We start from the raw sequence: 128,381 nt of genomic DNA on the forward strand, positions 1-128,381 counted from the left end.
ACCTCAGAAATGGGTAATATTTTGCGACTCTAAGGCAGCACTTCAGAGTCTGCATTTTGCCTTATATCATAGGACTCGTGAGCAGCTGACATATGAAATAAGAGAAGATCACCGTCAAGCTATCGCTAAAGGGCATGCAATTATATTCCAGCGGCTACCTGGACAGGTGAACTCGATGACCACGGGAACTCGCTTTCTAAACGCTGGAGTGAGTAATCACGGCAGCAGCAGCGAGCGAACTGACCTTCGTGCATCTCTCACTTCAACGCGAACGAAGAGTCGAAAGCACAGCGAATACGAAGCTACTGGCACTACGCGCACTCTGCATTCATCCGAGATCCCTTTCAAGATACGGCGCCCACACGGCCCCGCTGTAAGCAGCAGCCGCCGGAGAAGAACGGCAGAAATGTGCCTGAAGTGTCGATGTAATTGCTAAGGCTCGAAATGGGTATCCACGTACACCTATAAACAGGGACGCAACGCGGCGTAGGGTGGACCAATAAATTTTAGTTTTGCCGTATTTAACAGCCGAATTGATCGCTGTGGACAAAAGCTGATAACATTCCAAAGTTCAGTAAAGCGAAAACCCGCATAATTCTCAGCAACTAATGAATGGCAGACGTGAAATGTCAACTAGAAAGTTAAAGGCTAGCACTTCTTGAAGAAGAATCATAATCTGGAAACTGTCTTTCTTAAAAACTGCTATGGAGCGAATACAGAATGATGACTAATACATTTTGTGAATTATATATACTGCTAAAGAAGAACAAAGGAGAAAGTTGCACTACGGTGGTTTTGATTTTCAGGGCAATGAATTTGAAGGTATTTCCAATACAAAAAGTGTCGGTGGATCCTCAATGTACCGGGCTTTGTAGCCCAATGGCAGGGAAGTTGTTTAGGCGCATTTTCACGAACCCCAAGCGGTGGAAATCGATCCCCATTCTCCGGAAATGTGTCTTTCAAAGCTTTCGCACGCAGTACCATCACCGTTTGTGCGTATATAGCGTATGAAGTACTGCGAGATGGTGGCGGCGTTTCGTGTTATATGTCTGAAAGGCATTGTAGTATATACCCGCCTCAATAGCTATCGTCAGCTGTCGCCTATAGGATCGCAAGTCAGCCTCTAGAGTCTGTGAAGAAGCACGTTTACTTAGGTCAGTTGCTCACAGGGGGCCCTGATCACGAGAAGGAAATTCACAGAAGAATAAAAATGGGTTGGAGTGCATACGGCAAACATTGTCAACTCCTGACCAGAAGCTTACCATTATCATTGCAAAGGAAGGTGTACAATCAGTGCATTTTACCGTGCTGACATCATCATCATCATCATCATCAGCCTAGTTACGCCCACTGCAGGGCAAAGGCCTCTCCCATACTTCTCCAACTACCCCGGTCATGTACTAATTGTGGCCATGTTGTCCCTGCAAACGTCTTAATGTCATCCGCCCACCTAACTTTCTGCCGCCCCCTGCTACGCATCCCTTCCCTTGGAATCCAGTCCGTAACCCTTAGTGACCATCGGTTCTCTTCCCTCCTCATTACATGTCCGGCCCATGCCCATTTCTTTTTCTTGATTTCAACTAAGATGTCGTTTACCCGCGTTTGTTGCCTCACCCAATCTGCTCTTTTCTTATCCCTTAACGTCACACCCATCATTCTTCTTTCCATAGCTCGTTGCGTCGTCCTCAATTTCAGCAGAACCCTTTTCGTAAGCCTCCAGGTTTCTGCCCCATATGTGAGTACTGGTAACACACAGCTGTTATACACTTTCCTTTTGAGGGATAGTGGCAACCTGCTGTTCATGATTTGAGAATGCCTGCCAAACGCACCCCAGCCCATTCTTATTCTTCTGGTTATTTCAGTCTCATGATCCGGATCCGCGGTCACTACCTGCCCTAAGTAGATGTATTCCCTTACCCCTTCCAGTGCTTCGCTATCTATCGTAAACTGCTGTTCTCTTCCGAGCCTGTTAAACATTACTTTAGTTTTCTGCAGAATAATTTTCAGACCCACCCTTCTGCTTTGCCTCTCCAGGTCAGTGAGCATGCATTGCAATTGGTCTCCTGAGTTACTAAGCAAGGCAATATCATCAGCGAATCGCAAGTTGCTAAGGTATTCTCCATCAACTTTTATCCCCAATTCTTCCCACTCCAGACCTCTGAATACCTCCTGTAAACATGCTGTGAATAGCATTGGAGATATCGTATCTCACTGTCTGACGCCTTTCTTTATAGGGATTTTGTTGCTTTCTTTGTGGAGGACTACGGTGGCTGTGGAGCCGCTATAGATATCTTCCAGTATCTTTACATATGGCTCATCTACACCCTGATTCCGTAATACCGTAATCAATGAAAGCTATATATAAGGGTTGGTTATATTCTGCACATTTCTCTATCACTTGATTGATAGTGTGAATATGGTCTATTGTTGAGTAGCCTTTACGGAATCCTGCCTGGTCCTTTGGTTGACAGAAGTCTAAGGTGTTCCTGATTCTATTTGCGATTACCTTAGTAAATACTTTGTAGGCAACGGACAGTAAGCTGATCGGTCTGTAATTTTTCAAGTCTTTGGCGTCCCCTTTCTTATGGATTAGGATTATGTTAGCGTTCTTCCAAGATTCCGGTACGCTCGAGGTTATGAGGCATTGCGTATACAGGGTGGCCAGTTTCTCTAGAACAATCTGACCACCATCCTTCAACAAATCTGCTGTTACCTGATCCTCCCCAGCTGCCTTCCCCCTTTGCATAGCTCCTAAGGCTTTCTTTACTTCTTCTGGCGTTACCTGTGGGATTTCGAATTCCTCTAGGCTATTCTCTCTTCCACTATCGTCGTGGGTGCCACTGGTACTGTATAAATCTCTATAGAACTCCTCAGCCACTTGAACTATCTCATCCATATTAGTAACGATATTGCCGGCTTTGTCTCTTAACGCACACATCTGATTCTTGCCTATTCCTAGTTTCTTCTTCACTGTTTTTAGGCTTCCTCCGTTCCTGAGAGCCTGTTCAATTCTATCCATATTATAGTTCCTGATGTCCGCTGTCTTACGCTTGTTGATTAACTTAGAAAGTTCTGCCAGTTCTATTCTAGCTGTAGGGTTAGAGGCTTTCATACATTGGCGTTTCTTGATCAGATCTTTCGTCTCCTGCGATAGCTTACTGGTTTCCTGTCTAACGGAGTTACCACCGACTTCTATTGCGCACTCCTTAATGGTTCCCATGAGATAGTCGTTCATTGCTTCAACACTAAGGTCCTCTTCCTGAGTTAAAGCCGAATACCTGTTCTGTAGCTTGATCCGGAATTCCTCTAGTTTCCCTCTTACCGCTAACTCATTGATTGGCTTCTTGTGTACCAGTTTCTTCCGTTCCCTCCTCAAGTCTAGGCTAATTCGAGTTCTTACCATCCTATGGTCACTGCAGCGTACCTTGCCGAGCACGTCTACATCTTGTATGATGCCAGGGTTCGCGCAGAGTATGAAGTCGATTTCATTTCTAGTCTCACCATTCGGGCTCCTCCATGTCCACTTTCGACTAACCCGCTTGCGGAAAAAGGTGTTCATTATCCGCATATTAATCTGTTCTGCAAACTCTACTAATAATTCTCCTCTGCTATTCCTAGAGCCTATGCCATATTCCCCCACTGACTTGTCTCCAGCCTGCTTCTTGCCTACCCTGGCATTGAAGTCGCCCATCAGTATAGTGTATTTTGTTTTGACTTTACCCATCGCCGATTCCACGTCTTCATAAAAGCTTTCGACTTCCTGGTCATCATGACTGCATGTAGGGGCATAGACTTGTACCACCTGCAATTTGTACCTCTTATTAAGTTTCACAACAAGACCTGCCACCCTCTCGTTAATGCTATAGAATTCCTGTATGTTACCAGCTATTTCCTTATTAATCAGGAATCCGACTCCTAGTTCTCGTCTCTCCGCTAAGCCCCGGTAACACAGTACATGCCCGCTTTTTAGCACTGTATATGCTTCTTTTGTCCTCCTAACCTCACTGAGCCCTATTATATCCCATTTACTACCCTCTAATTCCTCCAATAACACTGCTAGACTCGCCTCACTAGATAGCGTTCTAACGTTAAACGTTGCCAGGTTCAGATTCCAATGGCGGCCTGTCCGGAGCCAGGTATTCTTAGCACCCTCTGCAGCGTTACAGATCTGACCGCCGCCGTGGTCAGTTGCTTCGCGGCTGCTGGGGACTGAGGGCCGGGGTTTGATTGTTGTATTCATATAGGAGGTTGTGGCCAAGTACTGCACCAGGGTGGCCAATCCTGCTCTGGTGAGAGAGTGCGTTACCGGTTCTGGTCACCGGGATCAGGCCGCACTCCAGGCCTGTTTGTGCAATTTTCTCAACACACGGTTTTTTTTTTCGGTGGAGAATTGCGCGGCACCGGGATGTGAATCACGGTCCTCTTGCACTGGAGACGGATACTCTACCGTCCCCGTAGGAGTTAAATTAAAAATTGAATTATGGTGTTTTGCGTGACAAAAACCACTTTCTGATTATGCACGCCGTAGTGGAGGACTCCGAAAATTTCGACCACCTGGGGTTCTTTAACGTGCACCTAATTCTAAGTACACGGGTGTTTTCGCATTTCGCCCCCATCGAAATGCGGCCGCCGTGGCCGGGGTCCGATCCCGCGACCTCGTGCTCAGCAGTCTAACACCATGACCACTGAGCAACCACGGCGGGTCCCGCAGGTGTTGTACGCCTCATTTAACCTACAGTGGTGCCCTATTTGATCAGTCAAGGTGGACCAATCTGAGCTCGGTTATACCGCATGGATGGCACTCGGCTAGTGAACCTGGTATTTATGACCTGCACATGTGTGGCCACACATAATTGAGGATATATAATTTTTTTTAGCAGGGTTTCCGTACAGTGATAAAAGGAAGGAAAATACATTAAAAGAAAGAAAAAAAAGGGAAAAAAGGAACATAACATGTGATTTGAACTCGTGATCCTTCAATGTTGCCCGGAAAGGTACATATGGGGCAGAAACTTGCAGGTTGACAGGGAAGCTCGAGAACAAGTTAAAAACCGCGCAAAGAGCGATGGAACAAAGAATGGCAGGCATAACGTTAAGATACCGAAAGAGAGCGGTTTGGATCAGAGAGCAAACGGGTATAGCCGATATTCTAACCGACATTAAGAGAAAAAAAATGGAGCTGGGCAGGTCATGTAATGCGCAGGTTAGATAACCGTTGGACCATTAGGGTTACAGAATGGGTGCCAAGAGAAGAGGAGCGCAGTCGAGGACGGCAGAAGACTGGGTGGAGCGATGAAACTAGGACATTCGCGGGCGTTAGTTGCAATCAGTTGGCGCAGGACAAGGGTAATTGGAGATCGCAGGGAGAGGCCTTCTTCCTGAAGTGGACATAAAAAAAAATAGGCTTCTGCTGATGATGATAGCTATAAGACGCTGCGGTGTGATTTATTATTAGTATAGCACGATGGCACGATACGCGCCTGCAACATTCCGTCTGCCCGCGCGCATCTGCCCAGCGTATTTGACTCGCGAGCCGGGCATCGCGCTGCTGCTTAAATGGCCTATATTTATTGCTTACACGGATGACTATGCGCTAGCAAGGCGAGGCGACACATAACTATTGCATTTACGCGAACGAACTTTCAGTCTTGCGGCGCTGTCTGTTAGCCCCCGGCAGGGGAAATCCGCGAGGCTAGTCAAAGCCAGGTCAAGTTAGCGCCGCTTTGTATTCAACCTGCAGCGGCCGCCATGTACGGCATGCTTCTGGAGAGCGTGCAGCATTACGTGCGGCTCCAGTTTGGTGAGCCGCTGTGGGAGGCGGCGCTTGCGGAGCTGGGCCAGCACAATTTTTCCACACACCTGGTGTACCCAGACGACTCCATGACAAGGCTGGCCGACGCCTGTGCAAAGCGAGTTCCCGGTAAGTTTCTGAACACTGGTGGTCGAGAAGCGTTCACAGTCAAGTGAGGAAATTCAGCTCACTGTACTTGCGCCTGCATGCATGCACTGCTCCTCGCTCGATCCTCCTCACTCATTAACACTGATTCAGGCTCATGAATACAAGCCTAGAATCACTGCAGTGTGTACGTTGCGCTGAATGCGTACCAGTATGTCGTCTGAGATAGATGTAAGGAATTTGCGAGCTGTCGGATGTGAAAGGTAACTCTGTGAGGGTGACTGCTACCACGCTGGGGATAAAAAGATGCAACTTGACATATTCAGAGGCTACCGGCCACATATGTCGGAGCTGTGACAGGAGGTGTGCTGAAATGCTTTTAAACTATACGGAATAGTTGTTTTCTCGACGACAGCTATTCGTACTTCGTGAGGATATTTCTCATCATGCTTTTTTTCTTGTTCAACATTAATCCCTACTTTCGGCGGTAAGAAAAGTGATCTACGTCGACTTCTGAGACGTCAAGAATTATTCTCTCGCCACGTCTCGTCGTTCCAGAATCGGACAACCACCACGCGCCTGTATGAGTAGCTGAAGTGATTATCGGCTGTTGCCACCTATTGCTAGCAAGATACTGATGATGTTTACCTGTGAGAGATGACGTAATTGTGTACTGTAATACTATGAGGGTTAAAAGGACAAAAATTCTTGCCAGGACAATAAGAGCTATATTAACAGTCCGGCACATAACAGCGCCTGCACGTCGTTACGGCGACAGTACCTGGGGCCGAATTCCCAAAGTTTTTTCTCGTAAGTGCTGTTCGCCGTTGGCTGGTCACCTTCGCTATTAATATGTGCGTCATCCCAATTGAATCACATCTCATCTTACAAATAATTCTAGCGTAAGAAAACAGTTTTGGGAAGCAGGGGCTTCATTTTCCGCTGTTGAGCACGAGATCACGAGAGCGACTGCTTGAACTCGAAAACACAGTTGAAGTGTCGCGATATGCCCAGGAAGCCACTGGGGAACATATTGTTTTAATATTTGTACCGGTATTGCACATTTGGTTAACGAACATGTTTCTGCGTAGGTACCCAAGCTGACAGTTTTATGACCGAGAAAACTTAGGCATTAAGAGAGAGCTACACGTTGGTTTTAGCGAGTGCAATTGGGCGCGTGTCAACTACACACTGGACAAAAAAAGCGCAAAGAAAATGTTAGGAACAAAATGTTAGGTTCATACGCGGGAGTAGAGACTCAGGGTTGTTTCTAATCTTCAACTAATCGAAAGCTATCAGCAGCACATTAATGATTGCTAAAAAGAATGCGAAATATCACGCGAAATAAAGCCAAATAACACGATAAGACTAAGCACCAGACTGCGCGCACCTGCGCATCGTCAAGCTAGCCATTCTTCGCGCTCGATCTGCGCATTACGAGGCTGCGCGTATTCCTGCTGCAGGATGGAGCCGCGACACATTCCTCTTCTTCTTCGGGCGATGCTTTGTGCGCTTCTTCAGCCACTACGGCTACGACAAGTTGATCCGGGCGTCTGGTCGTCACCTGCGAGACTTTCTTGCTGGCATAGACAACCTGCACCACCAGATCCGCTTCAGCTACCCGCGCATGCGCAGCCCCTCGCTGCAGCTGCTGCAGGAGCACCGCGGCGGCGCACTCCTCCTGTACCGCTCGTGCCGTCGAGACCTCCACTTCTACCTGGTCGGCCAGCTGGTGCAGGTGGCCAGCACCTTCTACGGCATGCGCCTTCAGGTCGGTGAGATTTCCACCAGGGCGCCTGTTCCTTGCAACCGAGTAGGCGTCGGCCATTGCTAGCCGCAAAATGAAAGAAAAAAAAATGTAACTGAGGAAATCATGACATTAGGATAGTTTAAACGTCTTATAAAACCATTTGCACTGCAATGGTTTATGGGCGTCATTAATGAATAATACAACAGGTGGAGAACCAGGATGGGGCTAGCTACGGGCGGATCTATCCTTGCAAAGGAATGCCTGCCATTCTTCCGCCCGACCTTCTCAAGCTACAAATTGGTCTCGTACTTACCTGTGCTCCCCTCGTGTTGTGCTATTCGTGACATTCAAGCGCAACCAGCTTCATATTTTTTAAACTATTGTTTAGCCGATACAGTCAACCGTCTTTCGGCTGCCAAAGCAGGTATGGTACACTTGGTAAATTAGGCACTAACAATCATAGTCAAGACATTCGCGTCACATTAAGCGTAACTGAAAGATGACAAAATAGCTGAAAATGAAAAAAAAGATGTTTAGATTATATCTATAAACGAGAAGAAAGGAGGTTAACTGAGGGTCCCGATTTTTATTAATCATATCATAAGAAGCCAACAGACACTGACAACAAGGACAACGTAGGGGAAATTAATTGTGCTTAATAAATGAAATAAAGCAACGATAAATTAATGGAAAGGAAAGTGGATGAAAAAACAACTTGCCGCAGGTGGGGAACGATCCCACAACATTCGCATTTTGCGTGCGATGCTCTACCAGTTGAGCGACCGTGGCGCCGTTTCGCCGTCCACTTTCTTGGGTATTAATGTTTCCTAATAGAACCTTGGGAGTGTTAGCCAGCGCCCCCACTCACAGACCTTGGCGGCGGATGTGGGACATCCTTTCTGCCGCAGGCATCACCAGAACGTGATCTTTTTAAATGAAGGCAACCGGTCAATAAACGAGGGTCTTGAATCCGGCAACATTGATGCCTTCAGGTAGCATGTGTGGGTCTATTGAAATAGTGGACAAGTTAGTAACCTCACATTTGAGCAGGTTCCATTCCGCGATCGTATTATAGGAGAGAACGAGTAGCCGTACACATTTGTTTTTGCTTGTGGAATTTGCGAAGTATAATAGGATGTGTTGCTGGGCTACCATAGTTGGTTCATAATTGTACGTTTAACATGCGCAGACCTTAGATGAGACAAGGAAGTAGAAACATGACAAGCATTTATATTGCGTATACATATCATTGTCCCGTCTACGGTCTGTGCTTGTCAAACCTGCAAGTATGAGCCACCTAAGGTAGCCTAGCAGCACGTTCTACTATTTCTTCTGCAGTGGGTCCTGCTATTTGTGTGTTTCCTTCTTGTGTTCAAACTTTTGCATTCATTGGTCACATCGTGGCCACCACTTGTCCTGGACTTCGGTCATTTTGCTTGCGCAAAGATTTTATTTCTGTGGAAATTATTCGCCTTTTTGGACAAGTCAAGCCTTCGATTACACATGCCAAAAGTATCTGTCACATTAGCAAAGTTTTGTCATGCTCACGGCGTGTTGTTCGTCTCATGTTGTGTTGAACATATATATGAGGGTTCACTCTGGTTAGATTGTTGACTATACTAAAAATCATTTTGAAGCAGTGCATGCTGCGGCGATGTTCAAGAATGGTGAGCTTAGAACGATTTCTCAATTCTGTCTGTGCAATGAGAAGCTGACAGCTACAAAATAAGGCGCACATCACGCCGGACGATAAAGCTCGACGCTTGCTGACGTAATAATAAGAGCGCGCTTCAACCCTCACAAAGCTGATCATACGTAAATAGGCTTCATAACAACGGGCTTCGGTCAGTGCTAAGCGTTTCTTACGAAAAAGAAAAAAAATGTAGTAGTTTCGCCCGAAATGCTAAGCATCGATTGCGTTAGCTAATTAGTACACAGCTATATGAAGTAAGGATAGTAGTTTTATCGGTTTTATCAACTTGTAAACATTCGCTTACTAACTAAATAAAAAGCTCGGTGTCACGCGCACTGGTAAACATGAACGCATCTGACTCGATCACCGCGAAAACTCGCTGTCAAAACGCTGGAGTGAGGAAACGCGGCAGCAGCAGCGAGCGAAGAGTATTCGTGCTGCGTCTCCATTCAACGTTAACTAAGGGTCGAAAGCACAGCGCATACAGAGATACCAGCACCCCGCGTACTTTGTACACATCGCAGATCGCTTTGAAGATGAGGCCCGCGCGACCGTGCATATTGTCCACATCGCAGATCACTTTGAAGACATGGGCGCCCACGCGGCGTATGCAGCAGCCGCCAGTAGTGGCAGGCTAAGTCGCATTTTGACCTTGGCTGTGCTTCACGGTCAGCCTGACGGAACTAGGCATTTTCTGCATTCGTACCTGGAGTAGTAGAGCTATCGCCCTAAAAGCACTGTACATCCGGTCTGAGTTTCGAGCTTGGAGAACAAGGAAACCTTTCTACACATAATAGTACATATGTAATCGGTGTTTCTACACAGAATTTCTTGCGGCAAACGCGAAGCTTGCGTGTACTTTCACAAAGTTTTTCACAAAGTTTTTCGTTCGGAAGTGATTTTTATCATTGGCCGCCCGCCTTCGTATATATCGAGCATCAGGATTGGCTTAAATTTGCTCTTACGAACAATTGTGTGTTGTAAGAGATTTTTATGAATACGAGCCCAGGTTAAGAAAAGTCCGCGTGTACTAAATTAATCTTATCCGGCAAATAAGCAATCCATTAATGATGCTTGCCAGATAAAAGAACGGGTTTGCTGTGCAGCACCGCTTTTCTTTGGGCGCACCTTGACTCTCCTGTACCATCATTACTTCACGTGATCACCTCGAGGTTACTATTCCTCGCAACTCTATAAGTGAATGTGTGAATAATCCAGCCAGTCATTAAGTGAGAAAATGAATGAGCTCGGATGGGGTAGACGTCATGCCTGCCTTTGCAATTTTTGGGCGATCGTTAGTACAGCACATCACTGACCAATGTAAAGCAATCAAGCGAATAACCAAAGAAAATTTGACTTCTCGGACCCTGCATAGAACTCTTGTTCACCTGCACAAATCTATTTCTACATATGCCTTGGAATCTGCACTTTCCTTTTCTTTATTGTTTTGCATTGGCCAGTGACCTATTCATGTTTTTACCTGGCCGGATAGTGTTCCGTTGAGCTCTTGATTAAACTTTTGGACTACGTAGGCAAGTTATCGTCGTAATATAATTATAGACTTACAAGAAATCGGCAAATTCTAGAAGAGACGCATGTCATCATTGCCGCCGGCCGAAGGAAAGAAAATAAAGCGTGCATAAAAACTGGCAGGAACGTGCGGCCAGGTCCAAGTTAGAAATACTAGAGAGATTTAGCAGTTTAACCCCTCCGTGATGTGTGATACGTTACTGTAATACGTGATACATTAGGACTACTGCGCATGCGCGTCTGATACCGCTGACTACCGCGCAGCTTATCAGGATGATGATGGTGATGATGAGGATGACTGAAAATTAAAATTAAATTACGGGGTTTTACGTGCCAAAACCACGATCTGTTTATGCGGCACGCCGTAGTGAGGGACTCCGGAAATTTTGACCAATAGGGTTCTTTAACGCGCACCTAAATCTGAGTAGACGGGTGTTTTCGCATTTCGCTCCCATCGAAATGCGGCCGCCGTGGCCGGGGAGGATGATTGAAACGCAACACGATGGCAACTCCCTCACTGGTCCAGACCAGCCGCTTCGGTCCGAATTGACCCGGGCTGCTTGCTCTCCATCGGGACAGCAGCTAATAAATGATAAAATCAGTTATCGATTAGCGCCATCTTGCACTGAAGGCAAGAAACTGGCGATCGTTTATTGATATTATTGAGATCAGTTCTTTGTTTTGACACAGCTAGGCTATGAAGTGGCGGCATCGAGCCAGGAAATACTTTAATCCCTGTCTAGCCCATAGGCGCCACAGCAGTACCTTTCATGATGCGCTGACGATTGTCAATGCTCTAAAAGCCTAATTTTTCACTGCATCATTATTTGTTTCTACGCTCCAGCCGGATGCGCGATAAAACTTTGCACGGGCTAAAACGTTGACCTCTTTGGTCTGTCTAACAGTGTTCCGTGGTTAAACGGAGAATGCACAGAGAGCCTAACGTATCACAGGAACGTATCGCGTACCCCGCAGAGCTAAATTTCTCAATAACTGGGGCCAAATTCCCAAACAAGTTCTTACGCTAAAACTGTTCGTAGAAATAGATGAAAGCAATCGTAATGTCGAACATATTGTTAGCGAAGGCGACCGGTGGACAGCACTTTACAATAAAAGATTTTGTGCATTATACCCTACGTCGCATAGCCATTTACGGCTGGAGCCCGCAGTGTGGAACCGCGTACGTGCTTATGGAAAATGATCAAGGGCAGTAGTGCAGCAAACGCAAATACGCAGGTGCGCGTGCTGAGCCAGCGCAGTACACCGGAGGGTGCCCAGGCGCTGCTGCGGCTGAGCTTCGACAACGCCGCCTTCACGCTGAACGAGCAGCGGCGGCAGCGCGCACAGGAGGGCATCTCGCTTCCCGACGTATCCTGGGGATCGCTGCTGCGGCTCTTCCCGTTCGGCATGCTTGTGGACCGCTGCATGCGGCTCCTGTGGCTAGGACACCGACTGCGCATGGTGTTCGATCAGGGCGGGGAGACCGGAGCCTGCCCCGGTAGACCCGTGCACGACCTTATGCGCCTGCACAGGCCCATGGTGGCCTTCACGTGGGAAAACGTGAGCATTCGTCGGCGTATACAAAATAGGGGTCGTCGATTCTGGGCAGCAGTAACGGGTCACTCAGAATACGTCAGTCAGCGAGGCAGTTAGAAAGCTGAGAGACGGGACAGGGGGCCAGGTTTAACCATGGCGTCCGAGATCAGCTGGCGCGTGGTGCCAGCTGATCTCGCGAGCTGCCAGATCTCGAAGTTGATGGTTTAATAAGGACATTTGGCTTAGACATACTGTTTCGTGAAGAAGAGACGAGTATCGACGTCCAAGCAATGTTTCTGGGCTGCGGAAAGCGCCGTTAGCCATGCATACTATGAACGTTATGCTCTGGTGTTTATATTTATGTAAATGATGACAGTGTAGTTAGTAGTAGTAGTATTAGCAGCAACAGCAAACTTATGTTGTCTCTTGACCCTAAACATGCACCTACTGCCAAGACAAGATCCCGGAAGATTAGGTGTACAACACGTGCGGAAGTCTCGCAAGCATTTAGTACAACTTATTGGCGCACTCAGAACATTCAAGCATGCGCTGAACAGCGAGCCTGGATACTGCTGCCGCCATATGCGACGTTTACACTTATTGGTAATTTATTGTTTAGTACACAAATACATCGTATTTGTGGTTGCTTACGTACCTGAAGTAACGCTGGCGTCCACTTTTCTCTCCCTCGGCCATCAGTTGCTTGCCAATCAGCAAGTCGTGGTGGAGCTGGAGTGCATTTTCCCCGAACAGTCGGCCCTGCCTTCACGTCGTTTGCTGCTCAAAGGAGAGATGCGCTACCTGCACGAGTCGGACGTCATACTATTCCTTGGGGTGCCACTGTGAGTCCGAGCACACGGTTGCTTTTCCCAGGTTAGCGGACGCACGTGTGCTGAGTATTCGGCCCGAATGTCGGTGTATACACTCGACACTCTTGTCGAACGACAGACATCAGCAGTTGAACGGCGACATTTTCGACACTATACAGCACATCGCGTTATACTTGCGACTCAATGTTTATCAAGCACCTGCGCTCATGTGCTAGAGCCCTGTAACCAAGCGCCGGCAGCAGTACAGTACGTGTCTTGTCTCGCAGTGCGATACCTTGGTCGCGAGTACGGACATCATAATTTTCTGTTATGGTGTTTTCCTTTTACAGCTCCATAAACCGCTATTATCGTCTGTAGAACTGGCTGCAGTGTACTTTCTCGCTTTCTTTTTTGTTCCTTGTATTACTACATGCTGCCGCGACGATACCGTTGATCCGACGGGTCGTTCCACAGTAAAGCTTACGGCAGCGCGTTCCGAAAATTCGCGCAATTTACTGCATAGTAAAGACATCTTCTTCGTTTAAGCGGTCCTGCCTGTGCTATCGCTGCTGTGGCCCGAGAAATGTTCGGCGGCATTACGTGTTTACTGTCTTGCGCCCGTGACCTTCGCCTTGCTTGCCAGCTTTAGGGCTGCTATTTCTGAGATGCCCGTGTAAGGCAGCTTATCCTCTGACGACCAATTACTGCCAGAGGATAGGTCTTGCGCGGTAATTGCCCTTGGCACAACGGCTTACGGTAGTTGTGCTGACGGCAGTTCCGTCTCCACTAACGTGGGCGGAGAAACAACGTACAGCAATGAAATCTTTTTCCTCCTAAGCTCCTATCCATCGACGACTTTGTAACTGAGAAATGTCTCTATATTTTGTCGTCATGCTTCATCGTTTTCGTTGCCTCCACGTGGCTATCAACAACTTACGATGGTGGGGCACTTGGGGTATTTGAGCGAAACAAACAAAAATAACTACTTGCAATATATATATCACGAAAATGCGAACAGCGCTGGCGAACTTTATCCTGCATTTCCTCTATTGTTCATGTCCGCGGTTGCTCTTTTCTTGAATGTTTCTTGAATATATATATATATATATATATATATATATATATAGGATATAAAGCCGAATCATTGTAATTTTCAAGCGTATGCAACCTAACACGATTTTCTGGGAGCGAATCCGCGGTAAAACTTTAACGATTCGCGTCTTACGCTAGCTGCCTTGTCACCACGAGCACCGAATTGACACTCATGCGTGTGTCGAGGATGCGACAACAAACACGCGGCTTGTGTCTGTCAGGTATATGAGTGAAAATGTTAATTTCACGAATGCGATTGGCGTTGTTAAATGCACTCTACCACAGTTGCATCACTCAACTATACGACACGATTATATTTATTACTTCGAAGCAACAAAAGCGACTAGAGTAGCCTCATGCATCACGACCCTAGAAGAACCAACGCGTTCTTCTTTCTTTCTTTCTTTCTTTCTTTCTTTCTTTCTTTCTTTCTTTCTTTAACTCCTCTTTCTGTTTACTCTTAAGCCGTAAGTTACGGCCAAATACAAAAAAGAAACTACAGCAGACGTTGGGTCTGGGTTAGTTGATCAGACAAACTAACTCCGATCAATGCCGCTGCTTCTCTTTATTTTTAATATTTATTTTGAACTGTTCGTTATACCCCGCTGTTGCTGACACTTCCACACGCACGAATCAGGAAGAATACGAAGAAGGCAGCATAGCTGGCGTGGGCTAAAGATGCCGAAATATGCTGCTCACGTAAAAAAAAAAGGTAAAGGTTACGGCAAAAGCATTTTTATTTAGAATGGGAGCTGTATGTGAGGCCAGCAATTAGACAAGAGCTGGATGGTATGGTGTCGGTGCGTTTATCTTTCTTGCTCTCCCTCTCTCTTTCCAGAAGACGCCAGCTCTCTGCGCACGCCGCCGTCCCCTCTCTTAGCACCATCTTTTTCTCGGCTTGCCACTCCGGCCTATATATAACGTGTATGAGACACTCCGCGCTTTATTTGTTTCCTCTCTGTGGACGAAATGGAGAACCGAACTCTGTGGGCTTGTGGTAATATAACGTGGCTAGGACACAGTACTGTGCATCGGGGGATATTGTGGTTGGTATAGGCAAACAAATGCCGAAGTACTGTGTTGTGGACTAGTGGGCTCATACCGTATAAATAGTGTGCTGCACCAACTGCAACAACAAAGGCGACAAAGAGATAGGACAGACCAGTCGCATCTGCGTGTTGTCTCTCTGGTTGCATTTCGCGCCGCACACTACTTATTTAAACAAATGCTGCGCAGCATCTACTTTATAGGGTACCTAAGTTTATGTTAGCCAAGCTGTTCAACGAAAACGAAAAAAGATACTTAGAAGACATGGTGCAAGATACGACCTTAAGACCTACAGCATTTTATCGACAAAAGTATGACGACCGAAAACCGTAGGTCTTAACATCGCATCTAGCACCGTGTATCTTCTTTTAATCTGTTTTTGAACAGGTTTAGCCAACGTTAGATGGGTATGCTACATAACCAAATGCGCGCCCCAGCCGAAATCGTCTTGCGTAGACCCTGGCGCTCCGGCTGACGCGCCACGGAGTGTCACATGCCTCGCACGTCACCACGGGACGTAACTATCGTCACGCGCTCTTCTGACGGGCTCGTTCTCGGTTTCGGGCTGGAAAGGAAAAGGAACTCGGTGTGTCAACGTGCATTAAAGGCTTTTTATCCGCTTTGAAAGGTGATCTGTAATGAATTCGCTGTTTGGCACAGACGTACAACTGGCATTAGTGGTCTAAAGTTAAAAATCAGTAAGTTAGTTAACGAATATTAGTTAATTAATCTATTCAATGATTTATCTCAGCGTTTTCTTTTGACCGCTCCTGTGGTAAGCCATGGATGCCCTATGTTTAATAATTAGACAGTCATCGCTGAAACACACCGCATGTCCACTTCAATATGCAAAGCCACTTCAATGAAAGCTGGAGAGCTTGGCCTCGTAGGGCGCCTAAAAAAAGTAAGCCTAACAAAGCACGAGCAGAATAACACATGCAGAGGTAGTACAAAACGTCTGTATTTAAAAATCGGAGCATTAGATGCGCCAAGAAGGACCCATTGTGACAGTTACCCTATTGAGACGCTGTGACAAATATCCCTGCTTTTCATCGCTGGTGCGCAGACTGAGTGGCCTGGACGAGCTGCAGATGGCGGGCCTCTACCTCGAGGATCTGTGCATCCACGACATGACGCGCGACATTGTGCTCGCCGAGTGGCAACACGGCGCCAACCTCGAAGTCTCCTACAGAGAGGTGGGCAGAACAGGGCCTTCGGCGCTCATTGATGTACAAGCATGACTCCATTTCACGGACAAAATAAGAGCGCCACAATTGCTTCCCGACAGCAGCGATAGAATGGGACACGCACCCGCACATGCGTTTCCTTTTCTTTGTGTGTCTCCGTGTGTGTTTTTTTTTTCTAATGTTTTCCTCTCTGTCCTCTTTATAACCCCTATCCCCCATTCACAGTGTAGGGCAGCAAACCGGAGACCGATATCTGGTTGACCTCCCTGCCTTTCCTCTTTATCTCTCTTTCTTTTGGTTCGAACAGACTTCTTTAAAATCGTATGAAGCACATATTAGCGCGATTCCTGTTCAGGGGGATTAGCATGAAGATGTATACATTACTTGCACGGCAAATCACAATGTTTGGGCGGATAATTAAAAAATGTAACTTAATTACACTTATTCACCTTAAGACATATGTCCCCATTTCCAAGCTGAAGCCTAAAGCAGTAGCTCGTATGTCTTCTGAGCAGAAAATTTAAGACTAACATCACTGCGGAGATATCCGTTCTGAAACACATTAACGTTCCAGATAACGGTTTTCCTAAAGCCTTGATCGAGATGATCCTAACTGTAACGTTAATGCATTTTTTAGCAGAGTTCGGGTACGGATTATGGGCTGTGGTTCTATAGTCAGGTTTCTGTTAAGTAGACATGACTTCACTGCTGTTCGGCTCCACAAATGAAACACGACCAGATAAAGCCAACAGGCAAGGAAGGAAGGAAAAAGTGGAGAAGGAAAGGCAGGGAAGTTAACCAGTTTAGCTCAGACGGTTTGCTACCCTACACATCGAAGCCGGAGGGGGGATTAAAGATGGGGAGTTAAGCGAAGGAAAGCATAGGGGTAATTAGCTGTGGTTGAAATGGAACTGTAGAAAATAACGAGGAAAAGGGAAAATGAAAATGGCCAGAAAGATAACACGTCGCCGATGGGAGAAGAACCAAAAACCTTCGCCTTACGCGTGCGTTGCACTACCGTCAATTCGTTCACTATTTTGGGAATTAACGCGTCCTAGATCCTGGGAGCGTTAGCCAGCGCCACTCACGGCCATAGGGGGCGGATGGGGAACATCCATTTTTGCCCGATGGCGTCACGGAACACAGTAACTTGGGAGAGCAGGCCCGCGGCTAATAAACTCTCGGATGCTGGTTAATGGCATCAACGCTGCCAGATTCGAGACCCTTACTGTGAATGTACGAGAAGGAGGGAAACAGAGGGGCTCGAGGGGTTTGTCTACCGCCAGCAACATGTTATCTTTTCGACACGTTTCATTTTATTTTTTCCTGGTTATTTTCAATATTTCAATTTCAACCACAGCCAATTACTCCTATGCTTTCCTTGGCTTCATTGCCTGTTCTCTATATGTACTTGTGATTAACAAAAATCGAGCCCCTTCTCGCAATTGAAGCAACGCCCTAAAGTGAATACCTCATGAAATAATTAGTGAATCTTTTTATCAGGGACCTGAGCATACCGATTTCTAACGCACGTAATTTCCGCTCAGTCATCAAGAAATCCGCTTGGAAAGGCGGAACAGCACAATGAATTTTAACTTTATTAATAGACAAAGAAGGGTGGGGGGCTAAAAAACGCATTTCAAGCGGTATCTGTCCCCCACTTGGCTGTTGCGACGACTTCTTTTCATCGCTCATTGCTACGACTTGTCGCAATGCTCACATTGTCGCTAATCATCACATTATAAGTAGCTCGGAGCTTCAAAAGAGCTGCATTCTGCTAATTCAATGCGGTATACAGACATTGTTAGGATGGATACGGGCATCCGCCGCGGTGGCTTAGTGGCTATGGTGCTGCGCTGCTAAACACGAGGTCACGGGATCAAAGCCCCACTGCGGCTGCCGCATTTCGATGGGGGCGAAATTCAAGAACGCCCGTGTCCCGTTCATTGGGGGTAAGTTAAGAATCCTCAGGTGGTCAAAATTAATCTGGACTCCCCCATTACGGCTTACCTCATAATCAAATCGTGGTTTCGGCAGGTAAAACTCCAGAATTCAATTCCGGAATGGACATGGGCATTCTTTTCCACTAAAACCGCTTTACGTTTAATTCGCTTGGAATTGCTCTTGATGCCCCTAAAGGTCACATTTACGAGGATGATACTGCTGAAAATCTTGAACGTAGAACCCAGCTATGCAGCAAGGGCGATACGAGGTTAGAAGAAATCATCTGCACTGGCACTGAAAGTCTTCATCGCTACTGTCATCGCTCTACAGTGATCGAAGAAACATTTAGACGACTTGAACCCAGGCGCCCGAAGCAACTACGGAAGATATTTAAGATAGCCATTTTCGAAGCGTGGCCTAAAGATGTATGCACGAGAGAGCTGAAACTAGTAATGGCTAGCTCTGGATAATAATAATAATAATAATTAGAAGAGCGCTGGCATTCTGGATTTAGGTTAAGCCCCTTTAATTATCTATACAGCACAAGCTGATCAGTAGCTTTTAACTGTGGATTGCCTCGCCACTCCTGCAGTTAATATTTCGGCACTCAAAAATATTTGCCGCAAGAGTAGGCTCTTACTATATACAAGAACATGAGACGAAGACCAAGCACTTAGCCGTAAAAGTATCGATCCGCTTTAGTGATGCTGCTGCTTTGTTTCATCGAGTGATCCACGTATGTCGGCTCCGCGATTGTTTTGTTACTAAAATGAGCGTAATGCGGCGAGTGCAGCAAGAGAGCAAGAGCCGGACACTGGAGGAGAACCTGGTGAGGCTGGACGCATGGCGCCAGAGGGGCGACGAGTTGCTGTACTCGATGATACCAAAGTCTGTGGCCGACAGGCTCCGCCGCGGGGCCCATCCCGTCGACACATGCGAGGTGCGTGCGTGCACAGTTAGCCGTGGCTCCATATCGAGACTGTGCAGCGATTCTTGTACCCCAACTAGACCCAGAATTTAGAGATGCCGTTCTCTCCCTCTCTGCTCCAATTCTCGCCAACGTTTTTTTCTGGTTATTTCCTGGTTTTAACACGCCTGTCAAGTTGCGAAGGTTAGTTTTTAAGGCTCTAGGCCAGTCTGTGCTCAGATATGGTATTTCAGTTTTTGGTTCCTGCTCACAAACGAAAGTAGATCGAGTGGATAAGTTATTGCATAGGATAGCTGCGGGCATACTGTATGGTACCGCTTATGATTGTTCAGACAATGACGTAAGAAGTAATATTGCAGGTGTTGAGTCCTTATCGGGTCTGTTTGTACAAGTGATACTTCGTAATATTTTCTTGAATCGCCACAAAATAATAAAGAGTAAACCTAAAACTCTAAGAAAAACATACCTTTATCAGTTACCGCGTATATATACGAACTATGGTAAAAAGTGTCCAGAATATTACGTTCCTTTTTATTTTAACCAGTTGCCGAAAGAAATAATTCAACAGCATTCCAAAAAAGAAGCCAAACAACAAATTAAAGCATGGTTACTTCATCCTCAAAATACTTCACAGGTAAACTTGATGTGTACGTATGTTTTTTTTTAAACAGTTCGTATCATTATTTGCACTATTGTCTTGTATGCAAAAAGATTGTGATCTTTTCTATATATGTATTTCTTCACCTTTTCCCAAAGAAATAGCGGGAGATTTGATTTTTTCAAATAGGTTTTTTTTTCTCACGCTACTAACATAGTAAAATATTCATGTTCAGTGTTCGCTTGAAGCTGTTGTGATATGTAGCATATACGTCGTACTTCTTTTGCTAGCAGCGAGCTAGCACCTCATGCCTGACGTGACCCGCCCACAAGCGACTTGCGCTTATGCGGGCAAGATATGTGTAATACGTTGTCAGCTGCTGAAATAAAGGTGTATGTATGTATGTATGTATGTATGTATGTATGTATGTATCGTAGGCAGCCTACGAAGAACGCTTCGAGCCCAAGTTAAGGAACGTTTTAGGCATAGAGCTTCATACAACAATTACCAAGGGGAACTCTGCTAATTGTTGCCGCCAAGCTCTTCTTTTTTAGCTTAATGTCCTACCTATCTTGTTGAGAAAAATATTCGCTGACGATTACGATACTCCCTAACGCGAAATTTGAGCGCAACTCTGCACTTGTTTTTATTTCGCGATATATTGAGGCACCGCACCGATGACCGTACCCACTGGAAGAGCCGCGACGCGCGGCGCCATATATAGACCGGCCATACAGTTGCCGCTTCCCGGCAACTGCAGCTTATGCAGCCGTAACCTTTACTTGGAAACAGTTGCGGCGAAGGCTATATATGCGCGAAGGCGAGCTTTCTGGTTCTTGTTTTTTCCTCCGCGCGGCCGGTGCCCCCGCTTCCGAGCATGCGTGGTTGTGAGGGTTATCTGGTGGGGCTTCAAGATGGCTTCCTACGCTTTTCTCCTCCTGCTTCCGCTGCAACCACCTCCTCCGCCTTGCTCCTCGCGCTCACTTTGCTCTCGCCGTCTTTCATCCGCCGCTGCGCTCCGCGTTCACTCTTTCCTCGTTCGCTGTGCTCGTTCGCTCGGCTGAGCCTGTTTCACATGCAAGCGACGGAGCGGCGGTGGTCGCGGCGCGCAAACGCAGCTTCGTTTCACATGCTTCGTTTTGGCGCGACGCGTGCCGCTGTGATGCACAGTGTCGCTTGCGGAAAGCGCCCGTGAGCCGCGGGTTTCAGCCGTCTTGAAAAGCCGCGCCTTGCTCCATATTTCCATGTTTTGGCGTGCTTGAGCTGCGGGTTTGATCGATGTATTAAGTTGGTGCTCCACTTTCGGGCTTGTAAACCTTGCAAAAAATAAGAACACTGTGTATGGAACGGTGGATACAACTTCTTTTATTCCCATTTATGTCTCTTTTAGCTCTTTATAGGCGACAGCTTAACAGTCTTGTTTAGTAGACGCACACAGAATTAGCCACATGGAAGCAAATGAGTGAGTTGGTTCGTATTTCCGCGATCTAGGCTTGAGGCAGGTGCCCGTCTGCCAACGGCTCTTGTTTTCGAATACCGCAAAGCCTTCGGGTGCCATCTCGACCACCCGCATGCAAGAGGCCCATGGACGGCTTTCAAAGAAGCTCGCGTTCCTTTTCGCCTGTACGCATTCGAGTACAAAGGCGGCAGCACTTGTACACCTCGGGGTAAGTCACCTTTTAACTGAAGAAACATGACCAAACAAAACTACGCACACGCTAGCTCGGAGTTGTAAGGAAGGGAAAAAAGCACCTACACGCGCTGCGAAAAAAACGTATGGATTGCCGTTTCATCGTGTCTGTCGGGGCTATATGTGGTCATCATCAGGAGAAAAGAAGAGGCAAGAAGAAAACAGCACATGGGGACAATTTGGCTCCATAGAATGGAACTCGAAAAAGACAGATGGAAACAAGCAGCAATTCTGAAGCACCAACGAACATGGCCGATTCGAGCGACGCCGACATTTACATTATAGAAGTATGCGTCACTTCTGACGACAAGTACCTTCGGCTTCAGTCCATAATTTCTTCCCAAAGAACCCTCCTCTTTATTGCGAAAATCTTTCGTTTTAGCATCCCAAACAAGTCGCTGCACAACTTGGGAGATGAACAGTTCGTTGAAAACTGCGCGAGACATTGCAAATTGGCAGCCGACGTCGTCTGCTAGAACCGTCTGCTCGAGCGGGCGAGTTCCCCGGTTCCTCGCAACGTCACTGCTCAAGGCACTCCGCCATTGGTTGTCGCTCTCGCCGCTTGCGAATTTTTCCAAATATTGCGATCGCGATCGCCGCCGCGCGCCGATCGGGAAACTGGTATTAGTAAAGGAGGCTTTCTCACGCGACGGGTGCCGCGCCGTTTCTGGCCCAAAATCGCTTGCGTGTGAAACGGGCTTTACGCCGAGGGAAGAGGAGGCACGCCGACGCTCAACGCAGGAACGGGCGCCTAAGAACTGCGCTCTAAAACACACACACACACAAGGAATTCCCAGTACCAAACTTTCTGAACCACTATTGGGGACTGTGGTTTTGTACGCCTACATCTCTGAGACTTGAGGCCACCTTTCGTCGACAATAATAATTAAAAAAAGAACTGGAAAGAAAGCAGAAATATTATTGCAATATTTTAACGCCTTATGTATGCTAAGCTAAAAAATAAAACAGCGTAGCTTGCTAAAAATCTGAACGATAACATGACTACGCTTTCTTGTGCGCAGGCCATGTTTCAGCTGGACTTTCAGACAGGTTGCTCAGTCGCCATCCCATTTGGACAGCAAATAAACTGCGTCTTTGTTCCCTTCGATGCTGTCTTCACGTACCTGTCTTCCTTGCCGGCTTCGCCAGCATTGAGCGATACTTAAGCGACTGTCCGCTTGGCTATCTTTTTGCTGTCTACGCTGACAATTGAAACACACCATGTACGGGTGCAGCTTCTATAGAATGGCCGGTGGCGGTGAGGCATGGGTTGCGCTGCACGGCAGAGGCTCCTTTAAACGTGGAACCGATCTCTTGGCGAAAATTATATTTGCCGCAAAGAGGAACTGCACATAAAGGAAGACACATTGGCCATGGCACGAGCGGCACTTCCAGCATATCTATTTCGGGCGTGGATCAATAAATAAATGGACAGAAACGTGTACTCGCAGGCTGATCCCAATAGTTGATGCAACCAGCGGTCGAACAATGTCGACACTGACTGATATAAACGAAGTGATGTATCATTTACACATCTAGTGTTCTTTGTTCTTATATAGTATGCTTCCATTAATCACGTGCGGTCTGATTCTTGCTTCCGCCGAAAATATTTATTTCACCGAAACGTGGTTCACACATATAGGTCTTGCAGTGCGTGGGCAAACGTTTGTCAACTCTGCCATTGAACCACTCCGTTTTCCTTTAGGTCATGATCCCTGGCTTGTTTTTTTATACAGAGCCCTCTATCTATGCGTAGGTATGCACCCTAGATAAAGCAGTTGGAAGTGCCGCCAATGTCTTCGACATTGCGTCTTCCTCTCTTTACGTGAGTCCTCTTTGCGGCAAATCTATCGTTCAGCAAACATAACCAGGCCATAAAGCAGTTCTCTTGAAGCAATCTCTGCACGCTGCGATGGTTCTGTCCGCTTGAGTAACAGACTCGGATGCTTTTTAATGCGCTTCTCTTTTCGTTTTATGTTCGTGAAGGTTAATGACTGAAGAAGGCCGTGTTCACGGGACGTCCTTCGTCCTACACGGCTCACAACTTTTCGTCAATTACTGATGACGTCTGGAAGCAGCAATGCGTTTTAGATAGTGTCCCTAAATCGCTCCATCTCTCGCACTCTATCTTTAGCGTGCTTATTACTGCAAGCGAACTATAAGGAATTGCAGGTCACTTTTGGCTTTTAAAATAACTTTGGACGATTCCTTCCTTCTTACATGACTTCTTGCAGCGAAACCTTCGAGGCAATGTCTGCTATTGTCGGCATGAGTGCTTCATTTCATTTGTGTAGTGCCGCAGTGCCCATAGCAAGGCGAACATTGGTACCTCTGAGTAAGGAACTACGCGTAGCTAATACGCGAGTGAAAGTCATTGATTAAACTTCTAAATCCGGAACATTGTCGCGGGAGAAGATCTCGCATGTTCATTCTGTCTTCGACCAGGCACAGCTTCTTGACTAACTAGTATTCGCCTGAATACGGCATCATTTATTCGCGCCCTTTGCAGGTGCATGGCACATACGCTTTAAGGCATACTACATTTTACCCTTGTGCCTACCACTGCACAGACGTTCGACAGCGTGACGGTGCTGTTCAGCGAGCTGGTCAACTTTCCTATGGCATGCCGGCATCTGAGTCCCATGCAAGTCGTCAGCTGGGTGAACGCAACATTTTCTCTCTTCGACTTGATCACGGATCGCTACCACGTCTTCAAGGTGCGTCTACCTTGAATGCCAAAGAAGGTGCAAAATAAAGAATGGTAGTAATGGTGAAAATCATTGCGAAAAAGAGATTACAACGTTTCGTACGCGTTCAACAAGAGGGCCTGCATTCGTCAAGGACTCGACAAAGACAATTTCGCTGCACGGAGAAAGACAATTTCGCTGCCTTCGTTAACCTTTTGTTCTCATCAGTAAAACGATGCAGTATAGCATTTCTCTAAGTTCTCAGCATCGTAAATGACCAAACTGAATGCCCAGAGTCGTTCTCTATCGCTACTTACCTGACGATGTGCTTCTAATTGCCTAAAATATCGGTGGGATACTAGATAATTAATTCGGACTCATACCCAGCCGGTAAAAGATAATAAGTGCATCAACATTCGGCGTTGCCACGTGGTCTACCACCAAAATTCTGACTAGCACGATAAATTCTGCTTAGCTTCTGTACGTAGTCGATAAGCGGCGAAGTCACTATGACGTGGCAGTTAGACCATGAGGACGTGCTGTGCTGCCTGCTTAGAGCTATCGCCGATCTTTCACAGGTGGAGACTGTTGGCCAAGTTTACATGCTCGTGAGCGGTGCGCCTGAACGGCGAGAAGACCATGCCGAACAGGTCTGCGCAGCGGCGCTGGAGATGCTGTTCTCGTTCCAGGGAAAGCGACAACCCTTTGACGAGCAAGGCACCTTCCTGAGGCTCGGTAAGACGTGCGCGCCTCTTTTTTGTGCGCCTTACCACGGAGCCAATGAGAGAAGGCTAGAATGCGCAACAAGAACGACAACAGTAAAACAAATCAGTTAGAAATCACACAGGTGCAGTAATATGTCTGTTCTTCATTAAAGGAAACAAGCAAAAAATATTTAGGACTATTTGATTGCTCAACCAAAACAGGTTACCGCAGAAGCTGCGGCTACTGAGCGCTATAGGAACAATGAATGTAGTCAAAAAGGAAAAGAAAAAGAATTACAGAAATTCGGAGAATTGTCTCCTAATGCCCAGCATTCTTTGGCTCGGCTCGTACTTTTCTTTCCCTTTGTTTAGCCTAGTTTGTGCTCTTCTTTCCCTGTTGGCCCAACCCTAATTTCAAGACGGCAAGCTGGGCGAGTTGGTGATTGAACATGTTCCTATGGGTCTTCCTCTTGTCCTTCGTCCGGGTTGCGCTGCCCACCCATAGGAACATGTCCTAATTTCAAGTCGGCCCACCCCCTAATTTAGCTGACTCACCCCAAATTTCAAGTTGGCCCACCCCCGAATTTAGGTTCACCCACCCCCATATCATCTCCAAATTCAGAATGGCCCAGGCCCAAATTTAGGTTGACTCACCCCAAATTTCAAGTTGGCCCAGCTCCGAATTTAGGTTGACTCACCCCCATGTCACCCCCAAATTTAGAATGGCCCGCCCTGAAATTTAGGTTGACTCACTCGAAAATTCACGTTGCTCCACCCCAACCCCATGTATTTTCTATAGAGCCCTATGTATTCCTTTGGGAAAAAATATCACGCATCTTGCGTTACAGACAGGATTTTGCCCAATTTTGCTTCCAAAATTGCCCGGGTACTCGCCAAAGAATGCAGCGGATTAAAACTTGTACACAAACCATCGACGATGACTGTCGATGTACGCGAATAGCCGAACGCCTCTAGAAAAACCTATCCGCTTTATTGAGCATAGGATGCGCTTGAACGCGTACATTTCTCGCAGTGAGGATATTTCTTAGTGCTTGTTGTTTCATTGCGAAATGTTGCAAACAAGGGGACCATATTCACGTAAATTCCCTTACAGTAGTCCTGTTCGGAAGAGCAGATCCCAGCCAGTCGTGATGTTGAACATATTATTGCGAAACTTCACACTTATGAATGAAACTTATGAACACTTATGAGTTAAAAGCTTTGTCAAGCCAGCCCCACAATCGTTAACCAGCACACCTATAGCAGTAGAATAGGTGTCTATACTTGTAAACCAGTACGTCATATGCGGGCGGTCTTGGGCAGCGCGGCGAGCGCCGGCGTGGAAGGCGACTGGCATCGTGCCGTCGGAGCCCTCGCCGCAGGAGTAGTGGGCTGCAGGGTAAGAGGAGAGGACCGCTGTCCTTCCCGAGCTCTTCAGCGCAGCATCGCCCCAAGGCTCTCGCGCGACAGCGTCTCAACGAGCGTTCGGCGATGCATGCGCCCAGCGAGTCGGCGGCGCGAGAGGGCGTGCCCTTAGCAGAAAAAATTTGAGTGCGAAAACTGGAGAAAGAGCCCACGGAAAGTTATTCGCTTTAAAACGGAACAATGAGCCAAGTAAATCAATTCATTTATATTAAAGAAATTGTGCGTTTGAAGGCGCGTATTTGTGGCGGCGAGGATATTTATCAAGGCTTGGGAGTGTTTGTTTCGTTGCATAATAGAGCCGGCGGCCGGCGCAGCTGTAGTGGCAGTACAGATACAGTACAGTACAGTACAGTACAGTACAGTACTTATACGATTGCGGCGGGGGGGGGGGGGCGACACAATACACAGGGTGTTCGGGGTAACTTTGACACTTGTAGGTGAGAGACGAAAAGAGGCCGCAACTTCAGCAAAATAAAATTTATTGGGCACTTCGAAAAATGACATAAAGCTGTAAGATGGCAAAGGGAAACCATTCAAAGAAGCCACCCTCAGCACCCACAACTGCCTTAAGGCGGCTCCGCAATCTGTCACACGCGACCTTCACGTTGTCCCGAGGGAGAGCCGCATCATGTCGATCAGCTGGGTCTTTCTGCTACTGCCATTTCTAGTGGCTACCTGCTCACTTACGCCCCACGCGTAATAATTAATAGCATTGCAGTCAGGGCAGTTAGAGGGCCAGATATTGGGAATGGTGGAATCGTGAAAATTCTCGGACAACCACTTCTGAGTTTTACATGTGGTATGGCAGGAAGCCTCTTGCTGCCACAGGTAGGATCGTCCGGCAGCCACTTTTTCCCCTAAGGCTTCACAGCAATGTACAGCAGCTCCACATACCGATTCTAATTGAGCCTGAGTCCCTGTGGAAAGACGTGTGGGGGCATCTCATTACCCTCACTGAAGACACATCCAAACAGTATCATTCTTTGGCAAAATATGGTTTTCGTGACACACACACACACACACATATAACATTATTTCGACCATGGCTTCATAGTCTGTATTGCACCTCTGAACTTCATGCTGTATTGCTGCAACGATGTTTAATGTGCATTGAGCAGCTATCTTGATTGCACAATTTGGCCGCCCGGCACAAATAATAATTATTCAGGTAACTCTTTCATAATATTTCGCTGGATTTCTCGTGTTCATTGCAGTTCTGTTTGATTTGATGGGTTTATTATCAGAAGCAAGAAATAATAATTATATGTAAATTGAAGCAATATATTGACCATGCACATTTATATCTAATATACCAACTGTCAAATTTACTCCTAACAGCCGGAATGTGTGCTGTCCCGCGTTGAGCCATGTCGAGCTTCGACGCCGTTTCCGTAACACGGAAGTCTGCGGGAGACCTCGAAAAAAAAAATGCCCTCCTGTGGTTAAAAAATTAAGCAAAAGAAAAACCGAGAACATGATAAAAGGGGGTGAATACGAAGATGTGCCTACATTTTGTGAATACATGTCACAGACAGCAAACAGCTAAAGCTTTACAAGGAGCTGTGATGCCGTGACCTCTATGAACTTGGTATGCAGAGAGACAGCGATAATAACCATGGCAATGGTCCAATGACGTCTATAGCATGACGTGACGTTTGACGTCCCAAAGGACCCTCTCTCTCGGGGATAAACTGATTCAGAAATGTGACCTGTTACCCCGTTGCAGTCTCCTGCACCCCCCCCCCCACCAGGTGCTTCAATATCGTAAAATATTGCCTCGCTGCTTGCCTCCGTGGCCTAGCGGAAGCACGAACCATGGTCCAACTCCCCCCTTAATGTAGTTATTAGACAGTTTAGACCCACGTACGCAGCGCGCGAGGTCATGCGCACGTTGCGAAGCGCGCGCTCGCGAATCGGCAATAGTTGGTCGGACGCAAAATGTTGAGAGTGGGATTGCTGACTAGCACACGCAGGAGCCGGTAGTGTGCTACTCAGCGCCACCATATGCCAACTTCTGAAACTGTGTAGCCAACATCAGCCGCCACGAAGTAAAACCACAAGCCAGAGTCATTTCTTCGGTAAGAGCCATAGAGTTTCCTATAGTATTCTAAAGGGAACTCTGGCGCTGCAGTCGTTGACCCACCTTTGGGAATGGTGGGAAGTACGTGGATTTGTCTGATTTTTGTGCTTGTGGATTCAGACGTTCTTGTGGCTTTGCATATTAGGCTCCATATGCCTCCATTGTCGTAAATGTTAGAGAAATATATATTCTTCGAAGTGCAGAAGACGCTGCGAATGCGCACAATCGCTACTAATTGTGCCGATTGAGCTTGTCGAGGTGGCCAAATCAAAACGCACCAAGCCTCTCAAGGCATTGGCATGCCCGCGATAAATTCTTAAGGGCGTTTCACGTCGTTTGCCGATGCATGCGTCCGTGGCTTAACGGTTTCAATATCAGGCCTTTGTGCTACAGGTCCTGTGCTCGAGTCCTGCCGTCGGACAATTTTGACAATGTCTATTTAATTATTTATTACGCAGTAAATTGTCGAAAGTGACGAGTTTACAAAGTCGCAAAGGCGATTGAAGTCAGACAGACGAAGTTTAGGCAAATCCATGTACTTCCCATAATTCCCATGCTGGCACAACCGCTCCCATTGCATCTCACGTAGACAGTAGTGCCAGAGTTCCTATATAGTAATTATTGTGTGAAACGCAATGGCAAGAGCCGTATCGAAAAATGTGGACACGCGAGCACGTCCCGCAGTGCCCGCAGCGGACGCTACGCAGCTTTTGAGAAGCTGTGGGCGCACGCAAGAAGCCGTGCGTGCTCCTGGATACTGCGCATGCGCACTCTCGCCTCCGCGGAATTCCTGCGTACGCGGAGCTGTTGCGGACGCCAAACGAAAACTGTCTATTGTTTTTCTTTAACTGCATTTATTTTTTATTCATTTGCCTAAGTATACTGTTACATACTTGAAACGAGTCTTCTACGCAGTCTGTAGTGCCGTTTACATCGCGTTAGATGATGATCTGGCCTGAGGTAATTATTTTCATCATAAGTATCCTTTTCTCTCGTAATAGCATGTATTTTTTTTCCCAAAGCCTTCTGGAAACTGTGTGCAGTAACGTCTAGGTTAAGTCCTGTAACGGTCTGGCCTAACGCAATTGCTGCATTTTTTCGTCTAATCAAGCAGTGTTTGTACGAGCTACGGTTTGTAAATATGTGTTCCAGCATATTGTGGTGCGCGGGAGCACTTCGCAAAATCACTGAAGTACGAGGCTTAAGTGGGAAAAACTGCAGCTCGTTATACGCTAGGAGACACCTCTTTCCTCGGGGCGATTTTTTGTCTGAGATACTGTAAGGACTGGCCTGCTAGATTATTTAAATTGCCTAGCAGCATTTTGTGCTGAATAATGTAATTAGCGAGTGACTGGCCGAATATTAAAAGTGAAGGAAGCAGTGAGAGAATAAATTTTATAAAATGACTTATATTTAAGAAAGAAGAAAGTTGTCTTCTATAAGCAAACGAAGCTACATCATGTGGAGGAACGTTTGAAATCCAGGCTCTCAAGCATTAAGCTTTCTTGGCCGGGATGAATTTTGTCAAGAATAAAACAGTGACCCCAATAATTAAAACAGTGGACAGCTCGGCTCCCGCGGCACCGTGTTCGAATAGATAAAATGTGCTCCCTGTTCGTTTAGACGAGCACGTGACGCAGTGACGTGCTAAGACTGCGGCTGTGCTTGCCACTGTAATTTTTACTGCTAAATCTCTTGGTGACGTCTATTAAACCCTGAGAGAATTAATGACGAGTAAGAAAGCAGAATACAGAGACACTACCGCTGGCAGCTACTGCTTGTGTTGTATGCAGTTTCTTGTGAGAGGCGAGGCTTTCGTTGTTGTGTTGGCAGTGTAGGTAACTGACGATAGAACAATTCAAGTATTTCCATTTTTCGAAAAGTGATAATCCTGTCAAAGTTATCGAGCACTACGACAGGCGGTGGTTGTCGCTTGCAGTGATCAACTATAGGAACCTTCTTTTTACTACATTCTTATATCGTCTTAGATAAATAGGAGTTGATCTCAAGTCAGGACGTCCTTGGATGATGTTGAAGTACGATGTGATCAGAGAAGTTAATCGAATATAACTCTGTCTCACCGTGACAAGCCTCCATCGCGGCAAGAAAATAAAGGAGCAGCATGAGCTTACCTATCTACGGTGATGCTAGAAGAGAGCGCCGTGGTGTCGGTGGCATAGCTGCTGACGCGTTGAGCCTCTCTGATGGTCTGTGCTGCCTGAGAATCGCTGGCTCAGGCATGAAGACGGTTAAATTCGAGTGACGATCAAACCGAGTTCTCTTTGTAATAGGAGAAGAAATGTGGCTGTTACAATCGCTTTAGGCAAAGAATGCACGTGAAAAGCCAATTCAGCGCAAATCGTCAAACTGCGTCTTTCCATACAAACAACTAACTGATGTAGTTTATGACGCTCTATTTCATTACGTCACTAATGTAGCGCTGAAACACAAATCAGCTGAGCCCCGGACGCAGTTAAAAACAGCGAGGCAATGCGCAGCAACTCCTCGAGATAATCGTGCAATGAAGTTAAAGAACGCTTCCGGGGTATAGAGAAATAGGGATCAATACTTTGTTTAAGATCAGTCGCTGGAGGTCTTCAATCCAGGGCTTTGCTGGTGCAGTTGCTCGGCGTAGCTATGATGAATTTTACCAAGCACTCTTGTGCTTGAAAGGAGGTTGCCTGTCAGCTAGGCATCCGGTGATGTAGAGATAAGGAAAAAGGAGGAACCGGGGCACCCTTAGTAAGTTATATTTACCGAGGGGATGCCCTTCCCCCCACACGCCCACTTTTGAAAGTGTGCAGTGCCAGCTGGATACTTGCAAATAAAAAAATACAGCTGTGACGAAATTTTCATTCAGAACAGCGGCCACGTAAGTAACTTCACTGGAGTTGTCTAAGTATGCGTAAGCATTGTGCCACTTGCTCATCTTCACGCAGACTAGTGTCATTATCAATCTTATCAAACTTCATCCGACCAGTATAAACCCTTATCAACCCTTATCGGACTAGATCCCTCCCTTATCAGGTCTACGCTCGACAAGGACAGCCATATACTCTACCCCTCCCCTCCCACCACCCCCGGTGTGACAGCTCCGGTAGCGAAACGTTCGCTCCTTCTCTCGCTCGTTCGTTCAGCACAAATGCCACCTTAAGCATCCTCATTGCGACAAATATACGCCTCCAAGCGGTCATCGTTGTTTTATTAAAGCGAATAGCTTTTTAGAAGCGTTCGCCTATTCGCTTACATTGCAATCATCGTCGATGGTTTCTACACAATTACAGAATTGACGGCGCAAATTTTGATAAAGATAATTGTGTTTTAAAACTCCCGATTCAGTTGTTTTTAGTGTGCTATGTCTCGCGTAATTATTTTTCCGCGTTATAAAGAAAACGCGTGAAATAGGAAAATAGCCGCATGATTACGCTTTCGCGCGCCTCGATACCGGCGGTCCTAGTGCTAGTAGTCTTTCTGTACTATGTTGCGTACTCCAGGGTAGCGTATCGTACTGCTCCCGAGTTGTAGCGACGCCTGCCTATTGAAGCTCGACCGACGTTACAACTGGGTAGCGTGGCGTTGTCGGCGGACTGCAGGCATCCGGTAGACCACGGCGACCAAGCAAGGGCGAGACGATTTCTAGTGCGAAACTTGCACGGTTTATTCAAAGGGTGGTGAAAATGAAGAGAAGAGAATGAAGTGATCAGAAGTACATTTCGGAGCCCCTTAAATAGGATCTCTACAATCGTGGGACGGCTCTTGCTTCCGTCGACGTCACGTGACCGGCACAGAAAGTCTGCTGCAAGGAGGAGGCCGTCCCGCCTCCTGGAATTGTAGACGTTAGTCCGTCTCTTTTGCCCGTTGCTGGTTCGTGGAAGTTCTCCTGTAGACTTTGGCCGTTCGAGGAAAGGGTCCCTCTAAAGTCGCGCACACACACACACACACACACACACACACACACACACACACACACACACACACACACACACACACACACACACACACACACACAAACACACACACGCATCCTTTTCTGCACGTGGTGGAAGACGCCAACCGTAACAACTAGTGCTTTTTGGAAGTCCTAACGCCTACTTGTATACTTTCTTTATTAGGCATTCTACTTTGTTCTTTTCAGCGGCATACCATCTGAGGTATGGTACCACGTATACTGTTCTGCTTAGGACAAATCCCTGTACCAGAGTTATTGTGTCTTTTTCCCTCATTCCGTCGTGTTTGTTAGTTATCCGTTTGATTAATCTTATTATTTGAGAGACCGTTACCTTCAATTTTTCTGGTTATTTCCCCTTGTTGCCTTTGGCCTCTTAATCCTAGGATTCTGATTTTATCCACATCAGATATGAGTGTTCCATCCACGTTAATTAGTTGTATTTCTACTTCTTCTGGCTCATTCTCCTCTGTGGTATTATTAGTTTTGCGTCCTCTTCGTGTGGGCCTGTATAACAATAATTTACACTTTTCTGCCGAGTAGGCCAGCCCGGTCCCTTTGAAGTATTGTTCTACTGTCTCTATTGCGTTCTGAAGTGTGTGTTCTATTTGTCCATCACTGCCGCTAATCGCGCGCATGGTGATGTCATCGGCGTATATAGTGTGATTTAGGCTTTCTATTTTGTTTAGTTTGGTTGGCAATCCAATTAGTGCTAGATTAAAGAGCACTGGCGATATCACCAATCCTTGTGGCGTACCTGCGCTGCCTAGATTTATTTCTTCCGATTCCAAATCTCCTATATTCATTTTTGCTATTCTGCAAGTTGGGAAGTCTCGAACAAAGTTGTCTGCATAGGCGCCGATTACGAGGGGGGGTCTCCGGGGCCCGAGCCCCCTCCGGAGTTTTCCGGGGGGGGGGATGGGGGGGATCGACACACGCACACATGTAGTTCCATTTGCCAAAGCTTTGTCACCCACATCATTTGAGGTTTCTTTTGACTTTCTTCGACCTTTTCACTTGACATTTTATTGTGGCTAATAGATAACTGCATCATTGTTGGCGTGGACGAGCATGGCTTTTCATTAATACTTTCACTTCAGTTCTACAAATCCTGTCAATAGGAGGAAAAGCGAATTAGAAGCACTAGCGGCGGCTGCCTCATCCGTATATCTCACTTCAACATTCTTTTAAATTTCCATTGTAAACACCATGCACATATACAATATATTTAAATATTATGAGAACAAAGAAAAACTGCGCAAAAAAGAACAAGACAGAGCAAGAACCACACGACACACTGCGCCTGTGTCGTGTGGTTCTTTCTCTGTCTTGTTCTTTTTTTGCGCATTTTTTCTTTGTTCTCATAATGTCATACCAACTAGCCCCTCACCGTACGCTTCTATATTTAAATATACACGCAGGACAAAGTTTCTTATATTTTTGACAGTGATGGAGGTAGCCAAATAAAAATTATTTCTAAAGGTGAAGGTAGCGTATGCCTAGAGAATGAATATGTTGCTGTACGTCCACCACGCTTCCAATTGCTTTGTGTGCTTTTTTGACCATGAAAAAACAGACTTCAGTGACCCCTTCGGCGGAGTCTTTCATTAATGGCGTGTGAAATGCACATGAAAGTTGTGTGTCCAGTATCGCTTCTTTTTCCAGTAAGCAATGCTGACCCCTCCTGAAAAAAAAAAGAAAAACATTTCTAATAAATTACAGCATTAATTAGGGATGCAAATATCGCCACTTGCATGCAAAGGTCGTAAACATCTACAGAGTGTCCTACAATGCACCAAGATTTTAAAAAAAGAGCAATGCGTTACTCCAAGAAAACCTAGTGCACATTGCTAACAGTACAGTGGAGTAGCTGCCAGTAATTTGTTCGTTACTGAGATTTAATTAGATAATTGTAATTCATTATCTAACTCATGACGTACTATCCTAATTATCAAAGTGTCAATGAGGCATGTGAAGGCACAGCCAAGGGACATCTAACTGCGGTATTTTCAGCGAAGTACTAATTGCGTACTAATTTTTTTCCGACTGATAAATAAACCCCGCGATATATGCAGAATACCATGTGACTGTGCTCCCACCCGAGTCATAAAGCGGCGCCTTCGAACAGGCTCCCTCTAAGTTATCCAGAACGAATAAAAGGAAATAAAGAAAAACATCGGGATCTAGCTAGTGCCTTACCTGCCGCGCCCCGCCCGAAGTAACACGTCGAAGTAACACGTCGCGTTTGGTGTTAGTTCAAAACAAGCTGTGATAACTGTTGTCTTAGCGTAGATATAGTGCCCGGAAGTTTTTTTTTATTTGCCACGAAAGATATCATTACAAAAGCGAATTGACAACGTCAGTGTAAATGTTTAAAGCTGCGTTTTGTATCGGCCCAGTCGCAATGTCTTTCTCTAATGAGCAGAAGGTAACAATTATCCTTGCCTTTGGAGCTGCAAATGACAAGAGGAAGGCCACAAATATATGTATCAGTCATGGAAGTATGGCGGTAGACCAAACGCATCGACTATCATCAGAAATTATGAAAACCTGAGACAAACCGGCAGCTTCAAGAAACAGCGGCGGATGACTCCATATTTCAGTCCTAGCCTAAGCACGGATGTTCTAGCATTTATAGCCTCAAACCCTCACGCTAGCGTATGGGACATGGTCTTCCAGGTACCAATTTCCAAGCCATCAGTTTGGGGATTCTAAATGACTGCCTTTCAAACGTACCACCATGGCCAGAACCAATGCTGGAAAGATAGGGACCTGTAGAATCCTCTAGATTTCTCGAATTGGGCCCTCACAAAAGCCGATGAGTCAGCGCACTTTTGAGCAGCATCATTTGCAAAGATGAAGCCAAATTTCGCAGAAACGCCCAGGTAAATTTGCATAATGCACACTATCGGAGGGACTCCAATCCACAGTGCGTCAAGCACAAACGGCACCAGTACCAGTGATCTCTGAATTTGTGGTTAGGAATTTATGCCGGTGCTACAATCGGTCCCATCGTCTTCGATCACAACCTGACTGGACAGCGTTACGCGGACGAAATCCTTGAAGGCGTGGTGGATGAGTTTCTCAGCTAAGTCCCGCTGTCAGGTCTTGCACTTCTGTGGTATCAGCAAGATGGCGCACCCGTACACAGCAGCAGCCGAGCACGGAACTGGCTGGATGCGACTTTTCATGCGCAATAGATTGGAAGACAAGGGCCTGTAAATTGGCCGGCTAGGTCACCTGACCTCTCTCCACTCGATTTCTTTCTTTGAGGTTATGGGAAAGATTGTGCTTACATGATCGAGATGGGCGTCAGATTAGTTCAGGGCAAGGATAATGGATATCTGCCGTAGAATTTCGGCGTCGGTAAGTGGACTCAGTACTGCGCAGCTGCAAAAGGTGATCTATTCGAACGCGTCGTCTCGGCGTCAGCTGTTGTTCAACGGAGCTTACGAATGCAAATAAAGGCACCGTAACATCTTTTTTCGTTTCTTTCTTCTTTTTTTTTGGGGGGGGGGCGAGGCTGGCAGACGCCCCGATTGCCAATTTGGCACATTTAAAAGTGCTACATTTACTTTCTTGAACGCGTCGGTTTTGTCTTTACGCGTGGGTCGCTTCCCGGTCTGTTTATCTTGCTTTTATTTTTTGCCACGAACCTGTTTTTGCAGTACGTATAGTACATGACCGGGGTAGTTGGAGAAGTATGGGAGAGGCCTTTACCCTGCAGTGGGCGTAACCAGGCTGATAATGATGATGATGATACGCTCTCATGACCTTCACTTCTATTTTGCTTCGGTCCGAAGCAAGTTTCTGGCGCGAAATATAGCTGCGCGCGCACGTACTCTTTCGATGCCGTAAGACCAGCGCCGGGATTTTGAACAGTCTATGCCCATCATCATCATCATCATCAGCCTGGTTACGCCCACTGCAGGGCAAAGGCCTCTCCCATACTTCTCCAACAACCCCGGTCATGTACTAATTGTGGCCATGCCATCCCTGCAAACTTCTTAATCTCATCTGCCCACCTAACTTTCTGCCGCCCCCTGCTGCGCTTCCCTTCCCTTGGGATCCAGTCAGCAACCCTTAATGACCATCGGTTATCTTCCCTCCTCATTACATGTCCTGCCCATACCCATTTCTTTTTCTTGATTTCAACTAAGATGTCATTAACTCGCGTTTGTTCCCTCACCCAATCTGCTCTTTTCTTATCCCTTAACGTTACACCTATCATTCTTCTTTCCATAGCTCGTTGCGTCGTCCTCAATTTGAGTAGAACCCTTTTCGTAAGCCTCCAGGCTTCTGCCCCGTAGGTGAGTACTGGTAAGACACAGCTATTATATACTTTTCTCTTGAGGGATAATGGCAACCTGCTGTTCATGATCTGAGAATGCCTGCCAAACGCACCCCAGCCCATTCTTATTCTTCTGATTATTTCCGTCTCATGATCCGGATCCGCCGTCACTACCTGCCCTAAGTAGATGTATTCCCGTACGACTTCCAGTGCCTCGCTGCCTATTGTAAATTGCTGTTCTCTTCCGAGACTGTTAAGCATTACTTTAGTTTTCTGCAGATTAATTTTTAGACCCACTCTTCTGCTTTGCCTCTCCAGGTCAGTGAGCATGCATTGCAATTGGTCCCCTGAGTTACTAAGCAAGGCAATATCATCAGCGAATCGCAAGTTACTAAGGTATTCTCCATTAACTTTTATCCCCAATTCTTCCCAATCCAGGTCTCTGAATACCTCCTGTAAACACTCTGTGAATAGCATTGGAGATATCGTATCTCCCTGCCTGACGCCTTTCTTTATTGGGATTTTGTTGCTTGCTTTATGGAAGACTACGGTGGCTGTGTAGCCGCTATAGATATCTTTCAGTATTTTTACATACAGCTCGTCTACACCCTGATTCCGTAATGCCTCTATGACTGCTGAGGTTTCGACAGAATCAAACGCTTTCTCGTAATCAATGAAAGCTATATATAAGGGTTGGTTATATTCCGCACATTTCTCTATCACCTGATTGATAGTGTGAATATGATCTATTGTTGAGTAGCCTTTACGGAATCCTGCCTGGTCCTTTGCTTGACAGAAGTCTAAGGTGTTCCTGATTCTATTTGCGATTACCTTAGTAAATAGTTTGTAGGCAACGGACACTAAGCTGATCGGTCTATAATTTTTCAAGTCTTTGGCGTCCCATTTCTTATGGATTAGGATTATGTTAGCGTTCTTCCAAGATTCCGGTACACTCGAGGTCATGAGGCATTGCGTATACAGGGTGGCGAGTTTCTCTAGAACAATCTGTCCACCATCCTTCAACAAATCTGTTGTTACCTGATCCTCCCCAGCTGCCTTCCCCCTTTGCATATCTCCCAAGGCTTTCTTTACTTCTTCCGGCGTTACCTTTGCGATTTCGAATTCCTCTGGACTAATTTCTCTTCCATTATCGTCGAGGGTGCCACTGGTACTGTATAAATCTCTATAGAAATCCTCAGCCACTTGAACTATCTCATCCATATTAGTAATGATATTGCCGGCTTTGTCTCTTAACGCATACATCTGATTCTTGCCAATTCCTAGTTTCTTCTTGACTGTTTTTAGGCTTCCTCCGTTCCTGAGAGCATGTTCAATTCTATCCATATTATACTTCTTTATGTCAGCTGTCTTACGCTTGTTGATTAACTTCGAAAGTTCTGCCAGTTCTATTCTAGCTGTAGGGTTAGATGCTTTCATACATTGGCGTTTCTTGATCAGATCTTTCGTCTCCTGCGATAGTTTGCTGGTATCCTGCCTAACGGAGTTATCACCGACTTCCATTGCACACTCCTTAATGATGCCCACAAGATTGTCGTTCATTGCTTCAACACTAAGGTCCTCTTCCGCAGTTCAAGCCGAATACCTGTTCTGTAGCTTGATCTGGAATTCCTCTATTTTCCCTCTTACCGCTAACTCATTAATCGGCTTCTTATGTACCAGTTTCTTCCGTTCCCTCCTCAGGTCTAGGCTAATTCGAGTTCTTGCCATCCTGTGGTCACTGCAGCGCACCTTGCCGAGCATGTCCACATCTTGTATGATGCCAGGGTTAGCGCAGAGTATGAAGTCTATTTCATTTCTAGTCTCGCCGTTCGGGCTCCTCCAGGTCCACTTTCGGCTGTCCCGCTTGCGGAAGAAGGTATTCATTATCCTCATTTTATTCTGTTCCGCAAACTCTACTAATAACTCTCCCCTGCTATTCCTAGTGCCTATGCCATATTCCCCCACTGCCTTGTCTCCTACTGGCATGCCTACCTCCTACTTGCCTACCTTGGCATTAAAGTCGCCCATTAGTATAGTGTATTTAGTTTTCACTCTACCCATCGCCGATTCCACGTCTTCATAGAAGCTTTCGACTTCCTGGTCATCATGACTGGATGTAGGGGCGTAGACCTGTACAATCTTCATTTTGTACCTCTTATTAAGCTTCACAACAAGACCTGCCACCCTCTCGTTAATGCTATAGAATTCCTGTATGTTACCAGCTATATTCTTATTAATCAGGAATCCGACTCCTAGTTCTCTTCTCTCCGCTAAGCCCCGGTAGCACAGGACGTGCCCGCTTTTTAGCACTGTATAGGCTTCTTTCGGCCTCCTAACTTCACTGAGCCCTATTATATCTCATTTACTGCCCTCTAATTCCTCCAATAGCACTGCTAATAGCGCACTGCTAATAATTCCTATAGCCCATTGCTTTTCGCGTTTCGTGCGTGGTCAAAGCGGCGCTTCGGCCGCGTTATCAAGCGCCTTTTGTTATCAATTTTATCAGTCGGTTTTGAGAGACGGATAATAAGTGTGACGTAGAAATGAGATGAAGGAATAGCTGCGAAGCCGGATACCCGCTGTTGGTGCTCCTTGAGTACCATTATCAAGGTGGTGCGCTGTCTCTTCGGGTTTGCGACAGAGAACGCAGTTGCTTTCAATCAGCCTATTTGAGGGCGCTGTTTTATGATGCGGGTGGGAGCGCAGTCACGTGGTATTTTTCATACTTCGTGGGCTTGCTTAACCAGTCGGAAAAAAATAGTACGCAATTAGTATGTCGCTGAAAATACCGTAGTTAAATGTCATTTGGGGGTGCCTACAAATGACTCATTGACATGTTGATAATTCCGACAGTACGTCTCGAGATAGATAATTACTTGCATTTGCCGAATTAAATCTCAATAACGAAAGAATTACTGGCAGCTACTCCACTGTATACTGGAAACAATATGCACTAGGTTTTCTTCGAGTAACGCAACTGCTATTTCTTTAAATCTTGGTGTGTGATAGTTGGGGAAAACTATAATTCACTCAGTAACCGAAATGAGGCCAAGCCGGATTCACTCGATAATCAGAATCAACAGCAGTCATGCGCAGGAGCGCATAAACTCGGGTTCATAAAAAAAGAAACAAAGAGAGAGAGAGAGAGAGAGAGAGGCTGCTGCAGTTTCGCCGGAAAGGCGAAGCGGTATTAATGATAGCCAAGTACGTGACATTTTCATGAAGGTAGATTACACCCCCGAAAGGACTCAGGCTGTGAAATTGAACTGTCTCCTACTGGGTCTTGTATATACTGATATAACGCCGTCACTTCAGCGCTCAATTCTTCGAAGTCACACCAGTTTCTTCAAGTGTGATATATATATATATATATATATATATACAGTGCTCGGAAAGCTGGTCAGGCCGCAGCCTCTCCCGGAAAAATGAACACTCTCCGGCTATGGTGTCCCAGCTATTGCGCACCGAGATATAGATATATGCAAATCCCAAGTAGCTGGACAGAATGGAGGTAATGTTGTTTGCCGTCGATTCGAGATACTCAGATTATTTTTACATTCTGCCTAATTACATAATGAGTCTTAATGAATAAACTTCTCAAATATTATAAGTAGATTAAAAGTGGCATTGAGAACGTTTTAGAGCATCATGAAAACCTTCTGATACAGCTTTCTGTTGCTGAATGCTACATAAAATGTGTTTTTCCGATTATGAAAGAAACCCGATAATACGCACAAAACTGCGGCGCGACTGGCCACTCGAGGCACTTTGCGTGTATAATTGTGTGATGGTCTGTCTGATGATCCATCTCTGACCATTTTTCTCAAGATTTTCTGCTCTCTTTTTAGGCGTGGACAGTCTTTTGAGGATGCAGCGTGCGAACCTTGACAATTTGGGCACTTGAGCTCTGTTGCACGGCAAGTGCCAGTGTCGTGTTGTTCGGAACATCGTGGGCATATCGTTGTATTTCGGCAGACAGCACTCACTTGCCCAATTCTTCAAAACCCTTTGCACTGTAGGGGTTTGAGTACTAAAGGCCTTACCACATGCCGAAAGCGGTCCATCTTTACGTGTGATGGTAGGCAGTCACCTCTAAACACGAGCCTTACACAGGTCGACTTGCCAATGCGCCGAGCTTGCAGTAAGGCAACACTATATGTCGCAGGTTTGATTAAAATTGGCAGGTCGCTGTCGCTTATAGATGTGTCAATATTATAAACAACACCAGCCGTGGTTTCGTTGTCCTGCGAAATGAGATAGTGGACATCGATGTTGCCCAGGAGCTTTACTGCCATTAAAGTATTGATTGCGCTTCGGTTGTGGACATCAATAGCCAGGACGTTCTTCCGAGTATTAAGTCTGATATCCTTGATTTCTCCTGTGGCAAGAGCCTCCAGAGAAACGGAGATTGCTTGTCGATTAAGGCGCTTGAGGTTGTCGGCAGGTGTGTCCGGCACAAAAAGAATTGTGTGCGCCGATGACCTTCGCTGTGGCATGACTGTAGACTTAGTTGACGAAGACCGTCCGCTGATGTTTCTTCTCTTGGCCTTCCGGTGTACCACTCTTTCGAAGCCTTCGTCATCTAAGGCGTCATCGCTTGAGCAGGAGTACAACACAGTGTCCTCGCTGTCAGCTTGACTCAGTGGGCAATTTCTCTTCCTCGGGCCGGTACCTGCCGATGCAGTCACGTCGCGTCGGCATTCTGCCGACTCCACTTCTATTGCCGTTGCAATGGGAGCGGTGTCTCCCAGTAAATACTGCCGAAAATACTGCAGCGTGAAGGAACAGTGGTCTGTACGAGAATCACTTCGTATTTTTACCTAATTGGCTGACAAGAGGCGAGGAGACCGCCGCAGTGGCAAAAGTTTCGGTAGGGCCGAGCTAGAGCAATGAGAGTAGATAACTGGAAGAGGGGGTGTTGTCGGCGTCTGCGATTGGCCCGCTTCCCCTTGTTTAGCTTGTGGTACGCGGGTTGAAAATCGCCGCTGTTTGCAGCGGAAGGTAAAAAAATATGCCACTAAGACAGATCCTCAGCGAAGAAGAGTTGGCAAAATAATGTTGTAAGTGTGCTGAAAGGACTTGACAACGTTATACTGCCATGCGAAAGTGTTTGTTATACGCGAATAAATTCATGGTCCCTGGCAGCCCCGTGTAGCCAGTGTCCGAATGATTCGTAGACAGACATCCATTTCTTTCGGAATTGGACAGTCTCAGACTATTCCGAAACAAACTCAGTTTGTTCGGCATATTAATGCACCTTTAATGAGTGAACGTGACTATCGCATGGCGACCTTTCGCAATTTTGCGACGTCGCGTGACAGACAGGGGAAGTGAGTGCCGCCCGAAAACTTTTGACGTACAGCGGAGGGCTAATGGCAAGAAGGGCGTAGAATCGGAAATAATCATTTTTATTTTGTTTGGTCAAATCGTGCATAATTAGTGTGTACACGTCATAGCAGATGGGGAGTTTTCGTGGTTTCCGGGAAGTCGCGTGAAAGAAGGCCGAGGTGCGGGTGGCACGAAAAATGTTTGATCAGTCATGAAGGGCTGATTGCATAAACGGAAAAGAAACAGTTGGGAATAGTTTCACGTTTTGGCGCCGCATGATTGCAAGCATTCTCAAGCGGTGATCCTCTGGGGAGGTAGCGGAGCACTAATGAAGCAAACAAGCTGCAGTGAGATTATTTGATTGGAATGACGCTCGTGCAGGCGGGTGACAGCAAGCCACCTGGAGAACAGCGGTGATAGTGGGTTCCGTTATTTGAAAACAATGTATACTGGCCACTGATTGCGTGTTATGCCTGAGTAACGTGTGCATGAACTGCCCTGAACAAACGTAATCTTATAAGTACTTCTGCTATAACATTCATCATCATCGTCATCATCGTCATCATTTGCTTAGCCCTAAAGGTCCCTATCGGGCAGATAGGGCCACACATAAAGGGGGAGAGGAGGCGACGGCGGCCAAACTCAACGCAGGTCAGTAAGAAAGAGAACAAATCATGTTTGAAATAAACAATAGAAAATAATCATGTTTGAAATCAACAATAATAGCGACATCACAATGTCTTATTGTAGAGATAACGATAATATTAATTCTGTTTCAGCCCACTGTAGGACAAACGCTTCTCCCAAGATCTCCGACAGCATCCTTCCTACGCCAACAGCATCAAACAATGCCCCAAAATATGGCTTGTCCAATATTTATCGCCCTTGACACTGTTTTCGTTTCTTTTACACGCATTCCGTTACTCTAATATGCCACGGGTTATTTCTCATGTGTACATTAACATGGGCGTGCCCTTGCGTCGGTACTGCGTCGTAATTTCAACAATGATGTCTGTTTGGCTGCTAGGCTAAGTCCATACTGCTGTCTTTCTGCATATAAATTTAAACCTGTAGTCTTGCTCTCGGTCGCAATTTTGCGTGGTACATGGATTTTTAAAAGTTCCTTTGTTAACCTTTCTGTTCTTACCAGGTGCAGGACTACTAGTACAATGCACTTGTACATTTCTTTTGTTTCAGCGATATTGGTAAGCTTCTGTTGGCGGCTTTGGAACGTCTGCGAAATGTTTTGTAATGACAGGAGTGCCTTGTCCTGTCATTTCTGCTTCGTCATTGGCGTGCTGTCTCTGTTGGCGCTTCATCTTTTGAAAGGAATGTTTTCTAACATTTTTTTTTGTTCACCGATTAATTTCTGTACTCTGCCGTGGGTGCGTGTCACAAGTTCGTGTTTGTAAATGCACTCTTTGATTATGGGGCGCCGGCTTGCAGTGATAAAGTCTATCTCTTTCTGCATTTTTCAATATAATTTCCGTTACCTGCATAATAATATTCGAACTTGCGATCACACTGTGTCGCCTCATGTCTTCAAGAAGTTTGTGAATCATCTGCTGAATCACTCAACTGCACAATGTCTTTCGCAATTGGCTGTTAGCTGAACTATTTGTACCTAATTCTTACACCCCGTGCTTCCAAACGCAGACTTCTGAACACTTCTGGCTCACATGTGGTGAAAATTAACACAACAATTGTTGCTTGTTTATTAAATTATAAAACCGAAAGAAATATAGGCCAGCGAAGGGCCGACTATCTCAATCATCAAAAATAGGCTCCAGCGATTGACAAACGAAAAAAAAGAGGAAAAAAAAAACAATATCATCCATAGGCGAGCGTACAGTCCACAGCGAGCGTTACAAAAACAGTCCGTATCTGGAGACTTATAAAAAGCAAAACACGAGGGAAAATAAAGTCAATAAAATATCGCTTTGTAAAGGTACGGCCTCACTTGCGGAAATAAGCGCGCTCAAAGCCGCGCGCTTAAGAACGCGCGCCGCGAAGTGCGCTTTCGCGGCAAAAGTTCTCTAGAATAGCAGCTTATAGGCTTGTCGGTCTTCCATCCTGGTGTTGACTGCGCAAAACGTAGACGGGACACGAGAAGGCGACACCACAAGCGCGCCGCCTTGTGCGCGCTTATTTGCGCAAGTAAGGACGTACCTTAAGACGTCCGTCTGCGAAATACATCTCGCAAAGCGATCGTGTTCCCCTTCCCGAGAAGCTCTTCTGGCTACTATTTCTACACCGTCCTTGTGAAGGAGCACTTATTTGTGGAGCCCCTATGGACATATTTTTCTATATGGTCTCGGACATCCCCTTCAACCCGTGGTGGAGGTATGTAGTTTCTGTCGAATAAAGTGCCGAAAAGTTATTTCAAAGTCCCGATACACAACGTTTCGTGACTTCGCACAATAATGTCACGTTGTCGTGACGGTGCCCAATCAAACCGCGGCACAACGGCGAGTGGCAAAACCAATTCCTTATTGGGCGAACCTGTGCCCACAGCAACAATTTACATTCGCGCGGAACAATGTGTGAACTGCATCGGCTACTCGCACACGACGATGATTCCAGCCTAATCGCGGCTGCATTCCAGAATATACAACACTGTTCGCGTCGCGCATGCAATCTGATTACAAAAGGTCCGGCGACAACATCGAATCGGGCGCATCCTGCGCCGAACGACAGTTGTTTGCAGGTGAAAAGTGGTCCCCGGAAAAAGGATGAACGAAATGATGAACAGAGCACGCTTGTCTTTCTTTATTTCGGCTCCACCAAATTATTAAAAATTGTTTCAGGCAAATGGGCGCAATTCCAACCTTTCATCTACATTGCCCGATGAGGCGGCAATTATTTCCACGAGAAATCAAAATGATTAATTTAATAATTCGAATACTTACGCTAATTAACTTGTTAAATAATTACTTTGGTGCACATATTTCAATCGAGGAATTGCAGCTTGTGATATTGTAAGCCATATCGACTTGGAAGGATTTCTGAAGATGGCACTGGTTGCGTCAAAGTTGCGGTAAAAATGCACTGTTCAACGTACTTTTTTAAGAAAACGCTCTATTATGCATTGAGGCCCAAATGTAAATGAAAAGCCGATGCATTTCGTCGGACACTTTGAAAATTAATATCTCTAAACTGGTGGAGTCCTGAAAATTTGTTCCAAGTGAATATGCCTTGCGAATTCACCGCCTACAATACCTATAGATTTAAATATGTACCATAAAGTGAATCCTTAAAAACTTTTTAACGTATTTATGTTAATTATTCAATTGTGCATTTATTTTACATGTAGAAGTAATGGCAGCCTCATCGAGTAACATAGATCAAGGGTTAGAATTTGCTAACTGCCACAGGAATATTTGTTTTATTACATTGCAGCTAAAAAAGAAAACGCACCCTGTTTAACAGTTCCATTCCGTAAGCTGTATCTGTTAGATTGTCTAAATGGGACAAATAAGTGGTCTTAGTTTACAGCTGAGGTTAAATTATGTTACGTTGTCTGCGCGTGTTCTCCAAAGGCTCTACAGAAGTTTTAGTGCTCCTGTATTTTGGGCTGGGGCATAATATGTAATTGTTTTTTCCCTTTTCCTGCCCAAGCAGAATCAGTCCAAAGAATCCTGCATGATATTGTTTTTTATTGATGAGTTAGAGAATTGTTAACATTGGCAGTTTCATATATTTTTTTTCGTAAGTTTCCTATTGTCGGCAGTTTTTGTAACCAAATAGAGGGCCTAAATATGAAATATTGATAGATGCATATTGTGTGTTTCTTGTGGCCGATGCACGCGGGCAATCCGATGAAGACGACGAATGCTATCTGGCTCTCGAGCTATCGGCTGAACTGGCTAGCGCTGCGTGATCCTTTGTAAATACACTTTGTAAATAGTCTCCAGTTCTTATTCCTTCGTTCGCGTAACAGTTTGGTGGATGGTGCCATTCCTCGTCCTCGCCACTGAGCTCCACAGCGGCCGCACCGTCCTGCTTTCCGCAATGGCTCCCAGTGACGACACCTCGTCTGTTTCTACTCCTGCAACCCCACCAACCACGTACGTTACGGTTACCAACCCACGCGATCCTGGCATATTCTCCGGCCAAGATAATGTCGTCGATGAGCACTGGCTCACCCTGTATGGGCGTGTTAGCCAAAACAACCGCTGGGACCCTACCATTATGCTAGCGAATGTCCTATTCTACTAGGACGGAACTCCTCGTGTCTGGTTCCGGACACACGAGGACGAAATCTCTAGCTGGGATGCTTTCAAGAAGCTCACCGACCTCTTTGGAAATCCCACCGGTTGGCAGCTGGCTGCTAGAAAAGAGCTTGCTACCTGAGTTCGGTCTTCTACTGAATTGTATGTCTCGTACATAGAAGACGTGCTCGCTCTTTGCTGGAAAGTCTACGACAAAACGGCCGAGGTTGACAAAGTCGGCCACGTACTCAAAGGCATCGCGGACGACGCGTTCAACTTGTTGGTCTTCAACAATGTGTCCACCATCGACGTCATTGTCAAGGAATACCGCCGCTTTGAGCTCGCCAAAAGCCGCCACGTCATTCCACAGTTCTCCCGGCTCCCTAACACGGCTGCGACGTCGTCTTGCGTCGACCTTACCGCTTCACCACCCTTAAATGAGCACGTCACTCGTATTGTTCTCCGCGAGCTCAAGGCTACAAGTGCTGCATCGTTCCATCCACACCCACTTGACCCCACCATTGACCAACCAGCCCCAGTGATCTCTCATTCAGGCAGTTGTGCGGCAAGAATTTGCCAACCTCGGTTTTCCTGCTGCCTGCTCCGTCTCCCGACCTGACGCCCGACCGGTGCCGACTGCTACGCCTCACAGCAATCTGTATTCCCCTCCCCTATACCGCAACCCTACCGAGTGGAGAGCTCCGGATGACAAGCCCATTTGCTTCCGTTGCCTCCAGATTGGCCACGTCGCTCGCCACTGCCGCACCTCCTGGACGTCGCCGTATTCGAGCTTCTTTTCCCCGTCTCCTCGTCCATATGCCGACCCGTGCAGTTACTCGCTTCGCCGTATGCCTCTTATCTCAGGCGTATCCGTCGATGACCGTCGTCGTGCTCTCTTGCCGTCACCTCTGCGCCGTCGGTCCCCGTCGCCCAAGCCACGCCGCTATTCGTCGCCGACCAATTATGGAGCCTCCCGGACGGAAAACAAGACCATGCAGCTCCTTGGGGTAGTGCTGCATTATCTTCGTCGTGTACAAATCCTACATTGACGCTCCCAACTAACCAGAACTTACTTGATGTTCACGTTGACGGTGTCCCTTTGACGGCGTTAATATATACTGTAGCCTAGGTGTCCATAATGAGTTGTAACCTCCGTCGTCAACTGAGAAAGGTTCTCACGCCTCCTACTACTCGAGCCGTACGCGTGGCCGATGGTAGCATTGTTGACGTCACTGGAATGTGTACTTCCCGTATAAGTATCGCCGACCGCCACGTTCCTGTTCTTTTTACAGTGCTGACTAATTGTCCCCATGACCTAATCCTCGGACTCGACTTTCTTACGGCGCATTCAGCTTTGATCGACTGTTCTTCTGGTACCCTTTGGCTCGAACTTCCTCTACTCGCGCATATTCGTGCTCAACTGCCGAACAACTTTAGTACGACCGCCTTCGTCTGCCTGCCGCCTAAAGCCTTGACTTTCGTTGATTTGCTATCATCTTTTCCTGTGCTGCCCGATGGTTATTACATCGCCACACCTGTTCCTGATGTCATTTTGATGCGCAATATCACTGTGCCCCACTCCGTCGTCACCGCCGCTGATAACCGGACATGCCTCCCCAACGTCAATTTTGGCCTGACAAAGGAAGTTCTACCCCAAGGCATATCGATTGCGACGCTGCGTGCTATAGGAGATGACCACGTCACAACGTTTTCAGTTGACGTCTGCTCAGGTTCTTCACCATGTCCACAGGATGCTATTTGCCCTGACGCAACATTTCGTCCCATGATTGTTGCGGACCTATTGCCTGAAGAAGCAGCAGCTCTGTGCCGCCTTTTGGATTCCTACCACGACATCTTCGACCTCAACAATCGCCAATTGGGCCAGACTTCAATTGTTAGGCATCACATGAATACTGGTGATGCTAGTCCTACTCGTCGCGGGCCATATCGTGTTTCTGCTTCAGAGCGTAAAGTTATTCAAGTTATTCAAGATGAAGTGAACAAGATGCTTGCCAAAGGTATTGTGGAACCTTCGTCGAGCCCTTCGGCGTCGCCCCTGGTACTTGTTAAAAAGAAAGATAGCACGTGGCGTTTCGGCGTAGATTAATGTCATCTAAACCGCATTACCAAGAAAGACGTTTACCCCTTGCCTCGCATTGACGACACCCTCGATTGTCTCCACGGTGGCAAATACGTTTCATCAATAGACCTTCGGTCAGGTTATTGGCAAATTTCTGTGGATGAAAAGGACCAAGAGAAGACCGCGTTCGTCACCCCTGATGGCCTATATCAATTCAAAGTTGTGCCATTCGGTCTATGCAACGCCCTAGCAATGTTCGAACATATCATGGACTCTTTACTTCAAGAGTTCAAATGGTCAACATGCCTCTGCTACCTAGACGACGTTCCCGTATTTTCACCTCCATTTGAGACACACCTTGAGCGCTTATCAGCTGTTCTTCAAGCCTTCTGCAAGACTGGGCTGCAAATAAATTCATCGAAGTGTCACTTCGGTCGTCGGCAGATTACAGTGCTGGGCCACCTCGTCGACGCTACCGGTATATAACCAGACCCGGAGAAAATTCGTGCTGTCCCGTCTTTTCCTGTACCTCAGTCTGTCAAAGACATTAAAAGTTTTGTTGGACTCTGCTCCTACTTCCGACGCTTCGTTAAAGACTTCGAAGCGGTTGCCCGACCGCTTACTGATCTTCTGAAGAAGGACGGGCCTTTTACGTGGGGCCCCGCTCAAACTGCCGCATTTGCCCAGCTCACCAACATTCTCACCACGCCACCTATACTGGCCCACTTTGACTCGCCCTCTCTTACAGAGGTACATACCGATGCCAGTGGTCACGGTATCGGAACCGTCTTAGCCCACCGCCAACAGGGTCAATATCGTGTATCGCAGACGCTAGCCGCCTCCTCACAGCAGCGGAGCGCAACTATTCGATTACATGAAAAAGGATCGAAAGTTGGGCGAGTTGGTAGGGTAACATGATAGGGTAGCGCGAAGTGACACGGACACAGACTAGAAGCAGACAGGACGAGCGCTAACTCTGAACTAAATCTTTATTAAAACGAAGAACACACACACACACACACACACACACACACACACACACACACACACACACACACACACACGCATATATATATATATATATATATATATATATATATATATATATATATATATATATATATATATATATATATATATATATATATATATACGTGATTGCAAAAACCGCAGCATAAGAACATGACAAGGTGTAAAAACATCAGTTAAACATATCAGGAGGTAGGGAAGTGAAAAAGGAAACAACGAAAACACACTACTACAGATTAACACATGTGTTGTGGAGATACTGAAATTCGCATTCTAACGGAGACAAATATGCATGGCTAACGCAAGTGTCTCCTAATCTTTTGAGGTGCAATGCCTCGATTATTTTGCATGTGGTTTGGCATTTGTGTCTGGAAAGAATTTTTGTGTCTTCAAAGAAAGGTTTACAGCCACAATTGAAACAATGTGACGCTAGATGTGAAGCATTAGGGTTGTTTAGTGAATGTTTCTGTTCATTTAGTTTAATATTGATGCACCTGCCGCTCTGTTCAATGTAAGTTTTCCCGCACTTGAGTGGAATCTGAAAAACTATACCAGGGTTACAAGGCACAAGAGTGGACAGATGTCTAACGCCGCAATCATCTTTTCTTGTTTTGCCACCCTGTTCAAGTTTCCTATTTATCATAGACGATGAGCAAAACGTGAACAAGGTGAATGCAGGAGCCAACGTTTCGACAAGTGGACTTGTCTGCTTCAAGGCGACGTATGCTTTTCTCGGTTCTTCGAAAGGGGAGAGGGGGTGAGGCGGGAGGATGTGGAAAAGAGGGAAAATGTGTTAGCGTGTCGAATTGAGAGTAAAGGAACACTGTGTACAAGGTCAAAGCCAGGGTCCACCCCCCCTCCCTCCCTGGTATGTGAATGCACGCGCATTAGCCGGCGTGTCAAGGGCGTCTACACGCCGGCTGACAAAAAAAGCAAAGGGAAGGGAAGGAAAGGAAAAAAAATGGGGGGGGATACGCCAAGAAATCAAACTAAGTGTTGTTGTCTATAGCTTGAAGTTTAGCATAGCGAATAGATTCTAAAGCTCCCTTTGAAACGTTTATGCCTATTGCTTGCAATGTCTTGAACTACTGGATAAGGTATGATTCTCTGTATTTTCTTTCTCGTTCAGAACGGAAATTTGACTGTAAGATGTAAAGTTTAAGCTCATCAAAGTTATGACCTGGTTGGTTGAAATGCTCGGCGACGGCTTTGGGAAGTTCTTTAGCTGTGTCCGCGCGATGTCCGTTTAATCTGACGTTCATTGAATGTCCTGTTTCACCGATATATTGTTTCTTACAGAAGGAACATTCAAGCATATAAATCACATCCGAACTTGTACAAGTGAAGCTAGATTTGACTTCATGTGTATAACTATTTGCGGTGCTTTTAATTTTAATGTCAGTTTGAAGGTGCCTGCAGCTTTTGCACCTAGGGCGACAACATGCTTTTATTACGGGAGAATGAAGTTGGCTGACTTTTGCCGCACTAACATGTCTTTAAGGTTTCTGTTGCGGCGATACGTAACCCTTGGTACATCCGGGAACGCTTTTCTCAGATGCTCGTTACTTGATAATATTGGTTGGTATTTTCGTAGGATGTTCTTTATGTTTGGGAGTGCATTGGAATATTTTGTCATAAAGGCTGCTGGTCTGTCAGATTCTGGTATAGGCGGTTTCTTAGCTAATTCTTATTGTCTCTCCAATCTTGACGCGTCATCATAAGCTCCATCAAGAACAACTTGTGCCAGCGTTGTTTTCAGGTCATTTGGGTGGAGGATATAATTGTTATCTTCGCTGCAGATTCTTCTTATTCGTTTCGCTTGTCCGACAAAAATTCCTTGCTTGCAGTGTCGCGGGTGATGACTGTTGTATTCTAAATATTGCTGGCTATCCGTTGGCTTCCGGTAAAGAGTCGTTCTCAGTTTTCTGTTTTCCATGGAGACCATTGTGTCGAGGAAGTTTATTTGACTAGGAGAGTAGTGAGCAGTAAATTATAGACTCGGGTGAAAGCGATTGAAATGGCTAATTAAGTCGGTTAAGGCGCTTGTGCCGTGTTCCCATATTATAAATATGTCGTCAATGTAACGAAGATAGGTGTGGGGTTTTAAAAGGTAGGATTTCAGCAGGTCTGCTTCAAGCTGTCCCATGAAAATGTTCGCATACGTGAGAGCGAATGGCGTACCCATGCTAGTGCCGAAAATTTGCAGGTAGTGTATAGAATCGAATTCGAAATAGTTGAGCGTGAGAACTAACCTAAGGCGCGATAAGTAAACTTCAGGAGCGTGCGCTTGGGGATTGATTGCGAGGGATCTAGAAACGGCTTCAATTTCTTCACTCATGGGAATGTTGGTGTAAAGGGCAGAAACATCCAAAGTGACTAGAATAGCGCGGTTGGAAAGGATTTCGTTGGCGTTGATGCCGTCGATAATTCGAAGGAAGTGCGGCGTGTCTTGAACGAAATATGGGAGGGTGGTGGGTATGTTTGACAGGTGGTGATTTAAGAATTTAGATAGTGACTCATTAGGTGTGTTGTTATTAGACACAATAGGCCTACCTGGGATTTCTGCTGTAAATATTTCTTCGACCGAAACTTTATGTATTGTAGGAGGAAGATAAAAGCGGCCTGCTGTTTTGTTCTTGGACATCATGAAGCGATATTCAGATTGCGTGATTAGTTCCCTGGACAGGAGCTCCGCTATTGTGCTTATCACAATATTGCTGTAATCTGAAGTTGGGTTAGAGTCGAGTTTTCCGTAATGAGTGTGGTTGCTCAGTTGTTTAGAGGCCTCATTCTTGTACTTTTCTATAGGCTAGATTACGATACTGCCGCCTTTGACTGCTGGTTTTATTACAATATCATACTTTTTCGCAAGTTCTTTAAGGATTTGGTGTTGAGCGGGGGTCAAATTTTTGCGTTTCCGGCAATGCCGCGTTGACTCTAGAATTTCCTTTGATATCAGTTTTAAGTATAAATCGAGGTCTGGGCACTGTTCGGTTTCCGGTGTCCACGTGCTAGGTGGTCTAAGAGAGTCTCTATCTTCTTTTCCTACATCTGGTCTACCGAAAAAGAACTCCTTGATACCCATGCGTCGTGAAAACTATGTTATACCTTTGTGGAGTTCGTATTCGTTTACTGCGTTGTTCGTCGGACAAAACGTTAGACCACGTTTCAGGAGGTCAACTTCTGCGGGGCTTAGACTCTGAGATATGTCTACTACATTGCTGCAGTGCTCTGGATGCTCGCCCGTAGGACTGTCGGTGGAGCTACGTGCTGCAGGGGTTACATTAGTTTCTTTGGGTGTATCTGCAGCTCTAATATCTTTGCGCTGGTATTTATCTAGTAATTTTTCCTCCTTAGTTTGGACGAATTGTTTAAGTTCTCTTCTTTCCGGTTCAGTTAACTTTATGCTGTCGAGTTGATCAGGGATTATCATAAGTTGTTCTTTGCAGTGTTGTTCGAGAATGTCAATAAGGGAGAGCGATGCATTTTCTAGGACACCATTCCACTTTAATAATAGCCTGGAGGGTAAAGAGCCGAGGGCGCATCTAACCTTAATTCTGAGACCTTTTGGGATTTTACTCTGTTTAATGCAGCTAGTGAAAGTTTTTAGGTGAAATCTGTAATTTGTTTGTTTGGCGACGAGTTTGCGGGATTGGAGGAAAGGGCGAGATTTGTTGTTGCGTGTGCTATCCCTAGTGCGTGGTAGTCATTTCTGTTTGGTTCGGGCAGACCTCCGGGGCGAAAAATCTTCAGGTGGTGTCTTTTTACGCTTAAATTTCTTGGCGAGGCCTACACCGATGTCTGTCTGCGTATCGGTTTGCTTGTTAGTGTATGTAGCTGTTTGCGTGAAGGCTTCGCGGGTGGTTGTAAGCTTCCGTGTGCGCGGATGTTGTAAAGGTGGTGTTGGTTCCGCGTCCACCGTCTGTGTAGATGCTTCTTGGGTTCTAGCTTCGGTGGAACATGCGTGCGAGCTGGTGTTGAAAATTTTAGGAGTGTGTTCCTGTGTTGAAGCTAACTGGGACGCAGGATTTATTGGTGTTGTAGGTTGCGTCGATTTAAAAGAGTTCCTGAGCCTGTACTTGATGTTAGCCATTACCTTGACGCCAAAAAAATTGGGGTGAAGTCCGTCCCGGGCGAGCAGAACGTCGGGGTCCTGGTGTATTTCAGCGTGGTGGATGACATCGACGTTTTCGTGTTGGTTTCCAATGTCAAGAAGAAAATCATTGAGCTTACGTGTCCCTAGTGCGTGAGCTAGGAGTGTCACTGATGGTTTAATAAGTGGCCTGTGTTTGTTTGCGATCCTGGGAAGTACTGTTGTCAAGGTGATTTCTGCATTTGGTCTGTTGGTGTGCAAATCGTTTATGAGCGTTTTCATGGCCTCAACTGTGTTGTCACCGATGTCCTGGTTAAGGTCATTAGTCCCGCAGTGAATCAAGAAATGTGTGATGTGCTGTGGTGCTGCAGCAATGAGGTCTCGGATGATGTGTGTTGTGGCGCACCTCTTAAAGCTAATGTGTGGTGAGTGTTGGCCTGATGGGAAGTGTTCGTGCATGTACTTGTAGTGACTGTCTCCAATTAGTGCTAAGTGTGAAAAGGAAAGCAGAGGGCGCTCACCTTGTTCTTTCATCTTCCGTCGGTAGAAATCCAGAAAAAAGACGGGGAATGCGGGAGATGGAGATTCAAGACGATGAGCAAAACGTGAACAAGGTGAATGCAGGAGCCAACATTTCGACAAGTGGACTAGTCTTCTTCAAGGCGACGTATGCTTTCCTCGCCACAGTATATATAGGTGGGGTTCTTCGAAAGGGGAGAGGGTGTGAGGTGGGAGGATGCGGAAACGAGGGAAAATGTGTTAGCGTGTCGAATTGAGAGTAAAGGAACGCTGTGTACAAGGTCAAGGCCAGGGCACCCCCCCCCCCCGACTCCCCGGTCTGTCAATGCACGTGCATTAGCCGGCGTGTAAAGGGCGTCTGACACGCCTGCTGACACAAAAAAAGGAAAGGGAAGGGAAGGAAAGGGAAAAAAAGGGGGGGGATACGCCAAGAAATCAAACTAAGTGTTGTTGCCTATAGCTTGAAGTTTAGCATAGCGAATAGATTCTCAAGCTCCCTTTGAAACGTTTATGCCTATTGTTTGCAATGTTTTGCACTTATGGATAAGCTATGATTCTCTGTATTTTCTTTCTCGTTCAGAACGGAAATTTGACTGTAAGATGTAAAGTTTAAGCTCATCAAAGTTATGACCTGGGGTGCTATGCAGGATGCGCCGAGTTTCTCGTTCACCCGAGTTTTACCCGAGTTTGCTCGACGGCAGTCAGTGAACGGAGATAGCGCGGAACGCGCCGAAGGTGCAGGCAGAAAAATATGTGGACAAAAAGCCGCGTATGACAACATGAGCGCACCCTGCGCGGCACGCTGCTTCCACGTTTCAAGCGCAGAAGGCTGCACGACGAAACGCGCCAGCGCCACGTATTGTTATCAACGGATTATCGCAACTTAGCGAAACCGTGACTGTCCCGCTGTCTGTCTGCACACTTGCCGTGAGCCGCTTGCCACGCCTTTCCCGGGCGCGTCAAGGGCGTGCCTTTTCTTTCGGGCGCTATCTTTCTTTCCTCTATCGAATGCGAACAGGGTACATGCGGCGCATTCTTGCACCTACACTTTCACTCAAACGAATACGTTAAAGTACAACAAATAAAATAATGAATATTTTTATTTCTCTAAGTATCTGTTTTTTGTTTTCAACGCTAGAAATTTGTGATGACAAACGGAGATCGAGCAAATTATTAAATTTTGCACTTCTTGCCGCGAGTGGCGACAGTGAGGCGAAAGCTTAGAAGCGGTACATTGAAGCGGGTCGCGCGCACGAGGGCGTTCATACGGTGATAAGTCGCCTAGGGGCGCTGCAGAGCTATTCTCAATAATGTCGGTCATGATTCATGGAGGGTCATGGCCACTCTTTCTCTATTAGGGGAATAAAAACGCAGCGCCGCGGTACGGCTGTTCATCGCAGGCGCTTCACTAGGCCATTAAGGCTCCCGGTTTACCAGCTAAAAACGACACAACGGCTGTCGTTGCGAAATGGCGGTATGTTATTGTAGAGTGCGTAGTGACGCAGTTCAGTGAAAATGTACCAGTTTATCTTTGTGCGCGAAGCCTCTGCGATACATTGCGAAAAGTGCGTGCTTCCCCAGCGACACAATTCATCGCTTGCCCAGTGAAGGTGCCTCTGAGCGCATGTACGCAGTATATGAGTGTGTTGTGCAGTCGAAGGTGCTTGCAGATTACCTCTGCTGGAGCCAGCAGCGATCGCAGGTGGATATCGTAACGACACCGTAGCACTCGCATTTTGGCAGGTGAGGGCTCTTGTGTGCAGTTATGAAATCAGATTTCGAACGGAGAGAGGTGTTGGAACTGTTGAGTGCGCAGTGCTTGTGATGAAGAAATGCCATTGCACTGGGTCTAGAAGAGCGAGCGATTCTCAGACGCTGATCGTGTTTACAACGCTGTGGTTCCGTTTCATCACCGATGACAGAGCAGCCATCTCAGACGACTGCTGCAATACGCACTCCTCAGCATCGTCGTCCCCCTCGCCGCATCGACGCCTTGTAAGCACAGTGACGTGCCGATAATTATTTACTGTGCGCTACGCGCCACAATGCAGGCCATGAAACCGTGTTGTGCGGCCATCTCAGCCCGAGAAGATGTATAAGCCAGCGACAGTCAACGCTTTGTTTTCGATAGTGGTGCTCAGTACATCACCGATGACAGTGCGTTGTGCGCGTTTTATGTCGGCGGTCAAGATTGTTGATGCCTCTCAGCTCGACACCGCGTCGCTGTTGCCGGAAGATAAGTTGGGCGTGGCCCAACTGTAGTGGGTGCGCGCACAAGAGTTACATGCCTCGCGCGGGGCGTGACCTTTGGTTTTGATTGACAGGCGAACTCGTGCTAAACTCGTACATCGCGAAACCCCCTCCGAGTTCAACTAGGGAACATGGCGGCGGCAGCAGCAGCCTGTTTCATTGCATCCAGCGGCAGCAAGCGTCCGTATGAGCGTCTGGACCCGTTCACCTACATGACCGACGGGGAGTTTCAGCGTCATTTTCGCCTGTCGAAGACATCAGTGCGCTGGCTGTGCGACGAGCTAGGCGAAGACTCTCGTCTGCGGAGACAGCGTGGCGGGCTTCCTTCGCTCACCGTCGTAGAGCAAGTCATCTGTGCGCTCCGTTTCTACGAGACTGGGAGTTTTCAGGGAAGCGTCGGCGCTGACCGTTACATTGGACGCCATCAAACTACTGTTAGCCACTGTGTCAGAGATGTGTCTGACGCGCTTATCGATGCGGCAGTGCGTAAGCGGTGGCTAGCTTTCCAGAATACTGCGGCTGAGCGGGCATATATAAAAGAATGCTTCCTACTTCGTGGGAACATTACGAACGTAGTCGGGTGTGTCGATGGAACGTACGTAGGAATTAAGGCGCCTTCAATGTCAGCGTTACTGTGATTAACATTGAAGCAATGTTTAGACACGCCATATTGCCAAATTCGTCACTTCTGTGTAGCCGACTTAAATTTTGTGTTAGCGACATCTCACATGCGGCTGCTAATGATACTGACTTTTTCGCTGGTTGATGACTTTTTGCCGATTGTTCTACTTGTCTGTCAGGGTGCCTTCCAAATGGCTCACATTCTTGGGAAAGAGGTTAATTAAGTATAAATAGATAAATGGATATCACAAATTGTGTGAAGTAACCTATGAATCATAATCTCATAAAGAACTTGGAGTTCTTCATTGGTGAAGTTACTTAGTATGCACAATGCTGAATTTTGGTCATGCGTAATCTGTCGACCGCACTATGAAACAGCGAGGCATTGCACAATTTGTTCCAGCGCAAGATGTGGATGTTGCTCCAAGCCGGTTGTGCCTATGCATTTGTGGCGAAATGAAAATGCATTGAGAATCTTAGTGTGTTGGCTTGCATGAAGAAAATACTTCAGATTGTTTGCTCTGTTCACCGTCGATGCATGTGCCAGAGGTTCAGTGTATGTTCTTATTTTGGAGGGGCGGCGTTATTCTGGATGGATAAATTGTATATTTTCGTCTCATAATGGGGCTCTAACTCTTAAGCAGTAGAATAATGCACATCCAATGCTCTGCAGAACTCTCTGTACATGATGTCATGAACCACCAAGGCACAATTACACATCGGGAGAAATGTGGTGCAGATGCCAATGAAAAGTGCGTCTTTAACCCACCATGATAAAAATAAAATTGCAGAGCAAATAGACCATTTTTGCAGCTTTAGAGCAATGATTGCACAAAACGTGATATGCTCAAACGAGTAAACACTTGCTGCAATGCCAAAGTAGGCTGAGTGACATGCAGCGTATATTGGCATTGAACATGTCTCGTAACCATTATTTTTATTGTAAGCCCTCGCTGTCACACCTTTCCCTCCGGCACTCCCTTTACTTAAACGTACACTGTATTTCCTTCGGTGTCAGGAATCAAAGGGGCAAGCATTAACCAGCCTTGCAGCAGCAAGACTGGTTAATGCTTGCCCCTTTGATTCCTGTGAGTTTAGTGGTAAAGAATATGGCACGTGCATACATAAACCTGTGCTGCAAAATTTAACATTTGTGATTTTTTGGAGAGCTAATTTGTGTTGGGAAATTTCAAATATGTGCACCATTGTGGCCTAATAACTAGAGCATTGGTGATGTTGAAGACTGGGTGTATTGGTATAGTAGCTTGAAGTTTAATTGCACAACAATTCGACGGGACACAAAGAAGAGAAATACACACAGCAGAATGCTTTGCTGTGTGTGTTACTCTTCTTTTTGTGCCGTTGAATTGTTGTGCGATCCAACTTCAAATAGAGCATTGGGCTTCCTTGGTGCAGGACCGAGGAAGTGTGAGCTATTCGACAACATGCCAGTGCGTTGCCACACAATTATGGAAGTCGGAAGGTTTGCAAACAAAGCTTTGCTTTCAAATCCACCTGCTCATGTTATACAAGCACTGATTGAAAGAACCATCATACAAAATAATGGTGAAATCAATGGCCTGTGAAAAGTGTAATTTGTATATAGACACTGTTGACATAATAGGTGCCATACTGGCCTCAGAATTGTACTGGACAGAGCAGTTTGTTTCCTATGTGAAGCACAACCTCCCATTACATGCTGTGCAGACAACCAAGCTCAGTTTGTTTTGACGTGCTACACAACATTCACTGTAATCTGTTTTTGATTCTAAAGAAGTGCCAAACACCACCTCTTTTTCAAGGACGTCATGGGAATATTTGGCAAGACCTTTTGCAGCCCCTCATAATGGAAGTGTGGCCAGCCAGCTTTGCTTGGATGCCTTTATAGATTTCTGCTCCTGATCATTGTGTGCTATCAAGTTGCAGAAGTCTATGCAACTGGTGCAAGGCATTACGTGTTTCTATAGTCGGATACAACTTTAGGAGGCTGCGGAATCTGCACTTTAAGGCAGGTGAACACAAGCCTGCACCGATGGGCACGCACGCTAGACTGACATCGTGCCGCCAGACAGACTAATACCTGCTCGTTGGAGAGGGACTATTTCTTTAGACGTAGAGGCAATCGGCTGCTGCGTTTTGGTCATCTGGGCGGGGCCCCTCCTGTCTTCTGAAGTTTTTTCCGACTGTAAAGGATGCTGCTTTTTATACATCACAAAAGGACAAAGTGTACAATTATTTGGCCTATGAAATGGATACATCAAAAGTGTGCTATGCAAGGGCTTAAGATGTGTGAAATATAGTACATGCAATTATAAGACAATGTTAAAGAATATGTGGTATCGAACATGCATGTAATGGCACATTTGAATCGGGGTGTGTTGCAGTCATATGCACAGTCTATAGGTGATAGCATTATTAAGCTCCTGCTGTTTCCTGTCTTCATTGTGAATTACACACACTGTTCATCTTGTGGCTAATCAACATGCACTGTATTCTTGCACATAGAAAGAACAAACAGCACAATGACGTGTATGCTGCATTAGTGTATTTCTTATTTACATGGTCGAAGAGTGGCACAGGTTGTCTTATGTTTTTGCCTATTTTGAAGGGACACCAATGCATGTTACAAGTCTCCTAATATGCACATCACTATGTTTACTGCAATAATTTTATTCATGTTCTTGAATAATAAACAAAATATTAAACTGAAAGCTCCTTTATAAGGTGCCTTCTGTGGGCTCGACAGGAGAGCAGTGAGGGCACCGATACTACTCTTGCAGAGCAGCCCTCTGGACCTCTGGCACACTCTCAACAGCACGTGCCTTGTGCTCGCCTACTGCCACCAGGCGGTTGAGTGCCTCCAGCAGCAGAATGTTTTGCTGCAAAAAAGTGTATTGGAATGAATCAGCCGCATACAAACCATTATTTACAAAGAAAAATGCTCGTTGCACTATTAGTACTAAGTTCCCTTAACTGTGGACACCTCTAGTGTAGTATGCATAATAAAACAATGTGTTGGGACAACGTTGCTTTATTTTTCATAACTGGGGTTTTCTTTTTCAGAGCCAATTGTCATGTTGATTAGTGTGCCAGCAGCTAAGGTGGCCCTGCACCTTCACGAGTCTCTACTGTCAGCACCACAAACCTATTTTCGCTCGCTGCAAAACAAATGCCTCACGCTACAATCCCGTCTTATGCGAGCTGATTGCATCCTATGCCTACAAACATCATATTTTTGTCCCATTACGCAATTTTCTACCACCCTCGGCTGTAGTTCTCTCTCCTTGACATCCATTCTGTCACGCTTATGTAATCACCTGTTATGAATTGGCAACAAGTGATCGATTACGTGCATGGCCTACCTGCTGATTCCTTTTTTTTCTTAATCTCAACTAGCATATCAGTTGCCACGGTTTACTACACCACTGTCTTCCTGCCTTAATGCTATCTCCAACAATTTTTGTTACTTCGCTTTCTGCACAGTCATTGACATCTCAAGTTTCTTTGTTGACCTCCAGGTTTATGTCCCATATTGCATAACCGGTAGAATACAATGATTCTAAACTTTTTTCAAGGATATCGGTAACGTGGCGATCACGATTCGGCAATGCCTTCCATGTGCTGTTCAACCCGTGAAATTTTTGTATAAGTTTCCTGCTTTATATCAGTACCTGCTATTGATATTTCACCTGGATAAAGGTACTCTTCCATAAATTTTGCGGGCTTAATGTCACTCATGAATTTCTGTTATCTCACCAAGTTAGTGAAGGTTACCTTCATCTTTTCCATATTTTCGCGGGCCCACTTGCATGCAGAAGCACGAACACTCATTGGTTTTCACTGCCTTCTTTAAACTGCTGGACATTCAGTTCGTTACTACGAAAGCGACTTAATCCGTGCACTCTTATTATGCTAAACATCAAACAGTAGAAATATACTTATCTGCAGTTTGTCGATGTCTCCTTCACTGTGTTGGTAGCGAGATCCATCGTCGGTACCACCTCCTTGTCGCATCGTAGCTATATAAGATGTAATGTAACACTATGTAATGTTCGTGACGCTCGCAGAAGCAGCACCGGACAAGTTGTTTCTTCAGCACTGCGCCATGAACAGTAGGTGCGCGTTGCGATCTGTAAAATCGCCGAAGCTATTGGCACTCTTTCGGGGTGCACGGAAAGATTGCTCACGGAGGAACAGAACTATCCAAGAAATAGTGGTCATCGTCGAGCCTGATCACTACGTCGCGCACTGCAAGCTCGTTGTACGAGTTTGTTTACACTGGGCGCCTCCGATGCTTAGCCGCCATGCTCGCCCGGTGAATGGATGTGATGACGCCACCACAGCGTTCCCTCGTGGTATAATGCGAAGCCTACTAAATTACAAATTAGTCTAATGCACATTCAGTGTACGTGTTGTAAGCTTTAAAATGCTTCTAAACCACGTTAAACTAACTAATAATATTGTACTAAATGCGTTTGTTTTATAACTCGCTTGTGCATGTAATGCACTCGGTGGAACGACAAACAAGTGAAAGAAGGCACGACCATGCACCGACGGTATGATCACGTGAGCTCCAGTTAGTCGACCGCCCAGAAGGCAACGCCCAAGGAATGATAGCCAGCCAGAGTGAATCTAGATAAACCAATGAAACTGGAGGCTTGTCGAAAGGTAAACTGTGTCTCGGTACCATTCGTGCTTTCATCTTGGGGTGTCGCCAGAGCTCGTGAAGATCCCGAGTTTCGCCAAACTCGGCGCATCCTGCATAGCACCCCAGGTTGGTTGAAATGCTCGGCGACGGCTTTGGGAAGTTTTTTAGCTGTGTCCGCGCAATGTCCGTTTAATCTGACGTTCATTGATTGTCCTGTTTCACCGATATATTGTTTCTTACAGGAGGAACATTCAAGCATATAAATCACATCCGAACTTGTACAAGTGAAGCTAGATTTGACTTCATGTGTATAACTATTTATTTGCGGTGCTTCTAATTTTAATGTCACTTTGAAGGCTCCTGCAGCTTTTGCACCTAGGGCGACAACATGCTTTTATTACGGGGGAATGCTGTTGGCTGACTTTTGCGTGCACTAACATGTCTTTAAAGTTCTTGTTTCGGCGATAGGTAACCCTGGGTACATCCGGGAACGCTTTTCGCAGACGCTCGTTACTTGATAATATTGCGCGGTATTTTCTTAGGATGTTGTTTATGTTTGGGGGTGCATTAGAATATTTTGTTATGAAGGCCGGCGGTCTGTCAGATTGTAATGTGGGCAGTCTCTTCGCCAATTCCGACTGTCTCTCCAATCTTGACGCGGCATCATAGGCTCTATCGAGAGCAACTTGGGGATAGTTCCTTCCCGCTAGCGTTGATTTAAGGTCATTTAGGTGGTGGATATAATCGTGGTCTTCGCTGCAGATTCTTCTTATACGTTTCGCTTGTCCGACAAAAATTCCTTGCTTGCAATGTCGCGGGTGATAACTGTTGTAGTCTAAATATTACTGGCTATCAGTAGGCTTCCGGTAAAGTGTCGTTCTCAGTTTTGCGTTTTCTATGTACACCGTCGTGTCCAGGAAGTTGATCTGACTAGGAGAGTGGTGAGCAGTAAATTTAATACTCGGATGAAAGCGATTGAAATGGTTAATTAAGTCGGTTAAAGCGCTTGTGCCGTGTTTCCATATTATAAATATGTCGTCAATGTAACGAAGATAGGTGTGGGGTTTTAAAAGGTAGGATTTCAGCAGGTCTGCTTCAAGCTGTCCCATGAAAATGTTCGCATACGTGGGAGTGAATGGCGTACCCATGCTAGTGCCGAAAATTTGCAGGTAGTGTATAGAATCGAATTCGAAATAGTTGAGCGTGAGAACTAACCTAAGGAGCGATAAGTAAACTTCAGGAGCGTGCGCTTGGGGATTGATTGCGAGGGATCTAGAAACGGCTTCAATTCCTTCACTCATGGAAATGTTGGTGTAAAGGGCAGAAACATCCAACGTGACTAGAATAGCGCGGTCGGAAAGAATTTGGTTGGCGTTGATGCTGTCGATAATTCGAAGGAAGTGCGGCGTGTCTTGAACGAAAGATGGGAGGGTGGTGGGTATGTTTGACAGGTGGTGATCATACCTTATCATAATACCTTATCATACCTTATCCATAAGTTCAAGACATTGCAACCAATAGGCATAAACGTTTCAAAGGGAGCTTTAGAATCTATTCGCTATGCTAAACTTCAAGCTATAGGCAGCAACACTTAGTTTGATTTCTTGGCGTATCCCCCCCCTTTTTTTTCCTTCCCTTCCCTTTTCTTTTTTTTTTTGTCAGCCGGCGTGTCAGACGCCCCTGACAGGCCGGCTAATGCGCGTGCATTGACAGACCGGGGAGGGGGGGGGGAGGGATGTGCCCTGGCTTTGACCTTCTACACAGCGTTCCTTTACTCTCAATTCGACACGCTAACACATTTTCCCTCGTTTCCGCATCCTCCCGCCTCACACCCTCTCCCCTTTCGAAGAACCCCACCTATATATTTCTGTGGCGAGGACAGCATATGTCGCCTTGAAGAAGACAAGTCCTCTGTCGAAACCTTGGCTCCTGCATTCACCTTGTTCACGTTTGCTCATCGTCTTGAATCCCGATCTCCCGCATTCCCCGTCTTTTCTCTATTTATCATAGGACACATGGTAGACAACTTGCGGGGGGCCGAGAAAACTGTATTGACGTCATATCTATGAATAATGAACTCGGAACTCTGGCGGCAAGTCCGTTCCTTCAGGGACAAGCTACTGGTTTTGTGTGGGAGAGCCCCATCTGCGGAAGGCCAACGACGACGTTTTGGGGAATGGATTAGGATCGCGGAGCAAAACACGGAATTCCTATGGGCCCATGCTCGTCTTTCGTTAGCGAAGATGGATAAGACTACATGGGACCAAGGAAAAGTGCTTGTGCTTGGCAATCAACAACTCCCAGGAAACATAGAAATCACTCTGCGCAAGGGACCAAAGTTTGTCTGTGAACCTGATTTGTCACTTCCGGAAAAGGTCAGCTTGCCTAGATCACATTTCTCGTTGGGTCACTGAAGACTCTCGACCAAGGTGTGTGACTGAGTGTGTTGATGGGATCGCGAGGACTGCACCTCAGCGCTGTTAGTGAGACAACCTAACTGGTGTGTCGCGTTTTTTCGTCAAGCATGAGCTTAGGTTGGTTACTGCGCACAAAGAAGGTTTCTTTGTAGTTGTTCCTGAGGAATTGTACACATAAAGTGCTAAAACTGCTATTGACAAAAATTTTGTTTCAGGAAATACCAACTTAAAGAAAGTGAAGAAAACTGCAATTGATTTGCTTGAGAAATTTGGTCTAGAGCGCCTCGCGTCGGTAGTAAAACAATCCAAGGGACTGCACCTCGTCATATTTTTTATTGCTATGACACATAAGGCGAAAGTTCCTTTTCGAGACATTATTTCTGAAAAAGGAACGTGGCAGTACACTATCTCAATATTTTTGCATAATTTGCTATCTTCAGTTCGTCTTAATGACCCCTTCCTGGTAAGACATTCGGAAGAAATTGTAGCCTTCCTAACCGATAATAATCCAGGTAAATACTCGGCGATCTGTGTTGATGTAAAAGCTCTTTTCGTTTTTACATCTGTTGATGTAAAAGTTATTCCGCAAAAAAAGCGGTCCTGCAACAACACCTTAAAATCAAATGAAATCCGATGTAATAATGCTACAAGAAACACACGGATTACCAAAACAACCTGGTTACCAAGCCATCGGTCCCCAATCCGGGGAGAACCAAGCGGTAACTACTTTGGTCAGGAAAGGCTTAGTGGTCGTTCGTCACGACATTAAGGTAGCGCAGATTGAACAAGTATTCGTAGAAATTATACCCAATAGCAAGAGCCAATGCAGCACGTTTATCCTCAATATATAAAGCAACTATGCGCACATACGACAGCGCTTCCTAACTCTTTTTAGGAGGGCCACCGACATTGCGGGCTCCCATCCCCTACTAATCGGGGGAGATTTTAACGCCCCGCACGGAGCGTGGGGCTACGCCTATACGAGAGCCAAAGGTAAGGCTTTATGGCAGGATATACAGGTGACAGGCCTGACCCTCATCACCGACCCCAGCTCCCCCATCTGAATGGGAACCGGGCTGACAAGAGACACCACGCCCGATCTAACATTAGTGAAGAACGCGAGAGAAGCGAATTGGAATAACACGTTCGAAGACCTTGGTAGTGACCACAGAATTCTCGAAACGAAATTATAGGAGAATTTAAAGATCGACCCTAACAAAACCTTCAGATGGACGGTCTGGGACCAGTTCCGCAAGAATCGAGCCGGAATGACGCACGCGCCCATCACAGACATTCAGCAATGGGCCGAAAAAGTGATGGCTGACGTCAATAAACTAACAAAGACCGTGACGCCAGAACTTCCCGTCGAGAAGATCGACAGCCGCCTGGTACACATGTGGGAGGCCAAGCGATCGCTTCAAGCCAGGTGGCAGAAACAAAGACACAACAGGAAGTTGAGGAAACGCATAGCGTTACTCAACAAACAAATAGAAGAACACTGCAGAACTCTTAGTAAACAACAATGGGATGAGATCTGCAATGAGATGGATGGACGGATTGACACCGGTCACACATGGCGCCTGCTCCGACACCTGCTAGACCCGACCAAGACCAAGGCAACACACAGGGAAACCATGCGCAAGCTAATGTATACACACACACGTCAAGGACGAGGAAGAAATGCTTTCCGAACTCTGCGACAGATACGCCCCGCATAGCCCAACTATTCAACACAGGGAGTACACGGGAAACCCCAATTTCTCTCTGGACAGAGACTTTGGCGAGGCGGAAATCCGGGCCGCTTTGCAAAAGCTCAACAGCAAGTCGGCCCCGGGACCGGACGGCGTAACTAATAAGACCCTTCGTAACTTGGACAACGAGACCATCTCCGAACTGACCAAGTACATTAATGATTGCTGGACCCGAGGATGCATCCCCGACCAGTGGAAAAGAGCAAAAATAGTGCTCATCCCCAAACCAGGGAAACCCCCAGATCTGGCCAACCTTCGGCCAATATCCCTTACGTCGTGCGTCGGCAAGTTGATGGAGCACGCCTTCCTCAACCGGATCAACGCACACTTGGACGACGTGGAAGCGTATCCGGACACCATGCTCGGGTTTCAAGCTCATCTCTCCACGCAGGATGCAATGCTGCAAATCAAGCACCAGATACTCGACAACACGGCAAGAGGTACCAGGGCCATTCTAGGATTTGACCTCAAGAAAGCCTTCGACAACGCAGCTCACGTAGCCATACTACGCAGCATTACCGCGCTCAATCTAGGAAACCGAGCGTACAGCTATGTTCAGGATTTCCTCACAAACAGGAAAGTCTCCTTAACGCTGGACAAACTCGCATCAGAAGACAGGAACATGGCAGCGTCGGCACCCCGCAAGGCTAGGTCATCTCGCCGATGCTCTTTAATCTCATTATGATCGGCCTCCCCGAGCGCCTCAACGCCATCGAGGGAGCGCATCACACAATATACGTGGACGACATTACGATCTGGGTGTCCGAGGGAAGCGACGGAGAAATTGAACAGCGGTTACAGACCGCGGTCGAGGTGGTGGAAGAGTACCTTGTCGGAACCGGTCTCGTCTGCTCGCCGGAAAAATCGGAACTCCTCCTCTACCGCCCGACTCTTAGGGGAAGACCCCCCAAGGCTTACATCCAGCATGCTGCATACGAATAAATTTGCATGCGCACGAAAGACGGACAAGAAATACCCAGAGTGAAGCAGATTAAGGTTCTCGGACTCATCATAGAATCGAACGGCAACAACGGAGAAACGGTCAGGCATTTGGAGACTAAGATCACGAACACGATGCGGCTCATCAGAAGAATCACCAACAGACATCAGGGTATGATGGTGGCCAACGTCGTCAGACTCATACACTCTTTCGTTATTAGCAACATTACCTATGTGGCCGCCTACCACAACTGGTACGCGGCCGAATATCCCAAACTGAACACCCTCATTAGAAGAACACACAAGATGGCTCTGGTCCTTCCAGACAGCACAAGCACGGAACTTCTGCTACAGCTGGGCGTCCACAACACGCTCGAAGAGTTAATTGAGGCACACCAAATCTCGCAACTCGAGAGACTAGCGAAGAAACGAACGGGCAGGAGCATCCTGGACAAACTCGGGATAAGTTATCACGAGCAGCACGGCGACAAGACATCCCTTCCAAGCGCGATCAGGGAAAAGCTGCAGGTGGCTAATATACCCAAGAACGTGAGCCCCGAATTCAATCAGGGTCGAAGAGAGAGTAGAGCCAAGGCTTTACTCCAAGCCTTTGGTAGGGACAAGGAAGCGCTGTTCGTAGACGCTGCAGAATACGAGGATCGGCGTGCTTTCGCAGTGGCCGCCCTCAATACGGACAAACAATTTGTCAGTTCTTGTAGTATACGTCGCAAAAACCCCGAGGTAGCGGAAGAGGTGGCGATAGCCCTAGCCATCGTTAACCCCAGTTGCAGATATATACTCAGTGACTCGCAGACGGCGGGCAGAAACTATGCGCAAGGCAGAATTTCGCCGAAGGCTGAGGCTATACTCAAAGCCAACGCGAACTATGCCACCACCGAGGAGACGGAGGAACGACACATTATATGGTTCCCGGCTCACACGTCCCCCGACACCCCCGTACCCAACCTCAAACGAGGAGGTCCATCGCGTCGCGCGAGGTCTCACATTGCGCGCCCGCGTAGAAGAATCCTCTTTTGGTGTTGGAAATCCAACGGAGGCATGGACAGAGATGGACAGAATGACCAGGTACTGTGACATTACTAAATTTTATCAAAACTCCAGGCGTGTTTATCCGCCCCTAACCCCAAACTCGACAGAGCCCAAGCGAGACTGGAGGCAGTTACAAACAAAGACCTTCCCCAACCCCGTCCATCTCAGGAGGATATATCCAGACATCTACTCAGACGATAACTGCAAACTATGTGGCAGGGCTCACGCATCTCTTAGGCACATTCTCCGGGAATGTGAGGTTATATGCAGAGAAAATGCAGTTTCCCCAGATGAAGCTGCGGCGCGATGGACGGCCGCGTTGCGCAGCTCAAGCCTCGAAAATCAACTATGGGTCATCCAGCAAGCCCGTGAGGCGGCGAGGAGACAGTATCTCCGGACCTCCTCGGGGGCGGCCTAGGCCCAGGCCACGAATTTGTCGGATTATCAATAAAGTTGTTACCACCACCACCATTCGCTTTCGCAAATAGAACTAATGTGTAGTGTTAAAGAAGCAGTGACGCTCTACAATGATGAGTTCCGGTTTACTCAGGACTGTGGGATGCCTGTGGAATCTTTTTTAGAACTTTTGTTGTTTTGCCTAGAGAATACCTTTGTAAAATGGTGTAGTTCTATGTATGTATAAAAATCGGGAGTTCGCATTGGTTCAAAAGTTGCGCCAGTTTTGAGTGATACTTATCTAAGTCGCGTCAATACAAAACTACAAAACAATCTGAAGGAATTGGCGGTGCATGCGTTTAGATACGTAAATGTCTACCTGGTGTTTTATTCTCGCGATAACTACACCAAGAAAGCTACGGATATTTTAAATGTTTTAGGGAATGTGGTGTGGGTCTAGGTTTCACGCTTGAGCTTATACAGGACAACAAATTAGTTTTTAGATCTGTGCTTAACGTTCTAGGAGGACCACGTCTGTTGGCATTATTCGCCTAGGGCTAAGAAACCACTGCTTGAATTTTCTTCTTGTCATTCCAAACTTGTTAAACAGGGGATAGCTCACTCAGCTCTTAGTTCTGCCATTACTTAGTCATGTCCACACAATATGCGACAAAGTTTTTCACTACAGATAGAAAGGCTTGGGAAGGCTAGTTATCCTGTGCATTTATTATCACTATCCTGCGAAAAACGTTTAAAATGGGTAAAAATCCCCGCTAAGAAACAAGAAAAACAAAAAGGAATAAAAGGTTTGCTGTGGTACCCCATGTACATAGATTATCCCATGTTTTACAGAACGTGGCCAATAGATACGACGTCAATACAGTTTTCTCGGCCCCCCGCAAGTTGTCTATCATGTGCCCTATGATAAATAAGAAAGTTGAACAGGGTGGCAAAAAAGAAAAGATGGTTGCGGCGTTAGACATGTGTCCCCTTTTGTGCCTTGTAACACGGGTATAGTTTATCAGATTCCACTCAAGTGCGGAAAAACTTACATTGGACAGAGTGGCAGGTGCATTAATATTAGACTAAAAGAACACAAACATTCACTAAACAACCCTAATGCTTCACATCTAGCGTCACATTGTTTCAGTTGTGGCTGTAAACCTTTCTTTGAAGACACAAAAATTCTTTCCAGACACAAATGCCAAACCATACGGGAAATAATCGAGGCATTCCACATCAAAAGATTAGGAGACACTTGCGTTAACCATGCATCTTTGTCTCTTCAGAAGGCGAATTTCAGTATCTTCACAACACGTGTGTTAATCTGAAGTACTGTCTTTTTGCTGTTTCCTTTTGGACTTCCCTACCTCCTGATATGTTCAACTGACGTTTTTATACCTTGTCATGTTCTTATGCTGCGGCTTTTGCAATCACCTATATATACATATGTTCTTCGTTCAAATAAAAATTTAGTTGAGAGTTAGCGCTCGTCCGTATTCTTCTAATCCAAGATCATATTCGATTAAATGCAGATCGTGAATGCCTGGCTCTCGTTTGGGCGGTTTCCAAATTCCGCCCGTACTTGAATGGCACGCATTTCTCTGTAATCACGGACCACCACGCGCTCTGCTGGCTTTCCTCACACAAGGATCCTACCGGCCGGCTTGATCCCTGGGCTCTGCGATGTAGTAATGTACAAGTCGGGCCGATTTCATCAAGACGCAGACTGTTTATCACGCTATCCAGTGGACGAACCACCCGCCGACCCTGACCCCGATGCCGACGCTTACGTTTTCTCCGTTTCTCGGCTGCTACACGTTGCTGACGATCAACGCCGTGATGCCGCCTTGCGCGCCATCATTGATGACTTGGAATCTTCATCTTGTGATTCGCCACTTCACCTGTTTGTTCTCCGGGATGGTGTATTATATCGCCACAATGTACGCCCCGACGGTCCTGCCCTACTCCTCGTCATCCGTAACGACCTCCGATCAGCTGTTCTCCAAGAACTTCATGATTTACCAACGGCAGGTCACCTTGGCGTCTCCCTCACCTACGACCGGATTCGCCGACGCTTCTTTTCGCCAGGCTTTGCCCGCTCCGCCCGGTAATACGTTGCGGCGTGTGAGAAATGCCAACGCCGAAAAACACCATCGACGCTCCCTGCCGGGTGCCTTCAACCTCTCGACATTTCTTCGGAGCCGTTCTTTCGCGTTGGCTTGAACTTACTTGGCCCTTTCCCTCTATCCATGTCTGGCAACAAGTGGATTGCTGTGGCGACAGATTACGCCACGCGCTACGCCATCACCAGAGCACTTCCAACAAGCTGCGCCACTGATGTCACCAATTTTCTTTTTCGCGACGTGATTCTGCAGCGTGGCGCTCTACACCAATTCCTCACTGACCGTGGTCGGACATTTCTTTCTAAAACCATCGCCGACATCCTGCAGTCCTGCTCAATCAAGCATAATCTGACTACGTCTTGCCATCCACAGACTAATGGTCCCCCGGAGCGTCTGAATCGTACCCTAACAGGCATGCTTGCAAAGTATGTCTCGTGCGACCATAATGATTGGCACCTTGCCCTACCCTATGTCACTTTTGCTTATAATTCTTCGCGTCACGACACTGCCGGTTATTCCCCGTTCTTTCTGTTGTTCGGCCGAGAACCCACATTGCCACTGGACGCATCCCTTCCATCCGCCGCAGCAGAGACCATCGAGTATGCACTTGACGTCATCACCACAGCAGCCCAAGGACGCGAATTGCCCGCGCTCGCCTCCTGACCTCGCAAGAGAAGCAACGGCGTTTATACGATCACCAACACAGAGACGTCCACTTTTCGCCTGGATCTCTGGTACTCCTGCGGTCCCCGACTCGTCACTTTGGCCTGTCAGAAAAACTCCTGTCTCGGTACACAGGCCCATATCGAGTGCTGCGTGCCGTCCAGTTACGTACGAATTCGCCCAAGTCAACACCAATGCCGCATCTGCCCTGAATTCCACTGACGTTGTGCATGTCGCAAGCCTCAAACCATATTACTCTCCTGTTATCAGTGATATTTAGATGCACCGGGACGGTGCTGCCGCCGCCGGGGATAATGATACATGCATATTTCGTGTTTCTTGTGGCCGATGCACGCGGGCGCCCCGACGACGACGACGAACGCTCTCTGGCTCTCGAGCTGTCGGCTGAACTGGCGTTATCCTTTGTAAATACACTTTGTAAATAGTCTTCAATTCTTATTCCTTCGTTCGCGTAACAATATGCTCCTGCCGATGTGTAGACGTGAACGTTATTCTATAAATGCAACAAACCTAATAAAAGTTGCTTCAGTGAATACCGAGCAAGCAATTGCTCAGGTATTTTACACGAGCTCCAGAAGGAAAGCTCCTCATATATATATATATATATATATATATATATATATATATATATATATATATATATATATATATATATATATATATATATATACATACATACATACATACATACATACATACATACATACATACATACATACATACAGATATTTCAACAGACTTCGGCTATGTGGCTTGCTCTGAAGTCATCTACAGCGACAGCAGTTCTACCCCCCATCTTTCTTCTTAACGCCATTCCTTTTGTGCAGAACTACAGTTTTCCGCAAATTCCTTCATCCAACAACTACAACACACCTCAACTGACGAGGGCCGCTGTACGATAACCAGGATAACAAAAAGTGATGGTTATGATAATGACGATGACATGACTGCGACGAAGACAGAACGACAACGGCAGATGGAGCATGACAACGATACTTATTTGACCGCTTTTGCATTCGAAATGCATGCACACGCGTCACCAATCTCTGAGGTGGCGTCACCGGTGCTACAACTCATGCACAAGCTGCCGAATGTGCATGCTATGGGATAGCTCAGTGGTTAGCGGCCACAGCGGCATGAGTTGGATCCCAAGTGGCGGCGATGGGCAAAGTTTTGTTTTTCCTAGCCATGTATCACGAGGCTGAGGAGGAAGAGCTAGCACGAAGACGACGGCTCGTGCCGTGACGCAACGGAGTAGACAGACGCATGGACAGCCGGACGAAGCAAACCAAATTTCGAGCTCTTTACTGATGTGGCAGTTAAAAAGAGATAGTGATGGAGCCCCTATCTTACCGCCGAAATTGACAAGTTTAGTAGCGGATAGTTATGCTACAGGGAAGGAAAAAGGACGTCAGCTTCGTACCACCACTGCCTGGCAGGCTGAGAGAAAATAAGAAGTGCGTCAAAAATGGAAACACATTGGGTAATAGTCCTTCGGCAAAAAACAAAAAAAACAGCAACCAAAAAACAAGGAACTGCGCACAGTAGAATTCATTTTATCAGCAAGGAGACGCGCGGAAGTGTTGCCGCCTTACGGCAAAGTTAACTTGTGCTCGAGAAAGTGTCTCGGGCGAAGTCTTTTCTTTCATCTGAGTACAACTCCGCGCACAGTTTCAAGACCGGCAACGAAATGCTGTTTGACTTTGGCAAGGCAGAAAGTGCACTGATATAAGTTCGGGCTCGACACACACAAAAGAGAAAGTTACACTCGAGGCTCTTTACAAACAGACCCCGGGGGGGGGGGGGGGGGAGACACCTTTACGATTGAGGAAAATTGTACGGACGTTTATTACCGAAATGCGGTAAGAGAATGATGAGACTAACTTTCGACAATGCAAACTTCCAACTTGCGCTCTGTCGAGTTCACTATGTTCTTGCTGGTCTAGCTAGTGCAAGTGGTAAGCCACGTCCATTACTTTTCAGGTGTCGATGAGGAAAAAGTATAACCCTAGCAATTCAAACTAGGCCATCATTTGTTTCCCCTGAAGGACTGGTTGATTGAAGTTTCCTGAACTTCCGAGCAGTTGGCGTCGTTGTTGGTCTCTGTGAGAGCACCATTTCAACTAGAATGAAAACGTTGCTTCAACCTTCATTTTCCTCTTTATCGCCAGTATTTTTCTCTCTCTTTTTACTCCCATTCCACCTCTGCAATACTTAGCAGTTGGTCGGAACTTTGCTTCAGGTTGACCTATCAGCATATCCATCGCATCAAATATCTGTAAACACTGTCCGCAACGACATTATAAGTGTGCTACTGTCGGCAGCCCTCTAACATTGGACGACCAAGAAATGTTAGGAAATGTGATTCTCAACAAGCGCCAACTACTGCTTTTTGGCCAGCAGTTGGGCAACGCGCTCACTCGAAAACATGTTCGACAGCACACTCGAGGGTCATGGCCAACACACAGCTTTATTGCTTAATCATTCACATCGCATATTTGTCATTTTGAGGTAAAGAGCTGGCCACGTTTATGAGAATAACAAATGGTGCATTGACACCGTTCGTCGCCCTAAGATGCGTATAGGTGTGTACATTGCGATGCGATTTGGCGGGGGGCTGTCTTAACCGGTATTTATTACTTTACAGCACATCTTGCAATTAGCATAGTGGAAGGAATTTTAAACAATGCCATTCCCACTATCACCACGCATCCCAAATGAGAATAAAGGAAATAACAAGAACTACTACAACCTTGGCCATATATTGCAGGGCGCGCTACAAAGTGCACGATTGAACATATCGGGGGCGTAGCCAGGGGGAGGGGTGGGGGTGGGGGGGCTTATGGGGCTTCAGCCCCCCCCCCCCCCCCCCGAAATTCTTTCGTGTTGTCCATGCACCGTCGACCAAAGCAACCCCCGGCACCGGAAATCATTCTGGATTTTGTCTAGAACGTCGTTTTCGCGCTCGAAAAGACATTTCACCGCAAACATTGCGAACTCTGGCTGCATTTCGCAGCAGCGCTCATGCAGCGGGAGTCACATAACGCAATCAACCCCATCCGAGCAAAAAGTTTCAAGGGCGTTTTGATGGCGAACGGGCTCGCCGCGGCATTTTGCAGAGGCCGCGGAATCCACGGAGCGCATGGATTTCAATTTCGAAACTTTATGGGCATAATGTTTTCAAAATTTTCATGCGAAACGTGCATTGACATTTTCGAAGTTGTGCTTCAGCTATTCAATTGCGGAAGTTTGTGGGTTTAATGTTGTTATAAACATTTGACGCCAAAGGTGGATTGACTTTTCTAAAGTCTTACATCGAAACATACAACGGGACAAGCCAAATCAACACACTATCAGGCAAGTTGACAAAACACGCAGCGAGATCCGATGAGGCGAAGCGTTGTGGTTCATTTGTGCCGTCATGAAGCATAAAAAATAACATTTTTTTCACCTACGCCAAAGCATCTATGTCAAGACACTAAAGCCAGCCAGGGTAACTACGTTCTTATTTATTTTTTCTACTTTCACTTTTATTCGTGAGGACACATTGAGCCTCTTAATTTTTTTTTATTCTCGCTACCTTACCCGCGGGGTGCCAGAGCCAGCCAGAGAGCATACGTTTTTCTCGCGTTGCACCGAGCACCGCGCGGCGCACTTCGGTGCGCGTTTGGTTTTCTCTGGCCGAGTGGATTTTCGCCTGGCAGATTTTTGGGCGCCTTCTGGCTAGCATTCGAGAGAAAGAAACAATGGTCGCTCGCCGTAATCTCTGTGAAGACTCGGTGGATTGCACCGCGTTCGCTTGAGCGCAACCTCTCCGGTCTCGCTCGTGCAATCACGTTAGGTTGCTGGCATACACCACAGAACTCTAAGTGTCGTTTACACAGCCTCGACCCATCACTGAAACTTACATTACCAGCGAACCTTCCACGACGTGACGCAACACTGCTGTGTCGGCTGTGGGTAGGAGTAGCATTCACCAACTCCTACAGCTACCGTATTGGAATGGCGGATTCACCAATGTGCGCTAAGTGCAAGTGTGAAGAGACCATCAGTCACCTTCTGTGCCACTGTTCTCGCTTCGATAATCAACGTGAGACTCTCCAGTGTGCCTTAAATAGACTGGATGACAGGCCATTTACGGAAGCGAAGATCTTGGGAGCCTGGCCTCACAGTTCATTGGCCCAGAAAGCCGTTCGAGCGCTTTTTCGCTACCTGAGGGCAACAGACTTGTGTGCCCGACTATAGACGTCCCACGCTTAAGTTCTCTCTCTTCCTCTTTCACTCCCCATTCCCCTCCCCACGTGTAGGGTAGCAAACTGGACTCAGTCTAGTTAACCTCCCTGCCTTTCCGTCTTCCCTTCTCTCTCTCTCTCTCCCTCTCCGGAAAATTTTGTCTCGCCGGTGTAGGATACTGACACGTGTACATGTTGATCTTTCCCGGTGACCATGTTTCACTGCTTAACAAATGCTATCGCACAGCGCAGGACGCGCCTGCATGTATAGGAAATTTCTGAAATGTTATCGATGCTTCTATCCGCTGTCTGTGTTCGAACCTTGTGTAATCTGATCGCATGTGTGCGCGACGCGAATAATGTAGAACTTTGTGGAAGGCACGCGGGTCCCAACGACCAGTCTGGAACATTCGACGATTGCTGTATAAAAGCCGACGCGCTTGACCCACTGATCAGATTTTCGACGATCGCCGAACGTGTTCGCCGCTATCGTTGTGCTATAAGTGTAGCCTGTCTAGTGGGCACAGGGTCGGCCAATAAAAGTTAGTTTTGACGTTCACAGTATTGCTACTGTGTTCTTCTACGTCACCACCACGTGACAATACTGAGCATTATGCGTATGGTTCTCGGTGGACCAAGCGTCTCACGTTTTCTTCGATATTCATTCGGTAGCCACATTAGGTGCCCAAAGTAGGCATTGGATTGTGGCCAACATACTCTCCTTCGCGTTTTTTTTTTTGCATTTCGGTGCCCCCACCCAACAATAGGAAAAAGAAAATACATTTTTGCGACGCAGTGAATTGTCGCATGGTGACAGTTTGTTACTTTCCTTTTGCGGAAAGTAATCGGCCACGGCACGCTTCACTTGGCGGATACCATTATTATATTATTCCGATAGCAATTTATGAGGGGTGGGGGACACTCCAGACGCATTCCTGCTGTCGCCGTCACCTTCATGTTTCGTATGAAGTCCAAGGGCGATAACGTCGTGACCGCGTGCTGCATGCTGTATATGCGAGTGAAAGCGTAGGGAATGGGTGAGCCGACGATGGTGGCTCAGTCTTGTGTGCGCATGCAAAAAAGCGGGGAGCAAGCGCGCCGCCTTTCGTCGCGCGCGATACATCGGGTGGAGTGGATGGAATTGGGGCGCGATCTAGGATTCTGTGAATCTGTGATTGCGCAACATGTTTATTTGCCTTGTTTGACGCATTATATACATTGACTTTTTCTTGGATACGTAGATGTATTGGACTTATACGTATGTTTAAATATCTTGTTGCGAGGTTTTGTGTGTACGTGCAGTGAACTCTCTTTCCGGTGACACTTTTTTGCCCTTTATCAAACATTTGTACATTCCATTGTATCTTCGCATTTCTAATGAACGAGGGCGAGTCAAGTGAAAGTGAGCCTACCCACCCCGCGCAATAATGGTTCGGTTCATTATGTATAAGGCAAGCGCGTAGCACACAAGCATTTCTCATTTACAGAAGTGGCACGCAGATGTAAGGGTAAAAGTTGTTTAATGCTCGTATACACTGGATTGAACATGGTTGCGTCATGTAATGGACACTTCAGAAGTTGAGCAGCATGGTGCCGTGAGGTTTTTGGCAGCTGAAGGTTTTTCCCAAAAAGAAATTAGTCGCCGTATGGCTGCCGTGTACGTTGAACATCGTATTTCATTCGCCACTGTGAAGCCTCGGAGCAAACGGTTGAAAGAAGGACGTGAAAGTTGGAAAGACGATCCAAGACCGGGCCAAGGCCATCGCGCAATCACCCCCAACGCAAGTGCAAAAGTTGATGAGCTGATGAGACAAGAACGGAGGATAAGCATCGATGAACTGGCAGAGGATGTGAATATCAGTCACGGTTCGGTTCACACCATAATTAAGGAACATCTCTGTTATCGGCTCTTGTCTGCGCAATTGGATGCCCAAGATTTTGAACCACCGCCAGAAGAAAATTCTGCGCTGCCTTGAGTCATCTGACCCGGTATCACATTGAGGGTGACGACTTCTTCTCTGCAATTGTGATCGGGGACGAACCATGGTGCCACTATTTATTACAAGCCTGAAACACGACGGCAAAGCTTACAGTGGAAACATTCCAATTCACCACTCCCAAAGAAAGCAAAGGCCGTCATTTCCGCCGGAAAGATGTTGACTTTTTTTTTTCGATCGTCAGAGGCCATTACTGATAGAATTTGCTAAACCCGGAGAGACTATCAATCGTTTCCGATATTTTGAAACGCCGGATCGGCTGCATGTCACAATCACGAACAAACGACGCGGAAAATTGACAAATGAGGTCATCTTGTTCCACGACCTGGCTATGGTGTTGGGGTGTTGAGCACGAGGTCGCGGAATCGAATCCCGGCCACGGCGGCCGCATTTCGATAAGGGCGAAAGGCGAAAAGACCCATGTACTTAGATTTAGGTGCACGTTAAAGAAACCCAGGTGGTCGAAATTTCCGGAGTCCTCCACTACGGCGTGCCTCATGATCAGAAAGTGGTTTTGGCACGTAAAATCCCATAATTTTTAATTGTTCAACGAAATGCCCGTCCCCACGTCGCTGATGTGGTTAAAACAAAACTGGCAAAGTGCAAGTGGGAAACGCTGCAACATCCCCATACAGCTGAGACATGTCGCCTTGCGACTTCCACATTTTGGGACAAATGAAAAAAAAAAAGCAGCTCATGGAAAACAGATTCGTGTCGGACAATGACGTGAAAGAGTCAGTTGCAGATCTTTTGAAGCAGCAACCCAAGGAGTTTAAAGGGACACTAAAGCGAAACAATAAATCAGTTTAGACTAATAAAACATTGTTTGAGAACCCTGCAGGCAGTCATTTCAAAAAAATTGTTTAATCATTAGATGAGAAAATGAAGGTCCAAGTATCAGTATTTGAATTTCGCGCCGAAACCCCAGCGCCGGTACGCCAGCGTGACGTCAGGGATTCCAAAGTATGTTTTCGCATTTGGGCCGCGTTGGCTGAATAAAGGTTCCCGACACTTGCCATGTTTATTATTTGGTTCCTTTAGAACATAATGTAGTCGATCTGTACCGCTATATATAATTAGTAGGCCCTAGAAGATGCCATCAAAATCCAAGACGTCACAGCCCCCAGGTGCGGGAACTTAAGTAGGCGTCGCCACCCGTATTTCGTTCTTGCGCTTTTTCTGGCTTACCAAACGTCTTATCGTTGTAAGAGTGGTGTTTTTGGTGTTGTAGAACGGTAATTTACTGATGCAGAAGAAATCATTTTTAACTTTAGTGTCCCTTTAATGAGACGGGAATCACCCGATTCGTTATTCAATGGGACAAATGTCTAAATAATCATGGAGACTACTTTTAAATAATGTGCCCCGTTCGTCCTATATTCGCATTGGCTCACTTTCATTTGACTCGCCCTCGTAAATTTTGCAGAACGGCTTTATATACGTGCTCTCTGTTGGGACAATAATTTCGGTGCAGTTACGATACACAACCGGTGTCAGCTGCTCTTGCGTAATACATTGGAATAAAGGACAGCGTCATGCATATGTACAAAAATATAAACAAGTTTCCTGAATGAGAAAGTTTCATTAACATATTTGTCCTCAACTTGTCCATTTCATGGCCTTTACATTTTTCATATCTGCGGCACGCACTGCTTTGCTGGTTTCGAACTGATATAGGTCTAACGATCGTGAGATATTTTCTTTACTTATTAAATAGACAAAAATATGGAATCATTGATATCACGCAGGGCACAATTTTTGGCACATACGAGTATATCTTTTTATGAAAAAATACATATATTACTTGTTTTCACAGTGCGCAGCGTTCAAGAAATCGTTTGCAGCATCTTTGGAAATGGCGATGCAGTTATTATTGATGTATTTGATCCCTCGAGAAATTGTTTAAGAGGAAGGGTTAGCTCGGGCCCAACTCCGACGCGGCCTATTCAAATACATGTAAAACGCAGAAACACTTTTCTGAGATAACCCCTGGATCGCGTTTAATGAAATTTGTTGCATTTGAGAGAGAAAGGCAAATTCTAGTATGCGTTGGAAGCGGAATTTCTATTTAGGGCCTGAATTTTGTTTAAAATATTTTGAAAAATTCGAAAGTGCGAAAAAAATAGAAGCACGGCGTTTACAAAATAATAGCTTCGCATCAAGAACAGATATCGCGGTTCTTCAAACGGCATTTATTATAAGAGTCAAAGCGGACAAATTTGGTATGTCAATTTGTGCCTTACGTGAATTGGTTACGTGGTGTACAAGGGTTCTGCAAAAGCCGTATTTCGATAATACTAGACTTTTTAGATTCATTTGTAACATATCAATTTTCTCCGCTGTAGATGTGCTATTAGATGCGATTCACAGAATTGTGACATTATTTTTCATTGTTGAGTTAGAGTTTTAAACGTGATAGTTTCGTTTTCTGAAAATTACCGGTTTTTTGCCAATTTTTAATAAAGAATTGACAAACTAAATGAAAAATTTGAGACGAGAAGTGAGTAAATCTTCAGTTTTCCTTTTAAATGCAACAAACCTCGTCAAATTTGGTGCAGTGGTTGCCGAGAAAAACGAATTCACCTTCTACATGTATTTAGATAGGAGCACCCGAGCTAAAGCTTCCTCTTAAGGAGGAGGCCGAGTTGCAACTTGAGCCCACCTCTCCCCCCCCCCCCCGAAAGAAATTTCTGGGAACATATATATATATATATATATATATATATATATATATATATATATATATATATATATCCGGAAAAGAACGCGGCCGAAGGCGACGGCCAACGTTATCGCTCATTTTTGTTGCCCAGCTTGTCAACGTTGTTCATGTGCAGCGCTGTTTTTGTCGCCAGAGCTGTGATGTGTGGCAGGATGTTTAGCAAAAAAGACGTTGACAAGCACATTCCATCGCGCAACCGTTCGAAAACATGTTGGCCAGGTGTGTGTTGGAAAAACGTCACTCACTGTGCGTATAGGCCCTAAGAGTCTAAAATGTAATTACGTCTTTAAGACAAGAAACAAGCATCGTCCAACAAGTAGTGTTAATAGACCTATTTACACTGCTTCTCGGATGTGCTCCTCAGTGGCTCTTTCTATTTTGCAACTGGCTTGTCCTCTGTTCGAAACACTGCATTGCGACGAGCACCCGACATCTTCAGAAGGTAGTAAATGCCTTACACAGAGCACTTTCGTACGGGGTGGTCACACCTAAGCTGATAATTTCGTCCGCCACCATAGAAAACCAACAACCAATCTGGTGTATTCTTCCCACAAATGTTTCAAAAATGCACAACACGCACGAATAATAAGGCTCGGCGATTGGTCGATGAACGCATGGGGTAGTCTATTTGAGCTCTATTCGGGATTATTTATTACAGTGGAGCTGTTAGAACCTCACTGGGTTTCTTTTGGCATCCGCAGCTTCGCCGAGCTGGGGGCTGAAAGAGAGAGAGAGTGAAAGCAGAGCATACAAATCGCACCGCATAGCGACGCGGCGAAGGTGGGTGGAGCTCAACGGGGGAGAAAGAGCGGCACGGCGGGGACACAGGTGGTGTGACGTTTCCTTGCTTCGGCGTTCCTCTTTCTAGCAGTGGAAACAAAACAATTATCCGTGGTTTTGCTGTCGCAAACACCAGAAACCAGCGTAGCTTGGGGAAGCCCGGCAAAAGTTAGAATAAGTGTGCTGTTTGGCACTACTTTACTGGCCTTCCTCCAGCTCCGCTGTTCTCTGCTGTTTGCGAGAACAAAACTGCGGATAATTTTTTTTATAACGTTGGTCAATTGATGTCATTTAGGGCAAATGAGGCAAAAGTGTCGTCCTGTAATCCTACTGGCACACATTTATCTGCATTTTATCCCACTCATACATCACGTGCAATTATCATTTTTGTTCGCCTGCAGCATAATCAGATTATTGGAAAACTGCATGTGCAAAGCGATAGCAAGACACACGCGCATGAAGGTACTTTATTTTTATTTTCGTAAACAACACATTCTCTAGAGTGTCAATGACATTTCAATAAGAGCAACTATCTTGCGGAAAACAAAGTATCAGGGTGGGCGAATATAAAAGTTTTCAAATACCAATCGAATACGAATACATAACTTTGGAGGTTGAATCGAATAGGAACAATGATATTGAGATATATTTATTATCAAGTTTCTTTTACATGGAACATCGCAATTAAGTTGTCACCAAAAAAATAGACTGGTAAGTCATTACAGTAAGAGCTTGTTTGTGTGACCCTCGGTAATTCGTGAAATTAAGTGATTCAGATTATCTGCCTGAACTCACCAACTCATGACTTAATATGTAGCGTCAAGTGTTAATTATTAATTAAGAGGCAATTGGCCCTGCGCCAGCTGTCATTCAGCGCAATTGTTGTCAAGCTATACGCTCAGGAATACAATAGCGGTGCAAAAAGAATAACAAATTAGCGCTGCAAAAGCATCGCTAGCACCCAAGTAAAACGAAGTCAGAGTGTATGGTTGGCCATGATGATTGCTTAGAAAATAACCGCGGGAACATAGCTCTTTCCACCGAATCTTGTGTCACAAGCGTACAGCACTGCTGCAGCACAGAACACACGGCAAGCCATTTCTATTGTTTTGCATTCAGTGCGAGACGTACCTTCAGTGTCAGCGGAATACAGCATTTGCAAAGAATATGACGCTAGGTGTGACTGTATAGGACGGCATCTTCTGTTGCGTGAAAAGTATAATTCTTATCGTAAATGTATAACCCCAACGGAGGTGTGCACTGCACCGGAATTTGCGTGTTCCGTATAGCGTATTTTAGCGCAGCTCGATGCGCGCGTGCCCCGCGGTAATGAGCATCGCCCATCGCCCACGGGATCTGTACAAGTCCCGCGTCCTGCTCAGGCGCGTATCACGGTAGCGGATCGGCCCTTATACTCTATTCTAATGCGTTACAAGGAGCGTGGTGCGCTGCACTCAGGTACCTTATGGGCGCGCGGCGGTCAGCTGGCACGCTTGCATAGTGAGACCCCGTGGATGGGCATCGCTAAAGTGGATCTGCCCATTGGATCTTCGCAGAAAAGCATTCTTATTGCAGTCGGTCTCCTTTGTGCAATCGCTCTATTCCCCTTCTTCGCGCTGAGTAGCGCCCTCGCTGTTCGCAGACCCCTTGCCACCTAGGTTGGCTTTTCCAAAGGGCTTAGTCGTCCGGTGGCCGAGCATACCTTATGCTCTAAATTTCGCCATGATAGGAAGGCGCACAGCTAAGTAGCGCGAAATCGTTCACATTTGCAAGGCGCCTAGAAACAAACGCAAACAATCACGTAAGGCTCCGCACGGCTAGCAATTTGATATTCGATGGGGTTAAAATATTAGTATGACAGCGAATATTGAAAAAATAGAGCATTGTTTCTCGTGTCGAATTTGAATATTGGTATGGTATGATGAACTTTATTTAATGTCCTGAAGATCAACCCTTAGGTTGACGCAGGCGGCTCCCACGTCGGGACAGTAAGGTTTAACTTTACCGCCGTATCATGGGCCTTCTGGACGGCCTGTACTTGATCGAAAAGACCTCCACAGTGTAGGACTCGCTGCCACCAGTCTCTCTCCTTGTCACAGTCTGTGAAAGTCACAGGACACTGCCAAAGCATGTGATCCAGAGTAATGATGCCATTACACTTCTCGCAATTGATTGGTATCTCTCTTTCAGGATATATCTTGTTAATAAAGTTTGGACTTGGATAAGTTCCTGTTTGCAACAATCTCAGAGTCACCGCTTGAGCTCTATTGAGCTTAGCGTGTGGCACTGGGAATTCCCTTCTGTTGATGTAATAATGCCTCGTGATTTCATTATATGTTAGTAATTGGTCCCTGTTCTCCTCCTGTATATTATTAAGGTTCTGGTCGCGTAGTGCACGGATAGTAAGTCCTCGTGCAGCTGCGTTAGCCATCTCGTTTAAATTCTTCCGAGATGGATCGACAGACCCCATGTGCGCAGGAAACCAGCGGATTTCGATCTCTTGGCTGTCCAACTCACCGATCAGCTGGGCAGCCCTTTTGGTTACAAAGCCATTGGTAAAGTGTCTAATAGCCATCTTAGAGTCACTGTAAATCTTCGTCCACTTATTATTCCTTAAAGCCAATGCTATCGCTACTTGTTCCGCGACTGTCGTGTCTTTAGTCATGATTGTAATAGCATCCCGAGTGAGACCATCTGCATCTACTACTACTGCCGTAAAGGCTTTCTTTCCTCTGACCCACGCAGCATCTACAAATGCCGCATGTTCTCTGTCGTGTTCTATCTCTTGCAGGAGAGCTTTGGCCCTTGCCTTTCGTCTTTCCAGGTTGTGCACCGGGTGCATATTTCTGGGGAAAGGAGTCGTCTTGATTACCTTTCTTATGCTATCTTTTAGTTCTACTGTGCCTTCACCTGAAATTTTGGATTCGGTTGGGCACCATCCTACCTCTTCTAGTATTGCTCTACCTGGCCTTGTTCCAGAGAGCCTCTCTCTGTGGGCAATTTGCTGAGCTTCAATTATCTCGGCTATTGTGTTGTGGAGCCCGAGTTTCATTAATTTGTTATCCGGAGTGTTAATCGGTAACCCCACTGTTGTTTTGACTAGCCTTTTAATTAATCTGTTCAACTTGTTTATCTCTGTCTGTGTCCAAGTGAGCATCCCAGCTACATATGAGAAGTGACACAAGGCGAAAGCGTGGACCAGTCTCATGGCGCTCTCCTCTCCCAGCCCTCTGTGTCTGTTAGTGATTCTCCTTTGCAGTCTTATTACCTCCACAGTCTTGCTTGTGATGTGTCGTATTGTTCTTCCATTTGCCCCGTTTGCCTCCAGGAATAACCCTAAGACTCTAATGGATTCTACTTGCTTAATAGATTCGCCTGCCTTCGTGGTCAGTACTAACCTGGGTTCTTCCTCGGGAACGTATCCCCTCGGTTTTCTACCCCTTCTTCTGTTCTTGAGTACAAGGAGTTCAGACTTATTAGCAGAGCATTTGAGTCCCATGCCTTCTAAAATAGACTCTACCTCATAAATGCTCTTCTGAAGTCTGCTTTCCGCATGTCCCATACTTCCTTCAGCGGTCCATATAGTCACATCGTCAGCATAAATGGTAGAGTGAATGCCCTCTATCCCTTTTAGTCCCTTTGCCACTTTTGACATGGCCAGGTTGAAAAGCATAGGTGACAAGACCGACCCTTGTGGCGTCCCTCTGTCACCGAGATCCATCTTCTTTGATTTAATATCCCCGAATCTAAGGTGAGCTGAACGATTGCCAAGAAAGGTTTTGACCACTTCGTAGAGTTTTCTCCCCAATCCCAGTTCGGAAATCACTTCAAGTATTGCTCTATGCTTAATTCTGTCAAAAGCTTTTTCGACATCCAACCCCAAGAGAGCTCGAGTGTTTTTTGGTTTAGCTAATAGCAGTTGATGTTTGATTAACAACATGGCATCTTGTGTGGACAAGCCTGATCTGAAACCAATCAGATTGTACGGTAGGATGTCATTGTCCTCCACATATTTCGTTAACCTGTTCAATATGACATGCTCCATTGTCTTCCCTAGACATGATGTTAACGAAATTGGCCTCAGATTATCCAAGTTGAGTTGCTTGCCCGGCTTTGGTATTAAGATAGTACTGGCCGTCCTCCATTCTTCTGGATATACCCCATTTTTCCATAGGTCATTAATGTATGTGGTCAGATATTTCTCAGATATTTCAGAAATTCTTAAGCAATCTGTTAGAGATGCCATCCGGGCCAGCTGCTGACCTACTATTCAGATCATACAGTGCCGTGCGTACCTCACTTTCGGTGAATTCCTGATCCATATATTTGCATTCTACCCCTAAGTAATCGGGATAACTCATATCCTGATCTTCTTTCCTGAGAGGCAAGTATTTAGTAGCCAATTGCTCCATTATGCTCTCTGCGCTTGCAGTCTGACTCTCCTGGTGTACCAGTTTCGCCACTGCCGTACGTGTATTCGATTTAGTGCCTTTTTCGTTGAGCAGATGCCTCAGCAGACTCCAATTGCCTCCACGTTTTATCCTTCCGTCTAGACATTTACACACCTCATCCCATTTTTGTTTCTGCAAATATCGTGAGTGTTCCTCTATACTCTTATTGAGCTGAGCAATTCGTTTTCTAAGTCTCCTGTTTAGGCGTTGTGATTTCCATCTTTGTAAAATCGATTGCTTGGCTTCGATCAAATGCGCCAATCTACTATCAATTTGTTCAACCTCTTCCTCTGTCTCTATAGCCTTAGTTGCTGCATTCAAGTCGTCCCTAAGCTGACCCACCCACTCTTGTAGTGTGATGCGCCCCTTTCTATCTGTGTCTGCTCTGTCTTTTCTGATTTTTCTAAAGTGCTCCCAGTCTGTGTAAGTGAAATGCTTTACCTCCCCCCCTGTCGTTTCGACCATTATGTGTAGTATGTAATGGTCGCTTCCTAGGTCCGTACCAGAGTTGATCCAGTCTGCCCTGGGTAAGTTATAAGTGAAGGATAAGTCCGGGGTAGTGTCCCTACACGTGGAACTGCCACACCTGGTAGGAAAGGCTGGGTCCGTGATAAGAGAAAGGCCTAAATCTGTGGCGAGATGCCAGATTCCTTCCCCTTTTTTACTACTCCAGCGGTAACCCCAAGATTGGTGTGGGGCGTTGAAGTCCCCTCCTATTATGAGTGGCGCAGTTTTGGCTACCCTCATGGCCTTATTAAAAATTGCTCTGAAGCTCTGTCTCATCTCTCTGGGACTGCTATATATGTTGAGGCAGAACAAGCTTTGCGCTTTACCTCTGTGCCTTTTTAGGACCATTTCTATCAATATGTATTCAATTTTACTCGCCCCTAATTTTAGATCGTGCTCTATGTAGGGAATTTTCTTGTCAATTAGGGTGGCAATTCCTCTGCCTGGTTCTTTGCCTTTGCAGACCGAGTTGAAGCCGGACAGCCCGATCTCCTCCGCTAGAGTTTCCTGCAACATTATTAATTTCGGCCTATTTTCAACCGTTTTGATTATCTGTGCTAGTGACGCTCTTTTTTGCTGAAATCCTCTGCAGTTCCACTGCCACACACTAAGTCTATTTCTATTATCCATTATTATTGTCGCTGCCCCCTGACTTGCTACCCCCTGTCACTGTTCGCTTGACTGTACCACCTACCGCTCCTGGGGGTATTCTAGCGCTTTCTGCTTCCAAGGGCAGATATTCTTCATCCTCTCCTTGGGCCTCTAGCCTTTTCAACCTTTTCTCGGCTATTAACTTCCACTTCCATGTTTTATCCACCTTAAGGTTAACGCTGTCTACCGTGTCCTTTAGGTCCCTAATCGCATTCCTAATCTCTGCCAGAACCGAGCACATCGATTCTGCCTCCGGAACTACAGCTCTCTTTTTGGGCGCCGGTGTGTCTTCTTCCTGGCTGTTACTTCTACACACCGGCTTAGCTATTGCCACACTGCCGCTTTCTGTCCTCAACCCTTTTTTCATTTCCTGAATCTGTTGCTTAAGTTCTTCATTTGCTTTCTTTAGTGATATAACCTCTCTGATCAGCTGTTCTACTCTGGCATCATTACTTTGTTCCTGCGAGGCTAGCGCATCTGTGACTTTCACAGTACCTTTGACTTTCTCGGCCCAGGTCGCTCCTGGCTCCTTTTTCTTGTTTGTCTTCAGCTCCTGCTCCTTGAAGCGCACCTGCGCCTCCCGAGACCTGGAACGGTTTTGTCCCCTCGATGTTGAGCGCTGTCTTGATCTTGATGTGCTTCTGGAGCGTGAGCGCCTTCCGGCGCCTGGAGGGGTTGCCGTTGTCGGTTGGGCCGATTTGAATTTGAATATTGCGGATATTATATTGAACTGGGGGGTATTTAAGATTTGAGATATTCGTACATCATGATATTCCCGCACTTAAGCCTTGCCCTTTTTAACTTATTATGGACGTTCATCAACACAACTTATTTCTCGAACAGAGTATTTCGATTAATCTGGTCAAGATACAGAGAGCGAGAGGAAAGGCAGGAAGGTTAACCAGGGGCGAGTTTCCGGTTTGCTGCCTTATACGGGGGTGGGGAATATTGGGGTTGGAAAGAGCATAGAGCGAGAGAGAGAGAGAAAGAAAACGAAGTAAACAAGAAACAAAAAGAAGATGGAATAATAGGAACAGGCAATAGAAAAGGCATTCCAATCGCAGGCGTTCACACGGGTCGGTCGATCACAAGAAGCACACTGGCGCTTGCACGGCCTTCTGATGCGACGTTAAGTCGCGTCGATGTCGGAAAATTCTTTCTTCCGACAGATCTAGGGTGGCCGTCCAACTGGTTCAGCACGACGGATTGTATCTGCACACTGTACTGCGGGCACTGGCAAAGAACATGACGAATTGTTTCCGCGTCGCCACAATCGCCACATGCTGCGATGCCCGGCGGCGCCCAACCATAGCCGACACAAAGTGGTTGCGTCTCTTCGGGGAAGTCTTGGTGGAAGTCGGAGGCTTAAAGTTGGATCCAGGGTGTACAAACGGACGAGCATAAAAGGTGGTTCATTCCACTCTGATGTAGTGCGTTGCCGTGCAAGTAGGCGGAGTATCCTTGCAGACTCTGTCCTAGACAGCGGGATTGATAGGCGGTGGTCTTCTACGTGAGCTAAACGAGCACCTTGATTGGCCCGTTCATTGCCGATACCACAATGACTTGGTAGCCATTGAAAAATTATTTAATGTTTTTTTTTCTCAATCAGGGGGTGCACGGCCTTTGTGATTTCGAATACGAACTATTCATGCGGAGAGAAATATGGGCTGAGAAATGTCCTTCTCAGAGGTTTACAGCCCCTGTCCTGCATCAACCGCGCTATATTTATCTGGTAGTGACGTGATTTTAATTAATCTTTACGATAATCAATGAAATCTGAAGGAATTATCTTCTTCTAGAACGATAGGTATGAATGCGCATATTTTATCCAGATAATTCTGTAAAAGGTTGATTTATGACTGTTTGCGTTCATCAATTTATTCTCACCTTGCATCCTTCCGCCGAACTCGTTTAGTTAAGCTTAAGTTTCTATGTTGTGCTTTAGTAGCCCTTTCCGCAAGCGCATCAGACCATACCTCATGCGTACAAACATCATGTATACCTCATGGATACTTAATGGACAGATCAAGTGGACCAATCAGGATGGAATACCTCACTACGAAGCCCCGACTACGGGGACATAATCTGGGCCATCCAGAGAGCCCACGATGCGGTGGTCAGGCTCGGCCTGCCCATCCCGACGTTGGAGCGGCCTACTGCGCCATAATCGCGTATCTGAGAGCTCTCAAAGTTTTTCCATCCATCCATCCATCCATATAACATATTCGCTTAGATGATTGCCTCACCAAACCTTAAAGCCCTCTGGACTCATGTACTACACTAATCGTACTTTCGTTTCAGCTCAGTGGACGCTTAATGAAGCCAACTTTACAAGTTGCGCGATTGTCGCATTCAGTTTTTATCAAAGCTCCTTCTTCTCTTGAACTAATATCTATATGCAGAAGTATTACTCACTATAACGTGGGCCCGGGGCGCACGGCTCCACCCCACCCCCTTTCCTGGCTTACCTGACACTTTCCCAAGCAGAAGAGAAAAAGAAAGAGTAATCTGCAACAAGTAATAGCATTTTCTATCTGTACTTTTTGCGGTGTCCCTTTTTAAGTGTTCGTTTTCTTCAATCATCTAAGTGCGTTAAGATTTTGTCTAACCGTGAAGGGAACATCTGTTTGTCTTTAATCGTTCTTTGTTGCAATAACAATATATACTTTCAGTGCTTCATTTTTTGCACACTTCCGCTCAGGGCAAATGTATTACAATGAATACATGATCAGACGATTATTATTATTAACAACAAATGCCGTGTATCGGAGTTCATTTCTCTCTTGAAAGTCTTACAAGGGCGCTAGAGAGTAGTAAAACATTTCAGAAGCTTCGTGGTTATCCGCATGTACCGCAAACACGCATCAACATTTGACGAGGTACAAACTTTTTATACGTATACTACAGAAACTTCTTCACTTACTCAGACAGTAAAGAGTAGGCCGAACATTGGCAGGATATATCGCTGATGTCTGTCCATTTAAGCGAACCTTTCCTAGTTTTTGAGAATCGTGTATTCAAACACAAGACATGGTATGTATACAATGAGCAAGTCTCTTTTTTTACAGATAACGACGTGTCCATCGTTTCGGGCCATTCATTCTTGTTCCAGCTGCCGAGATCTTCCGGGGGGCCACCATTTACGGCTGAGAGAAAAGGTCTTAATCTGCAGTCGCTTTTATATACGTCTGGTGAGGCCAGTTGCCTGTTTCTGACAGATTAGTTCGCAGTTCCTTTCTTCAGTTACTTACCTAACGCAGCTGCCCTTGTTGCTGCCGCTGAAAGACCCCGGGCTGACGATTTCCGAGCGTTTAAATCGCTTGCTACTAGGTATGCGCATGCATCAATTATCACGTGAGTGAACTAAAGATACATATAGCCGCAACCTTTCATCAAACGCCATGGTCGAGCGAGGCCGATTAGCTATTCATGAGGGTTAAAGGTGTGGAAAAGGTGCAAGATGTGTGGCCCGAATTAGGCCCACTACCGTATATTCTCAAGTAAGTGCCGCACCCATGTAAAGGCCATACTCCCAACGTGGCAGTCCAAAATTTGAACGAAAAAGCATTCCAACAGGCAAGCCTCCGTGGCAGTGCGCAAGCTGCCGGCGCCAACTTTTCTTTGTGCGGTTAGTTTTCGCAGCCAGCTCAGCCAGCTCCTTGGGCTTATATTCAGCTGCCGGGAGTCCGCAATGGAGAGGAACCGTCGGACGGCTTACGGCACTTTAGTTAAGCTCAAGGTTGTAGCTTACGCCAAGAAGCACGACGAGCGAGCAGCCCGCTGCAACTTCGGCGTCGGCGACAAACGCGTACCTCGGTGGCGTTAGTAGAAAGAGGAGCGCGCCGCAACGAACAAATCGAGAAAGGAGTTCCGTGGGAAAGAGTGCAAGTTCCTGGAAGTTGTGGTCGAAAGGAATTAGACCAAATGGCCCGGTCCCGTGTAAGGGCCGCACCTCGTCGAAATCGCGGAAACAAAATGGGGCCCTTACGCAAGTCTATACGGTATATTGTGCACCTGCGTAGTCGATAGAGGTTAGAAGAAGAAACAGAAACCAAAGGGTGGGGGTGATGCTCTGAAAGATTTGATTTAAAAACCCGAACAATTGGCGCACCAGCAGTAAACAAACAAATTTAAACGTTTCTCCCGCCCCCTTGTAGACCGGCCTATAGATCCACCCCTGTTTGCCATTCTAAAAGCCAGCTTTTATTGTCCGTTGAGCTATCCATCTACATTTTATCCGAGTGCTCTGGAAAACTATGACTCGACGCTGGACTTTTCTGTTCAGTCCGAGAGTCTTACCTGTCCTCAAATTATTGTGGGCTTGCTGCAGGTCGAGGAGTAGACCTGTTCCACGAACGCGCACTGCCCGTTGCGCTCGGCGAGTCACCATGTAATCACGCTGCCTCGTTTGTATGAGCTATACCTACCAACACTCCCGAATTTTTCGTTCAGCTTACGGAGTCGGGCCAGTTCTGCGATTTTGTGAATATTGCGTCCGGTTTTATGAAAAATTAATTTTGTTGGGGAAGCTATTCTCACGTTGGTCTCCGTACCTTCCATTCCGTCTTCTGATGGCGAGAGGATTCAGGAGGATTACTTGCTTCGAGCAAGTTTACAAAAACAACTTGATATCAAGTGAAATCGCTGAAAAAGTCACTGCGAGCTAGAAAGCTTGGTGCTTGTCAGTATTTGGTGTTCCGAGTTTGTTCTTCATGGGTGTGTTGCGTGTAAAGTTAAATCCACGCTACTCAATTGCGTATGTATTCTGACTTCCCCCCCTCCCCCGCCTTCCACAGAATTTTACCAATTATGAGGTTCACAGGTTTGCAGGTACATATGGTATGAACATTTATTTTCGCCAAAGCGGCCGTTGAACGTGCTTTATTGTTCTGCACGTACAATGCGACAGCTAGGGTAGTGGTGGCGTTCATCTTCGGCACTGCAACAGAAAACATTGGGACGCGAGGGGAAAAAATTTAAGGAATTCTGAATCCAACGAAGCGCAATACAGGAACAACGAAAGTAATCAGGAGGAGGTGTGAAAGTAGCCATGTGGCTGTAGATGGACAGTCTGCGTGACTACAGTTGGAAGTTTTTGTGGGCTAGTTGGTTTATACTTCAAGTAAGGTTAAAACTGCGCGAAGAAACAAGGACACGCGGAAGGAGCACACAATACACTAGAAGCGCAGTCTCTTCCTTCCGCTTAATTGTCCTCGTTTTTTCGCGCAGTTTTAACCTTCCTGCGTGACTAGCGCGGTAACAGCATTCCTAGCTCGTTTCGAAGGCCTGACTCTTCCTCTGGGGGGGCTCCCAACTCGGTCTGTAGAGCTAGATTTGCCGTTCAAGAATACCTGGTTGGGCTCGAAATATGTTTGTACTCAACAATACGAAATTGGCGGGTTCTTGTGGCTCTTCTCGAGCTCTTTCACCGTCTCTCAAACCATATGCGAATCTGCCTTCGAATATGCCATTGTTCCTTTAGCAGGACAGCATCACATTACTCTAGAAATAAATGTTGGGGGCTATACAGCATACGAGAGTCGGTCACTTTGAGCGCAGGACGAGACGTCGATCGATCTTTAAAGGCGTTCTGCACGTGTCAACCCGTCATTCGTAAAAAAATAAACACATGCGTGCTTTCGCTATTTGGTAAACAAATAAAGAAAGACCAACGCTACAAGGTAATGCCCTCTTCGTGCAGGATACAGAGCCGCACGATGCAGACACCTCTGTAGCGGTAGCCGCAGCGTCGATTAGTTCCATGGTGGCCTCGGACCATTAGCGGGAAGCGCTAGCACCGAACGGGACATGCAATCAAGCAGGTGTTTGCCTGCGGGACGTCCATGATGGTAAAGCGCTTCGCAAATATGTTTGATGTAACGCCATTATGCTATAACAAACGTGAGAGCGACCGCATTTTCATGCATGTGCACATATGAGACAGGGCTCTCTGACGTTTTGCGAAAGAAGCTTCGCAAAACGTTTTCACGTCACGCTTCTTGCGCTCCTTTTCTGCTTCCATGAACAAGCAAAGAAAACCCTGCATGCGATGCATTCAGAAAACAGGCATGTCGTGCGCACCAGTTTGAGAGGAAACTTTCGCTCGGGTCCTCCTGTCTAAATACATGGAAAAGGAGAAATCGTTTTTCTTGGCAACAACTGCACCAAATTTGATGGGGTATGTTTTTCTTTTATTTTTTTCTCTTTTTTTTCTTTTTTGGTGCGGTGGTTGTCGTTTTCACAGCGAACGCCACCACCATTAGTTTCAAGACGTGTCCCCCAACGGCATCGATGGCTGCGGAACTTGCAGCTCTTCGCGCTGCACTTCGTCTCGTCAGCCAAAAACAACCTCGAAGATGGTCCTATATTCATTAACTCGAAGGCAACACTGCTGCCTTTACTATCATCCCTGCGGCACGGACTCCACGAATAACTGGCATTTGAGATTGAAATCACATTCGGAAGCCGCTGAAATGTCACCACGTGACATATCAGTGGCTTCCAAGTCACTGCGGCGTCATAAGCAACGAGCACGCCGATAACGCTGCTTGGTCGGCTTTTCAAGGCGACAAGGAGGAATCGATACCGTTATCAAAGACAGATGCCACTAGAAGACTTCGAATGCCCACCCAGGACATCGCGCTCTCTTTGTGGAACACACGAAGTTTTCAAAGCAACCGGCTGCACCTCCTGGACTCTTCTCTTCACCTTCGCATCCTAGTTGGACTCTGCCGACGCGAAGCTACCCTTCTTTGTCGAATATGGCTAAGAGTGGCCTTTACGAAGTCTTTTGCTTTCCCAATCGGATGGGCCGACGACGCCTCGTGTAATGGCTGTGGTAACGAGGAGATTCTTCAACATCTTCTCTGTTACTGACGTCGCTACAATTTATAGAGACTATCGCTCGCAATCGCGATAGCGCGCTTGGACCGAAGACCATTAACAGAGGAAACCATTTTAGAATGCCGACATAACGAGCCATCGCAGGTGAGGGCGACGAGGGCTCTGTTGCAGTTTTTAAAGACAACAGAATTGGACAAGCGACTGTAGCCTGAACTGATGTTTACAGTGCTGCAAGTGCTACTGTGCTGTGCGGTGATTGTATGCAGTGTCAGTGACCGACTGTGTTTGTGTATCTGTGCTCGCTTTCTTTCTCTATCTCTTCTTTCTTGTCACTTTAGCTCCCCTTCCCTCCCTCCCTAGCATAGGGTAGCAAACAGGATCTTGCCTTCTTGTTAACCTTCCTGCCTTCCCCCTTTCTTTCTCTCTTTTCGTGAGGTTTGTTGCATTTAAAAGAAAAAGTTAGTGTACTGACTGTTGGTTGCGAATTTTCGATTAGTTCGTCAATTCTTTGATAAAGATCGACAAAACGAAATTTTTATCAAATGAAACCATCAAATTTGCAGCTGTACAGCTCAGCATAGAAAAACTATGACACAATTCTGTAAATTGCACCTAATAGTGCATCTAAAGCGGACAAAATTGGTGTATTATATATGGCCCTCAACTAGACCAATAACTTATGAGTAGAACTTTTGAAGTGAAATATGGGGTTTTACGTGGCAAAACCACTTTCTGATTATGAGGCACGCCGTAGTGGAGGACTCCGGAAATTTCGACCACCTGGGGTTCTTTAACGTGCACCTAAATCTAAGTATACGGGTGTTTTTGCCCTCATCGAAATGCGGTCGCCGGGGCCGGGATTCGATCCCGCGACCTCGTGCCCAGCAGCCCAACACCATAGCCACTGAGCAACCACGGCGGGTTGAGTAGAACTTTTGCGAAACCCTTGTAAACAACCTAACAAATTCACGTAGGATATAAATTGACGTATGAGATTTATCCGCTTTGGATGCTCTAATGGATCCAGTTTACAGAACTGCGATATCTGTTATAGGCGCAAATCTACGAATTTGTAACTTCGTTCTTCTATTCTTTTTGTTTTCGAACTTACGAATTTTTGAAAATTCCAGTAAAAAAATTAAGGCCCTAAGTCGCAATTCAGCTTCCAACAGTCACTATAATTTAATTTTTTTATCTCAAATGCAACACATTTTATTAAAATCCGCCCAGAGGTTATCTCAGAAAAGCGTTTCTGCGTTTTACATGTATTTGAATAGGAGGCATCGGAGTTCGGCCCGAGCTAAAGCTGCCTCGTAAGTGTCAGCTACGTGGATCACAGATAAGGCATAGATATAGATAAGGCGCAGTGATTCCACATCCGGGTGCATCGCACGTATTAGCGCCCTTGCAAGTATGACAATAAAGAGTTTTAGCTAAGCGCTTCAAGTCCCGCTCAGGCTAGTGTATCCTAACAATTAGCGCACAGCTGCTCAGCAGAAACGCTAACGCGCGTGTGCTCATACCGGCTGTGGAAGGCAGAATGGTGCGCTCGTTCCTCTGCAGAGCCGATCGAGCGGAGCTCAATGATTCATCCACTTGGCTTCTCTGTCCTTTTGCAGCCAAACTGTCTGCGCCTCCTTGGCGTCTTTGAGAGATGCGCTACGACGCGCCTATCGAAACCGTGAAATCAACGCAGTTCTGTGCACAGCCTGAGCGAATGAAACGTGAGCAGAGCGGTTCGTAAACGACGTTTAGCTAAATTAGTCTATCAGGCCTAGAGAGATATGTTTCCAGACCTAAGCAACTACAAATGGCCTACATAGCGTACACGCAATCAATGCGCAAGAAAAAAAATCACCTGTCAACAGAACGCGCCTGAACGTAGCTTTAAGAATATATGATGAAGGCGTGTTCACGTCGTAAATGCTGCCATGCGCTCTCACCTGTCTCCACGCAACATCAATTTTTGTATGACATAGAGATTCATAGCATGCAGTCGCATATTATGACATTCTCTAAGAGATGGAAAGTTGGACACTGTATCGGCTGAGATGTGCATACTTCGGCAATTTTTTTTTTTGTCCCAGCTGTAACATGGACGTTTTTCATTGCTGCGGACGCTGCCTTTCCTTTTCTAGCAGTACTTGTCATTGGGAATGTGGACTATAGGTGACGCCGTGACTTTTTGTTTGTACATATTTTTTATGGACTTCAGTGGGTAGAACATCAAAAACTTTTGAAGAACATTCGCTAGCCACTTTCTAGGCAACGTAAACGAATGCCACACAATAAAAATTGCATAATTTGGATGCGTCAGTTAGTCCTCCCGGAAGGACCACGGACAGTACCCAACGAAGTACGTAAGGACACGCTCACAGAAAGAATTTAAACTACTTACGCTGCAGAGGCGTAGCCAAGGCGGGGGGGGGGGGGGGGCGAGGGCTCATGGGGCTTCAGCCCCCCCCCCCCACCCCCCCCTTCCCCCGAAATTTTTTCGTGCTGTCAATGCACCGCCGACCAAAGCAACCCACGGTGCCGGAAATCATTCAGGATTTTGTCTAGAATGTATTTTTCATGCTCGAAAAGACATTTCACTTAGAAAATTGCAACCATGGGCTAGATTTCGTGGCAAAGCCCACGCATCGGGAGTGACATAACGCAAGCAGCCCCATCCGAGCACAAAGTTTCAATGGCGTATTTATGACAAACGGGCTCACCGTGGCATCTCGCGGAGGCCGCAAAATCTATGGAGCGCATGGATATCAGTTTCGAAACATTATGGGTATAAATCTCATAAACTTTTGATGTTGAATGTGCATTGACGTTTCCAAAGTAGTGCTTTAGATATTCAATTGCGGAACTTTGTGGGTCTAATGATGTTATAAACATTTGACGCCAAAGGTGCATTTACTTTTCTAAAGTCTTGCATTGGAACATACAAAGGGACAAGCGAAATCAACACACTATTAGACAAGTTGTCAAAGCACGCAGCGAGGTCCGATGAGACTAAGCGTTGTGGTGGTTCATTTGTGCCGTCACGTCACATAAAAAATATCAATTTTTTTTCACTTACGCCGAAGCATCCATGTTAAGCCACTAAAGCCAGCCAAGGTAACTATGTTCTTATTTATTTTTCCTGCTTTAACTTTTATTCGCGAGGACACATTCAGAGTCTTCAATTTTTTTGGTCTTGCTACCCTACCCGCGGGCTGCCCGAGCCAGCCAGAGCGCATACGTTTTTCTCGTGTTGCCCTGACCACCGCGCGGCGCACTTCGGTGCGTGTTCAGTTTGCTCTGGCCGAGTGGATTTTCGCCTGGCAGATTTTTGGACACTTTCTGACTAGCAGACGCGAAAAAGAGACAATGGTCGCTCGCTACCACCACTGTGGGGACGCAACGGTTTACACCGCGTTCGCATGAGGGCAACCTCTCCAGAAAGTCTTGTCTCGCCGGTGTAGGATACCGAGCAGCATGCGTATGGTTCTCTGTGGACCAAGCGTCTCACGTTTTTTTCGACATTCCTTCGGTAGTCACATTAGTTGCTCAAAGTAGGCATTCAATTGTGGCCAACATATTTTCCTTGGGGCTTTGTTTTTTCAATTTCGGTGCCCCCGCCCCACAAAAGGAAAGAAATACATTGTTGCGGCGCAGCGTTTTGTTGCATGGTGAAAGTTCTATTTTGTTACTTCTTTGCGGAAAGTAATGGGCCACGGGACGCTTCAGTTGCCGGATACTCTTATTATATTATTGCGATAACAATTATATGGACAATCGAAGCGCATTCCTGCCGTCACCGTCGCCCTTATGTTTCGTATAAAGCCTAAGGGCGATAACATCGTTACCGAGCGCCGCATGCTGTGTGTGCGAGTGAAAGCGTACGGGAAGGGGGGACTGGAATCGGTCAGCCGACGATGGTGACTCAGTCTAGTGTGCGCAAAGGAGAAAATCGGAGAGCAAGCTAGTCATCTTCCGTCGCGCGCGATACATCGGGGGGAGTGGATGAAATTGGGGAGGTATCGAGGATTCTGTGAATCTGTGATTGCGCAACATGTTTATTTGCTTCGTTTGACGCATTATACACCGTGACGTTTCAATAGATACGTACATTTAGTGGAGAGTTATACGTATATTTAAATATCTTGTTGGGAGATTTTGTGTATAAGTGCAATGAACTTTGTCTCCAGTGATACTTTCTTGCCCTTTATCAAGTTCCATCTTCGCATTTGTATATTCCAAAGTATCTTCGCATTTTTAATCTACGAGGGCGAGTCAAATGAAAGTGAGCCTACCCACCCTGCTCGATAATGGTTTGGTTCATTATCTGCGAGGCATGGGCGTAGAAGAGAGGGATGTCTCATTTACAAAAGTGACACGTAGGTATGAGGATAAACGTTCTTTAATGCTCTCATGCATTCGGTTGAACATGGTTGCGTGACATTGGAAACTCCAAAAGTTGAACAGTGTGGTGCCGCGAAGTTTTTGATTGCTGAATGTATTTCGTAAAAAGAAATTAGTCGCCGTATTGCTGCCGTGTACGTTAAACATCGCATTTCATTGGCCACTGTGAAGCGTTGGAGCAAATGGTTCAAAGGAGGACGTGAAAGTTGCAAGGACGACCCAAGACGGGACTAAAGCCATCGTGAAATCACCCTTAACAAAATTGCAAAAGTTGATGAATTGATGAGAGAAGAACGGAGGATAAGCATCGATGAACTGGCAGAGCGTCTGAACATCAGTCACGATTCGGTTCACGCCGTAATTCATGAACATCTCTGTCGTCTGCTTTTGTGTGCGCAATGGATGCCCAAGATTTTGAACCGGCGCCAGAAGACGAAGAAGTTTGGCGCTGCTTTCACTGATCTGATCCGGTATCACGATGAGGGTGACGACTTCTTGTCTGCAATTGTGATTGGCGACGAACCATGGTGCTACTACTACGAGCCTGAAACGCGACGGCAAAGCTTACAGTGGAAACATTCGAATTCACCACTCCTAAAGAAAGCAAAGACTATTATTTCCGCCGGAAAGGTGTTGTTGACTTTTTTTTTCGATCGTCATAGACCATTACGGATAGAATTTGCTAAGTCTTGAGATACTTTAAATTGTTTCCGATACTGTGAAACGCCGGGATGGCTGCATGTTGCAATCAAGAAAAAACGATGTGGGAAATTGACGAATGGAGTCATCTTATTCCACGACAATTCCCGTCCCCACATCGCTGATGTGTTTAATACAAAACTGGCAAAGTTCAAGTGGGAAACGCTGCAACAGCCGCGACACAGCCCAGACCTGTCGCCTCGCGACATCCACATTTTGGGGCAACCGAAAAAATAAAAACAGATCAAGGGAACCACATTCGTGTTGGACGATGACGTGAAAGAGTCAGTTGCAGACTTTTTGAAGCAGCAACCCAATGAATTTTATGAGACCGGAATCACGCGACTCCTTAGTCAATGAGACTAATGTCTAAATGCTCATGGAGACTACTTTTAAATAAAGTACCCCGTTTGTCATATATTCGCATTGGCTCACTTTCATTTGACTCGCCCTCGTATATTTTGCAGAACTCCTGCTTTTTATACGTGCTCTCTGTTGCGACTATAATTTCGGTGCAATTACTCACGATACACGACCGGTGACAGCTGCTCCTGCGTAATACATTGCAACAAATGCCAGCGTCATTGATATTTTCCATTGGCCGTTGCATACGTACATGAATGTAAACGCGGTTCTTGAATGACAAAGTTTCATTAACATATTTGTCCTCAACTTGTTTATTTCATGGCCTTTGCATTTTTCATATCAATGGCATGCAGTGCTTTGCTGGTTTCGAACTGATATAGTTCTAAAGTTCGTGTTATATTTTCCTTACTTATTAGACAAAAAACATGGAATCATTGATATCAGTTATTTTGGACACAATTTTTGGCACATACGAGTATATTCTTTTATGATGAATGATATATTTTACTTGTTTTTACGGTGCGTAGCGTTCAAGAATTTGTTTGCAGCATTTTTGGCAATGGCAATGCAATGATTATTCATGTATTTGATCCCTCGACAAATTGTTTAAAAGGAATCTTTAGCTCGGGCCCCACTGCGACGCGCCGTATTCAAATACATGTAAAACGCAGAAACGCTGGATCGCTTTTAATGAAATTTGTTGCATTTGAGAGAGAAAGTTAAATTGTAGTGTCTGTTGGAAGCGGAATTTCGATTTAGGGCTTGAATTTTCTTTAAAATATTTCGATAAATTTGGAAGTTAAAAAAAAATAGGACCACGACGTCTACAAACTAACAGAGCTGCATCAAGAACAGATATCGCGGTTCTGTCAACGGCATCTATTATAACAGTCAAAGCGGACAAATTTGGTATGTCAATTTGTATCTTACATGAATTGATTACGTTGTATACAAGGGTTCTGCAGAAGCCGTGTTTCCATAATACTAAATTTTTTAGATTCATGGGTAACATATCAATTTTGTCCGTTGTAGATGTGCTATTAGATGAAATTCATAGAATTGTGATATCATTTTTCATTGTTGTGTTACAGTTTTAAACTTGATAGTTTCGTTTTCTGAAAATTTGCTATTTTGGCCAATTTTTAATAAAGAATTGACGACCTAAATGAAAAATTCGAAACCAGCAGTCACTAGAACTCACCTCTCCCCAAGTTTTTCTTTTAGATGCAACAAACTTCGTCATATTTGGTGCAGTGGTTGCCGGGAAAAACTAATTCCCCTTCTACATGTATTTAGATAGGAGCAACCGAGCTAAAGCTTCCTCTTAATGAGGATGCCGAGCTGCAACGTAAGCTCCCCCCGAACGAAATTTCTTGGCTGCGCCACTGTTACGCTGGCATCAATTTATCGAAACGTTTCGATGGTCTTCCGGCTATTTAACATGTCCGCAGACCTCTATACAAATTTCGAAGATAGTTTTTCTCGATACATACGTAGAACCTTTGATTCTGACAATACAGCGTCAAATCGGTAGTTATTAAAGCACGACTTAAAATTTGCTTATAGGGTAAGGTGATACTTGCCATTATTCAATGGGGTCGTAAGTATTGATGGGGGAGGTGTGTGGAGCAGGCTGAGCAGTCACTACACGCCCACGTCCCTACCACTGGAATTGGATTACTGCACAGTGTACTGCAGATGCTGTCGGCTAGCGCAGCCCGGTTGCGGGAACAGACCTCCACTCTCGGCTCTCCCTTCTCTTCTCCTACTTATATGTCTGGCACGTGCGAAATCCTTGGCGTCATGGACACATATTACGTTCGCCTGGTCGGTTTCAAAAGGCGTCTCCGAACTGAAGAAGACAAATGCGCACATCCCCGAGCGGGAGTGACACGTTGAGTGTGTAAGTGAGGCGCGGTGCTTGTGCGAGAACCGGTTGGGGAAAGGAAGGTGCGGATGCGACTGGCTCGGTGCTGATATTTTAATGCGGTGCGTCGTTGGAGGATACTTCGCGGCAGACTGGACGGTGGTGATTGCCATGAAGCAGTCCGTGCTGCGTCATCGACGCACCAAAAGGGGTATTCCGCATGTAAGCGTCTGCTAAGTGGGATTGTCCATTTGAGCTCACCCTGACTGGATAGAGCTGAGCCGGTAGATCAGGCACCAGTCGTCATTGCCGGCTATCAATCGCTACCCATTCTGCATGCGCTGAAATGGCCAGCCCACTTAATGAACTCTTACAGAATACCCCCTACCCCCCTCAGGATTGCGATGCCCTGGCCTACGCTGACTCTCGATGCTTTAGAGAACCAAAGCAATGTAGGGTCCAACGCTTGCGGTGCTTTGCGTTTTTCCAAGTGTAGGCTGTACCGTGCATAATGTTGAGGCGTTCATTGAGGGATGTACACGTATTGTTTAGTGTGTTAATGCTTGTCCAACAGGAATGCCAATTTGGCACCACTTTTTTCAACATTTATCATCAACTAGCTAGTCTGACAAAATGTTTTTTTTCCCTTCATATGTGTCTTTTGTACTTTTTCACGCTATTCCTTCTAATATGTACCTCAGGTTTTTTATTAATGTTGATTCTGATGCGAATGAAGGTGTTGCGTGTACGTTTTGAGCGCGGAATGGCCGTTGTTAGTAACGACAATCGATCCCTTTTCGCGACGGTGAAAACAATTCCTTGTGTGTTGGCTGACGTAGCAGTAAGTTCATCATTACGACTTAGGAATCTGTCGAAGACAGGCACCATAAAGATACGCTCGGTGCTGTGTGTCTTTTTTCTGCCTCTTTTCATATTCGTCAGATTCCTGTGTTGTTCGCTGTAACGATGAAGAACCAACAAGCCCAACTCGGAGGCAGTGCTCAACTGTGATTGTATGAACTATCGTTATAATAGGATTTGTCTCTACACACAGGCTTTTTCTTGTTCATCAAATGTTTTAGAAATAAAAGGAATGAATACAAATATGCTGTGGCGCGATTGACGTACGTAGTTGTAAGGACGAGCAAAGGAAAAATCAGACATCCACCTGTTCGTAGCAATTGCTACAAAGGAAACCCCATACGGGTTCCTCCAAAGAAAAGCCTCAGAGTTGAAGAAAAATTCGTCCTGGTCCGGGGCCACCGCCTTTCCGGAGCAGCCGCTCTACCATCTGAGCTAACAGGCGGCTAGCAGATGGCAGGGCGAAGTCGAATTTGTCGACAACACGGAGCAAAGGCAAGTGTTTGACGTAGTAGTTCTGCGGAAACCCGCAAGGTGGAGTAAAGTAATGAGCAAAGGAAAAATCAGACATCCACCTGTTCGTAGCAATTGCTACAAAGGAAACCCATACGGGTTCCTCTAAAGAAAAGCCTCAGAGTTGAAGAAAAATTCTCAGATGGTAGAGCGGCTGCCCCGGAAAGGCGGTGGATCCGGGTTCGAGTCCCGGACCAGGACGAATTTTTCTTCAACTCTGAGGCTTCTCTTTAAAGGAACCTGAAAATGATGTAACTTTCTTGGCGCGGCTGTCTACTACCTCCGGAATCGGCCCACGAAAGAGACCGCGTTTCTGCCAGAACGCTCGCCTTCGTGTATAGCGTTCGCCGCCAGCGTTTCCCGGTAAACACAACAGTGACATCAGCTGCAGTTGCTGGGAAGCGTGAGAAGCAATCGGGGATCTTTGAATGCTATCACGTTCCACTCTGAAATGCAAAGCTTGAGCGTCCCCCGACTTTTCATTCCTAATGGCACCAGGAAATCGAGCCTGATGCCAGCAACGCTCAGAAATGTAATCGGGAGCTCACACAATGTTCTCGCACGCCGTCTGTGGTGTACCGCAGCGCTGAGGTGCTTCTTGTGTAAGGTAGAAGAATCCATTGCAGAGGCAGAAGTGCACGGCTGGGCACGTGCTTTTAACCTCATGAACTTGACTTGTGCCAAGAAAACCTGTCTATGCTTTCACACTTGCTTCATAGGAAGCCTACTGCACTATCAGTATGCCGGCTGTTTTAACTGCACCTAATAAATATACTAACCAATATAAGTCTTGGTGAGATCATTCTATAATTCGAGTGTTCATATTAGTAACCTCTAGATACGGATAAGATGAGATGTGTGCGTAATTCATGAAGCTACGTTAATTATATTTTTAAGTATTGATCTTAAATGGCTAAAGAATGTTAGTAGTTTGGAGCCCGTCCTCGAGATTATCTTGCCGAGCGACGACATTTTGATTAAACATGCTTCTGTAAGAGCTATGCGCACAAATATTTTCCGATTAAATAGCCTCAGAAAGCATAACTGAAGCAGAAAAAGAAAGTCTGTAAAGTCAACCTGACCGCACGTCGCCTTTTGTGATGTATAGTTTGGCTCCGTAAACGTGTTCCTGGTGGCCAGTCTGCTTTCGATTTTTATTAAGAGGAAGCTTTAGCTAGGCCCCAACTCCGAAGCGGCCTATTCAAATACGTGCAAAACGCAAAAACGCTTTTCTGAGATAACCCCTGACCGATTGTAATAAAATTTGTTCCATTTGAGAGAGAAAGCTCAATTCTAGTGACTGTTCCAAGCGGAATTTTGGTTTAGGGCTTCAATTTTGTTAAAAAGATTTTCAAAAATTCTTAAGTTTGAAGAAATAGAAGCACGAACTTTACAAATTCATAGCTCTGCCTCAAAAACAGATATTGCGGTTCTGTAAACGGCATCCACTAGATCGTTGAAAGCGGACAAATTTGATATGTAATTTGACATCTTACGTTAATTTCTTACGTTGTGTACAAGGGTTCTGCAAAAGCTGTATTTACATATTACTAAATTTCTTGAGATTCATGTGTAACGAATCAATTTTGTCTGCTTTAGATGTACTATTATCTGCAATTCACATATTTGTTACATCATTTTCCTTTGTTGAGTTACAGCGTTGTAAACTTAAAGGTTTCGTTTACTGAAGATTTCCTACTTTTGCCACTTTTTATTAAAAAAAATCGACGACGCAGATCGGAAATTGGAAAGAAACAGACACTAGACTTTAAATCTTTCTTTTGAATGCAACAAACCTCGCCAAATTTGGTGCGGTGGTGGCCCAGCAAAACGAATTCTTCTTTTACATGGTTTTAGATAGGAGCACCCGAGCTAAAGCTTCCTCTTAACGCTGTTCATTCGATGGCAAGCAGTTCACTGTTTTAATATCAATACACCAGCGAATGTGAGCTGCCGAAAGCTTGCTTGGTAGTAGAAGTGACGCATGACGCAATGATGGTGCAGCTTTAGCGCGTCGCTGGCTTGAAGACAGTGAGCTGCCGGTAGCCGCTCACGGAGCCGCGTCGATGGAGGCGTCTTTTTTTTTTTTTTGCCTTGATTTAGGTTTCAGAAAGAGATAGTGCTATAAATGCAGAGTAATTCGTTTTCGTCTCGAAGATTTAAATACGAGTTTAAATTCGCTATCCCATTCAACCCGGAGAGTAGGCGTAAGCGGGGAAGTGCGCGCACGCACGCACGCACGCACGCACGCACGCACGCACGCACGCACGCACGCACGCACGCACGCACGCACGCACGCACGCACGCACACACACACACACACACACACACACACACACACACACACACACACACACACACACACACACACACACACACACACACACACACACACACACACACACACACACACACACGCGCGCGCGCACGCACACACACGCACGCGCACACACGCACACACGCACACACACACACACACACACAAACACACACACACACACAAGGAGAGGGAGAGAGAATGAGATACGACACATATTTGCCCGCATTCACATTTATACGCGTCCACGCCTGCACACACGCACAAAAATGTACGCACGCAGGCACGCGGAACTGCACGCACACACAAACGCGCGTATGCTCGCACACGCATACACGCACTCGTGCGCACGCAGGTTCAAATACAGAGAAACAAACACGCGTGCACACGCAAATACAAGTAGACACGAAAGCACGCTCAACGCGTGTACACGCATACACACTCCCTCTCCTTCCCTGCGGCCTCGCAAAAACATGCGCGTGCAAACAGACTGAATGGCACTCGTTCTGCAATCACCGTTCGAACTCCAGCTGTAACAAATGGCTTTAAGCTTTAAATGTGGCGCTTCTTCAAGTCAATGTGTCCCCTGCCCATAGGATACAAAATCATTTGCTCCTGTCGTGTGACATAACCGCCCATGCCCGGCCAAAACACTGCTTTAACGCACCCGCAATGTTCCGACTAAGTGTCATAAATGCATATGTTTGTACAAAAGACTACCCTCTTGGCGCAGACAGTTGAAACTTGTTGATACTTGGCTATTATAATAAAATTGTTTAATATTTCCCCATTCAGTTACGCATGTGAAATGACACACAGGATGGTCAAGGTGCAATGTCCAGAATTCCTGAGTATGTCCATGCTACGAGGCACGATAGCATATATTTTTTCTAACACAAAGACATGCGCATGCTTGTTGTTATGTTGTCCAAGGAATAAATTATGATCATAAAAGCAATGACTTAACAAATAAGCAACCCATTCCTATGTTTTAGGAAGTAAAAATCGAAAATATAGTATTTGAAGAGCCCTCCTAAAAAAAACCAGAACTGAAACCAAATCGTGAGTTTCGCGTTTCGGCCGTCTGGTGGAAGACTACCGAATTCAGTCCTACGCGGCGTTAAAAAGAAATTGGTATCACGGCATCGAACCGCTGCCAGCATGACGCGGAACGACAGGCGCTAGCGGTTAAATGGCTCGACCACGGCTTCGGATGTTCGCCCAAGTGATACGCTCGGGTTTTTATACATACCACGTGAACTTGCACGACTGTGTGTCAAAAATCGCTTTTGGGAACAGTGTTATGCCATGTGTAGTCAAGATCGGCATCAATCGAAAGCTGAGTCTCCTGGACTACATACGCTGCCGTGACTTTTACGATAGACGCCGTAGCTTTATCACAGCTACTGGTTATGTCTCGAAAATCGAGTACAAATTTTCGTCGTTTCCATAGGCTTCCATTGCTGAATCATTAACCGCTGTGGGAACAGAATTCTTGCTTCCCACAACGTGATCACTGTATTTGGCTCGTGTGGATTGTCTTCCAGAACATGTCTGTCATCTGTCTTTTCCAATAATCTACCTGCAGCTTTTGTTATTCGCAAAAATCCGCTCGTTCCATTGAAAACGCGCTAGCTTCGTGCCGGGGCCGCTTGGGGCGCTAGTTTGTACGTGTCCAGAAAAGCTGGCTATGACAGGAGAGAAAGAGAAAACTGTACGTGTATGGAATGTGAAAAAAATTAAATTATGGGGTTTTACGTGCCAAAACCACTTTCTGATTATGAGGCACGCCGTAGTGGAGGACTCCGGAAATTTGGACCACCTGGGGTTCTTTAAGGTGCACCTAAATACAGGGGTATTTTCGCATTTAACCCCCATCGAAATGCGGCCGCCGTGGTTCGGATTCGATCCCACTACCTAGCGCTTAGCAGCCCAACACCATAGCCACTAAGCAGCCGCGGCAAATTACGGAATGTAAAGTACAAGACTGCGCGAGCCTACAAGACTACAACTTTCTAACTGGAATTTTTCGCTGAAGTTTGTTCCTTCAGAAGTTGGTTTATTAACCTTGACTAATTATGAAATTAAGCAAAATACAAAAAATAGTCTGACTTACTACATACAATAGTCAGCAACATGCATTTGGTCGCGTCTTCTTCGAGTGCATCGGCATATTTTTAAACTGTGGCTAAAGTTAGCTGGGACACCCTGTATAGACGCTGTGTTTAATTTCATACACATAGCAAACGTTACTCTCCCCACAACACGCCTATACAAGACAACCGCAATAGCAGCAAAAGCAAGCCGAAAGCGAATATAACACTACGCATATATACCATGGATAATTCCCATTCGGGGAGGCTTTTCTTTTATTTGGCACCACCCAATATGCAATCGTCTTCTAGCGAACTGTTTGAACTATATGAGGCCTGGGTCCGTATTCAATACACCTCTCACGATGCAATTTTTCGTGAGAGCAAATGCTAGCCCATCCCCATGCTGGACATCTTAAAGGTCGCCAGCCAACCACAAAGAGCATTTACGAACGAAAAGCTTTGTGAATTCGGCCCCAGGTACCCCTGGCAGTTTTACGTCCGTCGGAAACGCGAATGATTCTGGACGTTGCATTGTTTCCTTTTACTCCACCTGTCTTATTTGCATGCTAAGACATTAGAGTTGCCCAGTTAACTTGACAGAGCAGTTGGTGAGCTTGCAGACAATTGATGCTCCGACATGCACGGATAGACCTCTGAGGCCGCCCTATCGATTTTGCTCCTATATGGACGTTAACGAATGGCTCATTTTCGTCCTTTCTTTTTTTCGCTGATCTCTCTTTGCAGTACTATCGATACGCGAGTTCACAGAGTGGAATCTGGGGCCGCGACGCAATCTCGTCCGTCGCCACTACGCACACCGGCTCGTCGAGCCCACGCAATCTGCGTGTAGCCAGCGCGTGCACGAGAAACGGCGATTCCTAGCCGTGATTTTCACGGCACGAGGGCAAGCCTGACTCCACTTATAGGCTCCCATCTGGTGCCACCGTCGCAGTGCGTGGACCATCCAGAGGCAGCGCGTTCCTGCTTGTCGACCTAAAAGCGGTCTCGTCAAGGGCGGCCAAGTAACCGCACCTCGACGATGGTCGCGGCGGCGCTGCCCGGCGGGGCGCCGTGATGCCAGACGTCGGCGCCAGTCACGCGCCACGTCAGCCCTCCCGCCGGCCGCTGTCGTCGGTGTGTGTTTCTGCGGGGCGTCAGCGCTTTTTCTTCCTCCTGCGGTCGTGCCCGCGCGTTCCGTGCGTCTCTGACCGAGCGTAGTACGCAGCTACGCTGACAGTGCCTCGCCGCCCCCGATGCTGACAAATGAAATTCTCCCGCTCGAGGAGCCACGCGGGCCGGGCCGAGCGCGCGCCATTTGCCGCGATCGAAGCGGGTCGGCTTCAGTTAAGATTAGTCGGCCACGATTAGTGTAGCCTGCTTGGGCGCTCTCCGAGCTTTCCAACGATGTTTGCAGGCGCGTGACGTTGAAGCCGGATCCGGGATTCAACTGCGAGCCTTAGCAGGCTGTCTGCCCGCCCGTAGAGGTCAGCGGCAATGTAGAAGTACTTGCACACTTTTCCAGTTCTCTGGTTTGTACAGTCTGAAGAATATTTAGCAATAGTGTTTGGCACCTGTTATCCAATAAGAAAGAGCGAAACTATCTGCGCAGACGTGTATCACCTAAATAACCTTGAAATTCTTACGGAAATGGTGATCTGTCTATCACGTTCATTATCGCTTTCTTCTTTTTTTTTCTGTGTCTGCAACAAAGCTATTGACAGTATGGCTGCGGCTGACAACAATGAAGTAACGGTAGACACTAGATTCATCTCATTGGTGACGTTCTTGGGCAGTTTCGGCGGCACAAATCATAATAGTACTATAGCGACCCGCGCGCTTCGTTTCAGCTGTCTTTAGAGAGAGCGTAAACTTTATTTTCAAATCAATAAGATTCGAGTCCGGCGTCTCTTTAGTGGGTCTGGGCACCCGCCGCGGACGCGGTTCCGAGACCTTGTCTCGAAGCTGTCTTTAGAACAATCGCTATTTTGAGCTGTCTTCTTTCCGACGCAATCATCCTAATCCAAACACGGAAGGGCTGTATTCGGCAATGCTGCCTTGAGGAATGCCCGCTCAGAGTGCAGTAGTGTAGTTGGAGTACCAATAATGTACCATCGAAACTTAGTGACTTTATGGAGCCCTAAAGACCTAAAGGTAGGTAGAGAAAATATAAGCAGAGTTTCTTGCGTTTAGTTTTTCTTTCTCATATAAATAAAGTTATTTCATAATCATTTCGGAACGTCTTCGTCCACGCGGGGCAACCTCGCTTTGCTCCAATCATGCGTAGACCAGTCCAAGGTTCACTTTTGCTGTCCACAGTTTTAAAATTAAATGATCGCTTGCTTTAATGCCCGTCATGACCCTTAAAAAGAAAGAAGCGAAAGAAAGGAACAGAAAGATTAGATTATGGGGTTTAAAGATTAAAGGATTAAAGATTAAATTATGGGGTTTTACGTGCGAAAACCATGATCTGATTATGAGGCACGCCGTAGTGGGGTACTCCACATATTTGGACCACCTTGGTTTCTTTAAGGTGCACCTAAATCCAAGTAGACGGCTGTTTTCGCATTTCGCCTCCATCGAAATGCCGCTGCCTGTGGCGGGTATCAAGAAAGAGCAAGGTCGAGCCAGTGACACTGCGTTTGTCTCTGTGTGCCCTCGTCGTTTTAGGCCCGATTGCTTAGACTGAAGGCCAAATTGCGCATTTAAACCCGGATCTTTCTGACTTTTATTTTTCCTTTTCCTTCCATTTTCTGTTCTATTCGATTGACCTAAAGGTCCTCCCTTTCACTACAACCGAGTATTGGAGACACTCGCGGTGGAGTGTGTAGAGGGGGAACGTGACGGAAGAAATATTTCCGCGACATCAAAAGGTTGCGAGAAATGACTCAAATACTTGCGATATTTAAGAAATAGCAACTTCAGGAGGGGGGGCTTGTGAGTGTTGCTATTGTGACAACGCGCAGGTGTGCACTCGGGACCCGTGGCAGCCGGTGTGGTTGGCCTGAAGACGCTGCGCTACTGCCTGTTCGGAGACACCGTCAACACGGCGGCGCGGATGCAGACACACGGAGAGGTGAGCGCACTGCCTGACCGGCCGGCGTGTGAAACCATTTTTAAAGAGAAATGGAATAGATAAGACCGGTCACGTGGCCGAACGCTGCCTGTTGCAAGCATCCTAGTGCAGAAATGAGAAGACGAACAACTGGGTCGACAATTGGGCTGTTTACTTGGCGATAGATACCCACCGTGGTTGCTCAGTGGCTATGGTGTTGGGCTGCTGAGCACGAGGTCGCGGGATCGAATCCCGGCCACGGCGGCCGCATTTCGATGGGGGCGAAATGCGAAAACACCCATGTGCTTAGATTTAGGTGCACGTTAAAGAACCCCAGGTGGTCAAAATTTCCGGAGTCCTCCACTACGGCGTGCCTCATAATCAGAAAGTGGTTTTGGCACGTAAAACCCCAAATATTATTATTGGCGATAGTTAATCACTGATTCGAGCAGCGCGCGCTAGACGCGCCGTCACACTGCTCGTGTGCCGGAATGCCTCTGGACCCGCCTGCGTCATCTTCTCTCATTCAGTGTCAGGTCTGTCGTGCGCTGCTTCAGTCAAGGAAGACGAAGACAGGTTAGCTTTCACTAGCGCAGATCGGCACAGGAAGCCCGAAAGCAGCAAAATTTTTGTCACGTTACAGCGAGCAGAAGGGCTGGACAATTAAGGAAGGCGTAGAAAGAGAAGATACAACTTTCACCCGAATTTGCATTCGGGTCTTATAGAGCGGTCTCTATAGATGCTTAAATAATAAAACTAACGTGTGAACACACTCACACCCATATATGTATATATTATATCATAACAAGCCAACAAACATTGACACCAAGGAAAACACAGGTGAAATTACTTGTACTTACTAATTGAATTAAAGAAACGATAAATTAATGGCAACGAAAGTGGATGAAAAAACAACTTGTCGCAGGTGGGGAACGATCCCACGTCTTCGCATTACGCGTGCTATGCTCTAAGCAATTGAACTACTGCGGCGCGGTTTCCCCATCCACTTTCTTGGGTATTTATGTCGTACTACTAGAACTAACCTTGGGAGTGTTAGATTTTCTGTTTCATCCACTTTCATTGCCATTAATTTATCATTTATTTAATGCGATTAGTAAGTACAAGTAATTTCCCCTGTGTTTTCCTTTGTGTCTTTGTTTGTTGCCTTCTCATGATATGATTGAAATATGTGGCGTAAAGCAATTTATTATAAAGGTAATTAGCTTAATTACTTTAATTAACCTATTGAACACTGATTTTTCGTTGAAGTAATGGCTGCCTCATCGAGTAATCTAGATCACGGGTTAGAATCACGGGTCTGTCACAGGCTCAAACAAGAGCTTTGTACGACTGACGTAGCGCAAAATTATATGCATGGTCGGAATTTTCGCCCTGTTTGCTTCCCTCGTTTAAAAAACGGAGTTTCACACGCCAGCGGTGAATCGAGATGTGGCGTTGCTTTGCGGTGCGACCGTTCACGCGTCACGGTTGTCGTTAGTGCCTGCTGGCCGCGGCACACTTGAGATGCCGAAGGTCAGGTGCATATTGTGGGCGTTCGCGCGCCTCAGTCAACGCAAACGTGGAGTCTGCCCGCTCTTCTGCTGAATGGCCTCGCTTCAACCTGCCTCAGACTGGATTAACACTTCGTGAAGCAAGATATAACAAACGCGTCGAATTTACGCGGTAAACATTCAGAGGGATCCGGTAAATGTAGTCTTTTGTTCGGCAGCGAGTGTATTCGGAAGTCCTGACCCAACACAGCCGTGATCCACGATCAGCTTAACCTTATGCAAAGCCGTCTTGAAGGCGGCCTTGCCTCCTATTATGGGTGACATTTGAGCCTCGAAGGTGCGAGACGTCGCATCATAGCTGCGCAAACGGGTAAACTGTACGCTGGAAAAGCTGTCTTATTCCAGTTTTTTTTTTTAGATTCCTTGTGCCTTAAAGGTGACGTCATACGAAACGTACTTAGCGTTGCTCCTTCAGCTGTGTTACTAGGTGGAATCGCAATTACAACGCATGCTTCTAGTATACGCTGGAGCTTGTCATTTTGGCGGCCAGTACACGCACGCCTTGCTTTTGGACTAACTGGCCCGCTCACTATGAAGCAGGCCGTTGTCGTTCCGTGTACAGCCACCTGTTGCACTAATCAATTATTCAGTTCGCACGCAGTCACGCCCGAACGTCGTGTCGCTCTTCTACATGCGGAGGCGGGATGGTGTTCCTGTTTCCTTTGTCGTGCGCAGCGTCTCGGCCGTAACTACAGATGCGTTCTGTGTTCAAGGCGAGCTTACTGTTCGACTAAAGATAGTCCGAGCACGTGTCTGCATCGCCGTGCTTCCGTGCGACGGCAGTGGGGATATGATTTTCCTGGACTGTTATTTCCACGCATATTTAAACTTCCTTGCTCGGGAATCAAACAAGTCCAAGGAAGGAAGGCTGAGCGATGCTGTTGTTATATATAAACTGGGTAAGTTTAAATTAGATTCCTTTGAAATGAATGTTGACAGCACAATACCGTACCACTGGCGCTGTGGAGACGCCGCTGTGGACAATCTCCACTGCTCTTGGCTTCACGTGAAATTCTATTATTTTCCCAAATTAGGGGCACTCTTCACAGAGCACAGCTGATTTTGTCTGCCCCCTTACACAATTAACGTTGCGCTCGGGAATGGTAAGAAGGTGTGCTCAGATACGCGTGTGATTCGCAGTAAAGCGAAAGTGAAGCCACGCGCCACGCCTTAGATTGCCTGTTTCATTATCATCAATTGCTTTCATGCCCATTTAATTCAGGTTTACTGGTTTATTTCATCTCGTCAGGCTCGAAATATAATGGTGCAGAAAACACAAATATGGCGCATATGATGAGCGTGTAGAAGGTAAACTCATAAAACTGGTAAAAACCAACGGAAACACGCGAGAGACCAGATGAAGAAGACGACCGGACTAGCTGCATTAGGTTAGGTTCATCTTCATCTGCTCTCTCGTGTCTTTGCGCTGGTATTTTATCAGTTTTACAATATGCCAGTTCACCGCTTTTCAGTTTAAGATAAACTTAGTTCGTCCCACATATTTAGCATGTCTACTTCCCTTACCATTTTATGTATATGCTCTCGGTTTCTTATTTCTTTTTTTCAACGGTACCACGCTGCCTAAAGAACGGAAGGATTCACATCAGTGACAGCTGCCAGAAACTCATTCGGAAGAAAGGCTTCGTTACTGAAATTCGTGGGAAGATAGAAGTCAAGGTAGGTAGTCTTTATTTTTTTTCCTTTTCATACCAATTGTATGCATGCGCTTCTTTCCCACTGTCCAATAATCGAAGCTCCTCAACCCTTATTCACAAAACGCGCTTACGCTGGAATTGATCGCAAGAGAAAAGTACAGTCGATCCTGATGCTAGATATATTATTAGCCGAGCCGGCCAGCCAATCGCAAAGGCACTTATGAACGAAAATGTTTGTGGATTCAGCCTGATCGTTTTGTTCGCTCTTCATGCAAAGAAACGGCGTATTCGGATTTTAAGGCGAAGCTGTTATTGCTGCTAGACATCAGGGCTAGGTAAGTATACTTTGAAATTTTACTATGATACAAATATGCTGAGACGATAAGCCATTCGAGATACCGATACAAGACACTGACGGAGTAATTGTATCCGATACGAAGTTTGCCGTTTGTATCGTAACATAGTTCGATACATTAGTTATTTCCTGGAGCAGGTGCAAATTTACAATAGTTGGCTTGTCAGTTCCTTAACTCCACCTAACAGACCTCTGGTTGAATTAACAAAGACTTTCGTTCGTAAGTGATGTTTGCTATTGGATGACTACTTTCGCTAGTAATATGTTCGTCAACGCGATTGACTGGCATCTGATTTCACGAACAGTTCTGGCGCAAGTACACTTTTGTGTGACTATGGCCGGGCACTCGTTGCTATCTAATTTCACTATCGTGGACGAACGAATATTTTTTTATGTTCTGGCCAAGTAATATACCGCAATTTCGCAAGATTCTACGGGGATAACTAGCATTTATATTGTTAACGGTGTGGACATGCAGCGGCTGACGAAAAGGTGTTAAACTTAAAGTCGAAGATTGAGAAACAGCATACCTGGTAGGCTAGAGCATTCAGTAACTCTGCCTTACTCCGTGGATTCTGCAATAGGTGCATCTTGTATCTTATGATACACGATAGTTCATAAAATGTACCTGAAATACAGATACTGACACACGTCATACTTAATGCATCACAATACCGACATGACGACGAGGAGGAGGAGAATTGTTTCTTGATGCAGGCGGAAATATCCTCGAAAAGGTGCCGGTAAGTGCCCTGTCCGAGCGCTACCTTTCAAGCGCGGTAGAATCCAAAGCCCGTCACAGTTCATCTGGTGGCATAACAGCACCCGGTAAAACAAGGAACTGGACACTAAGCGCTGCAGGCTGCGCGTCATCCATTCCATGTCGACGGACGCATTTATGCACGAAGAGTATCTTAAGATACTAAGATACATATATACTGTATAAAATATAGGTTTCTTCGATACTGCCTGGCCTTGTGACAAAAGGGAGAATGTCCGCTATAGACCCCGCGCAAAATGCATTGAAAGAATTATTGAAGTTCAGTGTATGACGGAAGCCCGTCTGGTCGGGATGAAACATGGTTAAAAGGTAAACAAAAACCGGGGACACTTCGCCGACCAAATACAGATTTAAAAGAAAAGAAGACGTTTCGGCTCCCACACGGGAGCCTTGTTCACAGGTAAAAAAAAAAAAAAGAAAAAAACCTGTGAACAAGGCTTCCGTGTGGGAGCCGAAACGTCTTCTTTTCTTTTAAATCTTTATTTGGTCGGCGAATTGCCCCGGATTTTTGTTTACCTTTTAACCATGAAAGAATTATTACACATTGTACAATTAAATTTACGGGAGTGTATTCTATAGATTAAATATCCTAGGCTATAAGTGTGTGGCGTAAGTAGACACGTGTCGGAAACTGTCCAAAGTTCTATTAATCGCTCTTTGTAGCGCTCAACGGTGCGTCGTTCAAAACTTATCCGCCCTATTAAGATTAGACGTTTTAGGAATTAAGTGTGCGTTAGGAGCAACAGGCAGGGATATTAAAATGCTTCTCTGAGCAGTGAATTAAAATTTCGAATTGTTGCGGTAAGCAAACGGCTAATGCTTTTTTTGTTTCGATATCAGTCTCATTCACTCCACCTCGCATAACTCAATCACATGTAGCTAGGTTCTACTGGTTTCTTCTGAACGCCTAAGTAACTTAATGCAACAGCTATTGTGCCGCGGCTAAAAACGCGTTTGAGTGAACAAAGTTCCCAAGGGTTTAGCTGCTCAGTCCGTAGCTCCACGATGGACGCGCTTGGTGTTGTGTACTGTAGAAAGCGCACTTCCTGTTGCAGAAGTTCAAACAACAGTCACCTCCGGCCTAGGCAGGAAGGGTAGCGTACCGTTTAGATTAATTCTTCCTTCGTTTTTTCTAAACATCTTGATCAGTCAATCATGCTTGTTATGAGCTAACTCACGTGTTTGAGCATAAGTTTTTTTTTACTGGCGACAGAAGTGAGGTAAGTTCTTGGCACTAATCTAGCTTGAAAGGCGTAGTCTTTGCCGGTGCTACTGCTGTAGCTAGGAGCTAATTATACTCTGTAAGTTAATTTTTTTTACTTCTGTTTTTAGACGCAGTTCGTCGTTTTGTGAAGCTGTATTTACAGACGCACGCTTTGGTAATTCATCACACTGGAGAGACCAACCAAGCGTATTTATAAACATCCATTATTCGTTGACGACGGAATGTCGTCAAGCAAGGTGTTCCGGATTTTCATGGTCAGTGTCGCAATAGTTCTACTTCTTCACACAACACTTAATAAGAAAGATGATGCACAGAGCCCAATGGCGCTGGTGTATCGCACATGTCGGCATGGTTCGCATGCAGGGCAAGGGAAAGATGCGCACTCACTGGCTCCTGGAAGGCGATGTGCTGTCCAGCGCCGCCGGCGGCGGCCGCCGACGCATCTCGCTGGGCGAAATGGGACCGCTCACACGAGCCAGGGCCAAGCGAGCATCCAAGTGACGGCCCGTCGGAGACCAGTTCTGATCGACTCTGTACAGGCCATCCGAAGCCTTCTGCCAGCATTCTAGGACAGCACACCCCACACACGGGCCATGCGAGTGAAGGGTCGCGTCATTTTCAGGCCAGGGTGGCCAAGCAGATTGAATAAAGGACAGCAAATGAGTGTGACGTCGACGAATGTGAAGTTCACGTGTCAGTTTAACATCGAGCTCGAGGTAGCAGTTCTTGTGTCCAAGCACTGATCTCGTTTCGTGAATCTTACTGTCATGACCAAGCTTTGGCCGTTGCGAAAAGCCATACTTGAGAGTCTTGTTGCTTTAGGACTACTTTCTAGCCCGGCTCTTTGTATCTGAATGGATTAACCGTCGAACATCTTTAGTGAGTGTGTTAAATTACTGTTCTTTTTTTGTAGCAGTTTTTGTGCATTCGTTTGGCAGCTCAGGGGAGGCGAAGGTGTGGTTCGCGTTTTCATGTGTCGCGGGGTTTCACAGAAATGGAGGCACTGTCATGCGACATCCTCAGGGCTGGGGTTATTAATGCTCTGTCTCACAAGCAGCATGCTGCTTAGAAATACTAGAGCTAATTTGTCTTAATCAGCACTCACCATCACAAAGGTTGGTGATTGGCTGGAGTTTTCTGTATCACGTAGTTGCTTAACGGGATATACGGGAAGAAAAAAAAAACAAGACGGCGAATCACAAATTATTTTCGCTCTACTCTGAACATGGGACTGCTCAATGACTTTAATAAAGCCAGCTCCTGATTCCATGAGCGGTCGACAAAGATGGGGCTGTCGCAACTTCTACACGAAGAAACACTTAAACAACGTCTTTAGACGTTCCCGTGGGTGCGTGATCGTCCTGTATTCTTCTTTCGCATTGAAACTGAGCTTTGTTAGCCAAGCATAAAGTATTAAGACGGAAACGATTGCGTCTTCGAGCTGAGGGAGACCAACGAGCGAACTGACCGTCTTTTAATGTAGCGTGGTTACGCTGTGCATTGTCACTTGACTGGGTCTCGTTCACTCAGTTGATAAATAAAATTCATGATGTGAAGACCAAAGGCAGCACTTTAGTTAAACTATATATGAAAGATCCTTAGAGTTCCCAAGTGCTTCTTTTTTGCTATTTTATAATTGTACCTGTCTCGCCTGTACAGCGCCATCGCTTTAACGAGAAAAAAAATAACGGAAGGAGACGGAAGGTGTATCACGCCTCACGTATCAACTTGAATGCAGTGAAGCTCAGCTTGCATATCCTGGATGCGAAGCAAACACCACAGCATCGTTTCGTGGTCGTGCAATGAACAACTGCTCAGTGTGGGCGGCGTACCAACCAAATTTCGTGTCATGAAGCGTGTTCCTCCATAGCTGAATGCTCACGGGAACTATACTTCGGGGAAGGGTACGACAAGCTTGTTAAGGTTCTTGCCTCATCTTCATTGATTTTAACACACCTTAAAGGCGAAAGATTAAATTATGCTTGGAACAAATCTTGAAGGAGCTTGGGCTTTTTGAGATAAAAGCTCAGTGGATGCCTGCCGCCACACTTTTATCACTCAATTTCTCACGTGCGCAATTCGCATAGCGGCAGTAACATCATTGTCGCTATGCATGCCCCATGACTCGCAGTAGTTTTGAGTCTTTCTCCGGAACAAAAGCCAGCAGAAGTTACATGGCTGCATTTCATTTGCCTACATATCCTGCTTGGCCTACAGTGTACTATACCCTTGATCACTACCTGTTTCCGAATGGCTGTGCTTCTCGACGACATCAGGCTCATCGCAACCTGCTTACTTTTCTACAAGAAACTGGGTTGGCTCCCCGTTTGTAAGAGACGTTGGAGAGGTCGAAATATATTTTTCTAACATTGTTTTCATATTTTTACAACCTTCTGTAATTAGTGCGACCTGCGTGTTTATTGTTGTTGTTTTTTCAGTTCCTGCATGTATGTTCTTTTCCTAATTGCTCACTGCATGTTTTGCTTTAGTTCCCTCTTTGTGGCGTATCATCATGCTTTCATTTGTTCTTTACTTCCCTCCTCCTTATCTTCGACTTCGTTTTCTATACCCTGCTTCCTAAAGTAAGAAGGCTTTCTGCCCCTCTCGGTGGCAGTTGCCAGCCTGCTCACTGACTATTTCCCTCTCTGAGTGTACATGCGCGTTTCAAATAATAATAATAATAATAATAATAATAATAATAATAATAATAATAATAATAATAATAATAATAATAATAATAATAATAATAATAATAATAATAATATAAATAATAATAATAACAATAATAATAATGATGATGCGCGCGCAGTTTTGTCTTTTTATAGTCAACTACTACCTGGCAGCTTCCTCTCAAGTATTACTGCCGAACACACAAGATTGTACTGATAAGTCATCTCTACTTGAATGGTCCGGATGGAAAATGGTCAGAGACGCTTGTGCAGCGATGCTGATCTGCCAAGAGCTGAGTACAACTACAATATCTGCGGGAAGAGTATGTTTATTTCATGTTTATTGAACTCGGTCGCGAACCCGCGAAAGATAACCACTTTTCCGAGTTCATCTCGAGCCATGACGCCTGAAGCCAGACCCCACGTACGCTTGCCGGCGCGCTCAAGCTCGCGCCTACGCGCCTTGCCCCTGCCGCACCTCGCGAGGGATGACGGTTTCCATCTTCAAGATGCGAGCGCTAGCGCGCGCTCACACATACACGCCTTGGGTGACATCGTCTCGTACTCAGTTGTTGACAGTGCTGCGAAATGCATAAATATTTATAAGTGTAATTGTTTTATTTTTATAGTTGTTAAAAATTATGCAGAAATTCCACTGAAGTTGTCTAAGTATGCCTAAGCATTTCTGTCACTTGCTCATCTCTACGCAGCCCGGTGGCGTATTTACAATTGCTAGTAGGTACAGCGGGGCGTGGGACTTGCAGAGACACCGGACGTGTGCGCGCATGCGCAAGTGAGAGCGGGTGCGAGAGAGGAAATGTGGGGACTTTTGCTCTTTGAATATATGACTCTGACTAGGCACTACAGAGTATTTTCTTAGCGCGTGATGGGATGCGTTTGTCTCCAGGCGTGGCGGCAGAAGTCGCGGGGCGCGGTAGTGCTGAACTTAGCGTCGCAAGTTGGCGACTGGACGTAATTATATCTATTCAATCGTGTTTTTTACTAGTTGAAACAACGTGTCATTATTTCGCATTATTGGCGGCGCCTCCAGGACACCAAAGCAGCAACGGGGACACAAAAGCTAGAGCCCGGACTGGTCCGTGAGTTGGGGCTCGCTGAGGCCTGCGCGTGCCAGCGGTGTATAAGATAGGCTAAGAACAGCCAATTTTTTATGCGAGCACCCCCTGGAACGCTTCGGTCTCCGCAGCCCCAACCCACGGGCCGCCCTGCTTCCAGCTTTGATCACCCCGCTACCCCTTGGGTGCCCTGAAGATCCTGCGCCACCTGCTTTTATATCACCTCAGGTGCTCTTCTGAGGCCTCCGTTTGCCGGTTACATGCGCCCTCCTGGAGCAGTGCTTGCAAAAAATACAACCTATCGTCGCGACGAAAAAGCGACCCCTGACTTATACAACACCAGTCAGAACCTTGCTCCTTCAGACACAGCGATCACCATGCCCGATCCGTGCCTACTGCCTCACCGCGCGGGCAGCCAGCGGCGGAGTGTAAACAAACTCACCGCACTCCGCAATGCCGGCATGTCTAGGGGACAAATGCATACAACACCTGCTGAGAAACCTCATCCGTAGTGCCTAGGCGGAGTAACATATTCAAGGAGTAAAGGCCCCCAGATTTTCTCTCTCGCACCCGCTCTTACTCGCGCCTGCGCAGAAACGTCGAGCGCCGCGACAAACGCCATGCCCCGCTGTACCTACTAGCAATTGTAAAAATACAGCTCAGTGTCATTATCAATCTTATCAAACCTGATCCGACCAGTATAAACCCTTATCAAACCTTAGCGGTCGTTGTCAACCCTATTCTTATCAACCCTTATCTGTCCTTATCAACCTGATCAGAATTGCTCCGGACATTATAAGCCCTTATCGCTCTTTAGCAGGTTTTCCGTCCGCGTCGAACTATTATCAACCATGATGAGACTCATATAACCCCTCATCAGGAACGTAGCCGTGGGGGGGGGGAGCTTATGAGGCTTCAGCGCCCCCCGAAAAACAACCCCCGGCGCCAGAAATCATTCTGGATTTTGTCTAGAATGGTCATCTTCAGGTTCGAAAAGACATGTCAGAGCGTACATAGCTAAATCGCGCTGGATTTTGAGGCAACGCCCATGCAGCGGGAGTCCCATAACGCAAGGAACCCCATCCAAGCACAAAGTTTCAAAGGCATTTCGATAGCGAGCGAGCTCGTCGCGGCATCTCGCGGAGGCCACGGAATCTACGGAGGAATGGATTTCAATTCCGAAACTTTATGGGTATAAAGTTCTTATCAACTTTTGATGCGAAAGGTGCACTGATATTTCTAAAGTCATGGTTTAGATTTTCAATTCCGCAACATTGTGGGTTTAATGTTGTTATAAACATTTGGCGCCAGAGGTGCAATGACTTTTCTAAAGTCGTACATCGGAACATACAACGAGACAAGCCAAATCAACACACTATCAGACAAGTTGGCAAAGCACGCAGCGAGGTACGATGAGATAAAGCGTTGTGGTGGTTCATTTGTGCCATCATGTTAAAGAAAAGAATATCAAAATTTCACCTGCACCAAAGCATCCATGTCAAGAGATCAAAGCCAGCGAAGGTAACTGCGTTCTTATTTATTTTTACACTTTGACTTTTATTCGCGAGTACCACATTGATCCTCTTCAATTTTTTTTTCCCGCTAGCCGCGGGCTGCTACAGCCAGCCAGAGCGCATGCGTTTCTCTCGTGTTGCTCTGGCCGAGTGAATTTTCGTCTGGCAGAGTTTTGGACGATTTCTGGATCGCAGACGAGTAAAATAAACAAGGTCGCTCGCCGCCATCACTGTCGAGACTCGACGTATTGCAACGCGTTCGCTTGCGCGCTACCTCTCCGGGAAGTCTTGTCTCGCCAGTATATATAGGATACCGAGCAGTATGCGTATGGTTCTCTGTGGACCAAGCGTCTCACGTTTTCTTCGATATTCCTTCGGTAGCCACATTAGGTGCCCAAATTAGGCATTCTATTGTGGCCAACATGCTTTCCTTTGGGTTATTTTTTTCGATTTCGACGCCGCCGCCCCACAAAAGAAAAAAGAAAAGGCTGTTGCGGCGCAGCGAATGGTGAAAGTTCGATTTTCTTACTTCTTTTTTTCCTGAAAGCAATGGGCCACGGGAAGCTTCAGTTGCCGGATATTCTCATTATATTATTGTGATAGCAATTACATGGACACTCCAGGCGCATTCCTGCCGTCGCCGTCGCCCTCATGTTCCGCATAAAGTCCAAGGGCGATAACATCGTGACCGCGTGCCGCATGCTGTATGTGCGAGTGAAAGGATGTGGAGGAGGGTGGCATGGGGCGAGCCGGCGATGGTGGCTCAGTCTTGTGTGCGCAATAGAGAAAAGCGGGGAAGAAGCGCGCCGCCTTCCGTCGCACGCGATACATCGGGGGTAGAGAAGGGAGGAGGGGCGGGCATTAGGATTGTGATCTCTGAATCTGTGATTGCGCAACATGTTTATTTGCCTTGTTGACGCATTATATACTGTCACTTTTTCTTAGATGTATAAGTTTATTGGAGACTTATACGTATATTTAAATATCGTAATGCGAGGTTTTGTCTATACGTGCAGGTAACTTTGTTTCCAGTGACACTTTTTTGTCCTTTATGAAGCTGTATCTTCGAATTTGTATATTCCATTGTATCTTCGCATTTCTAATGTACGAGGGCGAGTCAAATGAAATTGAGCCAACCAACCCCGCGCAATAATGGTTCTGTTCATTATCAGCGAAGCATGCGCGTAGCACACAGGCATCTCTCATTTACCAAAGTGGCACGCAGGTGTGAGGATAAAGGTTCTTTAATGCTCCCATAAACTGGGTTGAACATGTTTGGGTGACGTAATGGACACTCCCAGAGTTGAACAGCGTTGTGTCGTGAGGTTTTCGATAGCTGAAGGTGTTTTCTAAAAAGAGATTAGTCGCCGTACGGTCGCCGTGTACGTTGAACATTGCATTTCGTTGGCCACTGTGAAGCGTTGGAGCAACCGCTTCAAAGAAGGACGTGAAAGTTGCAAAGACGATCCAAGACCGGGCCAAAGCCACCGCACAATCACCCCCAACGCAATTGCAAAGGTTGATGAGCTGATTAGACAATAACGGAAGATAAGCATCGATGAACTGGCAGAGCATGCGAACATCAGTCACGGTTCGGTTCACGCCATAATTCAGTAACATCTTGGTTAGCGGCTCTTGTGAGCACAATGGATGCCCAAGATTTTGAACCACCTCCGGAAGACGAAGAAGTTCGGCCCGGCCTTGACTTATCTAATCCGGTATCAGAATGAGGGTCACGACTTCTTGTCTGCAATTGTGACCGGGAACGAATCATGGTGTCACTACTAGGAGCCTGAAACACGAAGGCAAAGCTTACAGTGGAAACATTCGAATTCGCCACCCCCAAAGAAAGCAAAGCCGTCATTTCCGCCGGAAACGTGTTGACTTTTTTTTCCCGATCGTCAGAGGCCATTACTCATAGAATTTGCTAAACCAGGAGAGTCTATAAATCGCTTCCGATATTGTGAAACGCCGGATCAGCTGGATGTCGCAGTCAAGAACAAACGACCTGGAAAATTGACGAATGGGGTCATCTTGCTCCACGACAATGCCCGTGCCCACATCGCTTATGTGGTTAATACAAAACTGGCAAAGTCCAAGCGGGAAACATTGCAACATCCGCCATACTTCGCAGATCTGTCGCCTTGCGACTACCTCATTTTGGGGCAATTGAAGAAACAGCTGAAGGGAACCAGATTCGTGTCGGAAGATAACGTGAAAGAGTCAGTTACAGACTTTTTGAAGCAGCAACCCAAGAAGTTTTATGAGACAGGAATCACGCGACTCGTTAGCCAGTGGGACAAATGTCTAATTGCTCACGGAGACTACTTTTTAATAATGTACCCCGTTTCTGATGTATTCGCATCGGCTCACTTTCACTTGACTCGCCTTCGTATATTTTGCAGAACTCCTGCTTTTTATACGTGCTCTCTGTTGCGACTATAATTTCGGTGAAATTGTTGACAATAAACGACCGGTGACAGCTGCTCCTGAGAACAAATTACAGCGTCATTGAGATTTTTTCCTAGCCGTGGTACCACATATGTACAATAATGTAAACAAGGTTCTTGGTTGACAAAGTTTCATCAAACTATTTGTCCTCAAATTGTTAATTTCATGGCCTTTACATTTTTCATATCAGCGACATGCACTGCCTTGCTGGTTTCGAGCTAATATAGTTCTAAAGTTCGTGTGATATTTTCTTTGCTTATTAAATAGATAAAAAGTCGTGGCAGCATTGACATCAGTTATATCGGACACAATTTTTTGGGACATAAGAGTGCATTCTTTTATGAGAAAAATACATATTTTGCTTGTCTTGACAGTGTGTAGCGTTCAAGAATTCGTTTGCAGCATCGCTGCACAAATTCCATTGGGAGGAGGCCGAGCTGCAACGTGAGCCGACCCCCCCCCCCCCCCCCCCCCCCGGAGCGAAATTTCTGGCTACGCCACTGCCCCTCATCTCTCCTGATCATCCTGATCAAGTCAATGACCCTTTCTGTGTCGGTGTTGCGCGACGCGACGCATACGAGCCCTCCGAGATCGGTGGCATTTCTGTCGGTGAAGCGGAACGCCGCAATGGAAGACGCATCCCGCGGCCACCGAAACGCGGCGGGTGTGTGGTGTGCGTGGCATTGAATCTCCCCAAAATCAGAATTCTCGTATCGTATGCAGTGCTCCAAGTCAGGTCCACATGTGGTCCTCGAGATGGCGCTAATTCCATGATCGCCAATTCTTTCAAGAAAGCCTTCATAGAAACTGTTCTCCTTTGACATTTGTTTTGTGCCACCGGTGCAACACATTCTTATAGTTCAGATATGTTCTCCTCCTGCAAGGGTCGCAAGTTCGAACGTCACCATCGCCGACGTCTTTAGATTTTATTCTGCTTTTCATTAATTTGATTAATCACATGAATTTCTTTATAGTGATTCCCCTCACGTGAAAGATAGACCGACGAGTTTCCTCGTCGGGTAAGCGTGGAAATGCTTACGCATTAAAAGGGAAGAAAAGTCCCTTCCTTGCATGACAGAAGGCGTCACGACGCGAGGCAGCCCGAACGCCAATGCCTGTCTCGAATAGATCACGGCATTCGCGCCGCGCTTCGACGCGCAGCTTGCGCTCGTCGTCAAGCGTACGTGTGGTCTGGCGTTAACAGGTTAGAGTGGACAGCGTCCGTGGCAGGCGCTGTGCACATCGTTATTGCTCCGTCGCTGTGTGAGGCCACGTCGGAGCTACTCAGAAACTTGTGAGGGCACCTTGTGAGCGTGACAAAGTCACAACGTGTTCGCGCATTAAACGCCTAAGCGCTTACTGTACAGAGGGTCCCGGCTAAATTTACGCGCAAGGTGCCTCGAGCGGGCAGTCGCGCGGAAATTTTGCGTGCGTCTGCGGGCCTCTTTCACGCTCGGAAAAACGCTCTTCTGTATAGCACGTATTGAGCAACACAAAACTGTATCGGGAGTTTTTCATGTCGCTCTACAATTTTCGAATTTACACTTTTCATCTAATTATAATATTTGAGAAGTTGATGAATGAATTAAGACAAATTGTCTAACTAGGTGGAATGAAGACGGGAGACATTACCTTGATTTTTTGCGGCTACGTAGCATTCGGATATTATTAAACCCTGGCTAAATTTAGCTGGGATGCCCTGTATATAGTGCTTTTCGATGCCTAAGATACTTGCAGTTGTCGAATTAGAAGATCGCAAAGAGCCAAATATAAACCGTACGTTCGGGCTTATCTACAGGCTGATCATTTCTAAGGTGTATGGAATTCTTAAAGGTCGCTTCTGGCAGATATCATAATTCTTGTCCTTGAGCTGGATTATTCGAAGAGGTAAACATTACAAGTACGAGATATCGAAACACATTCATGTAATTTAAAAATTTCCGAATTCACTTGTTAATCAATTACGTAACGGCACATATTGAAATTTACGAATTGTAGCCGGTCAACTTGCAAGACGTATTCACTTGAAATGAATGTCCCCGACGACACCAGTTTCGAGATATAATTTCCCAAAGTGTGGAACGAAATACACGGGCGTTGCAATTACGTACTGTTGTACCTCAATGCATGAAAGGGCGTTTTGTTAAAAAGTAGAATAACAGAGCTATTTGACGCCAAGTATGACGGCGCGTATCTCCAAACTGGCCTCATTCTGGAAATTCATTTCAAGCAAATACGCCTTGCAAACTCACCAGCTACAATTAGTAAATTGCAACATTTGCCGTCAAGCAATTAATTCAAAATATAATGGACTGATTTTTGCTAATTAGTGGAATATGTGTTTCGATTTCTCGTGCAAGTAATGTTTGCCTCTCAAAATAATCCAGCTCAAGGACTAGCATTGCGTTTCTGCAACATGCTATTTTTAAAAATTGCATGCAACTTAACAATTATATATATATATATATATATATATATATATATATATATATATATATATATATATATATGTGTGTGTGTGTGTGTGTGTGTGTGTGTGTGTGTGTGTGTGTGGAGAGGGGACGAGATGAAACCTAGGAGCCCGAATTTCAGTAGTCATATCAGAAGAAGCCAACAGAGACAGAATAGGGGAAATGACTGGTACTTGGTAATTATATTAACGAAATGAGAAATTATGCGAAATGAAAGAGGTTGAAAAAACAACTAGCCGCATATGGAATGCGAACCCACGTCTTCGCATTATGCGTGCGACGTTCTTGCCAATTGAGCTACCACAGCGCCGTTTTCCCATCAGCTTTCAGGGGTATTCATATTGATCTCCTAGAACTAACCGTGGTAGTGTTAGCCAGCACCACCACTCACAGACCTAGGCGGCGGATGTGGACCATCCTTTCTGCCGCAGGCGCCACGTGTACGTGAACTTTTATGGGTGAAGGCAACTGGTCAATAAACCCACAAATGCTACCTGAAGACATCAATTCTGCCGGATTCGAGACCCTTGCTATGTAATGAGCGTGAAGAAAGGAAACCGAGGGGCCCAGTTTTTATTAGTTATATCGTAAGAAGGGCAGCAAACAGACACTAAGGACAGAATAATGTACCTGCACTTAATTGAATTCAATCAATAAATACAAGTAAATTCCGCTATTCCGTCCTAGTTGTCTTTGTTGGCTTTTTACAATATATATATATATATATATATATATATATATATATATATATATATATATATATATATATATGCTAACGCTGGTTAGCCACCCTGTGTGATCTGAGAGGAGGAAGGTCTGTGGTGTTTTTAACCTGCAGGTGGCGTGCCCTTTAGATGCGTGTGCTGTTGTGCAGGAGCAGTCGTGCTGAGTGCTGTCGTCACGGCTCGATTTTTAGTGAGCGAAAATGACGCAGCACATTTAACAAAGATACTGCATCAATTTACCTGCAAAGCTTAGTGATAGCCAAACAGAAGCAATTCGAAAAATCCTAACAGCGGTTGTAGATGACGGTATTGTCATGAAGCAGATTAAAATGGCGTGCAACCAGTTCAAGAAACGTCAACCATCTGTGGAGAGAGAGCCGCGCTATAGGAGGCCTTCAAAAAGCCATAATGGCGCCATTATCATTGAAATACGAACAACGATAAGGAGAGATCGTCGGCTCGCGGTCATTGAAGTTGCTCAGCTGGAGATAGCAACAAAGGTGCTATTAAAGCCTTTTTAATAGCGGATTTGAGTGCGCAGTGGGTGCCAGCAAAATTTTGAAAAGGATTTTGACAGAGAAATTCCAAGGCCTGGAAAGTGCACCAGGATAGCGGCCTTGTTCGGGCGGCGCAAATGATTCCGTTTGCATAAGTCCGCGCGACTTTCGGCTGCATCAAAATGGAAATACTCCGTAAAGGAACGCACTTTCTAAACCGAGAGGACGTCAAGTGCAACGCGACGGCGGCCCAGCAGCACTTCCCGAGGAGTGCTTTCAGTACTGTTTCGGAAGGTGGAAAGAATGTGGGACTCTGCGTGCAGAAGCAAGAAGGAACTACTTTGAAGGGGTTAGGACGACCAAAACACCAGGCGATGCTTCTATATTTCCGGGATCATGGTCGGATACTTTTCAGACAGACCTTGCATATATATAAGAAATGTGACTCGTTTATTGTTTCATTGCGACGAACAGAGACGCGCTCCTGATACCACCTTGTGGATCTTCGCTGCATGGAGCTAGCATTGCCTGCTGAGCGAGCGATGTTTGCGCATGCTTCGATTTTCGGGTGTAGGTAACGCCAAAGTATTTAGCGGCGGCGAAACCCCCCGCGTGAGGCACAGGCTCGCTGCGCGTGAACAGTGCTGAGGCAAAAGAGTGCCACTTTAACTGGGGGAAAAAACAAAACGCACTTGCCATATTAGATTATCCCATCACTTTCTGTCATCCGCTTGCACTAGTTTTCTCCCACCTAGCGAAGATGATCGCACTTGACCGGACGCCATGAAAGTGGAGGAAAGAGATTTGATTCCTTTTTAACCGTTCTGACGAGCTTTCGTGGTATTGTTTTCCGCCACAGAGACGAGGGCGTGAGCTTTAATGAAAAAAGCCTGAATAATAAATTTAGTTTAGCAGTTCCGCATAGGCAGTTGCCGACATAGTGAATGATTCATTTGGACGCTGCAGCAGGGCGACTGTGTTAATCAATTTCAAAAGTAAGCGCCTCTTTGGGTGTCTTGCGCACGTTTCGCCGTTCAGCGGAAGACGCTTGCAGAAAATGCGGGAGGCAGCTAATTATGGGCCGCGTTGTAGTTCTCTTGCAGAAGAAAGGCAACATACATCAGCCACGTTCGGCAATTTGTGCAGACTCTACCCACTGCGGGCGACTGCTGTATATTTGCCCCCAGTCGAGAATGTTGCATTTTTGGCATTACACGTTATCAAATAAAAAAAGTGTTCAACTTTGGAACACCTAGCTACGCAATGTACGTGTGATCAGTTCAATTTGTTTGAATTTCTAGTCGTTCACTCAGGAACATAAACTCGTCATCCTGTTTCTGCCGATGTGGCCGTCTGCATTGCATAACCTAAACTACACTACTGCGGCATACTCGACCAGTGACGTCGATACCGTGTGCTGACATGGGTATAGCAACTCGACGCTTGCGTGCTTATAGGCGTCATTTGCAGCGCAGGTATAGAGACGCGGTGAATATTTTCGTGTATGCCCGAGACTTCTGTTCGGGCCGCGAATGCTTAGTGTTGCCGTGCGACATGGATGACCTAAGTGCAAGGTTAGCTTGAACCGACAGGTTTAGCGAAATGTTCTACTTACGAATACCAGTGTTTCTGATCAACATTTCTGCGGAAGGATTCCAACTATTCGCCTGGCATGCTCTGAGAACAAATTCTCAAGAATATTATGACGAGGCGTCGCTAAGCTGTGACAGGAAAGCGCCACCTAAAACATATTCTGTAAATGACAGACATAAGCTGCTTTCAGCGTCAGCAAGCAGATGACATCGCCTGTCTCGGCTTGGCGTTTGCATTCTTACATGCTTGCAGCCCTTGTTTCGCTTCGGCCGATCACTTCAAACGTTTTGTCCTCGTTCCTCGTAGTTTCTCTGTGGGTGTCGGTTTTGGCACTTCCCGATCGCATGGCTTTCTGTTTCTCTGCATCTTGCTTGTGTTTTCTTCTTTTTTTTTTTGGACAAGATGTTCACAAGTACCTGCGTGCACACTGTTAGGAGCGTTTTTCGTTCCGCTGCCGAGCATGGCATCGAC

The 128,381-nt window shown here is 46.1% G+C and overlaps 1 protein-coding gene across 1 annotated transcript; it reads left to right on the forward strand.

Annotated features, from left to right (window-relative positions):
* Positions 1–5,749: 5,749 nt before the first annotated feature.
* Positions 5,750–115,593, forward strand: LOC142587170 (soluble guanylate cyclase 88E-like). Its single transcript, XM_075698059.1, has 11 exons — positions 5,750–5,920; positions 7,360–7,667; positions 12,106–12,429; positions 13,105–13,247; positions 16,420–16,549; positions 19,278–19,424; positions 24,271–24,417; positions 24,966–25,122; positions 109,239–109,348; positions 112,486–112,575; positions 115,278–115,593. The coding sequence occupies exons 1-11, from the start codon at positions 5,758–5,760 to the stop codon at positions 115,413–115,415; spliced, it is 1,857 nt and encodes a 618-aa protein (XP_075554174.1). The 5' UTR covers positions 5,750–5,757; the 3' UTR covers positions 115,416–115,593.
* The last annotated feature ends 12,788 nt before the right edge of the window (positions 115,594–128,381 follow it).

Source organism: Dermacentor variabilis, chromosome 1 (genome assembly GCF_050947875.1).
Source record: "Dermacentor variabilis isolate Ectoservices chromosome 1, ASM5094787v1, whole genome shotgun sequence".
Lineage (NCBI taxonomy): Eukaryota > Metazoa > Arthropoda > Arachnida > Ixodida > Ixodidae > Dermacentor > Dermacentor variabilis.

Bases quoted from the DNA above. Each gene is read 5' to 3' on its own strand.
- LOC142587170 (XM_075698059.1), top strand. From the start codon at position 5,758: ATGCTTCTGGAGAGCGTGCAGCATTACGTGCGGCTCCAGTTTGGTGAG. The intron at 12,430-13,104 runs GTGAGCATTCGT...CTCGGCCATCAG, and splicing joins TGGCCTTCACGTGGGAAAAC to TTGCTTGCCAATCAGCAAGT. The intron at 109,349-112,485 runs GTGAGCGCACTG...CGCTGCCTAAAG, and splicing joins GGATGCAGACACACGGAGAG to AACGGAAGGATTCACATCAG.